The sequence below is a fragment of the Tinamus guttatus genome, unplaced genomic scaffold (genome assembly GCF_059628265.1).
Source record: "Tinamus guttatus ecotype Peru unplaced genomic scaffold, ASM5962826v1 Tinamus_guttatus_pri_ptg000652l, whole genome shotgun sequence".
Lineage (NCBI taxonomy): Eukaryota > Metazoa > Chordata > Aves > Tinamiformes > Tinamidae > Tinamus > Tinamus guttatus.
In genome coordinates, this window is record NW_028289186.1 from 598,647 (window position 1) to 739,025 (window position 140,379).

The 140,379-nt window shown below is 44.7% G+C and overlaps 6 protein-coding genes across 8 annotated transcripts; 4 read left to right on the top strand and 2 right to left on the bottom strand.

The window, feature by feature from the left end:
• Positions 1–31,509: 31,509 nt before the first annotated feature.
• On the bottom strand, positions 31,510–34,190 carry UBIAD1 (UbiA prenyltransferase domain containing 1). The gene is made up of 2 exons (XM_010225030.2): positions 33,689–34,190; positions 31,510–32,773 (listed from the first exon to the last, which is right to left on the bottom strand). Exons 1-2 carry the CDS (start codon positions 34,188–34,190, stop codon positions 32,286–32,288), a joined length of 990 nt encoding a protein of 329 aa, XP_010223332.2. The 3' UTR covers positions 31,510–32,285.
• Positions 34,191–35,728: 1,538 nt separating this feature from the next.
• Positions 35,729–93,992, top strand: MTOR (mechanistic target of rapamycin kinase). The gene is made up of 59 exons (XM_088536117.1): positions 35,729–35,886; positions 36,247–36,355; positions 37,125–37,187; positions 37,655–37,887; positions 38,255–38,455; positions 38,900–39,034; positions 39,484–39,759; positions 40,062–40,170; positions 40,765–40,951; positions 41,130–41,258; positions 41,996–42,240; positions 42,727–42,942; positions 43,566–43,771; positions 44,125–44,247; positions 44,585–44,674; positions 44,767–44,859; positions 45,304–45,438; positions 45,791–45,920; positions 46,113–46,363; positions 47,223–47,264; positions 48,258–48,344; positions 48,822–48,989; positions 49,224–49,336; positions 49,727–49,889; positions 50,160–50,252; positions 50,902–51,048; positions 51,819–51,961; positions 53,131–53,293; positions 53,426–53,571; positions 66,984–67,059; positions 68,136–68,275; positions 71,198–71,298; positions 71,618–71,733; positions 73,127–73,204; positions 73,576–73,683; positions 75,662–75,787; positions 76,670–76,801; positions 79,299–79,414; positions 80,745–80,862; positions 81,245–81,451; positions 82,076–82,176; positions 82,422–82,518; positions 83,150–83,248; positions 83,811–83,933; positions 84,571–84,753; positions 85,361–85,495; positions 85,790–85,964; positions 86,182–86,317; positions 86,923–87,070; positions 87,781–87,903; positions 88,475–88,557; positions 89,411–89,483; positions 89,931–90,005; positions 90,535–90,670; positions 91,071–91,136; positions 91,870–91,950; positions 92,250–92,330; positions 92,896–93,001; positions 93,593–93,992. Exons 1-59 carry the CDS (start codon positions 35,767–35,769, stop codon positions 93,606–93,608), a joined length of 7,671 nt encoding a protein of 2,556 aa, XP_088392243.1. The 5' UTR covers positions 35,729–35,766; the 3' UTR covers positions 93,609–93,992.
• Positions 55,481–59,176, bottom strand: ANGPTL7 (angiopoietin like 7). Of its 2 annotated transcripts, none has more exons than XM_010215402.2 (5): positions 58,754–59,176; positions 57,152–57,252; positions 56,666–56,860; positions 55,991–56,189; positions 55,481–55,650 (listed from the first exon to the last, which is right to left on the bottom strand). In XM_010215402.2, the coding sequence occupies exons 1-5, from the start codon at positions 59,133–59,135 to the stop codon at positions 55,481–55,483; spliced, it is 1,047 nt and encodes a 348-aa protein (XP_010213704.1). In that variant the 5' UTR covers positions 59,136–59,176. The 2 variants fall into 2 exon arrangements, with proteins under 2 accessions (XP_010213704.1, XP_088392241.1); XM_088536115.1 differs by having other exon boundaries at positions 57,152–57,255.
• Positions 93,993–95,490: 1,498 nt separating the features above from the next.
• On the top strand, positions 95,491–109,411 carry EXOSC10 (exosome component 10). 2 transcript variants are annotated; one of them, XR_015913976.1, is made up of 25 exons: positions 95,491–95,672; positions 96,139–96,275; positions 96,628–96,751; positions 97,152–97,253; positions 97,647–97,812; positions 98,452–98,563; positions 98,848–98,923; positions 99,081–99,191; positions 99,328–99,471; positions 99,794–99,984; positions 100,684–100,840; positions 101,465–101,613; positions 101,917–101,967; positions 102,727–102,838; positions 103,485–103,535; positions 104,059–104,137; positions 104,306–104,409; positions 104,668–104,763; positions 105,131–105,205; positions 105,699–105,786; positions 106,645–106,718; positions 107,315–107,559; positions 107,965–108,026; positions 108,641–108,717; positions 109,282–109,411. XR_015913976.1 is itself a non-coding variant. In XM_088536215.1 (25 exons), the coding sequence occupies exons 1-25, from the start codon at positions 95,514–95,516 to the stop codon at positions 109,310–109,312; spliced, it is 2,697 nt and encodes an 898-aa protein (XP_088392341.1). In that variant the 5' UTR covers positions 95,491–95,513; the 3' UTR covers positions 109,313–109,411. The 2 variants fall into 2 exon arrangements, 1 of the variants encoding a protein (XP_088392341.1); XM_088536215.1 differs by having other exon boundaries at positions 107,315–107,483.
• Positions 109,412–111,851: 2,440 nt separating this feature from the next.
• SRM (spermidine synthase) lies at positions 111,852–116,521 on the top strand. The gene is made up of 8 exons (XM_088536133.1): positions 111,852–112,023; positions 112,140–112,260; positions 112,340–112,432; positions 113,461–113,614; positions 114,479–114,562; positions 114,907–115,052; positions 115,608–115,730; positions 116,280–116,521. The coding sequence occupies exons 1-8, from the start codon at positions 111,881–111,883 to the stop codon at positions 116,295–116,297; spliced, it is 882 nt and encodes a 293-aa protein (XP_088392259.1). The 5' UTR covers positions 111,852–111,880; the 3' UTR covers positions 116,298–116,521.
• Positions 116,522–124,229: 7,708 nt separating this feature from the next.
• On the top strand, positions 124,230–127,869 carry CORT (cortistatin). Its single transcript, XM_010215401.2, has 2 exons — positions 124,230–124,393; positions 127,551–127,869. The coding sequence occupies exons 1-2, from the start codon at positions 124,292–124,294 to the stop codon at positions 127,758–127,760; spliced, it is 312 nt and encodes a 103-aa protein (XP_010213703.2). The 5' UTR covers positions 124,230–124,291; the 3' UTR covers positions 127,761–127,869.
• The last annotated feature ends 12,510 nt before the right edge of the window (positions 127,870–140,379 follow it).

A 140,379-nucleotide genomic window follows, 5' to 3' on the forward strand; every position in this document is an offset into this window, starting at 1 on the left:
AGCAGCTAAAGAAAGCAATAAGTGGAAGCAATTGATAGCAGCAGGTAGCTCCAATAAGCTCCTTAATCAATACAGTTTACAGCAGAGAGAGATCCAAACACAGAAGCAGGGAAGCCCGGCTAAATGTTTTTATAACCTTTCTCATTTCTTTTCGTTTACTTTTTCTTTCTAACTCCTTTCAGCAGTGTCCTTTGAGAATTAATTTCTCTACGGACATAAAAAGTCCATGTTTCATTCACTGCTATCTTACAAAGTCCTTGTAAATTGAATTATCTGGATGGCCAAGGGGAAGTGCCGAAGTTCTCCAGAGCAGAGCGGAGCGCAGATATGTGGCCTTGTTAGGAAGATCCTGAGAAACATGGAGCACCAGGAGCTGAACCAGAAGCAGGGAGATCCAGCTTTTTTCCTGGAAGCAGTGTGGAGATTGTATGGCCACCCCCAGAGAGCCCCAGCTGCTCCTGGAGCCCTGCTGAGGACCATCCATGTTCCATGCTGCGCATCAGAGCGGGACTCCTCAAGCAACCTCCGACTGCAGAAATGCCAGGCAGATAGATACACTTTATCAGGAGGACGATTTCCCTTTCTTTTTAAGTCATTTTAAGTGAATGAATAATTCATCCCCAATGACTTTGAGCTGAGGCGACTCTCCATGTTACCAACTGATTATATGTTCCATAAAAAGAGATGACAGCAATTTATCTCTTTTCTCTGGCCGGGTGGGCTGCAATGGGGGGATAAATATGCCGCCACCAAACTGGCATGATGAATCATCGCTCAGAGCAACCAGTGACACTTTTACTGATTTGGCATTTAGTGCTTCCCACCAGGAGCGGTCAGGACAGGGACACCAGAGTAACCCTTCAGGAAAGGATGGAAAAGCAGGGGCCGTGGAGGGCTCTGTTCATCCCCACAGCCGGCTCACTGGTGAATAACCAGCAGAGACGTTTGAGCACAAGAGCCTCTCTGCTGAAAGCGGTAGAGCCTGCAAAGAACAAGTGCCCACACAGCTGTGTGGTGCAAAGCAAAGCAGCTCTTAAGTCCCTATGCAGATTTATTATTGATTGAACAGTGGGGTTAGGCTGGAGGAGCGGAGCTCGGTTAGACATTGCCCAGGATCAGGCTTCCTTCCCCTGCGGCACCTGTGTAACAAGCTGCAGAGCACGTGCCAAGCTACGACAGTTCGGCTGGGAGATGGGAATGGGAAATCCCTGCTAGGAGCGAAAACACAGGCTTGCCTGAAGCAGGGAGAGCTCTGCAGGGGAGCGCTGCTCAGGCTAGAGGGGCAGCCTGCTCTGCTCCCTTACCCATGCCCTGTTAGGCCATCTTAGGCTTCTCCAAGGGGGATCATCAGCTGTGCCAACTCAGGGCTTCCTGATGATCCGAAACCACCAAGCATGAATCAGTTATGCAAGTCTGAGAAGTGACAGCTTACTTCCCTACACAACTTGATGCCCTGCTACTGCTGCAATCCCTTATGGCACATCTCTTAGGTTTGTGGGCGTAGAGAGATGCTGGCAAGCGACACCAAGCCACAGGCAGCCAAGCACCCAGTCATCTTGCCCACTGACAACATGTCCCGGCTTCTCCCCTCTGCTGCCACCCCTCCGCATGTACCCATCCCTGTCCTCAAAAGTACAGATGCTTCCTGCCACACCAGAAGTCTCCTGCAGTGCAGACAGACACAGCCACAAGCTCAGAAGCAAATGAGACATTTCCTTGTGCCCGTACTGTGCTGGGCACATCCGCCTGCCCGTTTTGTTCTGCCATCTCTGTCCCCTCCTGGCTCCCAGCCTGCAAGGGGCTGATGCAGCATGTAAATATGTTACAGAGACACATCCTCCCCACCCCTGTGCTGGCTGAGGGGGACATAAAACACAGTGGAGATTGCTGCTATTTTATTATTTATGAAGCTTTGGTTATTTCATGTATAAATAATCCATGACTGCAAAGTGTTGCTGGCACTCTAATTGAATATTCATGAGGTATTTGTGTTGAGAATTTTCACCACCATTTCCAACCCCGACACGAGAATAAAAATTATCATAATAAAAATTCCGTTTGTCATTTCACAGTTTCCAGCTCCGAGAAACGAAATTTCCCCCTCTCCCCTTGAGGGTTTTCGGGGTGGGGTGAAACAAAACGGGGTTTTGTTTAACAGGGCTAACCTGGGAGGCAGGGGAAGGAGCAGGCGCGACCCGCGCACAGCCTGGGTGCTTCGTCTGTGGATGTTGCTGCCTGCAAGGAGCACATGGAAATTGTCCCTCTCTCCCGTCCAAAGGTTTCTCCTTTCAGGTCTAATCAGAGCTGGAACCTTGATGGAGAAGCACCCGAGTGGGATGTTCAGCACGGCAAGCGGAAGCCTGTTGCTGCCACCCTGTGGGAAAGGGTGTCCCCAGGAGTCGGGGACCACCCTGGAGTTCCAAAGCTACAGCCGCCAGGGTGCTTAAGGAGATTTGTGAGGCTGTCATTGCCCTGATGAAACCAAGAGGTGTTAAATTGGGAAATACCCTTGAAATAATTGTGGGATTTGAAACGATGAGGTTCCGAGCGCTGCAGGCCAGATTGATGGTGCTCCTGCTCTACCCACGTTAAGAGACGGGACATGTTTATGGAGGGGACAGACTGCTACTGCTGCACAGGCTCTCAAGGACAACTGTGGCACACTCAGGGACACCTGCAAACAACAAGCGTCTCTGGAATCCCAGGATCATCTACTGTCCTTTTTATGGAGTTAGATATAAAAAATGTAGCAAATGTCCTTCACTGTGTCCTTTATCTCCCTCAGCTCTACCCCCAGAATGGCAAGGGAGGACAAGCCAAAGGAAAGCAGCACCGCTGCAGCTCTTCCCTTTCTCCCCTTTCCAGCAGCATCATCTGACCCTTCCTGTGAGGGGGCTCTGCAGCTTCATGCACAGTGTGGTCCCTCTGCCTCCTTATCATGCCATGCCCCAGGTGTCCCCTACAAGCTCCTTAGATCACAGATCCTTCCTTCCCCAGTTCTGTGGAGCACTGTGCACACATGCAGAAAAAGGAAAGAGCAATAGGAGAGATGACACCTTCCCCTCCCCTCTAGCCAAGCCTCCTCAAAGCCAGAGAGGGGCAGGGGAGAGCCTGGCAGTCAGATCCAAGATCCACATCCACCCCTCCCTGTCACCGTTTGCATGCCCCAATGTCACATCAGCACAACCCAGATAGGGCCAGAGCTCTTAGAGCACTTCACCCTCTGGAGTGATTTATGGGCCCTGTCAATCCAGCAGCCTGAACCCAGAGTCAACTGGAGTGTGCAGCAAAGAGAGCAGCAATCCATCACCATGGGGCGGGAGTCCCCCGGGAATCCATCAAGAGCTTCATCATGGTGACATCTTTGCACAGGCAGAAAGAGAAACAAAGGGAAAAGATGGAAACAGAGAGCGCAAGCCAAGAGTGGAAAATCTACTTGGGATTTCTCAGGCTTTCAAAGTCACGGAAGTAAAATAAGACAACATGTACTGAAAAATATTTGTGGTGATTGCAATGACTCAGGTGGACCTGCTTTAAAGCCACAAATTACAATGGCTCGTACAGCAGAGCAAGGCTCTCATTCAGCCATGCCAACAGCAATCAGAAATGTCTTACCTTTTTGCCAGCTACAGAGCTTTGTGCTAGATATTAATCAACTCCAGGTATGACAACTGCATGATTTTGATAGCAAGGACATTTACTGATAGTGAGCTGCTAATGACAGGAGAAACGATCCTGACCTGTATTTACTCCAGGCTTTCCACTATGGAGAAGAAAGATGATGCCCTGTACTTGAAGAAACCTAAAATAAGTTGCAGCATTTCACTATAGGGCATTGGAGTTTATATTCTAACCTAATGCTGATTCCTCAGCAGGAGCAAAGCTGCTCCCCGGATAACTGCATCCCCCCCACTATAGAGCAATAAGGATGTAGGCGGGTACCCAGTCACAAGAACACACAAAATACTTACAAAGGCCCATATGGCCTCTAAGTCCACAAAGATGCAGGTACGGCAGCTTGCCCCATATGACCTATTGGGACATACAGAGATATAAATTTGTGCAGAATCTCCAAGCATGGCAGGAATGCAGAAAAAGTACAAACACTCCCCTGTGCAGTGGCACGCTCAACACTGAGTGCACCCTGTCTTTCTTTGGTCTGCAATTCAACAAAAAGTTGTGTGAGCTTCCTCAGTTAGAGAACTTCTCTCCATCTCCAAACTGAGAAAACCAGAGAACATGATTTCCCCCAAATCTGCTTTAAACACCAGGTAAAGAAAAGAAATGAGCACCTGTTCTTGGAAAAAAAAATCAATTTACTTTTGAAAAGGGAGCAGAAGAACAGAGCACATCATTTCTTTTTGCTCCAGAGACAGATGCTGTTTTGAGACATGCTAATTACAGGTTAAGCATGTGTTCCCAAAGCTGAGGAAAGGTGGAGGATGACTTGGGACGCATCAGAAAAGCATAAATCAGCTGAAAATCTGGTGAAGAAAAATAAGCCGATCAACAAAAGGATTAGGAAGCCAGAAGTAAGGGGAAAACATGCAGCTGGGCATCACAAGGGAGATGGGGATGCTCCTCTGTGGGAGGAAAACAGAGAGGTGAGCATGAGCAGGAGCAGCAGGGAAGATTTCATGAAAGGCTGAGGGCAGGAACATTCAGACTGGAGAACAAGCATCTGGGACTGTGAATGAGGGGTTAGAGATGTTCTGGCATTTTTATTTCCAACACGGGTATCCTTTGAAGTCGTTTACTTGCCTCCAGGAAAGCATCTCCCCAGCTCAGATATCCACGCTGACCGTATGCACCTACCTGCCTGGAGGTGTCATGAGAATGTGGGGCAACAGAACCTGCAGCATCACAGGAGCTGCTTCTGCAGCACAAGGCAGGGCTGAGCTGCACCTAACTTACCCTCAGCGGATTCTCTGGTGCCCTCTGAGTCATGAGGACTACGCGGGGCCATTCGAGTTTATGATCCTTTTATCTCCCTGACCAAAAGATCATATCCTGCTTCCCCCAGAAGAATAATGAAGCCTCATACATTACACATTCCCCAAAGGACTTAATTCTCCTTAATCTAAGGGGAGGATTTGCTTCCACAGCCCTTTTATTATCCATTTGTTGCTCCATCCGCAGCACAGATCATAAAGGAATTTTTTATTTTTTAAGTCAACCTTTGCTTGGGCCTCATTAACGCCTTGCACAAAGTCCCAGGCTGCTCTGAGCTCTGAGAATTAGAATGAGACAGAGGCACTCAAGCCCGGATGGGCTTGTCCTCCCTAACAACAGAGCTCAGCAAGGGCACAGGAATATCTGGATCTGATCCAAAAAAACAAACTGATAGGTCAAACAAAATTCTGTCCTGAAAAATGATGTTCTGACAAACAAGAATGGTTCTCGTTTGGTGAATTATTGTTAGTCATACTATGGCAGCAGCAGGGGCATCTGAGTCAAGACTCCTCTGTGCTATGCAAGGTGCAAAAATGCACCAAAGACATCGTGCTTGTCCCAAAGAGCACGTGCAGTGTCCCCAGTTTCTTTTATAGAGGAGAGGCATGTTAAGCTTACTGCAGTCATGGGCTGTGGCTACTAAATTCTATTCCTGGCTCATTCACTGATCCACAGCCTGGCCTTGCGCATATTTCTTTGCAGGTCTTTGCTTTTGCTTCCTCATCTAAAAAATGTGGCCTTACAACTCAATATAGTGAACTATTTTAAAGGAGTGAGGTGTGATAATGGTACAACTCAACAGGCAATGGGGATTCTACAGGGGTGAACAAGATACACTCAGCTTTCCCAAGAGCTGTGTGCCAGCAAGAGGGCCTATACATCTAGGTACCATGCACGCCTGGGGTGCAATTGCCCTGACTCTTTACCAGCTGTATGCATATGTGCATGTACATATATATATATATATATATTTAAATATATAGATTGTTGCACCCATGAGATACTTCTCTTGCTGATTTTCTCCCCCTGCTGTTCTCCTCACTGGGCTAGAAACCGACTCTGTACTGAAAATAATTTCCTTTCATTTTAAATAAATAATAATTTAACAATGCATGCTGCTGAATTCATTCTTGCATCAAAGGGGAGATGATTACACTTCCCAGTCCAGAAATACAGAGAGGGGAAGAAGACTCAGCTTTATAATTAAATTTGCTTTTCCTCCTTTCATTGTGCATCTCATTATAAAGAAAAAAAATATGCCGAGCTTTGTGCCTCAGCCCCAGGAGAAAGCAAAATCTCTTGCTTGTGATCAATGGTGGTCAATATGCTTAGGATTATCAGCAAGTCACCTGCCAGTTGTGCTAACAGGGCAGCTCCAGTCCCCGCTCCTCGCTGTCTCGGGCCCAGTTTTACATCCTCAGGCTGATAGGGAGCTCCCCAAGCACAGAACCTGGAGTACAAGTAACCTGGTCACTGAACCCCACTGGACCAGCGCTGAGATCCAAGTGAGGTTCGAGCAGAGTTGTATGAACCTCCCCAAATCCTGCCCCACGTGTGCTGGGCAAAGTCCCTGTAGCCAGTGTGTGTCCTGCCTGCAGGGACTGTCCTCAGGGGCTAGGGACCACTTACTGTGATAGAAACTCGCCGCATCAGGGAGCAGCATGAAACGCTCTCGTTCCATCAAGACAAACCAGCGCATAGCAGCTCTCTCCATAATGAATCTACACGCACAGCCATCTTTCTCTGTGGAAAAATAAACGATTCAGTATAAGGAGTACAGTTTACGAGAATGATACAAATTTTCCTTCATAAAAGAAAAGCTGCTGAAGCTACTATATTTAGATATTGCCCAGGTTAACCCCTTCAGAGGAACATTTGATCTCCATTCGGTGGAATCTCTTTGTTATTGCCCGAACATTTAGTATAGCAGAAGGAGAGGAGGAAATCAGCTTCAGCCTTCCTTGCCATCTGCATCCCAATTGCTCCAGAGGGATTGGACTGCATCTCAAACTGCTCGTTTGCAGTGGATCTGGGGCAGAGGGAGGACATGCTGACCGTGACGTGTCTCAGTGCATAAGACTCCAGATCAACTAGCTCCTAGAAGCCTTTCTGTTCTGGCTATTGTTACCTACGTCTACCCAGGGCTGAGCATTTTCCTCCATGTCTGCATACAGCCCCATAATTTATCTGCCAATCTGTAGCATAGCCTCCTAGAAACAAACACACAAGGACACACAAAACAAAACCAAAAACAACTCCCCCCAACAAAATTAAAGTAGCGAGAAATAATAAAAAATACAAAAGGATCATTACTGTGATTATAAAATAATGAAAGCATTTTTTCAATTTGTTTCTGCCCCAGATAGTGGCAGTGATCAGCACTTTAGAGAAGATGCTTCTTGCCCATCCTGGCATATGTTATTACTGTTATTAATAGCAAGACATTCCTGGGGGCAGCACTCTGTGCAAGCACATTTATTTCCTTCACAGCCCTGTCAGCCCCTCACTGGTGCTCCAGCTCCCTCCAGCACATCCCACTGTGAGGAATGGGAGCAGAGGGAAAGTGCGGCACCGCTCTGCCATCCTCCAGGCACAGCCCAGCCTCGTTCTGTCACTCAGGATGGGCCTTATGTTAGATTTTTATCATCATAATTGCAGTACCTGTGCTTGTACCACTGTTATTTCCTGTTCTGTTCTACTGAAACAAGATACCATTAAGAGAGACAAATACCTGAGGATTATCTCCTTCCCTCTGAGCTAGCAGTAATGGGAATTACCAACTTCCTACTCCTCACTGAAGCAAACTTTTTGTTTTGTTTTTATTTCCAAGTGTCCTGAACACTGCTGTGCCCTGCTGACCAGCAGCAAGTCACTGCAGGCCCTTTTTCCACACTGTCTATCCTGCCTATCTCAATTGCAGGCTCTCTGGAGAAATGATCATGTATTTCAGCATCTAACACAGCAGGAACCTGCCCTTCGGGAGTCTGTACTGTCACAGCAGAAATCACAGTGATAACCCAGCCTCAAAGCTGGCAGGAGAAGCGCCCAGGAAGCGTCTTGTGAGAAACTCCCCCCTGCACAGTACCCAGAGCAGGGTTCGAATTCCCCAGGTGCCCTCTCTGCTGAGGCAGGGGTCAAGTCTAGCCTCATTTGTACGATCTACAACTTTCATAGGTCTCATTTGCCGTCTCTAGGTGCAACGAGGCTCTGAGCAGTCATTAATGTGCTAAGCCACGTTCCAATCAGCCGTTCGACTCGGGACTTGTGAGCACTGCAGAAATCAATACAACGGGAGAGCTTAGCTCCTCTCTGCCTGCTGGACCTCGTTGTCACGGGCACAAAGTCACGGCATCGAGCCACTTGCTAATGCAGCTCCTATGCTGCTGACATGAGGAGGTGATGGAACTAGGCCTCAAACCCAGGCTCACAAGTCCATTCGTCTCTGCAGTGTCAGGCGGGTGTGTGGCGCTTCCAGCATGCAAGGAATGCACGTCTGCCATGAGATCCAGAGGGATCCCCAACCCTGATTCCGAGATTTCTGCTAGCAGACAATCCACTGTAACCCAGGGAAAGCTGTTCAAATACGTGATTACTGCACTGATAAAACTGTACATGTTATTCCTAGCCTCAGCCAGACCAGACACACTTCCAGCCATTCAGCTTCCAGGCAATGGATCTCTCTGTTGCCACTGCCTGCTAGATTAACGGGCCTTTTACTATCAGAAATCTTTTCCTTGTACTTAAAAACTGTGATCAAGCCACCTCTTTAGCTTCTTCTGTATAAAACAGAAGCGGTCAGAGGGATCAGCATGAGCATTTCACAGAATCACAGAATGGTTGAGGTTGGAAGGGACCTCTAGAGATCATCTAGTCCAACCCTGCTGCTCTAGCAGGGACACCCAGAGCACGGGGCTCAGGGCGGCACCCAGGCGGGTTTTGAAGATCTCCAGAGAAGGAGACTCCACAACCTCTCTGGGCAGCCTGTGTCAGCGCTCTCTCATCCTCACAGGAAAGAAGTTCTTCCTCATATGGAGATGCAACTTCCTGAGTTTTAATTTACACCCATTATCCCTTGTCCTCTCACTGGCCACCACCGAGAAGAGTTTGGCCCCATCTTCTTTACATTCTCCCTCCAGGGATTTATACATATTGATAAGATTCTCAGTCTTCTCTTCTCCAGACTAAACAGGCCCAGCTCACTTAGTCTTTCCTCATATGATAGATGTTTGAGTCCATTAACCATCTTTGTCACTGTACACTGGACCCTCTCTAGAAGCTCCACGTCCCTCTTGTCCTGGGGAGCCCAGAACTGCACCCAATACTCCAGGTGTGGCCTTCCCAGAGCTGAGCAGAGGGGCAGGATCCCCTCCCTTGACCTGCTGGCAAAGCTCCTCCTGATGCAGCCAGGATCCCATTGGCCTTCTTGGCCACGAGGGCACGTTGGTGCCTCACAGTTAACTTCTTGTCAACCAGGACTCCCAAATCCTCTCTGTGGAGCTGCTTTCCAGCAGGTCAACCCCTAATCTGCACTGGTGTCTGGGGTTATTCCTGCCCAGGTGCAGTACCCTGCCCTTGTCCTTGCTGAACCTCACGAGGTTCCTCTCTGCCCAACTCTACAACCTGTCCAGGTGTCTCTGAATGGCAGCTCAGCCCTCTGCAGTGTTGGCCGCTCCACCCAGTTCGGTATCATCCACAAACTTGCCCAGAGTGCACTCTGTCCCCTTGTCCAAGCATTGACAAACAAGTTGAACAGCATTAAGCCAGTACTGACGTCTAGGGGACACCACTGGCCACAGGTCTCCAACCAGACTCGCCCCATTTATCATGACCCTCTGAGCTCTGTCATTCGGCTTGGTAAAATGTGCTGACAGACTCAGTGCCCACAATGGGCTCCATGTTTCCAAAAAACCTCAGCACTTGGGCGAATCCAGGCTGGTCTTTTCAAACCCAGCCATTAGTGGGTTAGCTGGAATCATGGGGCTTACCCGTAGCGATCGTTTGCTCTTTGGTTGTTACTACAGCTTTCATCTTATTATACACGTTTTCCCCTTGACTTCCTTTCACAATGTAGCTATTTCTCTTCTCCCGCCACCATTTGAGAGCTCATAAAGCAGCATTACAGGGAAGATTTGAAATACATTAATAAACACAGCAATGCAACTGAACCAGAAGAATCAGAATTAACTCAGTTTGGTTCTTGCCTGCCCAGTGCTCAGTGCTAACTTTTTTATTCTCCGCACAAGCATATTTTCTCCCAGCTTGAAATTAGCATTTCCTTTAAATGTTTTCATGCTCCTAAATGTGCATATTAGCTGATGAAACACCTTACTTCAGTTACTTCACACAAGCTAACATTCATCTCGACAAAGGCCTGTTACTGTTAATATACCTTCTCCTCACTTCTTGGGGTTGTAAAACCCAGAGGCACTAATGAAACCCACACAACCCACTCCTCTGCAAGGTCCTACCAGGGAGCATCTGGGAAGCTTAGATGTGTTCTTGCGATGTTCCTGGATTGTAACTGTCAAGCAAGCAGCAAAGAGACGTTGGTGTTTTATTTTAGGAGAGGCTGGTGGTGCTGGGGCCACTTCCAGGAAGGTAGGGATTGGGCTGAGGGCATGTTCCAGGCTGGATATGCATTTACTGGAAACAGTAGCTCCTGGTGGACAGTCTGGAGCGAGAAGGAGCCCAGCTGGCAGCCTGGGCCACTGAGGGGAGCACAGGGTGGCCCTTGTGGGCCATGAAGTGCCCCAGCACCACAGCTCTGTGGTGCGGCCTGGCCAGCAAGGCCCTCCTCCTCCGGCCTCTCCTCCTTCCACCTACGTGTTGCCAGGGCAGGGTAATGGCAGCACGGGATACATCAGCTGCCATATCAGAGTATTCGATCCCTGACTGTGTAAAGAGCAGCTTCTGTGACTTCCTGATGTGATTTACCATACAATGACAACCTTTAACGTCCGCCAGTGTTATAATCTACTTTATCTTAATACAATCTTCCCCTGCTGGACCCTCTGGAGTCTTAACAGCTACTTTCAATGGAGTTTTTTTTTATTATTATTATGACTTGATACTGTGATTACTGTCGCACTCCTGCTCATTGTAGAAAAGGAAATTAATAAGTTTTTTCTTAAGCACTTTGCACCCCAGCTGAATACCAATCAGCCCGCGAGCTGCGTTCCTGCGCCTGCTGGATTCAATTACCAACCTTTGCTCTGACTTTCCAAGGCACAGCAGTTTGCACATCAACAGCATGTCAGCACATCGGGCCCTTTTCCACTACACAGAGGCCCTCATTTGCGGAAGGAGAGGGACACTGCTCTCCTCAGAGGAGGAATCAGAAGCTCCTGCTTTACCTCTCTGCCCTTCGGCTTGACAAGGTCTCCTGCTCTTCCTGTTCTCCATAAGCCAACTACAACCAAGACAAAAAAAGCAGTGGGAGAAGGGCTTACCCACAATATTCCACCTTTACTCTGGTGATGTCTTATTGCTTCCACTAAAAGGGGTGCACTTTATGTTTCTATTAAGTATTTTGCTACGGAAGACACCTGGCTGCCACCATTTCCCAGCCATACATGAAAATAACAAAAAGATGAGAGAGTGACATTATTTTCATACTTTGGGTCTGACTTTTCCCTTTTTGCACTTTACCTTATCACTTGCTACAGTGCAAAGCTGGTATAAAATGATTCCCTGCAGCTAGATAGCATTTTGTGTCCTATTGGACTAATACAACTGATCACCTAAGGGTGAAAATGTGAAGAAAAATACACTTGGGCTCTCACTGTCAATTGTCACAGTTTTTATTGTCTGTCCCATTTCAAGTTCTTTCTGGACTATCCGGCCTCCCTCAACTCCAAACTATCCAAGTGCTTAGGCAATGGGATAAGCACTGGATGGGTGAGCAGCAGGCTCAGAGCCCAAGCTGCGGAGCTAGTGCTGTATTGATCTGAAGACAAAAAACACAAAAACTAAATAAATTCCCTGGGATTACTCAATGTGATGGATGCCCGCAGGCTGGTTTGCTTCCTGCAAAGGTGCCAATAGCTCCACGGAGCAAACATTGCCATTAAGTAATAAAACCATACCGGTAATTAAAAATCTCCTTGCAGCACTACAAACAGGAACACGGTTTCACTGGAGCAGGAGGGAATTCTGCTTCATTTGAGATGGGAGATGGATTCAATGGATACTTGAGTAAGAGCTGCCCAGTAAGAAAGCACATAGAGGGAGCAACCTACCCCATTTTAATGCATTCAAGCCCTTACCACACACTGAAGCCAGAAAACTACCCGTGGACTTCAAGGAGAGATGGTTTTGGCTGAAAAAATCACAGGTTTTCTGAAAACTGCTTGCTAAATATTATATAACACCTTCATTTTCTTCCTTGAGTGTACCTGAGAAATATCGCCTGCCTAAAAAGATGGTGAGCCAGCAAGTGTGACCTTCACATGCCTCAACACTGAACGAGAACTGCTCTGGCTGGCAGCTCAGCAGAAGGCTGAGGAGGAAAGGCTGAACACCTAGACCATCATGCAGCACAGAGCAGACTACATCCAGATTAGAAGGCAGCATTCGGTGGCTAAGGGTTCATAACTCCATTCTGCTGTTCTCGACTCTCTCAATAACCAGCTGGGTGATGCTGGGTGACCCTTCCCTGCCTCAGTTTCCCCTCTATCACAGAACAATTCACTATTTAGTGCTCCTGCAACATTAAGGCTTCTTACAGACAGTGCTGTGAGCTATTTCTTTACCAGACAGACTGTGCTGCAAAGTACTGACATGAACACAGATCACAACAAAATGTGATACTGGATAAGTAACAGGAAGAGGCAGAAATACACAGATTAAAGCTATGTCAGATGGGTGACTCACTAGAATCAGAATAGTTGCTTTGGTTTAACAGTTTATTTATAACTTCTGTGAGCACAGGGCTGCTAGATCTCAGAATGACAGCTGGGAGAGGAAATGTGGATTTTTTTCTTATGCTGCCTCTAGGGAATGTTTCTTGCCCACAGGAAGAGATAATTAAATCAACAATTAAAGCTGCAAAGACTCCTGAATCACAGAAAACGGTGCATGGTATCTGACCTCTTCTGCCTTGCTTACACAGCACAGAAGTGATCTCTGTGGTCTCAGAAATATAGTTGTCTCATGAAGGAAAGCCACGAGCAGAGGGCTGGGGAGCAGAGGGCCTCAGGGAGAGCAGACAGAGTCCTAGGCTGATGCAGGGTGTGCGGGGACTTCACCCTCTCCGCATCGGCTCAGCTGGGGCCCCATCCCGGTTTGGAGGCTTTGACACTGCATGTAATTGGAATGGGATTTTCAGACAACACCCAGCAGGAATAACATGAAATTACACTGGGCTAAATAAATGATCTCTTCCATTTCCGTTCCTTCCAGTCTAGGAAGCAGGCAGAGCTGCAACAGGCAGTACCAGATAGCCTGGGAGCTGGGAAAACACTCATGGAATAATACTCATGGAATAATCACTCATGGAAAACACTCATGGAACTCATGGAATAATACCATCCGTATTCTTTACTGCCAAGTACTGACTATAAAAAAAGCATGGACTTCTTTACCTTTGAATAACAAGTGATAAGTATTTCTTATTGTTTCCAAATGGAAATGTTTACAAAAGCATTGCCAAAGAAAATTTTAAGCACAGGAAAGAAAAAGTGAGGCAGAATTTCTCCTAGCAGCCTCTTTGGCAGCAAAGCTGCCTTATCAGTGGATAGGAAAATTCCCAAGGCAGCTTGTTTCCTAAAACCTGTAGGAAATAACATCTCCTGGTGACTTTTCTTCAACACAAAAGGGTTTATAACAACAGTGCTGACAGGAGCTGGAACTCCACATTTTCAGCTTTGACAACAGAATTACTGCACAATAGTCTTTCTAAGTAAATTAAACCCATTAATCATCATAATTAGTAATGCTCTGTGTCAGTGATATGGTAACAGAGCTAGTCACTACACGGTGCTACTAAGGAACTACATCATACTACAGTCACTACATTAAGTATCTATTCTTTAATAAATGACTGACATATTTTTGATAAACATTTCTTACAATGGATGTGCCTTATACCCACCCATAACACCTAATACTCATATATTAGTCACCTGTTAAGCTTTTACTGCCTGTTTATAAGCACCTTCAGTCTAGTTCCTTTGCATGTAGTCTTGCTCACAGTCCACCACTGGCAGAGGATGCTCCAGGTGTAACACAACAACAAACCCCACTGATGATCTCCCCAGGAGCTTGCTAGGCAGGTAAATCACAGCGAAGTTCCTCTTCTTTCTTTTGTAAAATATCTCTGGAGAGAGGAAGATTTTATTTTTCCAGCACATTTGTTATTTGAAATCAAATTATCAAAAGTTATCAAAATGTTTCACTAATTCCATTTTCTCTACTGCTTTCTCTGCTAAGGCTAGGTTGCTTAGCTACAATTTGGAATTACATCTGCTTCCTGATCTGACAAACGATGCGTTCCTTGACTGAGGCTGATGTTGATGCTGACAAAAACTGAATTTAAAATTTCTTTGCCTGCTGCCTAGTAAGAGTTTGCATGAATGTTATGGAAAGTGAACAGAAAAGAATTGGCACTTCCCTTGTGCAGAGTGTATGTTCCTCCCAGTGACGTCAGTGAGCAAACTTGCCTGGGGTACAAGAACGGCTGAAACAAATTGATGCAAATGGATCATCATTTGCCATTCTATTCTATTCTATTCTATTCTATTCTATTCTATTCTATTCTATTCTATCCTACTCTGTTGGTGTAACTGTGGAGATGATGTGCTCAGATACACTTCTGCTTGCTAAGGTGCCTTGATCTGCAGTAATTCCATTGACCAGCCATACTCCCCCCATGTGTTTTCACAAAGGTGCCCAAACTTCAGTTTATGGAACAGAACAAATGCTCACAGAACATTGTGCCCTGCTGAATGGCAGTTTAATCCTTCAGCGCAAAGAAGCTGCTCTCAGTCCTGTGCTGCTTCGTGACATCTCCTGCAACCCCTCGCGCTGGGTTCCCTTCCTCTAACACAAGCTCCAGCTATAGTGCACTCCATTCTCTCCACATATGCCTTTCCCCACAGGTTGCTTTGTAATCTCTCCCACACTGACCTCCAGAACTGTCAACTTAGTCCAAATAATGAGGTATTTGGCTCTTAATCAAGTATTTATCATGTTGGGAGCTCCATCTAGTGATGGAATTGAAATCTTATCTCCAGCAAATCTCATACTACAGTATTTTGTACTGGGCACTGCGAAGAGCCCAGGGATGAAGAGCCTCTCTGCGTGAAGCTACCAGACAGAATTGATCTCCAGCCAGCAGTAACTACAGCGTGTCAACATCTGGCAGTGGCTGCGTGGCATCTGCTACAAGAGTGCAGGAAGGGACTTTCACTAGTAGTGCAATAAGTTGGGAATCTAGGTGTAAAGCTGGTGGAAAACACAGGGTGAGCCATGGCCCAGCAGCTTCAAAAAGGTCTGATTTATATTCATCACAGACAGGCCCTGGCTCTTCTCTTCAAAGTAATAACTCTCTTTCTTACCTCTGTTTCCTACTACAGCTGTCAGTCACTTCTTTGTTAACAGTGTCACTTATAACCAGGCTCTACTCCCTGTGCTACAGCATGGGGCCACCACATTCGGTTGAGCCCCACTGACTGTGCAGCTTGGGAAAATCTACGTTGCTTTTAAATAAGATGAAGCAATTCACCAAAAATCATCACAGAACCCAGAGCTCCTTGAAGTCCATTTTAGCAGATCAGTCACATAAAACAGTGATCATCTGCTGGTGTCCTCTCTCACGCAAAGCTCCCATGCCCTGCACATGGTGTGTGAGCCGGCCTGGCAGCTGTCCCCATGTCTGATGTTCTTCTCTGACCTTGCTATGATAATGCATTCCAGGAGATGAAGGGATTCGGCAGGTGTCCCCTCCATCCAGGAACACGGCTCTTCAGTAAGGAGACACAGAGACTCCCTCCTTGTCAGCCCTAATACAGATACACGCGGTTTCTCCAAGAGGCTTCAGTCGGAGCAGATTCTCCAGAGCACCAAGTGCAACAGCCCTTTAGAATTTAATCCTTTTGCTTTTTAATATTTTTGCTCACAGTCTTGCCATGCTCTGCAGAGTTTCCAGTGTTTAAGCCCAGAACAGAAGGAGGGAAAATTCCCCTTTTAGGCAAGAGCTGAAGTGGAATCTCTGGAACAAAAGGAAGGATGTCCTGGTTCAGCCTCTTGTCAGCAAGTCCTTCCTCTGAACCCTGCATGGGAGAGACCTAGGGAGAAATGTCTGCCAAAAGGCCTGAACTTCCATCTTTCTTCGTGACAGAACATTCATCATAAAAGTGTCTGGGTACCTCATGGCCTTAACAAATCTATCATCACTACACCCTGGCAAGTCAAGCAGAACTATTATATCTGTTTTACAGATGAGGAACTGAGGCCAGGGAAGAGAAGCAACTGATGCACTATCACTCACTGAATTTGCTGCTGAGCAAAGAATTCACTCTGAGCTTGCCAAGCTGCTTAAGCACTATTTTCTTCTATAATTTATCTCATATATACATAAACCTCAGTATCAAGCAAGTCCTTTTGTCTCTCAATAAGTTTGTGGGTCTTTTTCCCCAGATGAGATCACTGCAGTAGGCACAGACCTGCACTGAGTTTTACTCCTGAAGCTCTCAGTGCTGAGAATCCTCTCCCAAATTCTAACAGTAGTTTCTGCTGCTACTGACAACGTCCAGCACATTAACCAAGCAGACAGTGTGCCATTACAGATGAACCTCCAAACCTCATAAATCCTGAACCCTTAGGCCCAAGTGATCCAGTTTGGGGCCAACCAAACGTGTGTTGTGCACAGCTGTACGTCAGGACTGCAGGTAAAGCAGCATCTGCTCATTGACTGTTTGATGTTTGTGTGACACGGAGCAGCACAGCAGAAGCCCAGGAAAGCAGAGGAACTCCCAGCAGAACACGGCCTGGGGATTAGGAGACAGCTTTCCACAGAATCGTCAAAAATCAAGAGAACGAATTCCTGGGATTTCGCTTCCTTTTTATTTGGAGAACACTCTGTTCTTAACTACAGCTGGCAGGCACAGCCCTCATTTGGCTTTGTCAGGGCTGAATTTGATTACATTCCAAGGGGAGGAAAACACGCCTTTCCTAAACCCAAATCACTCTGGCCACATGGCCAAAACAACTCCGGACAGCTGCTTCTTTTGTGAGGAATTCCAAGGAAGAGGAATGGGGTACTGGCAAACTCCTATGGGCCTAGAGATTTCTCAGGCTATGCAACACAGAAAGAATGCAGGAAGAATGATCCTTTACTACTCTCCTTGCCTCTAAACCCAGCATTCCTTTTCCATGAAATGAACAAATAAATACAAATATAAAGTACCAGCAAATAATTTTACATGCTGGTGTTATATCTGCTATGCCACCAACTCACTGTGTAGCCTTGAGCAGACTCCTTCAGCACGTGGCTCTTAATTTTCTCCTAAATTCAAGTGGAAATGCACTGTATCAACGGCAGAGAGTGCAGCAAGCTCTTACTCACCACTGCAGAGAATCGGAAAACTGAAGATCACTTCCTAACGCTGGGGAAGACGGGAAACTCCAGTCTGACCAGTTTTGAACAGCTCTTCTGGAGCCTACTGTATTTTAAGAAGATCAGCCTCCTAGTTTCTGCTAAGTGTTGTAAGATTCCTGGAGGGAAAGATTCCCACTGAGCACAGTGTTTATCGGAAATTCAGCATCAAACACTATATATACCATCAGATGCCAATTTCAAAGCCCCTGAAATCAATTCTGCAGCTCACAGTGCAAGGAGTGAAGGATGATGCCTGTTTTCTTTGCAGTCCTCCTGCCTTCTTGCCGGTCAGTGTGTCACCTCGTTTGCTGTTTGTGAAAGGAGTTTTTGCAATTGTGGATTTCTGTTCCTGACTCTGGATCTACAGTAATCCCATAATTGCTATGCCAAGTGATGCCTAAAGACGATTTTATCACACTCTGTGTAATGTGTAAATACCATTAAGTTAGGCGGATTTTCTCATTAATTCTCCGTCCCCATGACAAGCCTGGAATTAACACAATTGATTTTCCAGTCCCTACTCATTATCAATCATCCAAGAACTTAGTCACATCTCATCTGATCCACCTGGTCCCCTGCATTTATTTGGAGATGTCAACATACATTAAACTAATAAAGAACAATAGGAGCTCCTCTGTGCTCCAAAGCCAGGCAAGAACAAACTATGCATATTCCGAACCCCCTTGGTGGGAAACTTCCCACTATTGATCAGCATCCTGCAAAGAAGCAGTGATTCCCACTCTTGGGCAACCTGCCCAGGGCATGCTGCAATTCTGTACCTAGGTTCATCCATTCTCGGCTTTTCCCGATCTCCTCCCTTCACCATCTCCCAGATGAAGAGTAGATGTCTGGCTGACATCAAATTTTCTGTGGAAATTTACAGGCTGGGTGGATCCTTAAAAAGCAGTGTGGCAAACACAAACCCTCTGCTATAAGAGATGTGCCCACACAAGCCTCACAAGCGTGACTGAGCCTCTAAATAAAGCTAAGATTATTTCTTGATAACTCTTACACTCTCATTTTCTCACCTGCATCCTTCCCCTCTCACCTATTCTCTTACTTACTCCATATCATACTAATCCACTGCATTATATAAAATCTAACAATTTATCTGTAGCTCTCCTAAGAAACAGGAAACCCAGACAGTCACATACTTTTTCTATAAACAAGTAGATTGCCGTAGAAAATAAATAGTTCAGAATGCCCCTTGCTGAGGGCATCTGTTCTTCTGGCACACACAGTCAGAGGGGATTCATGGGCCAAAATCATCTTTCTCTCTCTCATCCGTTGCAGCAAAAGATGTTCGCTTAGATGTTCGCAAATTAGTAGTGATGAGTGCTGAATACCTTGCTGAACTGTGGTGCCAAACCTCTTAACCCTGCAAGGCAAGTGCTTATTCTGATACTCAAACAAAGTAATGAAGCAGCTGCCTTTTACCTGCATTTGCAACCCTGTCTTCAGTTTTGTTCTTCTAGATGGTTCTCAATCCTGTTGTGCAATGGTGAGTTGCATAAATCAAGCAAACATGAACTGGAGGGGTGGGAAGACGAAAGTCTCCTGAGTTTTTGAAGTGCACAGCTTAATCACCCAAGCCATCTGCCTTGCTCTTGCGCTAAAGTCATCAACTGTTTTCTGTTCATGTGGATCCTGACAGTATTCAAGACAGGTTCCCAGATGGAATTATCGTTAGATAATGAATCTTTATGGAAGCTATTTAAGGGGATTTCTAATCTCTTTTTGTTAGGCAACTTCTGAAACTTTCAGCACAGGAAACTGGTACAGGTTTGGAATACTAAGCAATGACAGGTTAGAAGGGACACTTCAATCTAGTGTTTTTTCTCCAGATAATTGGATTCTTAATCCCTTTAAGGTTATGATCTCAGTTTACTCTGCTGGGACAGAAGGTGCCTAATTAATTTGATGTCATATGACCCAGTGCAGGCTCCAGCATTGCCCACAAAAGAGAGGTAGAAATTTGAAAAGCATCACAGGAGGGAAAAAAATAGGGGTGTTGCAGGTACGTGAAAGCTTGAACTGGAACAACAGAATATGCTTTTCTAAAACAGCAGCTCACAACATCTACAAACACACAGGATGAGGAAGCCCATTCTCCAGAGGGTGCTGGCTAACTACTTGTGAGCGAGGGCCTGCTTTTGTCTAAGCAGATCCAAATAAATTCTTCTCCAGCCAGATGCAACAGTCCTCCAGGAACAGCTTAATTTGTCTAAGTAACATCCTGTTGTGCTGCCAGGTTTTTTTTTCTTTTTTTTTTTCAAGATTATGGCACGGAAAAGCAGTAGTCTTAGAAGAAATGCACTGCTGGCAGATGGAGAAGTGTTCAGTTCTTTACATAGAATCCACATAAAATCAGAAAATAATCTCTTTAGGACTGTGAAGTGTTTAGCTGCAGTACAGAGGAGCCTGTAAATGCAGTGGAACCAGGCTAGCTCTTGTAAAACATCTTTCACACATGCAGAACCAAACACAGAAAACAAGCTGTCCCCATCCCAGCAGGAAACACACAAGAAAACTTAACTCTACCCTTAAACCACGAAGATCTGAGGCCAAAATTGGCAGAGCTATATGAGGATCCATTTCACAGAAGGCCATGAAATCCAGATTATAACTGATGTCCTCTTGGTAGCATTGCTGCCATTGATAACTGGTATTTTCTGTATGCAAGGACTCCAACAATGAACAGGGAAAATGAATGCCTCTTTGGGAAAGAAAGCATCTTCAAGAAACTCTTTTCTAAATGAGACAATAGACAAAGATTGGTCCCAAAAGAGGAGTAAAGAATGTGGACAAACAGATAAAATGATGTCACCTTTCAGGTATCTAAAGTGCTTGTGGCAGTAAAAAAAGCATTAAGAAGGAAAATTCATCCCCTATGGCTCCTGATAAGAAGGGTGTAAATCAAACAGACCCATTGTGAGTGCCATTAGCCACCGAACTTTGCTCTAGGACAAAGCACAGGGCACAGCAGCCAACATAAGGTGATGCAGCGAGGCAACAGGGGCCAGGGGCTGAGCACAGAGCATTGCTGCTAGCCAGGTCCCCCACGGCCAGCAGGAGTTCTTGACTCATCCCAGATGATTCATTTCAACACTGAGTTATAGTTGCACAGGCCTGGGACTATGCAAAGCTCCACCAAGCCCCATCGACCCTGCTCTATTCCCACTCTTGCTGCTTTGGCAGCTGACTTCAGTGCTGCCTTGCAGCATGTGCACATATTCTGCCTGTCCGGGGTGTCTGCAGGGAACACTGATTGAAATTACCTTCATGAGCTGGGCAGCAAGCCAGGGGACTCTCTTCACTGTCACTCACTTGGCAGTGGCTGGAACAATTTACAGCAAATTGAAGTGTAAGGACTTGATAATGAAACTATTTCATTTCTACCTCTGATTCAGCTGCCACCTGTAAAGCTGCGGCCAGGAATAGGCTCTGGAAATGCCTCAGAAGATCATTCCAGCACTGCCTTCCTCTTTGCGCCTTTACTTCAGTGTCCACCCACCTTAACTTTATCACTGTGAGTGCCTCCTCCTCTAGCTGGTCCCTTGGCTGATCATGAGCCCCGGGTTGATTTATTACTGCAAGGACACAGAGCAAAGCAGCTGCCTGCACCTGCAACAGGCAGGTACCACCGGCAGGGCTCACCGCTCCCAAGCGCCCAAGGACAGAGGTGGCACCGGCTCCGTTTGGCCACTGACACTTTACAAACTCCTGTGCTGGTAATGGGACCTCCCGCTGCAGGGAGCCAATTCCTGACGCCCACATCCCCAATGGCTCCCTTCACTGGTAACACTCCATTCACAAGAGGTTTTATGCTACTATGCTAGCCAAACGAAGCCAAAAACAAGCTAGCCAAATTCCAAAGGAGATATTTTTATATACAGCAGCATGGTCTGACAATTTGGGTGAAACTTACTCTGAAAACACTTACTTTGCAGATTAAAAATATGTATTTTTGGCTGTTTACACTGTTCCCTTTGCAGGGTACTCCATTCTTCTGCATTTCCCCCCCACCTTCTGCACAGACAGGATCTCAACGAAGTTTGTCTTTCACCCCAAAACACAACAGAATAGTGATTAGGAGAGTCAGCCTGTGAGTATAAAGGAGAATCTACATCAAACTCACCTTCCCTAAAGTATACAGCACCTTGCTTTTAAGATTAAATACTGAAAACATTTCTTCTTGTTAACTATTCTTCCATAAGACGCTTTTTCACAAGACAGAATGCAACACACATTCTCTCCCACAAAAACAAGCAGACGCATCTGTAGAAAACAATCAGTTTTTGTCTTCTGTGGATTAGTTTGCTAGAGATTGATATTGTTCTTTTTATGTCTTAATTCTCAGGGGGCACTCAGGGCCTCCAAATTACTTGGCTGCTTTCCTTAAACATCTAGTGATAAGTTAATTCTCCTTGGGCTCAAGAGCACCCTCCTTTGAAGCTTCAGAAAAAGGAGTTGAGAATAGGGAAGACAGAATAAATACTTTCAGGGTGGGAAGAAAGAAAACATTAAGTATTTAGGCACTTTTCATGAAGGGGTACTGACAGAAATATTACAGAGTCTGGGATAGTTTAGGTTGAATTTCCTCAGCTGATCTCTCCTCTTGTATGTGAACACATTAAAATCCTGGGATCCCATGACCTTGAAAACTAGATAAGTTGGGATATGGATTTTAGCACCGAGGCTATCACTGCTAAAAAAAGGGCAGAGGCAAAGCAGCTCTGTAGCCTATGCACAGATTTATTGCTCAGGCCTCAACTGCCACGGTCTAAAGAGCAGTAATACTACGAGGGATTAATGCAGAGAGGAACGTACAGAAGGCCTACAGCACACCACTGGGACGAAAGCTTTGTCCTTTTGGGTAGCTAATTAGCTTTTTACTTAAGGACTAATTTAAGGAAGAAGTAAGACCAGATGAAGAATGGTATGGCACAGTGACAAGTATTCTCTCAAGGCTTTACTGAACTGCAGAACATAAAAAAGCACAGGAATCTATAGCACATTATTCCCAGGTTCTACTTTATTTATATTGACTGGAGCTAAGGTTTACACAACAGTGGAGCTATCTCCCGCAGGCTAGAACATGACTCAGCTGTGACATACAGTGACTTAGTGCCATAGAGAGAGTATTTTTAAATCTATTTTAGGCCGTTTCATTAACCCTTGGGACAATGGCCAGCAAGATGGGAAAGATGGTTTATTAGAGCCTCCTTCCTCCAGGTCGAAGAAAAAACTGCTTATTTCTCCTGGCGCAGGGATGTTTCACAGCCTTATTTGCAAACAAGCTACGTGGGATACCAGCTGGCTGCATTTCCCCTTAGAACAAGCATTCAGTTTATTCCCTCTCCACTGGTAAGTCAGCTTGCCCAGGAGCAGGCCTGCGTTTTTAGCTTGTGGATCCCTGAAAAACATGCATCTTATTTATCCCGTGCAAAATGAGCAACAAGGGGCTGTTCCTGGCACAAATGGAACTGCAGCCTGAAAGGACTTTCCATTTCACCCTAAGAGACTGAGAGGAAGGGAGACTCTGGCCTCCCTTGTTGGAATTCCCGGTCTCTTCAGCATTCCCCACTGAATGCACTGGGCATCCAGCAGCGGATCAGTGGGTCACCAGGAATCATGCCAGGTCCTTTTAAATTAAGTGTAGAAAGGTCTGCGTTTTTGTTATGTTTTCACTGCTTTCCATGCCCTTGATAAACTGCCTATGTGACACATCTACCAGTAGGTTCGTCTTGATTCATTATTGACAGAGCTGTCTGATTAACGAGCAGATTCTCCTTGTTGTTTTCATGACAAAGCAGCACAATGGTGCTATGGATTTTTAATTCCTCAAACTGCTCTAGCCTTGGCAGCCTGATGAGAAACTAGCAGAGGACAGAGGTTATAATTTTGTTTGGTTTGTTCTGTATTTTAAAAGGTAAACAAAACTGGGGATTTATTTGCAGAGGTTGAGAACTCTAGCAGAAAACCTTCTCAAGTGAACATACGAAGTTCTGGAGATGCCCAAGCGTAGGTTTGCTTCCAAGGGAAGAGATACACATACATGGAAATGCACATCTTTGATCTACACGATAACTATAGCAAAAGTATAAGCACTGACAGGATTGAGTTACCACCAGAAGATGTAAAAGAAAACCTAACAAACATGTTAATTTTGGGTCTGAACCTTGAGTTACATGCAGAAGCAAAAGACTTATTCCCAGCACTAAGGCATGGGCATTACTCTCCGCAGTGCTGGGCTCTGTTTCCTTCAGACATACAGCTGCAATAATCCAGCCATGCCAGAGTTTTATTAAGCCTTATGAATTTTTTAGCAGTTCTGGGAGCTATAGATTTTAACTTGGCTAGATATTTAACTCCATCTTAAAATGAAATATAGCTTTAAAAATCCACAGCAGCATTTCATTCCTTAAATATGTAATTCAGCAGGAGCAAAACGCCAAATATAAAGCAACCAAAGGTGATTTAATTGTAAAATTATCTACTGACTATCTAGAAGAGAAGGTAATATGTGAGGGGAAGGGCATAGTTATTAAGGTAACAGACTGGAAAGTACAAGTCTTATGTACTTTTCTCTAAGGAGCATGACCTTCATCAAGCAGAAGCAGCTCGGTTTACTCACCCAAGAAATAGGGAGAACAGAGCCTGAGCTCCTAAAAGCTTGGTAGAATTATTAAGATTTTCCAACAGTGCTTCAAGATGTGACCATTAAAAGCAATTGCCTGAACAGAAATGCAATTCACAGTGCCTGTATATTGTGCAGACACTGCACTTTTTCCCCCATACCAGCAATATTTGCATATTGCCCATGATGTACAGCTTGCCCACACTGTTTTGAAAGCTTAGCCCTAAGCATCTGACCAGAGTAAGTTCATCAATCCATCAGCAAAGGCTTTAAAAATGTAAGATAGAACTGACTAGATTTCTTCAAATGCCTGTTTTGGCCATTACCTGCCTAGGCCAGAAGTCAGAACATAATCTCTACATTAGAAATTCATGATTTAGCTTCAGAGCTTGCTCATGCCAGATAAAACCCATTGCTCTATGACCAGGCTACACTAAAAAATGTTGCCAACATAGCTAATATGAATTCTACTGGAGACAAAAATGAAGTAATTTAACTACATAGTGGACAAGTGCTTTTTTCCCATTGTCGTGCAGATTTTTGATCTACTGATTATGGAAGGGGGGAAAAAAAAGGATACATCTTGTCCTCATGGCTGTAAAAAAAACCCTCCTGAATGCAGAGGAAGCGCTGACCAATGCACTAACCTGAGCGTGCAGAAGCCCTAGAACAACAGATCCAGGAACTCACCCTTCCATCCTCCTGCCCCAATGAGTCTGCTGCATAAAATATTCTGCAGCTCGTAATAAAACACATGCCTAGGACTCTGGATTGACCTCACGGAACAGTGAGGGAGCAGCACTGCTAAAATCTGGTCCAGCACTTTTCTAGGGAATCGGGGTTTTCAGACTGGTTTGCTCCCTTCATGTAACAGCGAGGCAAAGTCTGCATTTACACAGTTCTGCTGAAAAAGAGCTAGCTTGTCCCTGACTGCCAGCTGTTGGCATGAAGATAGCTGCATTTCCCTGAATTGGTGGTGCCCTGCTAATCTGTATGAATTCCCTTCCTCCAAAACGATTCCGAGCAAACACGAGGCTGGAGGGTGGCTCAGCAGCCCGTGTTTGGGGACAGGGAGCACAGGGAACCAGGCGGCTGCGGAGGAGCATCCCTTGGAATGGAGGTGCTGCCACCTGCAGCCACCACCTAGGCCGGCACGGGGCAGGAGCTTTGCAACCTGCACGACTTGCAATTCCCCCAACTCCTTCTATGAGAGGCCCGGACTTTGTAATGATTTTTTTTTTAATAATATCAAGTGACCAGTGATCAAAGCAGAAAAACTTCAAATAACGCCTGAGGCTGATTTAGGGCACAGAAAATAGAGCAGTTTTATGCTATCACAGTCTTACAGAACAAATCAAATAATTGCAAGTAAATCAGGAACCCCGGCACGGGAAGAAGGGCAGACCACACAGGTGACAATGAGGAAGTCCATCTTTATTAAAAAGATTAAAAGTTCAGCTGAAATCTCCTAATAAATGCTCAACATACGTGGCACAGAAAGCTGCGTCAAAGGAGACTTGGCTCATGGATGGAAACACTGAAACAATGCTGAAGTCTCCCGTTAGTATGAGATGATCTCTGCTACTGTTTTTTGTTTGTTTGAATCCCATGATATGGGAGGACAGGACTATGTGGTTCACACAAGGCCTCTTTCGCAGAGAAGTATCTGCTTTCATGCACCTATACTATGAATACACACTGCAGTCCAACACTATTCTCCTTCCAGAAGGATGTTCCAATACACATGCAGAAATACAAACCTGAGCAATTTAAAATAAACACAGCACATTTAACAGGCTTACATTCAGACACTTTATTGATTTTTTTCCCTCTATATAAGATGAGAGGCCAAGACATGTTTTAGGACACATGAACAGGTGGACAACAAATCTGTTCATCTGCCTATGCAGACTCATCACACTGCACACAGCTCGTCAAGAGAGACCTGAAAGAAGCTTGAAAAGCTCCTATTTGTGGGAAATTGCATGGGATAGGGATTAGAGGGGTAGGGAATGAGACCCAGCATCCTCATCATATCACAAACCAAGCAGGAAACCTCCTTTATCACCCAGTGTCTTTGTGGAGGTTATTTTGGTCTACCTATATCGGTTAGAAATCATTGGTTAGATTAATTTTTACCTACAGGCTTTCTAATACTAATATGCTTTTGAAAGACACAGAGATAAAGCACATTTTTACTTTCAAAGCTCTTCACAGCAAATGTGTCAGCTCAACATCCCTGTGAGGTAGGCAAAAATTAGTTCTGTCTTCGGAGACCCACAGAAGTTGAAAGACTTCCTTAAAGCCACGGTGGAGAAAGAGTGTTATTTATTATCACATTTATTCTCAATATCCTTAAGAGCTTGGAATGATTTTTTTTTAAAGCCTAGGAATCAAAAGCATTTTAGATGGATTTTCATCTCATTCTTAGTATTATATTCCATTGATGCTCTCCCATCTAGACAAGTACTAGTGACTCTTGCTTCATCTATGTAATAAAAAATGCTGGTCCTGCCCAACAGCCGGCAGACAACCTGCACAGGGAGCTTTTCTCTACTGGTAAATGATAGTTTAGAAAGAACTACAATTAAATATGTTACTCCATCAACCACCTCCTTGTAAATTTTATTCCCAGCAGTGCAAGGACTGGAGTTATCAAATGCATGAGTCATGTTTTATTTACTTAAAAGAATTTAGCTCAAGTACTCCACTGTATCGAAAAGGAATAGAAGAAAAGGTAACTATCCATTCTTTTAAATAGATAGCATACATGAGCAAGCTATCGTAAAACAAAGCACTTGGCTGCTAAGGGTAGCAACAAAGCCAGGCTGGCATTAACCTAACAAAACCACCCATCCCCAAGTGTAAGATTAACCAACTCAGGTCTGTGTTCTTTGCTCTGCAAAAAAGTTAGGTGGGTCTCTAAGCCAGGCTCCTCTTTAGGTGTGAAATAACAGCAGACACTGTTGTATATGTCTGTCTTAAAAGCAGCTTCAAAAAGCCTCTGATATCTCCATCTCTTTGGCTGAACTTCAGCATCTTCTCATCCTGCTCCTAATAGAGCTATAGAAAGCGGCACACATTTGCTGAAGTCCACCCCTTTTGGCTAGTGCTTCGTGGGATTAGAGATTACCTGACCAATTATAATAAAAAGTGAATCTAGGGCTTGTAAAATCTGCCTGGAATTACTGCTGACAACTCAGCTATGAAGCAGCAGCCCAACAGCTAGCTAACACGAAGCCACAAAACCAGTCACTTAACTACCTATATTATGTAACCTGGCATCACCTCAGCTTTACCTGTCAGGACATTCCACGGGTAACACCCAACACTATCAGATGAACATCACCAGGGCATAATTTATCTATGAGGGATGCTAAACTCCCTGTCGGTAGTTTGTTGCTCACATTTGAGAGGCCACATTCTTTTGGTTCAAAAGCAAGGCCGTGCTCCAGGCACCAGCAGCTCCTGTCCAACCTCTGAATCGATTCCAGTCTACCTTGTCACAACTCCTGTGAAGAAACATTTCACCAAAACTCTGCATATAAGAAACTGATACTTTTTCCTCAACTCAGAAGAGTTCAGCTGCCACCAGAAGACATGGAATGGACCCCCCCGCCGCTCTTTGGATATCTCGACGGAAGGCGAGTCCCGGATCTCCTGCAGCCCCAGGCGGACATGGAGCAGCACAGGAAGGGCCTCAGCAGCGAGGAGTGGAGCCGCCTGTTGCATGCGATTAGGCGCCTGGAGAGGGAGCGCCGGCTGCTGCGCCGGGCGGAGGAGTGGCTGCAGGAGATGCAGGAGCACCTGAGCAAGGTCGAGGAGCAGCTGTCGGAAGTGGAGGAGCAGTGGCAGAGGGAGGAGGAGCAGCTGCAGGAGGCACTGGAGGAGGAGCAGCTGCGGGAGGCACTGCAGCGGGTGCAGGAGGCACAGCAGCGGGTGCAGGAGGCACGGCAGTGGGTGCGGGAGGAGCAGTAGCAGCTGTGGGCGGACATGGAGTGACACCACGCCGCGCACCTGCAGGTGCCACCCTGCTCAAGTACCGCCACCCTGCTCAAGTACCGCCACCCTGCTCAAGTACCACCATCCTGCTCAAGTACCACCATCCTGCTCAAGTACCGCCACCCTGCTCAAGTACCACCACCCTGCTCAAGTACCACCACCCTGCTCAAGTACCGCCACCCTGCTCAAGTACCACCACCCTGCTCAAGTACCACCACCCTGCTCAAGTACCGCCACCCTGCTCAAGTACCACCAGCCTGCTCAAGTATCAAGTACCATCAATAAAAGCACCTTAAATTGCAAAAAAAAAGTTATTAAAAATTAACACAGCCAGGCATAAGCAGTCCTGGAGGTTCCTGCAGAGCGTCGACGATAACTTTTTGACGCAGGTTGTGGAGGAGCCGACGAGGAGAGGTGGGCTACTGGACCTCGTGCTATCAAATAGGGAGGGCCTAGTAGGAGATGTGAAGGTGGGGGGTAGCCTCGGCTGCAGTGACCATGAGTTGGTGGAGTTCAGGATTCAACGAGGAGGAGGCAGGGCTGTAAGTAGCCTTGCGACGATGGACTTCAGGAGGGCCAACTTTAGCCTCTTCAGAGACCTCCTCGGTAGAATCCCATGGGCTAGTGCTCTAGAAGGCAGGGGGGCCCAAGAGAGCTGGTTAGTTTTCAAGCGGCACTTCCTCCACGCCCAGCAGCAGTGCATCCCTGTGTGTAGGAAGGGAGGCAGAGGGGGCAGGCGACCTGCGTGGATGAGCCGGGAGCTTGTGGCAATGCTCAAGCGGAAGGCAGCGGTATACAGAATGTGGAAAAAAGGACAGGTCCCCTGGGAGAAATACAGGAACGTAGTCAGGGAGTGCAGAGATGCGACAAGGAAAGCTAAGGCACGTCTGGAAGGCAAGCTGGCAAGGGACGTTAAAAATAACAAAAAAAAATTCTTCAAATACATTAACAGCAAAAGGAAGATCAGGGAAAACGTGGGTCCGCTGGAGGACGGGATGGGCACCTTGGTTACAAATAACACAGAAAAAGCAGAGTTGCTCAATGCCTTCTTTGCTTCGGTGTTTACCAAGGGCAGCCCTTTAGGGCCCCAGGCCCTAGAGGCAAGAGAAGAAGCTGGTGGAGAGGAAGACTTGCCCTGGGTAGAGGAAGATTGGGTCAGAGAGCACCTAAGGAACCTCGATACCCACAAATCCATGGGCCCTGATGGGATGCACCCCAGAGTGCTGCGGGAGCTGGCAGATGCCATAGCTAAGCCGCTCTCCATCATCTTTGAAAGATCCTGGAGAACGGGGGAGGTGCCGGAAGACTGGAAGAAGGCCAATGTCACGCCAGTCTTCAAAAAAGGCAAGAAGGAGGACCCAGGCAACTACAGGCCAGTCAGCCTCACCTCCGTCCCCGGAAAAGTGATGGAACGGCTCATACTGGCTGTTGTCTCCAGGCACATGGAGGACAAGAAGGTGCTCAAGAGTAGTCAGCATGGATTCACCAAGGGAAAATCTTGCCTGACTAACCTGATAGCCTTCTATGATGAAATGACCGGCTGGATAGACGAGGGGAGAGCGGTGGATGTCGTCTATCTCGACTTCACCAAGGCTTTTGACACCGTCCCTCACAACATCCTCCTGGGCAAGCTCCGGAAGTGTGGGATAGATGAGTGGACAGTGAGATGGATTAGGAACTGGCTGGATGGCAGGGCCCAGAGAGTGGTGATCAGCGGTGCAGAGTCTAGTTGGAGGCCTGTGGCTAGTGGGGTCCCCCAGGGGTCAGTCCTTGGTCCAGTCCTGTTCAATTTATTCATCAATGACCTGGATGAAGGCACAGAGTGCTCCCTCAGCAAGTTTGCTGATGATACCAAACTGGGAGGAGTAGCCGATACCCCAGAGGGCTGCGCTGCCATCCAGAGGGACCTGGACAGACTGGACAACTGGGCGGTGAAAAACCTCATGCAATTCAACAAGGCCAAGTGCAAGGTCCTGCACCTGGGGAGGAATAACCCCAGACACCAGTACAGGCTGGGGACCGACCTTCTGGAGAGCAGCTCTGCGGAGAAAGACCTGGGTGTCATGGTGGACGACAAGTTGACCATGAGGCAGCAGTGTGCCCTCGTGGCCAAGAAGGCCAATGGAATCCTGGGCTGCATTAAGAAGAGCATCTCTAGCAGGTCGAGGGAGGTGATCCTGCCCCTCTACTCAGCCCTGGTGAGGCCGCATCTGGAGTACTGTGTCCAGTTCTGGGCTCCACAGTACAAGAGGGATGTGGAGCTGCTGGAGAGAGTCCAGCGCAGGGCTACAAGGATGATCAGGGGCCTGGAACATCTGCCCTATGAAGAGAGGCTGAGGGAGCTGGGCCTGTTCAGCCTGGAGAAGAGAAGGCTGAGAGGGGATCTAATCAGTGTATATAAATACCTCAAGGGAGGGAGTGCAGAGGACGGGGATGGTCTCTTTTCAGTGGTGGCCACTGATAGGACTAGAGGAAATGGCCGGAAACTGAAACATCAAAAATTCCATAGGAACTTAAGGAAAAATTTCTTAACAGTGAGGGTGCCAGAGCACTGGAACAGGCTGCCCAGAGAGGTTGTGGAGTCTCCTTCTCTGGAGATCTTCAAAACCCGCTTGGATGCAGTCCTGTGCCACGTGCTTTAGGTGTCCCTGCGTATGCAGGGGGGTTGGACTAGATGATCTCTAGAGGTCCCTTCCAACCCTAAGCATTCTATGATTCTATGATTCTATGATTCTATGAAATTCATCCCAGGTTATGACGCCACTGAAAATCACTGGTATTTCAATTTTCAGTTGAGTTCGGCACGGTCTATTTTTTAAACAGCTAAATACTGGCTGAAACAACTCACTTCACAAAAGTGATTTAAGTGGCAAAATTGAAGAAGAAAGAAATGCATTGCAAGGTGTAGAGGGAAAGAGGTGGGGAACATCACAGCTAACCATTGAAGTGTAATTTCAGTCACGCAAACCCTGGACTCCATTAGAAAAGACAAAAAATATGTTAGCAAAAACAGTCCCTTCTCTTTCCCAGTCCCAATTTTTGGGCAGAGACAAGGCAATAATCCTGACTTCTTCCTGCTAATCTTTTATCTTTCTCCTTTGCTGCCAACTGGGCTTCTTACAGGCCTTCTTATACTAAAATGTTAAGCTATAATATTCTGGGCCCCTACATAAACAGAGAACAGGAAAACTCCATTCTTTAAACACACAAGTGTCGATCATCTGCAAGCAGCTGAAGCATTCTGCCACCCTGTCTGTCAGACCCCCAAACTGCAAGACTGTCGTTACAGAGAGTAAATCCTAAGCAAGCAGAGAAATGGAAGCCACTGATTTTCTTAGGTGTTGGAGACTTTATCAGTTGCATTTCTGACTTCAACTTTCGTAGAGGGATATAAGTTCACTGGGTTTTGCCTTAAAGCTTGTGCAGTGGGCCAGTCATGCTCCATTCTAGCATCAGCATACCTTAGAAACAGAGACTATAAAGAATAAGCAGCAGAAACAGGGAACACAAGAATATCTGGTGCCTTCCAGGGGACTGGGAAACATAAGCTCAAAATCTGGCTGGGAAAAAAAGAAAATAAAAATAATTAACACATACAATAGATGAACTATGATCACAAGGGAGTGAAGTGATAGCACCTGCATTGTTGTGACACTAAATATTTGGCAGTGTTTTGTGTTGACCACACAGGAGCCCCTGGAAGCCCTCGCCTGTGGTAAAGGAGTAAGAGCAATTATTGTGCTTGTAAATGAAAAGGAGAGTTTGTATTTGAGGCTCAGTCTCACTTCCATTAACAGAGGAAGCCCCTCAGAGCTCAGTGCAGAAGCAGTGGTTCTTCAAACGCTTCCTTGCTCACGTGTCGCGTTGTTGCTCCGAAGCCAAGCAGCACAGTTCATCCCTTCCAAAGAACTGACAAAGCAGCTTTCACAAGTCTGTTGTGCAGCCAACGGGGACCAAAGCTTACAAAATTCACAATCATTAGCTCCAGAAAGTCTCCCCATTCTTCCCGCTGTCTGTAACACATCATCCAGCCACATCAATCACTGTTAACCGGCGTTAATACTGAGTTGTGAGGCCTGACTAGAGCTGCTGTTACAGCTTGGGGAGAGCCCCGGCGGGGGCTAGCGTAATACCAAAAACATAGAAGAGCCCCAGGAGGAGATTGAGTTTGGCTGTCCGCTGAGGGATCTTATTGAAGCTCTGACTCCGAAACTGCCTCTCCAGGGAAAACGCCATTGGGATGGTGAGAAGTGGCAATGCCATGCTGATGGTGTAGCGCGTGGCCAGCACACAGAAAATCAGGTAGGGCAAGAAGAGCAGCACAGTGTAGAGAACGTAGGAGAAGGCAGGGCCGATGAGGATGGCCAGGGTGACAATACCCGCCTGCTGGTCAGACTCCATGTCCCGCGTGTTGTTGCTGTGCAGGATGGCCTCGGTACTGAGAGCTAGTGGGACAGCGTAGAGCAGTGGTGACACAGACAGATAACCAACCTGCACAGCATGGGCAAACATGACAGCCAGGGGCCCAAAGGTGATCAGGATCACCACGTCTCCAAGCGCAACATATTTAAATCCAATTCCTGTGGCAAGACACAACGACAAAATGAAGCATCATCAAACAACTCTAACCATGGAAAAAATGTTTTTATTACAGATCAGCCATTCCCACAGAAGCGTTAAAAAAAAATCAAAAAACATAGCAAAAACTGAGAAACATATTCTCTCTTTTTTCCCTCTTTTTAACAGTAATAAATGAAAATCAGCTTCTGAATTTCTCCAGTCAAATCACCTGACAAAACTAAGGGCCTTCACACCAAGAAGTACCTTATTTCCACAGAAATTAATAGAAGTAAGGTATTCTATGGTGATCAGACATACAGGAATATGATCCTGAAGAAACAGATCAAAAGTTCAGAACAAAACACTACACTAATAAAGCACTTTCAAGTGAATTCACACACTGTTACAAGTTTGTTACTGTTTGCCTAAGCAAAATATTTTATGTTTCTGTCTATCCAACTCAGCAAGACATTGATAACATCCTCTTCTACAAACATTCTCCTCTTAGTAAAAAAACATCCTCCTAGCAAAAAGAAATACAAAAACTATTTCATAAACCCAGTGAAATTTTTTCTAGAGAAGGAAGACAAAACATTCCAACACAATGCACAATGTAAAAGAACTTATTTAGTGAAACATATATGGTCAAGGACACCAGATATACAAAACCCAAAGTGTGGGCAATAGTTTTGACAAGTAGCTACACTCATACACGTAGTGCCTCGGTCCTACCTCCAAACTGAGTGCATCTACCCTATACCTTCCAGTATATATAACAATCAGTGCCGAAGAATGTAAACCTAAGTACCAGTATTCTAGGAAGTATCAGCACATATCTGCACAACAGCTAACCACATCATTGGAGCTTCTAGAAGCCCCCAAGTCAGCAAACTCTCCCATGCCCACGTTCAGAATTACAGCGACGCAGCACTCACCTCCAGTGTACAGGAAGGAGCTGGAGAGTCCCCCGAAGTAGATCAAGGCCAGGTGCTCCAGCTTGAGCGTGGAGGCGCAGTAGAGCCCAGCAGCGCAGATGCAGCCCACGGTGTAGAGCAGGACTCCGAACCGGACCACATCCTGCGGCTCTAAAATCTGGTCCACCAACGTCCTGTCATCACTCTTCTTGTGGTCGATGCCTTTGGAGAAGTCGTAGTAGGTGTTCACCAGGTTGCCGGCTCCGTGCACAGCGAGGACGGCCACGGCGCTCCCCACCAGCAGCCCCGGGTCCAGGGCTCCTTGGGCCCGGTAGGCCAGCGCGCTGCCGAGCGCCACGGGCGTGAGGGAGGCACTGAAGCTCCAAGGCCGCAGGGCCAGCACGTAGGCCGCGCACTTCTGCCTCCAGGAGCCGGGGGGGGCCCTGTCGGCCACGGGCAGCCCGGGACCCAGCTCGCTCCTCTCGCCGATGCTGATCTGCTGCATGAGCTGCCCCGAGCCCATGGCCCCGGCCGCCCCGCCGCGCCGCGGCACCTGCGGGCGACACGGGCCGCGTGAGCCGGGCCGCGCGGCAGCGCCCGAGGGCCCCCGCGCCGCCTCGCCCGCTCCACGGCCCCCACGGCCGCCGCCCCGCGCAGCCGGACACGATGCCCACGCACCCACGCGGCTCCTTAGCGTCCCGCGAGCCCTTCCCGCCCCGGCGCGCGCGCGGTGCCCTCACGCACGGTCAGCGGCCGCTCCGCGGCGCACGCGGCTGCGCTGCTACACGAGCCATTACGGTAACGGAGCGCGGCGCTGCCCTTGGCGCCGTCACGCGAGGCCGGACGCATTTGGGCGGCGCACACGGCGCGCGCCCCGCTCCACTCCCGCGCGCGCGCACGCTCGTTCCTCACCCACGGGCGGAAGGCAGCGGGGCACCGGGAGGGCGGGCCTAACCCGACTTCCCACCAATCCAATACGTCGGCCCTTCCCATTGTTGCATTGTGCTGCCAGTCACCCCCAGCTGGCGCGGTGATTGGCTGCGCCGCACGGTCCCTCCTTGCGGTCCTCAGGATAAGGGGCTTGGCCGCGAGGGCGCCTTCCCTTTCTCCCCTTTTCCTACTGGTCCAGAGCCGTGTCCGTCACGGCCGCTCCGCGCGCCCATTGGCGGGCGGCCGCTCGCCGGTGAGGGGAGAGGCGGGCGCAGGGGCCCGGAGCGGGGGAGCCGGCGGTGAGTGCGGCGCGCGGCGCCTCTGCGGCGCCGGCGGGAGCGACACCCCCCCCTCCCCGCACCCCCGGTGCCACCGCGGCCCGGCTGCCGGGCGGCTCCGGCCCGGCCCTTCCGTCCCCGGCACGCGCGGCCCTGAGGCGCGCCGCCCGCTGCTCCCCGCCCGCGCCCTGAGGGAGCGCCCCGTCCCGCTGCGAGCGCGCGGGGACCGGGGGCTCCACACCCAGAGGCGAAAAATGAGGGGGGAACAAAAAATATATGTGTGTAATGTGTCCCCGAGAGAAGCGCTCGTGGGGCAGCTCGGGTGCGCGCTGAGGTAGCGAGTGTCGTGCCTGGGGGTGCTGCGCTTAGCAGGCCCGCGGCGCCCAGCCCCTCGGGCGGGGAGCGCAGCGCGTTTCCCAGCGAGGCCTGTGCTGAGGGTGTCCCCGGGGGTCAGGCACGATGAGGACACAGTGATGGAGCTGCCCGTTTGTCTGCTTGTTGCGCTGCAATTGTAGAGCTTGGTTCTATCGTGGTGTCGTTTCAGCTGTCTCGTCCTTTAACATCGGGTTAGACCCCCGCCACAATCAATAAATGGACCTACTGGAGTCTATTTGAGGAACTGGGGAGCAAGGGAGCTGCGTCACAGTGTTACATGATGATACAATTTTATCACAGCACTCTAGGGCCCAAGGAGACTCACCATTAGTTATTTTTGATGTACTTTCAGCACAGTATCCCTTCATGCTTTGGGATGTACGTTTTGGAAGCAGTAGAGGCAGCATCAAGGAAAAAGTTCAGGTTTATGCCATAAGTCAAAACAGTAAAAAAAAGTTTTTTTTTTTCTGAAGCTCTTACAGGACTTGATGTACCCAGCCCCAACGCATCGCCATCATGTCGGGCACTGTGTCCATTCTCCAGCAATTTGCCAATGGCTTGAAGAGTCGCAGCGAAGAGACAAGGGCCAAAGCTGCCAAGGACCTGCAGCACTATGTCACCATGGAGCTCCGCGAAGTGAGTCCTGCAAACGAGATAATTTATTGCTGTCACATAAGTGTAATGCATTGGCTGGGTCATTTGGGGGTGTGGAGATTTTGAATATGGAAACTGGTGTCGGAGATGCAGCAAAGGATGGCACTTACCTTTGGCCCTGTGTGTAGACAAGGGGGCTGAGTTGGTGACATGGGTGGTGGCCAAGCAGCAGAGTAAATAAAACCTCACAGGCTTAGGACTTAAAGGAGTTATACCACTTTGTGTTTGTAATGTATGTTTAACTTAATTTCTTGGTGTTTAAAAGACCTAGGAGACATTATCTTTTGAGGGATGTCTGTGGTAGTGGAGAATGATGAAAGTTTGAACATTTTCCTTTAACAGATGAGCCAAGAGGAATCCACCAAGTTTTACGATCAGCTGAACCATCATATATTTGAGCTAGTTTCTAGCTCTGATGCAAATGAAAGGAAGGGTGGCATTCTGGCTATAGGTGAGTCAAAGTGCTTAATGCCTTTGGTGAGTTTTCCCTTCATGAAACTATTCTTTAGGGACAGATTTTCAAAAGGAATAAGGTCTTGTCATCAGGGCCTTGCGTTTGACTGCATAGTACGCTGGGTGCGTGCTAGTCAGAGGGCTCTCTTGAAAATCTGTCCAAGAGCGTCAGCATGGGAGCTGCTGAGTGGCGTGAGTGACTGAAAAGCTGGTGCTTGCTGGGCACTGAGCTCTTCTGGGAGTAGAGCATCAAATGGGAGTGCTGAGCACTCCCATTTGCTCATCAAATTCTCATCTTGAGCTCACTGAAAACAGTTTGACCTGCCCACTTATGTTATCATGGTGGGATCCGAGCTCTCCTCTGCCGGAGGATGTTGATTCCTGTTATGTAAATTCACCAGGTTCAATAACAGCAGCTCCCATCCCTGGGAGGGGCTCACGCAGCTTTTGCTTTTATTCTGATCAACTGCTCCATCATTTGCTCTGGTTCTGCTTTCACTGTGATTTGGCAGAACTGCCTGCATTGTGGCTCTTAGGGAAATCAGCTTGCATAAATGCTTTGCCTTCCAAGCAAGTAGCCCATATTGTAGCATTTGTTTTTTTAATAACCACATAGGAGTTATCTATGGGTTAGGCTCTCACAGACAAAATTGTCCAACCCCAACATATGTGAAGACAGCGGAAGTCCGCTACCTAGAGAAATCCTTATTGACAAGGTCTGATTTTAAGCTGACAGTATCACTTTAAAATTGTTTCTGTGAATTTAGTGCTGTTGAAAGGTGCCGGCTTGACAACCCTGGACACTGATGGCCTCTTTATCTACAGAGCAGGTACAACCCAGGCACCGGCAGCACAGGCTTCCACCACCCTGCCTGCTGCCAAAGTGCCTCCACCTTGGCCTGGAGAGACCATCTCTAGAGGCGAGGGGGAGAGCAGTTTCCTTGGTCCTCTCTACTGAGACAGACCAGCTGTAGTAGTTGCATGTGGATGTCTTTCTATTGGGAATGGGTCTGTGATCCCAGGGTGGATGTATTTTTTTTTTTCTTTTTAAGCTAAAAAATGGGGAAAATCTATGAAGCTGCTTGATATGTTTTCCTGTCCACTTAACAAGTTCAGGCTCGAAAGAATGGTGACCTTTTCCTATTGCTTGATTTTTCTGTGCATTTTCAGTTTAGGAAGAGTTAATGGGAATCTTTAAGGAATGGATAAGGAATACTAACTCTCATCCAGGCATTACCTGCTGTCTGCCCCACTGACTCTTAAGTGGAACTTACAGCCCAGCTTCTTTTCTCCACAGCAAGTCTTATCGGTGTTGAAGGAGGTAATGCCACCCGTATCGGCAGGTTTGCCAACTACCTGCGGAACCTCTTACCATCCAATGACCCTGTTGTCATGGAAATGGCCTCCAAGGCTATTGGGAGGCTTGCAATGGCTGGTGACACCTTCACAGCTGAATATGTGGAGTTTGAGGTGAAACGAGCTCTGGAATGGCTGGGAGCTGACCGGAATGAAGGTCGAAGACATGCGGCTGTAAGTGGTCCTTTTTAACTTCACTGTCCTGGAATGGAATGGTTAGGCTTGAGTGAGAGTGGCAGATATGCCCAGAAAGCTGGGAAAGAGCTCTAATCAGGAAGCAACGGGTGCCAGTCCATGTCTGAAGATGAGGGACACTTCCCTCATGAAGGAGATGTATTGGTTCTCCAGCATTTCTACCATAGTAATGCTTACTGACCAAACAGAATTGAGACACCATTGTGCTACATACTATAAAAGGACAGATCTGGAAGCAGCTCTGGCTCACAGATAATTAACAGTCTAAATAAGTGATACTACCGATTAGAAATTCCAGTGTCTGTAGATGCTTGTCTTCACAGACTATTTCTTGTCCTGTCTCCAGGTTCTTGTCCTGCGTGAGCTGGCCATCAGTGTACCTACCTTCTTCTTCCAACAAGTGCAGCCATTCTTTGACAATATATTTGTGGCTGTGTGGGATCCTAAACAGGCCATTCGAGAGGGAGCTGTTTCTGCATTAAGAGCCTGCCTTATCCTCACCACTCAACGGGAGCCTAAAGAAATGCAGAAGCCCCAGTGGTACAGAGTAAGAAAATAATTTTGTTTTGAAATGACTTCTTTATAACACAGTGCAAATTTATTAATGCAGTAAAATAGGTAAGGGTTTTGTCTAAACCTTGCTTTTGCTGCCGTGTCACAGTAATTCAAGCTTCAAATATTAAATAAGACTTAGGCAGTGCAGTTGAATATTGGATTCCTTGTTGTCAAGTCCGTGATGCAGCTATTGACAGAGTTTGTACCTTGACATGGCTGACTGACTTTTTGATCAGGGCTGTTGAAAACACTCTGCAGCTGTGTGAAACTCAATTTCTTTGTGTTATGCTCTGCTATTACTCACTGAGGTTTATGGCTACTCTTGAAAATTACAGGATGTCAGTAACTCTTGACTTGCTGTACCACTTACTCTGCTTCCACAGGCTTTGCCTCTGTTATAGTGATTGTGATCTTTGTTTCCCTCTTCCACTCCCAGCATACATACGAAGAGGCCGAGAAAGGTTTTGATGAGACTTTGGCCAAGGAGAAAGGGATGAACCGTGATGACCGAATCCATGGTGCCTTATTGATCCTCAACGAACTTGTGAGAATCAGCAGTATGGAGGGAGAGGTGAGCAAAAGATGATGATGTTTATGGCTTTTGGCTGCCAGATTGATTGACAGTGTGATTGATTTCCTCACTGTCCTGTAGAAATAATCTGCAAGGTTTGAAAGGTCTGAAAGGTCATTTGACATTGGACCCAGAGCATTTGATTTTTACAAATTGAAGGGTGGAAGAGAAATAATAGCAACGAGTTTGAGTTGAGTGGACATTCAGCATAGATGGAAAATACTGTTAACTGGATTAATTACCATGAAAAAAAATGTAGGGTACAATCTTGCTCTGATATGTGCTAGATACTTAAATATTTTCTGCTGGATTATAGCTTAGTTGATGTTTTACAGCTATTTGGATGCCAGTGATTCTGGATAATGATTAGAAGATGTGGCTTACACTAGAGGTTGGACATCTTCCATTCAGTTACTTTTGTTTTTCATGTCCTTTTCTTTTGTGTCCAGCGCCTCAGAGAGGAGATGGAAGAGATCACTCAGCAGCAGCTTGTGCATGACAAGTACTGCAAAGACCTGATGGGCTTCAGTACCAAACCTCGCCACATCACTCCCTTCACTAGCTTCCAGTCTCTTCAGCCCTCTCAGTCAAATGCCTTGGCTGGTCTCCTGGGATATAGTGCCCATCAAGGAATCATGGGCTTTGCAACCTCACCTGTCCCAGCAAAACCTACACTGGTAGAAAGTCGATGTTGCAGGGATCTAATGGAAGAGAAGTTCGATCAGGTGAGTGTTCGTTCTTGAACTTGCCTGCTAACATACTCAACACCCTCCATTTCCTCATTTAGGAGGTGATGCTGCCTAGTATTGAACAGGGGCATCAAAGCTTATTCATTGTCCGTATCCTGACTTTGTCATTGTCTCTTGGAAAAAGTGGCTTATTTTCTTTGGAAATAGTCTTAATTATCTATCTGCCTAATGGACTCTAAACTCAAATGTCAATGTAATGCCTTAACGTGCCTCAATAATAAACATTCATGCATTGCTGACAGCAGCCAAACTTCAAAGCCCAATCCATCTACTTTCAGGTGTGCCAGTGGGTTCTCAAGTGTAGAACCAGCAAAAATTCTTTGATCCAGATGACAGTTCTCAATCTGCTACCACGGCTGGCTGCTTTCCGTCCTTCAGCATTCACAGGTGAGTGGACAGTTGGTTGGATGTTAGAAGTGTTGCTGAAACTGGTCTGGGAGTTACCCAGCTCTCTCGTGAGCTTGTGCAGGCAACACAGTAATAGAAATATAGTGCTCGGAGCCCTCTTGCATAGTGTAGCCCTAATGTTACTAGCAATGTCATCATCCTATTTTTCTTTTGCACCTACTGGGAGGAAAAATGGTAAATTGCTTTTGACTTTTCAGCAATTGAGCTGATTGTACCAAGCAAACTTAGGAGAATGTCTGAGCTGGTGACACATCACTAGCTACTCTTAAATGGGTTGAAACAAACCTTGTGTTACTATTCCAAATTTCCAGCCGGTCACTGTGTTAACAAAATTGCCTCTTGTTTGTGGGTGGAATCCACAAGGGGTGTCTTGTATCTCTTATTGTCATGCTATCTAGTAATTTTTCATTCACTTGAAACTTATTTTAAAAAATATCTTTATCTTTACCGACCCGCACGTTTTTCTTGGTAAATGCTGAATTCTGCAGGTATTTTTAGATTGTTTAGGTTTCTGGACTGAGACTTTATAAATCTAAAGGAACTCCAATATCTGTCTTACTCTTTTGTGGGCAGCTGATCAGTATCTTCCAGACACCATGAACCATGTTCTCAGCTGTGTGAAGAAGGAGAAGGAGCGAACAGCAGCCTTCCAGGCCTTGGGCTTGCTTTCTGTAGCTGTGAGGTCTGAGTTTCAAGCTTACCTGCCAAAAGTCCTTGAAATCATCAAAGCAGCTCTTCCACCAAAAGACTTTGCTCACAAGTGAGTATGTGAAGACTGTGAGTATGTGAAAGGAACTGAAATGCTTGTTCTTTCTGTCATTTTTATGTTGTTGGGATCAAATTATCATTAGACTGATAACACAGAACTAGGTTAAGGAAAGATATTAGAATATTGCAGCTCTTCCTAATTAATTTCTTTTTATGTGGACCCTTTCTAGGAGGCAGAAGTCGGTGCAGGTTGATGCCACAGTCTTCACCTGCATTAGTATGCTGGCACGAGCCATGGGGCCCAGCATCCAGCAGGACATCAAAGAGCTTCTGGAACCTATGTTGGCTGTGGGCCTAAGGTAAATACAAGGCATTTAAGCACATTTTAGTGTTAGCCACTGGATGGCATTGTTGACCATGCGGAAAGAGAGATTATGCATCTTGAAGGAAAGGACCTGTAGTTACAATCTGACTTTTTAACCACTTTGGAAAATAGCCCATCAAATGCTTTTCTAGCAAACATTCAGGGGCAATATTGTTGCTCAGTGTTGGGGAATATGGGGAAATTATGCACAAAATGACTTATCTAGAGTATATTTTAGAGTTCCTCACCCTTCCCTTTCAGAAATCAAATGCTGAGGTGAAAATAATGCAGCTGTGTTCCAAGTCTTTTTTGTTTGTTTGTTTTTATTCTGCCTAGATTAATATTGGAAGTGAATTTAGTTGTGTTGGGGTGTAAAAAGTAGGAGTATGAGGAATCACTCGGATCTGTAACTGTGTTCTTTACTTTTTTTTTGATTAGAAATGGCTCAGTCAGGCAAGTCCCATCTAGAGTTGCATCATGCAAATCATTCTTGGTATTACCTAATTGTAGTCATGCAGGCTGAGATCCAAGCAGTTTTCTCACTAAGTTCTTAAAAGAAACTCTGCTCATATGCCTGAGTTCATACAAGGACCACCTGTGCTCTGTTGGCAGCTGTTGCTGTGGTTTGTGAATGCTCACAGTTATCTCCTGGTAGACAAGGGCCTAAATAAAAAGGCTAAAGCCTCCTCTTGCCTTAGTCCTGATGACTGTCTGCATGTCTTTTGTTTTCAGCCCCGCTCTTACAGCTGTGCTCTACGACCTGAGTCGTCAGATTCCCCAGCTAAAGAAGGATATCCAGGATGGACTGCTGAAAATGCTCTCCCTTGTTCTAATGCACAAACCGCTGCGGCATCCAGGCATGCCAAAGGGCCTTGCCCACCAGCTGGCCTCCCCTAGCCTCACCAACATCCCTGAGGCCAGTGATGTGGGTAGCATCACCCTGGCCCTGCGCACACTGGGCAGCTTTGAGTTTGAAGGTAAGATGTGAAATAAGGAAGCAAGTGGGTATGAAATGCTCTGGCCCCTCTCAGAAAGCTTGCACATATAAACTAACATTGTAGCTGTGCATCATAGAGACGTGGTTTAGCAGGTATGGTGTTGAACAGTGTACGGTTGGACTTGATCTTGGAAGGTCTTTTCCAAACATAATGATTCCAAGTGCCTCATCTACACGTTTCTTCAATACTGCCAGGGGCGGTGACTCCACCGCTTCCCTGGGCAGCCTGTTTTCAATACTTGACTACTCTTTCCATGTAGAAATTCTTCCTAATACCTAACCTGAACCTCCCCTGGTGCAACTAGAGGCTGTTTCCTCTTATCCGTGCAATAAAGAATGTAGAATGTAATCACAAGTGTTTTAGAGTGTAAATAGCAGGAGTACTCTTAGAGCACTTTCTTTAAAGTAAAAGTTCCTTTTTGTAGCAATAAAACCAGGTTAAACTCTCATTTTTTTTCCTTTGTAGGCCATTCTCTGACTCAGTTTGTTCGGCACTGCGCAGACCACTTTCTGAACAGCGAGCACAAGGAGATCCGCATGGAGGCCGCCCGCACTTGCTCTCGCTTGCTCACACCCTCCATCCACCTCATCAGTGGCCATGCCCATGTGGTCAGTCAGACTGCAGTGCAGGTGGTGGCCGACGTCCTCAGCAAACTGCTTGTGGTTGGAATAACAGACCCAGGTTAGTGTGGAATCCAGAGAAGGGATGTTTGTTCTCCATGGTCGTTATCGTGCTTGAGCATGTGATGAACTAGTGGGTAGGATTTGGACATATTTGTCATAAAATTAAGCTGCTATTATTTACAAAAAGAAATTAAAAGGGTCTTCCTGTCTTGCTCCCCACCTCTTCATTTTTGAGGCACTAATAAAGCATTAAAGTGCTCAAACTGTGCCCTTGGTAACCCTTTGCACTAGGTAAAGCCCTGAGACTGTCCTGTGTCATGGTCTTCACTGTCATTGCTCAGGAATGGGTTGGTTCCTTTTGTTGGTTCATTTTCCTTGATTTTTTGATTGTTATGTGATAACAGAGATAAGTTCATTTTCTAAATGTTGGTTTCAGATACTACCTGTAGGTATGAGAGAATGGCATTGTGCTCATCTGGGTATTGTAGTACTGAGCAGTACTGAATTTGCTGGGCCAGTTTATCCTACTTCTAGTGGGTAAAATATTGAGATAGGCAGTTTCGTGCTGGAGAAACTCTGTGTTTCCCTGATGTGAGTAATTTGGAGGGCCAGGAGTTAACAGAGACAGTAACTGGAATAGTAGTTTATTATATCTGAAGACAAACAAATATGTTCTTGCAGACCCTGATATACGTTTCTGCGTTCTGGCTTCTCTGGATGAGCGTTTTGATGCTCACCTTGCCCAGGCGGAGAATTTGCAGGCTCTTTTTGTGGCCCTGAATGATCAAGTGTTTGAAATTCGCGAGCTGGCTATCTGCACCGTGGGCCGCCTTAGCAGCATGAACCCTGCTTTTGTCATGCCTTTCCTGCGCAAGATGTTAATTCAGGTAACGAAGAGGGATGGCTGCGGTAGAGATACTTGGTAACTGAGATTGAGGTGATGGTGACACTGGATTACCTAGCTGTATTGACTGTATGGGGGGATATATCCCTTTCTAGAAGATACCTATCACCCAGCTTAGTGGGTTTCAGCAAATCTTTTCTGATGGCAGATGTTTGTACTGAAGCTCTAGGGGTGTGTGGGGAAAGGGAACGGACACTGGTCGCCATTGCTCTCTGCATTCATTGTTCCTCCAGCCTGGAGTGCTCTAAGAATGTTCCCTACTGTTTTTAGGTTAATGGATAGTAGCGCTTCGTGAAATAAAATCTGTTTTCAAGCCATCCATTGTCTTCTCTGCAGATTCTAACAGAGCTGGAACACAGTGGTGTTGGCAGGATTAAAGAGCAAAGTGCCAGAATGTTGGGTCACCTGGTTTCTAATGCTCCACGCCTCATTCGTCCATATATGGAGCCCATCCTTAAGGTAGATTTCCCGTTGATTTTGCTGGAGTGAGACTGCATAGCCAGTGGATGTATCATTCTCTAACCTTTGTCAGGGACTGCAGTTTTTTGCTTCATTATTACTGTAAAAATTATATTGCAGTGGGTGTTAAAGTAATGCTTGTATGTGACAGTGATGCAACTTGATTCTGGATTTGTGGAAACTCTCAAGTTTGTGGAACCAAGTATTGTTAATTCTTGAAAAGCTATATTGCAAGTTGAACCCCTGTCATGTATCTGGCATAAAAGGAAAGAGCATTCTGTAGCAGCATGTAGAAGGAGTCCTCTCAACTCATTTTATTTTCTCTGTTATCTACCAGGCACTGATTGTGAAACTGAAGGACCCTGATCCAGACCCAAATCCAGGGGTGATTAACAATGTCCTAGCTACCATAGGGGAACTCGCACAGGTGAGGGTCATGCACTTATCTCTGCTGTGCTTGTCAATTGTCAAGCTTTCAGCAATGCTAGAGGAAGGACTTTGACTTTTCTCTTCCAATAGGTCAGTGGGCTGGAGATGAGGAAGTGGGTGGATGAGCTCTTCATTATAATTATGGACATGCTACAGGATTCTTCCCTGCTGGCTAAAAGACAAGTAAGTGTTTGACAGCTGCACTAAACTGTGACCTCTGCAACCAAAACTGTAACAAAATGTCCTTGCGTCCCATCAGAGCTGCTAAAATGAAGCTTTGAAACACTGGCTGTTTCCCGTGGCATGTTCTGTTTTTCTAAAGTATCAGGTCAGAGATTGCAGTGCCTCTCCCTTGTGGCGTTCTGCAGGATACATTCGTTAGTAAAAAATGATTTATTTTTTCTTTGGTGAAACTGTTGTTGGTGCCTATTCAGATCCCATCTTTGAGTGAGAGGAATTATGTCAGTCACTCTGAGCCTAATAAGTTTTTTTTGACATGGACCATGGGAAGCAGTGTGATGCTAAAATGCTTCAAAGAGGCTTCAAAGAAGTTGAACAACTCATGGATCAAGGGTCAGAGTAATTTCCCTGATCAAAACTAATCTTCTGTGGGCTTGATTGTTCCAGGTGGCTCTTTGGACACTGGGGCAGCTGGTGGCCAGCACTGGTTATGTGGTGGAACCGTACAGGAAGTACCCAACTTTGCTTGAGGTGCTTCTGAACTTCCTGAAGACCGAGCAAAACCAGGGCACACGCAGAGAGGTATGAACATGAAGCTGTCTCAGTTATCTAAAAGCTTTTTTGAGAAAGAGAGGGCAGTCAAACAAATGCCTTTGAATAGGTTTCTTTAATATAGCCAGATAAATGAAGGGTCATTGTTGTTCCTGTTAGAAGTACAATAAGCAGGATTAAAAGAAAATGGAAACGTGAATCAGTGAAAGGGCCTCCAGCAATTGAGGGAGGAGGAAGATGTTTTCTCCATTCAGTGATCATTTTAGTTCTAGATCTTCTCTCCTTAATCCTCAGCACCTTTCCAAAGCCCTGGGTTTATGGGTTGACTTCTGCCTCAGTGGTGCAGTTCTGATGAATTTTCCTCTTGTTTCTCCCATATCAGGCTATTCGTGTACTAGGGTTGCTGGGGGCTTTGGACCCTTACAAACACAAAGTGAACATTGGCATGATTGACCAGTCACGGGATGCTTCAGCTGTCAGCCTTTCGGAGTCTAAATCCAGCCAGGATTCTTGTAAGCATCTGAATTTCTTTTTCAAGTGATTAACTTTGAATATAAACAGGTCTTGATTTCATTGCCAGCTTGTATCTTCTTCTTAACAAGTTATTAACTTAAATATGTTTCACCTAATACTCAGATTTTCCTGAACTTTGGTATTGAAGTGCATTTGAAATATAATTTGTGACACTGCCTTGTTCTTCCTAGCGGACTACAGTACCAGCGAGATGTTGGTGAACATGGGAAACCTTCCCCTGGATGAGTTCTATCCAGCTGTGTCTATGGTTGCATTGATGAGAATTTTTCGAGATCAATCCTTGTCTCAGCACCACACTATGGTAGTTCAGGCCATCACCTTTATTTTCAAATCTCTTGGGCTGAAGTGCGTGCAATTCTTGCCTCAGGTCATGCCAACGTTCCTTAATGTAATACGAGTTTGTGATGGTGCCATCAGAGAGGTGAGTGTACTAGGGACCCCACTCCTTCTCCCTTTCCATTCCACTGCCCTAAAATTAGAATCCATTTAAAAGAGAATGTGACTGGCTTCAGCATTCCTGTGCTATGTGTTGCTGCCAACCATGCTGCAAAAGTGAGGTACAGCTCTGCTTTTTCTCTCCTGTGAGCATTTGGCAGAATATCCAGTGGAAACAGTATTTCTGCTTCTTATTGAAACAGCTGCTATTGAGCCTGTTCGTTACATGGCCAATATCTGGTTCTGTTTCTTCATCAAGCTGGTCTAGTTCAGGAAAACAGCCTGTGCAGCTTCCAAAGCTTTCCGTGATCTCTGCATTAATGAACCGTTCGAACAGAATTATTAAATAATAGACATAGAGACTTATATTTCTGATACAGCCGTGTACTTTGGCTCATCTTTGAGGAGAAAAAATCAATTTCCTTAAGTCTGCTAACATTTCAAGCAGTGTGGGTGTAATTCCACACAGTGCTTTTGCTTCCTTCCCACTTGAGTTGCAGTTTTAGAAGGAAATGAGAACTGTGTCAAGTTAAGAATGAGCCTAAGGTACATCTAACCAGAGATGACTACTGTTTGCCAAGCCTTTTCCTCAGGCTCTGAAAAACACTTTAGGGTGGGAAGGGTAGTTTGTACTAGTTTTGTACTGTATTTTGTACGTGGGATGGGTGCTCCTTTAGCAGAATCCCAACCCTGCTATAGAACTGCTGTTTTCTCCCAGACTGAACTACTACTCAGATTGGAAGGAAAACACATCATGAGCATGGGTTGGCTGAACAACTAGACCTAACTGATCTAATTTGCTTGAAAGCTATGCAGTTGTGCACACTCTGTTTAAAAATTTTCAGGTAAAAGAAGATGGTGAAAGTGTACTGGGGAGAAGAGCTGAGGTGGGTACACGTGATTTTAAAGCCTAAAGGAGGCAGGTCCTTGTCCTGTATGTAAGCATCCTCTCACAACACCAGAAAAGGGGCAGTGCAGGAACTCAGGTTCATTTTTGGTAAATATGAATGTGCTGTTCTCACTAAAAAAAATTGATTTTATTTCTTAGATTTCACAAAAACTCATGGTTTATTTCTCCAAGCTCCACTTTGACTGTATTTTGTCCCTATAAATAGCCTTCAAATACTGCATGATCTATTAAATTTAATAGATGGTAACACACATATTCCTATTTTCCCAGACAAAGATATACATTCATTTGTGGACAAGGAGATTTGACCCACACATTGTTTCGTACCAATCTCAAAAATAAAATCATTGCCATGAGTGAGTGCATATGATTGTGTAGGGGCAAAAGGAATTGCAAAACTGTCTTGGTATGTATGAGTAAAATTGTCTCGGTCAAAATTCTCTCTTGGGAAAATTAACCATCTTTCAAAAAATCCCAGTGATTTATCTGGAAAGGACCAAGTGCTCTTCCCCAGTAACTTTTCACCAATATATCTTGGTGGGGATGGGAAAGAGTAGAGAAAAAGTATCTTAAAATGCGTGCCAGTTTGGCTTACAGGCAGAGGAAAAAGATAGGGGCTAAATTCTTGGCAGCATCCTTCAAACCTAAATTACAAAGCTACGGTAGCTGAAGTTCTGGTGTTCATGCTGACAAGTGTGTTTTGACACATTATTAATTTGCTTTCCTAGGTTCCTGTTTGTGTGCAAGCCTATCTAATGCCTTGAGCTCATAAGTTTTTGGATGCAAACTTAGAAAAGAATGCAAAACCGGAGCTGACGCTGCCAAGAATTTAGCCTCAGACTTTGAGCATATAGTAGCTATGCATGCTGTTTGGTGAATGAGCTTGCAGTTGCCCTTTGAAACACAATTTACCAGAGTTACTCTGATGTTTGCACAACTTTGTTCATCGTTTCTCGTTTCTTCCTTACAGTTCCTGTTCCAGCAGTTAGGGATGTTAGTGTCCTTTGTGAGAAGTCATATTCGACCCTATATGGATGAAATCGTCACCCTTATGAGAGTGAGTTCAATTTTTGAGCCATCAATTTAGTGTCAGAAAATGAGGATAATGATTCTGTCTTTATCAAATGTATTGATTCACTGAAACTTCATAAATTCATATTAAACATAAAATTCCAAAGAGAATTGCTTCAATGCTGCTAAGTGATATGTACACATTCTTCTTAACTGAAATAAGAGCAACTCCTAGATATTGTTCATGTGTAGCTTCTTTTGAGCACGTAGATTTTGTGCACTTAATACTTCCAGGGTTGTTTTAACAAGGGATGTTTGGAGTCCGTCAGCAGGTTCTACTAAGTGCTGATGACGCTAAGAATTTAAACTGATGAAAAATGCCAATTTAAGTAGAGAGCTGTTTAAGGGAAGTATAGTTCTCCCCTGCACTTATCTAGAGATTCTCTTGCATATTGTTTTTCTGGTAACTGGTGCAGCTCATCTGAAGGGGAACTCTCTTAATTTCTTAATTTTCCTTGTACAGGACTTTTGGGTCATGAACAACTCCATACAGAGCACAATTATCTTACTTATTGAACAAATTGTGGTGGCTCTGGGAGGCGAGTTCAAGCTCTACCTGCCTCAGCTCATTCCTCACATGTTACGGGTCTTCATGCATGACAATAGCCAGAGTCGCATTGTCTCTGTCAAGGTGAGTGGGTGAAGCCTCAGCTGGTTTGTTGTCCTGCTTCACAGCCTTCCTGTGCTTGCGTGTGTGTTTCAGACAAGCTGGGCAGGTACAGTTCATCACTGACTTGGGGTGGAATAGTGCAGGCAGTATTCTGTTCAGAGTGCAAAGTCCAAGAAACATTTAACTGGAGACTGGATTATTTAAAAAGCATTCCTTTCATTACTTTAAATCATATTGGGTACTCTTTCCTTGCAGCTATTGAATGCAATCCAGCTCTTTGGAGCTAACCTGGATGACTACCTGCATTTGTTACTACCTCCCATTGTGAAGTTATTTGATGCCCCAGACGTCCCTGTGGTGGCTCGCAAGTAAGTGTTGGTGGCTTTGTGCTCTTTGTCTGTATTTTCTGGGCTCATCAGTGGCGCTTCTGGCCCCGTACAGAATAAAATACTGCTTAGTTCCTTTCACAGGGTTTGTTTTCTCTGTTATGTCACAGCACTATTGTTCGCTTTTCCTTGGATGTAGATTTTTACTTTCTGGTTCTCACCTGCCAGTATTTTAGTCATTGCAACTTGCAAGCTGCCCTTCTAGTGTGACCGCATTAATTAGCCTTCTAATGCTACGTTTTTCCTATTACTATTGATGCCTAGGAGGTTCAGGCATGAATCAATGGTGTATTTTTACATCAAATTATGTAATTTTTTTGTCTGGTACCACAAAAGATAACAAGTCTTCCGTTTTTTCTGCTCTGACTTCAGAGCAGCTCTGGAAACAGTGGATCGCTTGACAGAGTCCCTGGATTTCACTGATTATGCTTCAAGGATTATTCATCCTATTGTGCGAACACTAGATCAGAGTCCTGAGCTACGGACAACTGCAATGGACACACTCTCCTCGCTGGTTTTTCAGCTGGGAAAAAAGGTAATGTTCTTAGGTTTGGAAGTTTACAAAGGAAGAGACTGCCCCAAAGATCAAGAGTTTAGAGTTAAATATTTATAATTCAGTCATTCTGTATTTAAAAATATAAAACAACCTCCAAAAATGGGTTTGTATTCTCCTGCTTCTGGAATTGGGAGTTACTGGAATCAAATTTTTGGAGTCCGTTTCTTATAAGATCAAAAAAATGCAAGTGCAATTTTATTGCTCATAATGAGGCTAAGTAAATAGCTTTTGATGTCTTCCCCTGTACAGTACCAGATTTTTATCCCGATGGTGAACAAAGTTCTGGTGCGGCACAGAATCAACCATCAACGCTATGATGTTCTTATCTGCAGGATTGTAAAGGTGAGTTGACAAGACTATACCTGTTTGCATAAGGATACTTTGGAATGTTTTTATGTTAAAACTAATGTAACTATAGTCTGTTGCATGCGACAATCATATAATGAAAACAGTTGGTGTATTCCTGCAATAAAATATAGGTGTTTCAACTTGTAGCCAGTCTTGTTCCTTTTTTTCTTCTTTTTTTTTTTTTTTCACAACTGTTTTCAAATGTTTGGCTTTCCCTATTATTTCCACAGTTTCAGGACTTGAGACCTGTTCTCTTGTTACTTTGTCATAGGTCTCATATTTCAAAAATTCAATTACTGCCTTGTAATCTAATGGACAAGCAGCACACTGCTGTTCTGGACCTGCTAGGGAGACTGATAGGAGCATCTATGCTTGTTTGAGGAATAGTATTCCACAGTGGTATATTATCCTCTGCCTTTCAACAGTAGGAGCAAAAATATCTTAAAAGTTATGCTGAATAAAAATGAAATGTGAGTTGAGTTCACGAGTTTGAGAGGTGTAATAATTGGAATTGTGAAACACTGTTGTTCCTTTCTCAGATTTAGCTGTAAAACTGAATAGTGTCCTGATTGTTACAGATTTGACTTGTGTAGAAAACTGCTTTTGTATTTTGTGAGGCTTCATTGTGAGCCATTTGTTGCAGGGCTACACTCTTGCTGATGAAGAGGAGGATCCCTTGATCTACCAACATCGAATGTTAAGAAGCAACCAAGGAGAAACCTTGGCCAGTGGTCCTGTGGAAACAGGTCCTATGAAGAAATTGCATGTCAGCACCATTAACCTGCAGAAGGTAGGACTGTGCAACTCCCCACGTGATGAGTTTGCTACTGAAGGGAGGTACTGTTTGATCTCAACTAAGAAGTTTGTCCAGTACATCTAACTGACATACTCATGTCTCTTCTGTTGCTGGTTCTATATTAGATAGTTCAAGGTAGTGTTGACCATTTACAGATAGGAGCAGCTGAAGTATCAGACTCTACAGGATCACGAAGTGATCTTGACACTTAATTGTTATGTGAAGTACGAAACAAGAAATAATATGTAGCTTGCAAGAAATAAGATGTAGCTTCTAGCGACATCTATTTCAGAGCCTCTGTCTCTTTTTTTTAAACTGCTTCTGTCATATTTTAGTGGTTATTTTATTCCCTTGAAGCCGATGCAGAGCTTGATAGATAGGAACTGGCTAATTAGATGAGTAAGTGCATATAGAACTCAATTAAGTAGGAGGATGGATTAGTTTGAACCAATTTAAAAAATAAATTTGAAAAATGTGATTCTAACACACTAGGTGTGCTTTAACGGTGACTTCAGCTGTTGGTGCACATTTGTAGGGGAAGGATTAGTCATGTTAAATATATGTCACGACAGGATACTTTTAGGGTAGATACCCTAGAAGTGAGACTAAACTGCTGCAAATCATCTTATAATCCATTCAAGGGATTCAAAAGGGAATCTGTGCTGATGTGATTTGGAGCTGTGAAGAAGTAATGCTATCTGCTGGATTTCTTCTGCTTTTGGATTGTGGTTCACCTCATAATTGAATTTTGCTTTGTATAACAGGCTTGGGGAGCAGCAAGAAGAGTCTCCAAAGATGACTGGCTGGAATGGTTAAGACGGCTGAGTTTGGAGCTGCTGAAAGATTCCTCCTCACCATCCTTGCGTTCATGCTGGGCCCTGGCTCAGGCCTATAATCCCATGGCTAGGTAAAGTAGTTCTGTGTGTCTCGGACCATTTGAAATTGCAGTTGCAAACCAGTTAATATGAGGAAAAAAAGTTACTTAAAACTCTTAAGTTCCTTAAATAGAGGTGATTCCTGCTTTGGGACAAATCAAATAGTTGGCAGCTTGATTTCATTTCTAGCCTTTCCAGTTGGCAGTTCCTTGATGTGCACAAAATCTTTCAGTGGAATTTTGCATATTAGTTTAGAAATAACACAAGGCGCACAAAAGTGAGGCTGGAAAAACAGCAGAGTATGAAATAGTTTTTAGGATCTGCTGTGGTAGATAAAATTTCTCTGTATGCAATAAGCTGCTGTGGTTTTTCTACTGCAACCAGTATGCCTGAAATCAATTGAAGTTTCTGTGAGCAGCTTGACTGTTGATCTCTTTTTGGTGATGTACACTTGTCATCTCATTGCATAGGAATCTGACCGCTACTGTTACGTGGTGGTGTTATGAAACATTGCTGCTTTTATAAACGTTTTAGCATTTATGAAAAAATGTCAATAGCATTGTAAAAGATCAACACTTCCTAGAGAGACAAAAGTACTGTAAGTGTCCTTAATGCACACCTGTAAATGCATCTCAGATCCACTCCAGTGTCCTTCTCCACAGTATTAGCAGTGACAAGGGTTATGACTGTATCTGTTTTTCATCCCACTTTTTTTCACTCTCCAACTTTTGCCAGTAACACAACCTGCAGCTACTACAGTTGTCTAGTGAGCACAGAAAATGTAAGTGTATGTATGAAGGGGAGCATGTGTGTGTCAAGTGAAATCAGTTGTTTAATTTCTCACTATGTTCAATTGTGCACTAAGTCAGGCTAGATCTGCTTCCTCAGGGTCAAAGAGCATCCTTGCTGCTATGAAGAGCCAGTTCTAACCTAAAATACTTGCTAGCATATGATGGTACAAGATATCTGCTAGCACGTGTTCTTAAAAAGTAGGTCTCATTAAGTATTTGGTACAAAAGTTACCTTTAAAAAGACTAATCACCATACACTGCAGGTAAGCTTGTAAATGCACTCACGTTACACAAATGTGTAGTTCATTTCCTCCTCTGAATAAAAAGTAAATTCCTTTGTCAAATAGGCTTTTTAAAAAATGAATAACGAATCCCATTTCTTTTCTCTCTCCCTTTGCTTTCCTCCTCAGAGATCTCTTCAATGCTGCTTTTGTTTCATGCTGGTCTGAACTGAATGAAGACCAGCAGGATGAGCTGATCCGAAGTATTGAATTGGCCCTGACCTCTCAGGACATTGCAGAGGTCACTCAAACGCTGCTGAACTTGGCAGAATTCATGGAGCATAGTGATAAGGTAGAGATGCTGCTGGACAACCTTTTTCTAATGCTGGCTAGTTGACTGATGTCTAGTGTGTGAAAAGGATGCAAAATGTTTGTGCATTCTCCTTTTTTGTACTCATCCTGCTTTTGATGTGCTCCTCTCCAGGGCCCCCTGCCCTTGAGGGACGATAACGGTATTGTCCTCCTGGGCGAGAGAGCAGCAAAATGTCGAGCCTATGCCAAAGCTCTTCACTACAAGGAGCTGGAATTTCAGAAGGGTCCCACGCCGGCCATTCTGGAGTCTCTCATCAGGTAGGAACTTAGAGATTCCTTCTCTCACACCAATATCCAACTTAGGGTGCCCTTAGGATGAATGTGGGCAGTTCTTAGAATTCGACTGTCTGCCACAAGGCTCAGTAAGCTTACAGACTTACTTGCAAATGTGCTCCCCAGCTGCTAGGAGAAATTCCCCCAGGAAATGGGGTGGTGTGTTAGTTCTGCTCCTTTTGATGTATTATTTCTGCCCCGTAATCTTGGTTATTTGCAGCTGATACCACCACAAAAAATGTTAATTCTGAAATACCTGCACAGTTAATGATGAAACAAAGACTCTGCAAAGGGCAGTGTGTAATCTCTAGAATTTGTATTTTCCATTTTCATAATGCAGAGCCATTGCTACTCATTCCTTTAGAGTTCAAAATCCTGACCCCACATCATGGGCACAGAAAGGCTAGAATGAAGTGTCATTCAGTCTTGGCCTGCAAACTGAAATTCCTGAGATGGCTGATTTAAAAATCAGGTCTTGTATGATAATTTCAGGAAGGTTTCTGCTATTGCATAACTGTACACTGCTTCTCTGCCCACCAGCCACTCTGCTCAGTGGCACATCTCCTGGTTTCAGAACTGAAGGGGTGTATTTGGTACCAAAATACCTGATTTAAAAATATAAATCTTAGTTTCATTTCATGGGACAGTTAAGTCCTCTGTCTGATGTGGACAAATTTGATTTTATTTGGGCAAAAACATAATTTTTTCTGTATACAGTAGATTTTTCATCCCCTTAAAGCTAATCAAGGAGCAAAGACTAAAAGAAAGGCAGGATTAAAAATGAAAGAATATTTATTATTAAAAATGAAAAAGTTCAGAAATTAAAAAAAAATCAATTTTATTGACCGCAGTTAAGATAGTTCCAATTATATTTCCACGTAGTTGAAATTTACAGTATGAATAGAGAAATATAAGGCAATTCCCAAAACACCTCTACCATATTTCACACAAGTCAGAACAACTTAAATTACATTTAAGCCCTCATTAAGATGAATGAAAATAGATATATTAACTATAACCATCTTCTCTGACAATGGTTTAGCTGCAAGAGGAGTTTTTTTAACAGCAATTTTCATCCTGGCATTATGTAAGGCAAAAACAGCATACCAGTTGTCGAAGTAAAATGTTCAGGTAACTCTGGGGGGATATTCAAAACAGATCTTAATATTGCTCAATGTGGTATCATGTTAGCATACTTCCTATATGTTTTAACAACTTTTCTTTGGTATCTATGGATTCCCTGGCATGTAGTAGTAGCGTTTTGCTTATGAGCAGAATATTTTTAAATGTTTGAGTTAGGATTTTTTGGTTTATTACTTGCTTACTGTTATCTGTTAGACTTACTGCCATATAGCACTCCTGTGTTCCAACCTGAGTGTAGCTGGAGGGGTGGTTAAGACCTTTCCTATGTGCTTAGGAAAGGTATAAGTGAGACTCTGATAAGCTACTCATCTGTGGTGTGAAACCAATATGTCGCTTTGGTATGATATGAATCTCTCTTGGAAGGAATATTCAGCCGTACTTCTTCTAGACAGTGAGGGATTAGCAGCAAAAAGATTTTCTTTTTACAATCCCTGTCTAACTCGTTGGATGCAACCCACTAGTTGTTCTGAAGGTGCTGTAAGTGCAGGAGGTATTTAGCATTCTCTTCTAGCCTATTCTAACCCTGTATTTATCCCTTTGGAAAGAAACTTAAGAGGAGGAGATAAGTATGAGCCCCAATAACAATAGTTGCTTGAGTGATGTCTTGTGTGTACCCAGCCTGTCTATAGCTGTTGCCTTCGTGTGCATCCTAGAGGAAGAGGATGATTGGAAATGGCTGGTTTCGAGCTATCAGGGGCCCACCTTCTGTGCAGCAGTGTCATGTAGGTATATGATCAATTATGTGTTCTCTCTAAGGTTTGAAATCCTCTGGCCGTATCTTCATCTCCACTCTTTTCAGGGAGTAGGTTGATCCATGCCAGCCATACCAGGTGATGCCATCCATGTTTTTGGTGTGTTCACCTTTGCGGTAGTAAACCCCATTCAGATTGGAATCTGTGCAGCAGTTGTACCAATATCCACCTTTTCAAAAAAAAAAAAAAAAAAGAGCCATTTTTTTAAAAACAGGTATGTTCTGTGTATTTAAATATGAATTATTGCCCTTCCAGGTTGGAACCAACAGAGATGAGGTGAGATGCTGACCAAGTAACATAAGAACATGCACTCTGCTCACATCTATAGCGCACAGTCAGGCTCTATGTACATCGGTTTCAACTGCTGCATTTCCCATGTAGCTGATGTGTGCTCTCCAGAACTGCTCACTGCTTCCTAGATTAGCCCCCCAGACACGAGCGACTCGGCAAGAGCGAGTCCTGGGCTCCTTGCAGCTTACCCAGGCACCTTGTGCTTGTGTGGGCTTTACCTTTCCGGAACTGGGCGCAGTCATCCACGCACTTGTCGTTGTCCTTGTCCTTCGTGCTGAAGGCTGTGTTGTTGTGGTACCGCAGGGAGTCGCGCCCCGTGTTGCCCGTGTAGTTCCCCACAAAAAGTCGGTAGCTGTTTAATTCATTGCTCAGGGTGAACTGTTTGTATTGTGCGTAGCGTATGCTACCTTCCCAGTCCTGCCACAGAACAGTGAAGAGTGGGTTCTGTTAGAAGATTTTCTATGTATTTACATACCCTGCATGTTGCTTCTCTGTCCTAGATTTTTCAGGGATGTCTTAGAAATGGATTACAGAAACTTCTCTATGAAGGAAAACAAAAAGGAAACAATTTTTGAGTAACTAGAGTATCATATTTGCAAATTGCACCTGCACTGGTATTAAACCAGTGTTAAGTAATACTGGTTTGGAAACCTGGTGTGCAGCTCTTGCATTCAACAGCCTTGTCCTATAATGTGCTACTTCAAGTTACTCTTTCCTCCTTGAAAGATTGACTTTTAGATATAAAGCTTTTCAGCTCTACCAGATTGTTCAGTTCTGTGGAGATTAGAGACTCTATTTGCTGCTAGAGAATTGCTCTGTACAGGGAAGAATTTTTTTTTTTTTTTTTTTTTTTTTTTTTTTTTTACTGCTGAAATGGAGAGAATATTAATTACCTCCAACTCCACTCGCAGAACAGTGGGACGCCTTGAAAGCCGGTAGATGTTTTCATTTCCCAGCCAAAAATCTCCCCGAATATTGCCAAATCCATCTCTGTATTGCTTCCAGTCCCTATTGAAAGATGTCAAACCAACTTTGCGTCTTTGGATGACAGTCCAGCCACCTCCATCTGTCTCCATGTCACAGAACACCTGGAATGGGAGTGAATGCAGTCTTTACTATCAGGACTCAGTAGGGCTCAATGCTGTTCAAAAAGACAGGACCCCATGTTCCAGCTTTCACCTATTAAAGAACTGCTTTGCTTAAGTCATGGAAAAAAATAATGGAACCATTTTTCCCTCTTCCCCACGTCTGCTTACATAAAGGTGTCAATTCAAAGCACAGGACATCAGAATTCCAAAGGATGTTCTTTTTTCTGTGCTGAGACTCCAAGTATTTTGATTATCTTGGAAAAGATATATAAAATACACCAACATCCTTACCTCCAGGTCTGGACTCCCCAGAAATTCATCAGGGGGTAGCTTATAAACACCAGAGATTCGGTAGTTCCTCTGATAAAGTGATGAGCAGTCATACACAGCATCTACTTGAATCAGAACCAGAAAATAAGAATCTGAACAGCACAGAGCACTCCTCTATAGATGTGCTTTCTGTAAAGCTTAGGGGCTAGTACAAGGGGTCATTAAAGACAACTGCCCCAAGGTCTAAGCAGGCTCTGAATAGTTTTAGTGTTGATCAATGCATGCACTGGTAAAAGAAGTTGCAAAAGAGGGATGCCTTCCTTTTACTTATTTTAATAGCAGCATAAAAATCTCCTATCTAGAGACATGCCTGGATGAGACTGTATATTTGCTCTTCCCACAATTATTTGGCAGAAAGGCCATGTGTGCTGCAAGATGCTGGTTTCATTTGTGCGCTTTAGCTTTGACGTTTACAAATGAGACGCATTTGCTCAGCGCAAGCACCTGTGACAGGGTTTTTAGCTTCAGTGAATCTGTCAGTCTGTGCAAGCCTCCTTTTCTCTCTGTGCAGGAGCTGACTTGAAGGCTAGGGATAAGCACAGCTATTCTTCTCAGGGCAGAGAAACCAGCTGAGGCAAGGCTTATCCATCCTGACAGATTTCAATGTATTGCAGACTAAATTGCTCCTACCTGGTGGAGTGAGATATGGCTATTTAAATACCTTCTGGGCCAGTTTCTTGTGTGTGCTATGTTACTTTTCCAAATCTTTATGACAGCCCCAGCAAAATTCATTATGGCACAACCTGTTTTGCTTAAGATTTAATATAAACAGTGAGCAGCATGTCAAAACCAGCTAAGCTGTACTGTTTTAAAATTAAAGTGTTTTTTTTTTTAAGAGGAAAAAGTAACCAAAACTTAATGATGCCTTTTTATAGCTATTAAGCCTCTTTTTACAGTTAGCTTAACTACAGAATGCACCTGCATTCTGTGTCTAATACAGGCCTGTGCAATCACGACATGTAGTGAAGATTTCTAGCGGGGAGGGGAAAGAATTTAAATGCGTTTTGGCTGGACTTACAGTATTTGCATCTTGCATCATTTACAGTTCTGAATTTTTGAGACTTGTCATTCAAATAACATTTTGCTTTTTTGCTCTGTGTCAGAGATAGTCCTAAAGATATGATTACAAATATGCAGTAGTGCTTGGAAAGCATTTCCAATTGTTTTAACAACCCCCAGCAGAATTGTGGACTTGGAGGAAATAACTGCCAGAGTCATTCCCTGATGAAGCCAGCTCCCTTTCTTTTCAGATTGGTACCGTAGTTCCCAGAAAATAGGATGTTAGACTGAGTGCCTCATTGTGCAAACACAGCATTTGTTCTGCTGTTCTATTTTCTGATATTAGATATACAGCTATTAAAATACAGCTGTAATTTTATACTTCTGACAGATGAAGTCAAACTTTTTTTTCAGGATTACCTGCCTGCAGAAATACTCTGTCCACGACTATTTAGTATGCATGCTCGCTAACTACATTAGTGGCACATGCTAGTGTTAGGAGCTAGTGGTTAGTTCACTTTGCGCGTTGCGAGGTGCATCGGGGAGCTTGGACTCCCTCCTTACCAGCTGAAGTTTGTGTGACCGTCTGAGCTGCTTGGAGCTGCATGATGTCTATCTGGTTGTTCATCTCGGAGTACTTGCTCTCGGCATCGATGAGGCGGGACTCCATCTGCTTGGTGTTTCCTTCCAGCTCCATCACCTGCATGACCACGTTCACCCAGTCGCCCTCCTGCTTCTTGCTCAGCTCCTGCAGCATTCTGCTCAGGTTGGCTACCTGCAGCCTGAGATCTTTAATCTCATCGCAGCAGCCTGTCATCTTGGACTGTGCATTCCCATTGACTGTTCTCCTTTTAGGTGGCTTCTGCAGCAGTGCTGCTGGAGAGATTGCCACAGACACTGTGACAATGCAGAGCCACACCAGCCGGGTAGTGGATCTTGCTGGCATTTTTGCTTGGAGCAACAGGAAACTTCCAACTGAGTGCAGCTGGGGTAGGTATGAAACTTTCTGCCAGTGCTACAGCCAACTGGTACCTAGTTCTCTTCCAATGAAGTGAGTCTCTGAAGGTGGAGCTTGAGGAAGTGCCTTTTTTCAGTCCCCTCCTGTAGGAGTCTGTGAACTTTGAAAGTTTCTTTCAGAGCATCTTAAATACTTACCTCCACCCCCTGCAGCTCTCTACAACTTTCTGGCCCCTCCCCGGTCATCTGCTCGTATCAGGTGCTTGCAGGGTGAAATTGGAACAGGCTTCAGCCAAGAAAAGTTATGGGGAGCAGGGGAGACTTTGCTCACTGCTGTCCTGGAGGTGTGGGTGAGAGGGCTAGGAGAGAGGAGAGTTTCCACGATTATTGCCCACTGGACTGTAGCCCTCTTGGTGACTAACTCTGGCACTTGAGAAACGTGGGAGCTTTAGAGGTCCAGCACATGGAGGGGCTGTCCAAGCTGGAGTTTATAATAGTTCAAGGAAGGTAACTCCCTGGCAGATGCCTGGAGCAGCAACACTCCTGTTAATACATTTCCTGGAAGTTGGGTGGGGGGCATGGTTCTGTCTGCAGTATTTCTTAATTTAGAGAATATTTTAGCCATTTCATCTGTTCAGCATCTGAACCTGCTCTGTGTCCATGGAGTATTTATTTTGTAGAATTCAGTACTGCTCTTACAAATGAGATTTCCAAGGGTAGAATAGACAGAAGTCTGCAAAATGGTTGTCACATCCCATTTCTCTGTTTATTCATAGTGGAAGAGCAAGCAGACATTCAGCAATGCTGAAAGACAGAATACTTAAAGGTTGACAAAGAGATTTTTTTTTTTGCGAATTGTTATCAGTCTGTCCAACTCCAGTGTTACAGAGGCTAGGTTCTTAGAAGTATTTTCCTCTCAAAATTGTGTTATGCCCACAAGTACCTGAAGTGCAAGTTTAAGAAATTTCTGAGTAGGACAGAGACAAAATAAAGAAGCAGCAGATGGCTCATGTTTGTTCCTTAGGAATATGCTACAGAATTTGATGTCCAAGGGGGAAAAGAAATCACTCAGCTTGTTGTTTTTCACAAAGAAAATTAGGATAAACAGTCAGCCATCCTGTACTACCTAAAAGTCTTTCATTGGGTGAAAGAGACAGCAGGGTCTCTGTTTAATCAAGATTAGGAGAACCCTGTTGATCTGACAAGCCATTTCACAGCAACAGAAACACAAATTCTTGTAGCTGGGGTGGCTCTTGCCCCTCAACTTCACTGCCCTTTGCTGGATGTGTTTCCAGGTCTGGTTTGTGTCCCAGCTGGCTAATGACTTTTCTGCAGAACAACAGCAAGGGGCCTTGCAGGGGGTGCTGAGATTACGGAGAGGATGGAAGTACCAAAGCACTGGGGGGCTGGAGTGTGGTTACAGATGATGCCTATGCTGAATTTTCTTGAAGGGATGAAGAGAGGTCGGAGTTGGAGATCTCAGAACATGCAGTGTGGTTGTCTGGAGCTTCGTCATGGGTAACTGCCTGGGTGCTGTACTTCAAGCAAATGTCTGTAGCATCAGCATGTGAGGTTCCTATGTGGTTTTGGTGACTCGAAGTGTTGTCAACTCCTTTAGTTGGAATGTCAAGAACTAACCTCTTTGGTGAAAGTACGAGGATCCCTGTGTTTATAGCAGACCTTTGGCTTCAGTTGTGTTTTTCAGAAGCCTTCCATAGCAAAATTACTACTTTTACTTCAGAAGGTGCCACTGCACATAGACGAAAGCTTGACCTTTTTGTTCTGCCCATAATCCTGTCTGAGCCCTCTTGCAGCTGGAGCTTCTGTCATTCCCAGGGGCAAATTCTTCTCAGGCTTTCTGTGATGAAAAATGTGTTTTTGTTGACCTTGGAAGAAAGGACAGGCCAAATTCTATTTTCTCCACCCCAAAGAGCCACCCTGCTAACATGCTTGTCCAGCTCTGCAGGGCTCTGATCCACCCTGCTGTTGCCCTGCCTTACCATAACCCTTTAATCTCTGTCTTGCAGTAGGAGAATTCCTTTCCCCACTGCCTCGATTGCGAGGGGCAGCTCTGGAGGAGAGGAGACACTTGTAGGTCCCTGCGTTCCTGCTTGCTTTTAATTTTGGATCTGGATTCAGGCAAGCTCTTGGCGGAACCCAGTATTGCTTTATAGAACATAGTGCAGAGAAATCTCTGGATTCCCTCTCTGTAGTGAAGTATTTATGTTGAAGTGAGACAACAAGGGTTTTATTTTGGCTTCAGCCCCTAAACTGCATATCCTAAGGCAAGCCATTTGCCTTTTGCATGCTTTGATTTGCTTGTTTTAAAGCTGGGGTGTTTATTCCTTCAATCTCTCATTTTGTCTGTCCTGTGCAAGAAGCAGCAACAAACATAGTAGGAAAGGAAAAGAGCACAAATGTTTGTGTCTGATGTTACTTTTGAGGAAGAATTATGAGAGTCTTGGGCAGACAAATCTCACTTGGCAGAGAACCTTAGCCTTAATTGAACTTGACTTAATGAGCGTTCGTAAGATGAATCTCTCCTTGTTGCACGGAGAACCGAGCAGTAGCCTCTTAGGCAGCAGGAGCTATTGATGTTAGTGATCACCAGATAAGATCAGCAATAAAAGCTCCCAGTCTGCAGCAGCCAATTCCACTGTTATGTATTGATGTACTTAAAAAATTGAGCTCAGGATCCCATTGCGCTTTGGAAAGAAGCGTAGCTGTGGGCTTAACTAGGGTGAAACTAGTTCCCCGAGCACTAGGCAAGGCCTTGTTCTGTGTCGTTTTTTGTTTATTTTGTTTTCCTCTTCCAATAACAGTCCAGCATCACTTGTTCTGAAATTCTTTAATTCTTGTTCATTAATAGGGGCCAGGTATGTGTTGTATGCTGAGCAGCTCTGGTACATGACACTTAAAAAGATAAAATTTTGAAGTCAAAAATGTGTAGCAAACACTTCTTTAAGCGTGTAGGTCTGAAGTGAGACTTGAGTCTAAACCTGCTTGCAGTTAACACATACCCTGGACTTACAAAGTTGGCTGTTTGTCCATGTTACCTAATTAGAGACGTATATTAATATTACTTAATTAGAACCAGATAAGTCTTGTCCCTGGAGGGCCAGATTAAATCAGAGCTGAGTGTAGATGACTGCCTTCTCTGGGGAGCGGTTCTGGCAGGCGTATGAGTTTTTAGCATATGGGAAACTGAGATGAGAAGGAAAGCTCAGTGCCCTGTGGCTATTTATTTGGTAGCCAGTCATTGCAAAACAATGTGCATCCAGCCAGAGCTGAGGAACTAGCATTCCTGTTGCCTGCTGAGATGGCAAGGACTGTCCTCAGTTGTTCCCTGCTGGCAGATGCCAGGAAGTTCCGCGCTCTGCAGAAGCTCTTGGGAACTCTGTGCTTCCTTCCCAGGGAGTGGGCAGCTCTTCAGCTCGGCCCTTGGAGATGTTCAGGATGCTCTACTATGCACATTAGTCATTAAAACTATATTCTATAGTTTTATGTTAATGACTAAATCCTAAATCCTCAGCAAAGTCAAAGTTGTTGTGTACTATAAATACTTATTGGAATGTATATGAATTTTTACAATAGGAATGGATGGAGCAGGTGAGAAAGGCCTGAAGAGGAAAAAATGATGTTTGCATTTCCCTACTGCTTTTTTTTCCTTCATATATCCAATACCCAAAGACTCTTTTGACTTTTTTGTTTGCATAAATATTTTCTTGGTAACTCTTTTCTTCCTGATCTTCATTGAACCTAATTAATAAAGAGGAAGCAATAAGAGATTTTTTGCAGCATGAGCAGCAGGGCTGGCCAAGAATTCTATTTTAGTGATTTTTTTTCATTACCGTTCCTTTCAAATCATGAACACATTTGATTTGCAGTTATTTACACCAAGATTGGGAATTTGGCCAGTTTTTGTGCCTGTGAGTAATATGATGAGCCCTTGCTGACAAGGTGAAGGGGGAGCTGGTGTGGCCTGCAAGCAGTCAGTCATCACGACTGTTTATTGAAAACAACTCTAGACTGCCATTGATTTTCCAAAACTACTGGTTCCCAGCATGGGAATCATTATTAGTGGCATGATGAAGATGTATTATATTTGGGGGATTGTTTGGTCTGTTTGTTTTTCAGAAATTTCTTGAATCAAGGGCTTAGGGATGCATAAACAAAAATAAACTGTAGAATTGGGGAATCTGGCAAAAAAACCCATATCCTACGCCAGAGGATTATCTGTTCCCCGAAGTACCCACAAAGCAGCAATGCCTTCCACTTCTAATCCCGCAGGCAAGCGCTCAGCAGCTCTTCAGAAAGAAAAATAAGCTTAATTTAGGTGGAGAAAATTTTTGCAAGATGTCAGAGCTTTTTAAACAGGGGTGTAGAGACCAAAGAAAAGAGCGATTGAGCTTCTTGTCTAGACTTTGTGCATCTTTTTTAACCAAATTTTTGAGATACTTGCTGTAGATAAAAATGTGTTTCCCTCGCAGAAGAGGGTTAAGTTTGGGACCTCCTGAAAAGCCTCTGTTAAAACAAAGTTTGTAGAGTTTGTTTTAGAAGATGGGGAAGAATCCTGTCTGCTTTCTCTTACTTCTGAGTTCTTGGAAACTTAATAAATTTTGAGTGACAGAGAATATTGTTGGAGATCTTTGGAGGTGAGGGAGGACTGGAAAGCATCAAGGACCATATAAAAGAGAAATTCCTAGTAAACATTAGGCATTATGCCTGGGGTTGATGGAGGAGAAAAGTTCATCGTTTGAGTGTTTTTCTTGCTGAAGGCAGCTGTTATGTTAGTAGGGTTGTTTTTCATTCCCTGTCCATATCTGGGTTCTGTTTAAAGAGCCTTCAAAGTACACAAGTCATAGGAGGGTATTTCTCTTAAATAATGTCTATCCTTTTTTTCAAGCAAGTCCAGCTCAGAAATTTGGTATGCTTTAGATATACAAGTGTTAAATGTATAAAGGGCTATTTTATACCTTGACAATCAAAGATTAGATTCATGTTACCTTCACTTGGACAGAAGTTTCAAGTCTTGGAATTTTACTACAAGATTTTTCAGAACAAGCAGTTTGTCAAGTGTAGTTACCGCTACTTGTTGCAATGTAGTTCCTTCCCTACAAAATTTGGATAGGGAAAATTCATACAAAACTATTGATAGAAATCTGTTTTGCAGATGACTGTCAACTGATTTTGAAGGAAAATACCAGGATCTTGTGTTCTTTTGCTGAGGGGGTTTAAACACTTCATTTGCTGCGTAAAATATGAAATCAGAGGGTAGTTACTTAACCATGAAATGAGTGCATTTGTTCAAAGTCTCTCAAAATGTTGTTGCTGTGGCTTGAACAATTTTGTCACTGCTGCAGTGTCCCAGTTTAATTGCCTACCTGCAACAGGATGACAGCCCTGTCTCTGAAGAGCCACAGGAACCTCCCGCTGTCTCTCTTGATTCCCAGTTTCCGTAGCTTTCTTTCATCCTTCTGTTCTGATGCATCTAATTAAGCAAGCAATGCAGATGGCTCTTGCTTTATTTAAAAGATTTACATACATATGACATTTAAGAGACTTAGCTTTGAAATATTTTAGTTGAGAGTTTCGCTTCAGCAAAAACATTTCACGAGTAGCTTATCCTTTTTGGCAGCTTCCTGGAAGGAGGAAGGTAGTTGCTCTCTAGGCCAAAATACTGTGCCTTACATAGGAATAAGAGATATTACTTGTCAATCTAACCAAGGGCATTTAGGAAGTTTACAAATCTTGTAAAGTGTTCAAAGTGCCACTGCATATGCGGGGTAAGCCTAGTTTTAGATGGTTTTATCTTCAATATCAAATTATATTTGCCTAATCAGTAATATGTCCTTACAAGAATGCAACACTGCCAGTCCATACCAGGAGGCATATAAATGATCTGGCCATACATATATATGTATCTCTGAAAGATAACAGAGATACATGACATGGCAAACCTAAATCTAGAAAACTTCTAGCAAAGGAGATTTCTCTGCCTTCCTTTAAGGCCTGCTGCAGACCCCATCGGCTGTGAGCAGCCTTGATGGTAGTGGGTTCTGCTGGCTTCTGAACAGACCCTTTGCTGAAGCTGAGTCTCTTCTGCACTAGGGGTACAGGAGAACAAGGGGGAACCTTCTTTACCTCAATAATAACTCCCATATCTTCAATTAGAAACAGTCACAGTGACAGCATCCAGTAAAGACAGACTTAGGTAACTGCTGCTTGGCCAGCAGCATTATTGCTGTCTTGGGAGATATTTTCCCACTTTCTCCTTTAATCCGAAAAGATTTTGTGGTTATCCTTTTCCAGAGAGGTGGAGACTACATCCCCCAGATCTTAATCCATGACTTGGACATCTAACAGCAACGGTGCAACTGAAACCCCCTGGCAACTCTGCCTGGCCAGAATATTAGTCCCTCAGGGCCGCTTCTGCGTGCTGGATGCTTTTCTGTAGCGTTGTTCATTCTGTCCCATCTCCAGCGCAATAACTAGAAAACAGCTTTGTCATTCCTTAAAAATGTTGCAGGATTTTAGAAGATTGTGCCTGAAGACAAGGCCTCTTGAGAGCAGGGATAATGCCTTAACCTTAGGAAGCTGAAAGGGGAGGGAAGTGCAGAAGGGCATGATTTCTAAGCACATAATCTGACTGTCTTGACTGGGCTCCCTTTGGAAATGGTTTTTCAAGAGAAGTGCAACCTGCAGGCCCATTCCCACCCACCCACACACCTTGCCTTTCCCCCTGTTTTTTAATCTAAACCTAAAAGCACACTGCTTCGGTTAAGTATGGAGCTTCTACTTTCTACCCTGGACAATGGAATAAGTACAAAAAAGAAAAAGAAAGAGTAATTGAGTGTGCCAGGGAACATTAGCAAAAGATCGGTGCTAATTGTTGAAGAATAAAAGATAATGGCCGATTTGTCAGGAACCATTGATAAGAAAGATAAGTGGGAAGTAATAAATTGCCTGACATGCTGGAAGTGTCTGCCAATGGCTCTTTAAATCATCACGATATGAAAAATGTCAGCCATTTATCACTTTTATAAGGCGCTGCTGTTTGGGAAATGCGGAGGTAGTGAGTTCTTGGATTCTCCTGCTAAAAAGAGCACAGATTTATACCATGTGCTTCCCTTTATCCGGTGCCTGTCTTTCACAAGTGTGATCGTGGTGTGTTCTTAGCTTTTGCTCAGGCTTTGCCCTAATGTTAGTGGTCCGGGACTCTATTGACATTGGATCCAGGATACTAGTTGCAATGGTAAACTAAAGTTTTAAAGAGATTTTTCATTTAGATGTGTTTTCTGCTAATATACCTGTTGAGTAAGTATTTGTTCACCCAGGAAACCCCAGAAGCTTCCAGCACAGCCTTGGGTTCTGCCGCATGATCTTTTGTCTCTTGTTTCTCTGTTTTTACCTGTTTCAGGTGCCTTTTATCAATTGTTGAAAAGTTCTGAAATCTGAAATATTCTTACTCTAAAGTTTGAACACAGGCAGTTCTGCAAGTGGCCAGCAGGTACTTCTCCAGAACCAGAATAGAAAAAGTAGCAGTGGGGGGGAAGGCCACAACAAATGAGCTTTTAACTTGTCACAGCCATACCTAGTGGAGAGAAATTGTGAGAATTATACCTCACAACTACTTTTTTCCCTCCTTTTGTAGGCTGTTTGCAATAGCGATATATACTCAAGCTAAAAAACCTTGACAATATGAGCAAAAACTGTGTCCAGTTACTATCTTTCAAATATGTAGCCATTGTGTACAGCTTGGCGTCAGTAAGTAGAAGTTCTTACTCCTAACCATGACTAACCATGTTAAATGGTCTTTCTCTTTCTACCTCTTCAGCATCAACAATAAACTGCAACAGCCAGAAGCAGCTGCGGGAGTCCTGGAATATGCCATGAAGCACTTTGGGGAGCTGGTGAGTCCCCTGGTTTCCCTCTGTGGGTGTGCATCTTGCACTCCTAATTTAAAATATATTTTAGAGCTATAACACTAGGGGAAAAAAAAAAGTCCTTTAGGGAAGAAAAAAATGATTAACATCTCAGCAGCTTCTTATGATTCCTGGGGTAGATTGTGCAGAGCTCCATGTTACCTAATTCTAACCTCATTCTTCAACGGTAATGTAGTTTTAAATACACAATTTGTCACAATAAGCAGTGAAAAGAAATTAAGAGGAACTATGAACACTATGTTCAGGAATCTACTTGCAATATTATGACTGAGCTGAGAAGTTAAAGGACTGGTATATAAATGTCACAAGTGGAGGACTGTGACGTGCAGAACACGGTTTATATTGACCCTGCCCACAGGGCTGGGAGGAGAATCTGTTTTACAGCATATGTCAAGACAAGAGCTGCCAAGGACTGAGCAGAAGAAACATTGGCAGAGATCAGTATGGAAAAAATATCAAAGATCCAAAGCATTTTTTCTTGAAAATTAAAAATAAAATCTAGAAATGGGAGGCTGAAGAAAGGCTTGTGCAGCTGCTAAGGATCATAATTTGGCTTATTTTTAAAGCCTTTGTTAGCAACCGCAGTCTTTTCCTGTATGGGTCGCAATTAAACCCCACATACACATTGTGCATACACATTGAAAAATGGCCTACCATAGCCAATACACTGTGTGCTGTTTAATCTTTTCCATTTAGTTTCTTTATTCCTGAACACAGGACCCCTGCACCTTTCTTAATGCAAGCATATGTTATAATGGCAAATGGAGTACTTTATAGATTTGCTGTCCTTCCTTCCCCCCTGCCCACCTCCTAGGCTCAACCCAAAATAAAAGAAAAGCCGAGTTTGTTTCTTTGCAAGTTGAACAATTCTTGGGATTCATATTTTCTGTCTAGCTTGAAGTCTTTCTGTGTAGCACAGAAGTCTGTGAGAATATTTAGAATAAACACAGACACTGGATGTGCCAGGAAAAGCTGTGGTAATTATTACAGATTGTGAATTTTAGTCTTGCTCTTTTGATATTTTTTTCCCCTCTATCCCTCAGGAAATTCAAGCTACCTGGTATGAAAAGCTCCATGAATGGGAAGATGCTCTGGTGGCTTATGACAAGAAGATGGACACAAACAAAGATGATCCTGAGCTGATGCTGGGACGGATGCGTTGCTTGGAAGCACTTGGTGAATGGTAAGAAAGGAGTATCAAAAGATCAACAAAAGACCAGTTACATCAAGCAGTCTCTGCCTTCCTCCATCTTTCTGTTTTATAGGTTTTTCCTCTTGTTTCAGAAATACAGCAAGTTACTGTACTTTAAAAATGGTCCTTAGCTCAAGAAACATGAACTAGGTAGTGCTTGTCAAAAGCAAGCGTTAGAAAACAGGACCACAATGAGTTCCTTTTATCTCCATGATTATGAGAACTATGAGAAATTTCTGCGTTTATTCATCATTGGATCTGTACCTATCAAGAACGCACACTGTTTTGCACAACTGTTAGCAAAATTACCTGTTTCCCAGTAGTCATCTGAGTAAGGTTATGTCCAATAAGTTCCTCTGATTTTAAAACTTAATACCAAGTCTCATTATTGTTCTTTGTTAGTATCCTTCGGGTATTGCTTTTGTGGACAGTTGGTATTTCAAACCCATATTAAATCTGTGCTATCAAAATGTGACTGTTTAGAGTCAATTTTCATGAGAGGAAGAGCTGGTAATGACTTAACTTGCTAGTTAACTCAAACCTTATGTTTTTTTTTTCCCTGCTCACCTTGATTCAAAGAGGATAATTGGAGAGGACATGTCTTGGGGACCGTAGCATGCAGTTTTACCCAGGGGCATAAGTGATTTGGTTCAGGCCCCGTCTTTCTGATGAACTTTCCATTTCACTAGAGCTCTCTGTTGATGTGTCCTGACATGAACCCAAGGGATGACACACAGGAAGAAGACTCTACTCCACAAATTTCATGTTACTGCTCAAGTTGCTAGAGAAACGGAGCCATTAGAGAAACCTAAAGGCTGACAGTGTTTTTCTACCTCCTTTTTGATTAAGGTGTATAGGAGGAGGGGATATTTTGATTTTAGATTTTTTTTTTTTTTTTTTTTTTTTTTTTTTTTTTTTAGATTTTTAGTAAGAAATACAAAATCTCTTACTGGGCAGTTTCTCTCTTCCAGGGATTTATGGAATTCCTCCCTCCTGTAGAATAAGGATTTGTGTAAAGCATCCTCTCAGAACCATCTGCTTCATCACATTTTTAGTGACAAACATATTATAAAAGGTTTCTCTGTCTCTGTTGTAGACAGATACTGTGTATTTGTTAACAGTTTGTAATGATGAGGACTATCCAGTTCTTTGGCTTGCAGTCAGTCATTTCCTGACATAAAAGGGAGGATTTCTGTGTCCAGATAATGTGTGTTCTTACGGTGGAGGAAGAGGAAGAAGGAAGTGCTACTCTTTCTGATGTCTTTTGGCCTGTATGTTGTACAAACTGCCTTGCTGGAATTTGTTTTCCTTCCCTTCTGATGGGACTTTCTCGGGCAGTCTCAATCCTTTTCACTGTCCTTTTTTTCCAGAGGATCTGAAAGACAGTGAGGCGTGTCCAAAAGTTGAGCCTAAAATTTGAAGACCTTAGTGGAAAATCTGTGACACAGAATTGTACAGAAAGAACCTGAATTTTCTCTCTTCTTTACAACATTTGGAAAAATGAAATCTCCTAAAAAAGCAGGGACATTTTCTTGCCTTCTGTGATGTTGCCTGTACATTAAGTGTGGCAGAGAAATTCCAGAACCTGCCAGAGAGTCCAAAATTAAATATAATGTTCAGATATGACTAATGAAGTAAATCTGTGGTATTTACAGTGATGTCTTAAAAGGGAAATTAATTGAGTTTGGAGACTGCAGAGGAGTCATACAGAAGTTAATGTGATTATGGCAAAAAGTATTCTTAGACTTAAAAGGATCTGTGTATGTTCCACTGTAAAACTGTGCTCCCTTCTGCTTGTAACACCTCCATGTTCAGATGCTTTTCAGAATTCACAAGTGCCCTTGTGAAGCCTCTTCCCCCTCTGCAGCTGAGTGCAGAGACGTCGTCCCAGGCCTGAGGATTCCCCTCATCTGCTTTGGCTTTCTGCAGTAGTGTTGAACTTGACTCTTTGTGCTGTTTGAGCCTGCTTGGCAGTGTATGACAGTTCTAGAAGTGATGCTACGCAGCAGTGTTATTTCAGTACTCTGTGCAATGACCTTTTCCAAGTACAACCAAAATACTCTTAGCCATTTGCCTCCTGATGTCATTATGTCCACAGGAGCCATCCTTCTTTATTAGGATCCGCTAGGTCTTGATTTACTGCTATTAGTCCTTTTGGTTTGGGTTTTCTTTTTTATTTTTTTTTCCCTCCTGGGCTATTAAGCTGTCAGAGTGACTGTCTTGCCTGTGGCAGCCCATCCGTTCTGCAATTTATCTTCCTTTCTGGGAGGGGAGGATGACAGTAAGACGGCGAGTTGGACTCCCTCACAGTGGACAGCTACTCCTCTGCTATAGAGTATCCAGCCTGAGAAACTCTGAAGCTGCAACACCCAGAAAAAATGGTTTGATAAACAGAGCATTCATAGTTTATTTAAAAGAATTAATATAAAACATCCTGATGTTTCCTCTCCACTGGAGATGAAAGACAGAGAGAGTCCCCTCTGAGATCTTGCTGTGACAAGTTTTCATTAGATTACTGCAGGGCTCATACTGTAGTTGCTGTCTTTGTATTGGTGTGTTTATCCAAAATGTTCGATAGTGGGAGCCACACGCAAACTATTCGGATTATATATGCCTTGTATTAACACTTGCAAATAAGTTTTAAATGTCCCTTGAATGTTGAATGTTCTCTGTTTGGTCTATTTTGTTTGTTTATTTTTTTTTCCTGTGATTTTATTTCTGGCTTTGTAGGCTGGAGTTGACAGCTGACAGTTGTAAAAGGTTTTGTTAACTTCTGAGGAACAAATGCAAGCTTTTGTCTGGGCTTGTGTTTTTTTTTTTTTTTTTTTTCCTGCCTGGAGAAAATGGCTGTTTAAAAAAAATCAAATTCTTAGAAGAGGTTTTCAATGATCAGAAATTGTGGATTCTTCACAGGGGGCAACTCCACCAGCAGTGCTGTGAAAAGTGGACACAAGTCAACGATGAAACTCAAGCCAAGATGGCTAGGATGGCTGCTGCTGCTGCCTGGGGTCTAGGTAATGTATCCTTCCAGCCATGCTTGCACTAACTTAACTAACTCCAGAAATGCTGGAATCTCCATAATGAGTGTACCTAATCATGCAGTGCTAACTGGGGTGTCTTCTGAAGGCTGTCTTGAAGTAGGCTTTGATTTGTTTTAAAAGACACATTGAATTGTCTCAAACAGAAATCAATCCTCTATTCATGTAGAGGGAGCCTATAGATGTACCCAATGCTGAACTGAATTCAGGCCTAGTTGCTTATATTTAAGCATAGTTCTGTTTTTATCTTGCAGAGAGGGCTGTTGTGTTGCTGAGGGTATCTGTTTCTCTGCAGGTCAGTGGGATAGCATGGAGGAATATACCTGCATGATCCCTAGGGACACTCACGATGGTGCCTTCTACAGGGCTGTGTTAGCTCTTCATCAGGACCTTTTCTCACTGGCTCAGCAGGTAACTATATTCTTTGCTGGCTTCCCAAAATCTAAGGTGAGATAAGCTACGCCACTACATGGTAAGGCATTTTAAACAGTTAGCTTTAACCTATCTAATAATAATAAGGTAAATTACCCAATAAGCTCCTTCTGTATTAAAGACTTAGCTTAAAGACTGAGCTCGTGTTTCTAGAAGCTGCTTGGAAGCCTGTGTTTCTAGAAAAATAGCAGTGAGTATCTGTACAGATAGCTCTGCTGCAGAGCTGAGAGCCTTAGTCATGCTTGTGCTTCTCCATTTTTACGTCCGTTTGGCAGACAAAAGGAACATTCCTGCAGGGGTATCGTTCGGAAAAAACACTACCTGGATAGAAAGCATTAATGGTATAAGACACGCACAAAGTTTTCCATGGCTGTTCTGTGCATGTCTGTGTCTGCTGCAGCTTTTAGTGAAGTATTCATATATATCATGTACGAGAACTTTTGCTTTAATTTTTCTGGTGGCAGTGATAAATCTTAAATTAGAAGAGAGACCTCAAGGCAAGGAACAAGTCCATTAAGAAGTTAATTAAGCAGAGCAATATTGGAATGTGTATGTTTGATATGAAGATTTGCAGACAGTTCTTCCTCTCTGTAGATTTGAAACACATTGTTTACTTTCCAAGGAAGCTCAAGTACCATTTCTCAGAATTCTGTGCAGACTTGCCAACTTAGATAAAGGAGTAATACAGTCTGCTCTGTCAAAACCCATATATAGATCTTGAGTGATATGCACAATAAAATAAGCCAGGCATTCAAAAGGCTAGAGTTTGTGATTAACCTTTAACACTTTGAACAGGAAAATCTTTCTCTACGAGAGATTATAGAATGACTGGAACTAGCACGGGACGTTATTTCATGCCTCAAGAGCATGCTGTATTTGCAAAGAGAGAAATGGAGTTTGCAGGCCCTGTGAAATTCATAAAAACCTGCTGGACCACATAAAACAGTGAAAACCATCTTTGGTCACTGTATATTTTCAGAAAGACATTTCTTAAGGCTTTCCTGGAACTGATTCTCTTGCATTAAAATGTCAGATTCTCTTTTCCTCTGTAAATGTTATTGCTGATTGTCTTTCAGTGACATGAGGATCAGACAAACTGCAAACTTTTATTTGGCAGAAAGATAAAGTTTATAGTCTGTTTAGGTGATAAATGTAAACTCCTCGACTTCCACTATACCTGCTACTGAAAACTCTCCATTCCTTCCTTTCCTGTTCCTCTCCCCCTGCCCTGGGTAACATTTATTGCTGATTCTTGCTGGAGAACAGAACAGAAATAATGCAAACTTTATTTGTGAGGTGGAATAGATAAATAGGTGTTTGTGTGGCTTGTATTTCTGGTCAAAACACTTCACCTCAATCTTTTTCTGTTCAGTGCATTGACAAGGCCAGAGATCTGCTAGATGCTGAGCTTACTGCCATGGCAGGAGAAAGCTACAGTCGAGCTTATGGGGTAAGTGCCTCATCCTCTTCATCGTTGCTTCTTACCTCTACAAGTTGCTTTTAATGTCCTAATAGCCTTTTAATCGATTAAAAAACATGTTTAGATCCCCAACCCAGATAGCTCTTGTTAGATAACGAACATAATGTGTAGGAGCAGTTTAGGGACAAATTAAACTCCCTAATGAGTTTGACCCCTTGAAAGAAATCAGAATTGGCATTTAGCAAGTTTAGGTCAGCAGGTCATTGAGATACTGCTATATGGTAGTCTGTCCCTTACCTGTTGGGCAGCCTATATACTTAAGATTTTGATGCTCAAGTATTACTCCTTAATTCTGGATTTGTTCTGTAATGACTGGAATGGAATGTGATTGTTTCCTTTAGGCTATGGTATCCTGCCAGATGCTGTCAGAGCTGGAAGAGGTTATCCAGTATAAACTTGTGCCAGAACGCCGTGAGATCATCCGGCAGATATGGTGGGAAAGACTGCAGGTACATCTTTGCAAAGACCAAGGGTGTAGATGATGATGCACCAGCACAGACAGCTTCCTTGCAAGTTGCAGTACAATGGATCAGCATATTTTTCTCTCCATTTGTCTTTCTATCCCAACAGTATCTATGCCTACACTCCATGGTTACAGGTTCTCTTTGCATTGTGGTTTGGTTTTGTTTTCTTGAGGTGTTGCTGGAACCTCAGAAGGCTGTTTTAAGCCTGAAATAGGTGTCACTTGCATCTTCATTCCATACACATCTCCAAGGCTGTGTGTGTCCATGTTGGATATCATTGGAAAATGCTGTTTTGAACAAGGCTGGTTTGAACTAGTTACCTGACTGGCTGCATTTTAAAGAAAAGCAAATGGTCTGATAATGCTGGAAAACTGGACGCAGAATTAACATAAAAGACTGTCCAGTTCCCTTTTGACCTGGTACAACAATATTTCCCACTGATTATCCTTGTCCTCTTTTTAATGCCCTTTAGCAACACTGTTATTTAAAGAGAAGATGTTTCTGCCTTTCTTATCCTGAACAGCACAAACCCAAAGCACCTGTAAATACTTAAAATCAGACGAGTATTTTAAGGTGATTTCCTTACAGGAAGGATCCTTTCACTGAAAGTGAATGTCATTATAAGAAGAAGTACTTGCAGAACCACTGTTTAAAGAAATGATCTTTGCAAGGCCACACAAAAAAAGGCATCATCAGGGCAAAATGTTCAAATTATACTGAATTCTGATATTTTTCTGGGAGGAGGAATCCCTCTGCATGCAGTGTTTTAGTGCTTTTTGTTTTTTTTTTTTGTTTTTTTTGCCCCTTCCTGTCACTGCTATATATGCTTTTTTATGCAAGGTTGTTGCTGCTGTATATTTTTCAACTATTCAGGAAACTGTGACAAAGATTTTGGTCTCCCAAATGCATTCCTGTCTGGAAAAACTCAGAAGCATTTCCAGGGGTGGAGAGGCTGAGAGTGGCAGGAAGCGTAATGTCTGAATACAGCTGTTTATGCTCCTGAGAGCAGTACATACAGTTCTTGCACATTTTATAGCTTCCTTTTAGTAATTATTAAATGCCTGTTGGATGAATGTGTTGAATGTTTGGTTTTATGTTAGAGAGCAAGTTTTGCCTAGCTACCTATCCCTCAATTTTGTGAAGGAGGGGGGAAAAATATATATATATATATGCTGTGGTGTTAAGGTCCTCACTATCATTGGGCAGCCTTCTTTTATACTACAAAACTAAGCCAAAGTTACCTTTGGATGATACTGACTTCAGAGCATCACTCTTACCCTGAAAGACTGTCATTGCAACAAGTATCCTGCTTTTGGATGTGTCCATCCGATCCACAGTTCTGGTTCTTTGTAGCATCCTCGAACCACCCACGTGCAGACCCAAATCCTGCTCTGTGTTGCTGTGGCTCTCCCTTCAGGCACCTGGTGACTGAAAACGCAGCTGGGACTGCAATTTCTGGCAGAATGTCAGTCCAGTTATGCCAGTCTCTTTAATGGCAATATGCAAGGAGAAGAAAGACCATGACAAATTTGTCTTTTTATTCATTTGGTTTTGTACCATTTCCGTGTTAAGACTTATTACAGGTTAAACAAATGTAGACTTCAAAACTGAGTTCAGAAGAGTTATGAAACTCTTGACTGGTTTTGAAATTGTGTAAGTAGCTTCCCTGATTTTGGATGCATTTTTGCTTTAGAAGCTTTTCTCCTTTTTTTCCGTTAGAGGATATCATTAGACAGGGAGCACTGAGTTGGCTTCTCCTGCCGTCTTGGCTGTGGAATATAGGGGTTAGGCACTTTTTCAATTTTGAGGAAATAGCCAGCTAGTTATTATGTCAGCCTGCTATGAATTAGGGGTACTGATATCTCTCCATCTTGGAAAAAATCCTTCAGATTCTGAATTAAGGCTTTGGGGAGTATATTGGAGACACTAAAGGTTTTTTGCTTCTTTTTTTTTTCCCCCTCAGGGTTGTCAGCGGATTGTAGAAGACTGGCAAAGAATACTGATGGTCCGCTCTCTTGTCGTGAATCCCCACGAGGACATGAGAACTTGGCTCAAGTATGCCAGCTTGTGCGGGAAGAGTGGGAGACTGGTGAGCATTGTCAAAAATCCTGCTGTAGAGGAGATTGGTCAGCAGTTACTGCAGCTTTCACCAGCACAGAGTTAAGCACCTGTAGCCAAGTATAACTTCTGTTGTGTCAGTATTGCACCTGAGAGAGACTTGGGGACAATTTTGTTGTGTGCTGCGCTTCAAAGTTCTCATATAGCACTGCTTTGTCAGAGACGACTATTATCAATGACTGCCACTTTTTGCCAAATTAGAATGTTACATTAGTATCATGAAATGTTACAATCATTTTTGAACATTCACCACAACATTTATTACAGATAATACTTGAATCAGAGCAGGGACTTTTCAGTCTTTATTGGCAATGGATTTATTGGAAACGAGAATCTAATGCTCAGAGCCAGAAGAAGGCATATGGTCTGTCATATTCCTACACATCCAGAAAGTGGTGACGAGGCTGCTCTTTGAGAGCATTCCTTGTTTTCAGTATAGATCATGGTGGGAATGGTGGACTTGTTTACATCCTTGCTCCTTTATAAATTGATATGATGACTTTGTCAAGCACATTGTCACATCAGGTACACCAAATCTATTTGTTACAGTGCAACAGTGATTTCTGGCTCAAAACTCAGGATGAAACTGGTACTGGGGACTCTGGATGCTATTTTTGACATAGCACAGTTCTTAACCATATGGAGGGCCCTGCTGTGTGTCACTTGTAATATGTGTGCCTCTGGCAACCAAGCCATATTTTGCTATCCTAGATCTTTCTCATATGGCCCATGTCTGTTTTCTGTAGGAGGATAGAGGTGTTTTTAAGTGGCAGGCACTTCAAACATGGATGTGAAACAGAGGTAAGAATGAACTCAGCTCTAACCAGCTTTTTCTCTTGGCCACTTTCTCCAGGCTTTGGCCCATAAGACACTTGTCCTGCTCTTGGGAGTAGATCCGTCTCGACAGTTGGATCACCCGCTGCCAACAGTGCATCCCCAAGTGACCTACGCGTACATGAAGCACATGTGGAAGAGCGCACGTAAGGTACAAAAGAACAGGTGACCCCCTATGCTTCATTGCCTTGGTTTCTTGTAGGGCCATAGATGTCAACTTTCCATAGTCCTCACCGAACAAAGTCAAGGCTGAAGGTTTTTTTTTTTTTTTTTCCACTTAAGAAAAGAGTAACCATTCCCTTTCCCTATTGTTACTGAAAAGTTTTTGAAGTTTTAAAATAAAACTCTGCAATAACCCTGATTTTATTTCCTGCCTGGAAAGATTATCTGTGTTAAAATGGCATGAGGTACCCAAGGTATCCAGCTGACATTAGTGGTCAGTAGTAGCTCTACTGTCCTCACCAGGGTTTTACTGTGAAATCTTGTTACTTGATCATATATAGGCTCTGCCTGTGGTCAGGGTTACACATTGAGAGAGGAAAGAAAATTCTCTTTTCTCCCCAGTTTTAGAAAAATATACTGAACAGTTGGTACCTAGCTACTGAGCAAAACTATTTTTTTAAAGGATATGACTGAAAACTTCGAACTGAAAGACAGCTGAAAAGTACATAGGGTTTTGTCAGGGGAACAATTTGGCTCCAGAGAGCCTAGGATGAATGTTTTTGACATTGCAACACAGGGAGAATTTACATACTCAAATCCAATAATCTCCAGACTGGATAACTTATCTTTTTTTTAATATACATTAAAGCCTCCATTTATTCTCATATTCTGCCACATCTTTTTTATTTTTCCTGCCTTTGAGATTGCCAACACTGGAGCAGAGCCCTTGCTGTGGGATCATTGCCATGACCTATCTATTCTTTATTTGAATTTAAAAAACAGAAGGAGCTGCTGATGAGGCCCTGTTCTGCTGGCTTTGTAAAACAGCATGATGACCCCTTGCTTTCTTCAGTAACTGGCCCAGGGTGTATGTAGGGTTCCTGTGCTTGCCTTTACAGGAAAGAAGGCTTTTCTGTCTTCAACCTGTGATAGAGGAAGAGGCAGATAAGATTGAGGAAACAGTGCAGTTGTAGCAAGTAGACTGAAGGAAGGCACAAAGAGGAAGAGGGAAGGAGAATGTATTTAAAACAAACTGTTGCAAGAAGACAGGAATTAAATGATTAGCAAAAGAGCAAAAATGAAGAGGAGCCAGATGTGATTAGAAGGAAGAGTAGAGTGAGACTAACTTGTTTGTAGCAAACACAGGAGGGTCTGTAGGGAACTTTCTTCACTGTTGGTACTAGAACCACTACAGGGTTGGATGTATGCATGTGTCCTGTTTTGACTTACCTAAAGAATATTCACCTGTGTCTGGTGACTTATGTAGATGAGAGTTTTATGTAACTGAGTATGTTCACTTGACTGAGCTAGGTTACTAGCTGTGGAATGCCCTCATTAATGTTGGAATGAGTTTCCTCTATTTTGCCCTGGGCTAAAACCCTTTTTCCTGATGGCTGACTCCATGCTGACGTTTGAGTTGGACAGATGAGTCATTCCAGTTTAGGTGATTGTTCTTTCAATCTCTCTGAAGTAGCTCATTTCTCTATATGGAACAGAAGTAAATTGGACTCCTAGTAGCACATTGTGCAGCTTCTGACCTGAAACAACCTTGCAGTTTGCAAGAGCTTTACTCCGATTGCTTCCAGTGAAGCGTACGCACTTCTCTTGCTGGATCTTTAACTTCAGCTTTTCTTACTCTTAATTCTTTTCAGTGAATTTCAGTCAGTCTTCTCCCCAGATTTGGTATCATGAATTGCTTTAGCACTATTGCTTGTGTAATATGCTGGCAAAGGAGGCAATGTTCAATTATGCTTCTTGATTACAGGAGAAATTTAGATTACTCATTTGTTTAAACCACACAGGGTTTACATCCCATGGGTGCATTGTAAGCCTAGACACAGCTCAGGAATTAGAAGGGAAACTCAGGGAGCTCTAAGTTTCCACTTAGCCAATGTTTTCTCAAGTGGTAGATTAGTACAGACAAGCTCCTAGGGATTTCTGAATCCCTATTCAGGACCATTTGTGAACTATGAATATTTGTTAGATTGTTGGGATTGCTGAACTGCCTTCAATGTGTATGTTGAATTGCAAGTCAAATGAGATTCTAGCTCTCAAATACCTCACTTTGTGTAAGCAGTAATGGGACTCTTGTTTTTGAAGGCTTCTTCTCATATGGTTTACCTGGTCATTTTGCCAGAGCTGGTTTCTTGTGCAACAGAGCACAATGTTAGCTTGTGTTGTAGTTATGTTTTTGACTGCATATATGACGTGAAGCTGAGCATAGCATCAAAGGATGCAGTTGTTAATTCCTCAGTGTAGCAGCTCAGTGTCCAGATTTGTAAACTGTTAAGAATCTTTGTTTACTTGGTGCTATAGACCAGGACTATATACTCATTTTAGATGGATGCAAATGTTTAAAAGGCTTTGAAGGAGAAAGAAAGCTATAGTTTTTACTTTCTGTGAAAATTGATTTCATATTGTCTTTGTCTTTTGTGAAATTGCATTTAACCCCCATGGTCCTTACCACTGTCATCATCCAATTACAGATCGATGCCTTCCAGCACATGCAGCACTTTGTGCAGACAATGCAGCAGCAGGCACAGCATGCCATTGCCACTGAGGACCAACAGCATAAGCAGGAACTCCACAAGCTCATGGCACGGTCAGCACTTGGTCCCTGGAGACCTTTTACTTGTATGGAGGCACTGATGTCCTTCCTGAGTTTGCAGGGTCCATGCAGATCAGGCACTTCAGACAAAACCTCCACTCTGAGAGGAACAGAATATTTATTGTTTAGTTGGTAGAAAACAATTTGATACAACATCCTTATCTATTTATGGTTTCAGTAAATGTCATTGTAACATGTCATTGTAAATGAGCTTGTAGTTGTCACTGGAAAATGGTTTTATTTTTCCTGCACTGTGGCTCATTGGCAGAAGGCTCCCAGCATGACTGTTTCTTCATTTTTTAGGGGATCCACTTAGTAGGAAAGAAGGATTTCTATTATGCCTAACGTATCTGTTGGTAGCCAATTCCCATCAATACAATAGCAGTGCCCTGGGCAATGGGTACCCAGCATGTGATAATCTCTTGAAGTATTATTGCATTAAAAGTACATCTAAAATTCTTAGTTTTTCTCCCACATATCTAGGGGTGCCTTACTGATTCTGTCATTTCCCATTTAAATAATAAAATGCATAGTGCTTATTGCTGAAGGGAATTTTTAAAGATAGCCATGCATCTCATTCTCTTATGAGACTGGAAACTTGATAACAGCTATCATCTTTTTTTCCCTTTTTTTAGTGACTATCTTGGAAGGCAAGTTAGTGATGAGTTAGGCACAACATTTTTCTTGCACAAGGCTTATTGGAAACTGCAAAATACAGAAAGGACAGATGTGCAACTGTTGTGTTTAAAACCTGCAGAGGGAGTGAAATGTTGGGCTTTGCACAGCCCTTCAGAGCCCCACCCTGCTGCACTGGAAATGCTTTGTTTTCCTTTCCTTGGGGAGGGGATGACTTACTGAGGTTCTGGCTCGGCCCAAGAGCAGTTCTGCTGTGTTTGCACTGGCTGGTTGTCACAGGAGGTCCTCTCCAGAAGGCTGGTTCATGCGATGATGATGATACAACTAGCCAGCAGATAGGCTGTGTGCGTTTTACCGGTCAAGTCCCTTTTCTCCTCCTGTTAACTTCTTAAATCTGCTTTATAATGTATAGAGCAGGGAAAAAGCTTGACTCCTACACAACCCTCTAAGGTTAAAACCATTAACCAGTTTGCTTCACACTTAAAAACACCATGTAGGTTGTTTTAGACTTAAGCTACCAGTTGAAGCTCCCATATATGCTGCCTGGGTGCAGAAGAGGCTTGCTGAGGGTGTTTACCACCCAGAATGTGTTTCAGGCTTTACATTAGAAGTCTGCCTCTTAATCCAGAAGTCTTCATTTTGATCCTGTGTTCTGTCTGAGAGTCAATAATTCTTTTGGTTAAACCAGGTGTTTCCTGAAACTGGGAGAGTGGCAGCTGAATCTGCAAGGCATCAATGAGAGCACCATCCCTAAAGTTTTACAGTACTATAGTGCTGCAACAGAGCATGATCGGAACTGGTACAAGGTCAGTATAGAAAAGGTTCTGTGCACAGATTAGGGAGAACAGTAATCTGACCACAGCTCATAATACAGGAAAGGAGGATGTTGATAGAAAAATGTCCTATAACTCTGCCTTGTTACTGTGAGCAGGATTAGAAACCAAGAAGGCAGCTTGTATTATGAGATTGCTGTTCAGAATTTTGTCTGACCTGTAGTCTGGTCTAGTATAACTAGACTACTATTGACAGAGAGAGAGCCAAGTGTTGTGTTGTCTGCAGAGCATTACTTACTACCATTGTCCATAGTCTTTGAAAAGTTGGGACTATGTCTCTAACTACTCTGCAATATAGATGCAGAAAGGATTAATCTTTCCCCTGATTTTTGTTGAAATTCTCTTCTTTTGGCAGGCCTGGCATGCGTGGGCCGTGATGAACTTTGAGGCTGTGCTTCACTACAAACACCAAAACCAAGCCAGAGATGAGAAGAAGAAGCTACGTCATGCCAGTGGGGCCAGCATCACCAGTGCCAACACAGAGGGCAGCAACAGTGAGAGTGAGGCAGAAAGCACAGAGAACAGCCCCATCCCATCTCCAGTGCAGAAAAAAGTCACCGAGGTGCCATTCTTCCCTGTTTAGGTTGAGAGATGGGAGAGATGGGAGAGATGCTCACTCACAGGAAAAGGGGATGGATTGGGGACAGGCTACTGTGTGCTTGGTTTTTGGAAGTTGTACATATATATGCCTATAGCTGACAGTGAGGAAGTTCAGGTTAACTGAGTCTTAAGAACAGAGGAGTTAATTAGTGAAAATGACTATAGCTTAGCTGACAACTAAGAGCAAAGTGAATAGAGTTATCATAGGTGATACAATGTACAGTAACAAATTCTCCTGTCTAAGCACTACATGTCAGAAGACTCTCTCAGGGCGCTGTTTTTGACTTACTAGCTATGGGAGGCTATAGCTTTTAGTTTCGCTTGTTCCTGGCGTTTTTTTTTTGAGGTTTTATTTGTTTGTTTTTTCCAATTTAAGTATAGTAAGGCTTCAGACTCTGTTCCCTGCCAGGCTGAGAGATGTGTGTAGTCAAGCGAAATATAAGTCTCACAAGGAACATGAGCAGAAGTCAAACATAGTGTGAATTAGATCTATTTTTCTGCATAGTTCTCTGCCCTTGCATAGTTTAGGTTTCATGTGGGTGGTTAGCCTTGTGTAAGGCTAATGCAGCTATTTTCATTTCCAAAGGATTTATCCAAGACCCTCTTGATGTACACAGTCCCTGCTGTCCAGGGTTTCTTCCGCTCCATATCTCTGTCTCGAGGAAACAACCTACAAGACACTCTAAGGTATATAATACACCACATAGTAAATGAAATCCAGCATCAGCACTCTTTTCTAATCATCATAACCCTTCTCAAATCTCTTTTTTAAGGCTAAATTAAGTGAATGCTAAATATGCAGTCCAAGGTATTTCTATGCACTTTTCCTGTGTTTCCTAGTTTCTGGAAGAAGAGTCTGTTGCAAATGGATCTGAAGATATTTGACTAGAATATTTTCTTTCCCTCCTAATTAATGTATTTCTTTTTTGCAGGGTCCTTACTCTGTGGTTTGACTATGGTCACTGGCCTGATGTCAATGAGGCTTTAGTTGAAGGAGTCAAGGCAATCCAAATAGACACTTGGCTGCAGGTAAAGAGCATGCAGGGCTAGGATAGCTCCCAGTTCCACAGAGAGCTTGGGAATTTGTAGTATCCAATGATCCTCTGCCAAAATAATTATCTGTAAGTGAGCAAGAGCAGTGTATATTAGCAGTGCAACTTGTAACTTATTTTGCAAGCATCTTGAACAGACATAGGAGTAGTGTTCTTGTGTGCGATACTGTATTTGTATGCAATTATTGCATATGAGTGAGAGAGAAAAGGTTTTAAAATTAGAGATGAAATGTATTTAGTGGTGACAAAATATGAAGTATTGCTAGGCTGCTCTGATATAATTCAGACTGAGTCTCTTTCATGATTACTTTGTCAAATGAGTCTTGTAAAGGTAGCTTCATTACTTTATGTCAATGTGAGACTTCATTCAAAATCCTTCATTCAAAAAGATCCTGGAGTAGTTTTGCACATTTTGTTTGTCCTGTCACCTGCCTGGTCTATGTTTTTGACATTGTGTGGAATTTTGCTGTGTTTTCCTCTGACTAGTTCAAAAATGCAGGATGGGTCTCGCTGTCTTTTAAAGACTGAACTCTCTGGTAGAGCGCAGAACAGCTGAGCAGCAAATGTGAGATGACTGGGGTATTTATTTTTCTTATCTTTTCTACTAGGTTATCCCTCAGCTCATTGCAAGAATTGACACCCCTCGACCGTTAGTAGGACGTCTCATTCACCAGCTCCTTACAGATATTGGACGGTACCATCCCCAGGTAACCTTTGGCTTAGAGGAGCATGTTCCATAAACTCCTAGAAAATTAAGGCATTTCTTTATGTTCTGTTTCACCTACCATACATGTCTACAGAGGGGAGAGATGGGGTCTATCTTTGCTTCTCCTTCCTTTGTCAGCCCTCTTCACAGGGAAGATGGACAGGAGAGGTAGATGAACCGTGAAGTTTTCTACTAGGAAATTGGATAGTGAAAATTACATGTTTTAAATCTAACCTCCTTAGCTGGCTATTAAAAGGCAGCAATTGTTCCAGAGAGATTATATCGGAACGCAGTGGAGAAAATCATAGTAGGCTAGAGAATTTTCTGTTCTTCTCATTTAACACTAGCTTTTAAAATCATTCAGTTACTTGGCAAATTAAAATCAAATGAGCTTTTCAGGTTGTAGGAGTTCTAATAGCAAACTCCTATCAGCTCTTTCAAGAAGCAGGCTTCATTTCTCTTGTCCAGCCCTAAAGCTACCTCTTATCAATGTTTTGCTAGTCTTTCAATTCATATTGCTCTCCTTCGTGGTTCTAAAATGGTATTGGTTGATGTCCCTGTAGGCTTTGATTTATCCTTTGACTGTGGCTTCTAAATCCACAACTACTGCACGTCACAATGCTGCAAATAAGATCTTGAAAAACATGTGTGAGCACAGTAATACTCTGGTGCAGCAGGCGATGATGGTGAGTGCTTTGTCTCCTGCAAGGTATATTGCGTTTCAGGGATGGATGTAGCAGAGAGATTTTAAGTTTGTGGTTTTCATAGACAACTCTCCATCCCTAAACTAGAAATAACAATTCAGTGTTCATTTTATTTAAATGCACTTAATCGTATTTATATTCCTGTATTTGGAAAACAGAGCATAGAAATTCAATGAAATCTTTTATTTTAACAAAAAAAAGGATCGTAACAGTCACTCAGTCCTTGTGTCTCCTTTGAATAAATTTGAAGAAGAAATACATAAAGAAGCATTATTTCACAAAGAGAAGCTTCTGCTTGATGAAAAGTAGAAACAGACCTACCATTAATAACATGAAAAGTATGATTAAATTGCTAAAGATTTTATGAATGAAAAATAATATTTTCAGGCTAAGTTATACCAATATGTATATAATATCAAAGGCAACAATTAATTTGCCAAAGGCCTTATCATCTTTTTGCACAAATACGTGAACGCAGTCAAGGAAGTTTTTGTGGCCCCCTCTAGTGGTCAGCAAGAAATATTTAATCTTTGGAGAGGAAGGTAATTGTGTATTTTTACATCAGTATATAGTTATTGCATTTTTCTTTCATTATTTCATTTTCCTGTTCCAAAAACAGGTGAGTGAAGAGCTAATCCGTGTAGCCATCCTATGGCATGAGATGTGGCATGAAGGGTTGGAAGAAGCTTCTCGTCTATACTTTGGAGAAAGGAATGTGAAGGGAATGTTTGAGGTGCTGGAACCACTTCACGCAATGATGGAGCGTGGGCCTCAGACCTTAAAAGAGACATCCTTCAATCAGGTATCAGCAAGCAGCTGAGACTGAAATCTTCTCTTCACCCTCAAAAGCAGGCAGGATAGACACCTTTCCCAGATTGTTCCAAGAACCTTTACACAAGTGCCTAGCTCACAAAGTTGCTTTATTACTGTCTGTGCCCTTGAGACTAAGAACATTAGCTGAGATTTTATTGCTGATATTTATCTTTGGATGTGTATACATTTTGGTGATTACAGTACTATATCGGCCTCAAAGTACAGATAGCCCTGGAGTCTTATGTGGGGCTGTGGAAAACATGCAACTGCTTTGTGGTTAATCCTTTTAATGCAAATCCACTCTGCAGTGTGTGTGTGCTGTTAAAGGGTGAGCCTATGCTTTCTGCTGACTGCTGTCATGAAGCTACTCTGTAATATTGCCCAGTAAAATCAGTGCAGGTCTTGGAGCCAGAAAATCCTGGATTCTTATTTGAGATATGTATCTCAGAATCTTAATTCTGAGATGCTGTAAAAATATGTGACCAAATATTTGCAATGCAATTTGAACATAAAACGTGATGTTCTGTGTAGCTTCTACCTGTTCTAGTCTGTAGAAATATGGAGTCATGCTCTTTTTTTCCTCTTTTCTTCCCTAGGCTTATGGCAGAGATCTAATGGAAGCTCAGGAATGGTGCAGGAAGTACATGAAATCTGGAAATGTTAAAGACCTGACCCAGGCTTGGGACCTGTATTACCATGTGTTCAGGCGTATCTCAAAGCAGCTGCCTCAGGTGGGGGGAGAGGTACAGTTCTGTTGTGGGTCTTACAGTGTAAGCTGTCAATACCCCTTTCTATTTCATTTTCTGCTTATTCAAAATCAGTTTTGGTATTCTGGAAATACCCACATGTGATTTGCTCAGAAGCTGCAAAGTCGCAGCTCGTGCAGCACTTCCTGCAAGCAAGTGAAGTATTGACAGCTGACTGAGAACTGCTTTTAGGCCCCTTGTACAGTATAAATTATTCAGATATTTTGATGAGATTTAACTAAAATGCTGGAGGGGTTGTATTGTTTTTGCTGTCCATAGCTTACTTCTTTGGAACTACAATACGTGTCACCAAAACTGTTAATGTGCCGAGACCTGGAACTGGCAGTCCCAGGCACGTATGATCCCAACCAGCCCATCATCCGCATCCAGTCTATTGCCCCCTCGCTGCAGGTCATCACCTCCAAGCAGAGGCCTAGGAAATTAACCTTAATGGGTAAGAGATAATAGTTTTTATTTCATTATTCTAGTATTTAAATGGTTGTTGGTTTTAGCTTAGACTGCATATTTATCAATTTGTTTTGTTTTATTTTCTGATGAGGCATTTTATGGTAGCCAGCCTGCTGTGTTTTCCAGTTCTTGAGTGCCCGTTTATTTACTCTTCTCTAGTGGTTCAGCAGACATAAATTTTCCCCCTATAAATTATTTTGCAGGAAGCAATGGCCATGAGTTTGTATTTCTTCTGAAAGGCCATGAGGACCTTCGCCAAGATGAGAGAGTGATGCAGCTTTTTGGATTGGTTAACACTCTGCTAGCAAATGACCCAACTTCTCTTCGTAAAAACCTCAGGTATGTGGGACTGTGTAACCACTGAACCTGCTGGTCATGTGTATGTGCAGCTTAAGTAGCCCTCGGCATGACCACCTGGTTTGTGACGAGTGGGAGCATCTTGGCACTAAGTTCATTTAAAAAGAAAAAAAATTGTCATTCATAAAACTCAAATTTGAATGGAATATATCCTGAAAAGGTTGTTTATTTTCTTTAAGTCCCCATTTAGTGAATCATCATAGTCTGAGATACCTTATAAAAGGAGTTAGTTCATGTACTGGCCTAAGAGCCTGAGAGCACACGATATTAAAAGTCTTCCTGACTTATTAGGCCTAGTAGCTACTGCACTGATGCTATGCCATAGATGATAGTTCTCCTTTTGGGAGGTACAAATTGTATGAAATCATGACTTTTTGTCAAGATAAGCTTCAAAAATACATCCTTGAACTATCTGATGGCAATCTATCCAGAGGGATGATCCCATCCTATTTGAAGGAAGGAAAAACAGGGCAGCTACTAAAGAGATGCTTTAGATCAGATTGCGATTTTAGTGGTGGTAATTTTATGCATTTTGAAATGTAATAATTCATAGCATGCAATAATTTGATTCTTTATTTTTCTCGTAGCATCCAGAGATATGCTGTTATTCCACTGTCTACAAATTCAGGCCTGATTGGTTGGGTCCCCCACTGTGACACATTGCACGCACTCATCCGAGATTACAGAGAGAAGAAAAAGATCCTGCTCAATATTGAACATCGCATCATGCTGAGGGTAAAGGACAAAGTTCACGGATTGTCTGGTACAATCTTCTAGGACTCCAGTGCTTCCTGAAGGACAGTTTTGCACAGGCTCTTCTTCCTTTCATTGGTTTCTGATGGCTGTTGGTACCAGTAATAAAAATGGGAAGATCAGATGAAAATTCTAAAATACTACAAAAGGGTAAAATTGGCCCTAAACTTACTTATTTCTCCTTTCCTATTTTGGCAGTGACCACAAGTTGTTACCATCTGGTAACTAAAATGTGTTTGGAGTTTTGCATGAATATGGTGTGCCTCACACAAGGTGCCATACTGCTGGCATTTACAAACATTGTGTCTAAGCAGCAAGGCTGAAAATTGGACAGACTGGAGAAATTGAACCTCACTAAAAAAAAGTTGGAAATTCTTGCCAATAAGGAAAGGATGTGCCAACCCACATGATGTATTTGGAAACTGTCTTCAAAACATATTTACCTCAGCAGTATTTTAATTACATATGGCTATGTAATGGCTGTGGATGCTGAATCATTTGCTATCACATTTCAAATTAATTCTTCATTGCTGGCTAGTCATCTTCATGTGTTTGGGAATCTCCTAATCTGTCAGTAAATAATAATTTTGTGTCAAGTTTCTTTAAATTATTTGCAATCACCATATTGTCATATTACAAGCAGAGCTTATAGGAGGGTTTTTTGGCTGATGAGTTTCGCTTCTCGATTATAGATGGCTCCAGATTATGACCACTTGACTTTGATGCAGAAGGTAGAAGTATTTGAACATGCTGTCAATAACACAGCTGGTGATGACCTTGCCAAACTGCTGTGGTTGAAAAGTCCAAGCTCAGAGGTGAGTTACGCACATGCGATGGCTTCATAACATGCAGCTACCTTCTCTGCAGACTGAGACAGATGTAGATGAACTGCACTTCCAGGATTATTCTGGAGTTTAAGTACCCACCAAGGGGTCATGTCAAGGGTTCAGATCATGCTAGCTGCTAGAACGTAGGCCACACGTATTTTCCATGGGGAAAGATAAACAGGATTCTAAATGTATCTGCTGCAGTGGATGTGCTGAGCTATTGGCATCAGGCAATACAGTACAGTTGAAAGAAGAATGTTTCTGAAATCATTTTCTTTTAATGGCTTAGATATATGATTCTAGGGTTGTTTGAATCCCTTCAGACTATGGTGTGTGTTGATATAAATATATATTTATATAAATAAAAGTTTGGCTTCATGCAAAACGCAATTATTGCATAAAATAAAATTATCAACTGAAACATGAAACATCTATCACGCTTTGTTGCAGGTACTCTTCTGTGCATTTTAGAAATTGTTCTTAAGAAACAGAAATAGATTAATCAAGCCAATTCTTCCCTGCCTGATTTACTTTTTTCTAATTTTTCCTCCGCTTATAGGTGTGGTTTGACAGAAGAACTAATTACACTCGCTCACTAGCTGTGATGTCAATGGTTGGATACATTTTGGGCCTTGGGGACAGGTAAGTGAAACTGAGGATGTTTCTTTTGAAAACAAGCAGAGACTTGTCTGTATGCCTACCAGTTCATTCCTTCAATATGTTCTTTTGCTGTCAAATTCTATTTTGGATGTTGCCGAATTATAATGATGCCAACTTTCAGGACTTAACACTGCCACCGTTATTTTCACCACTGCATATAGGGCTTGTGTGCCTTGAGTACAAATAAGAATTTTTTTTTGCATTTTGGGGGGAATGTATGTGATTTCCTGTCAAAAGAGGACTTCCTAATTTACAAAACATTTAGGAATAACTCTGAAATATTTTCATAATAGCAGCTTATTGTTCCTATTTTTTATAATGTTTTTGTAATGAAAGTATAAACCTTTGAAAACTGGATTAAATCAAAATTGGACCAAGTCAGCATGAATATCAGCATCCTGGTTTCTCCTAATCTAGATCGATTCTTTTCTGTTCTGGCAATAATCTAGTTTATATTACTTCACCTGTAGCATAATCACTATGTTTTTCTATACTGGTAAAAAATAAAAAACATAAACGAAGTGGAATTATTTATCCTGACTGAAAAAGAAATGCACAAATCTAAGAAATGTAGCAATGACTCTGATTCAATTGACTGTCTTCCAAGGTGAGAATATCTCTGGTAGCTCCTGAGAGGTAATTGCAAAAATAATGTGATAGATGCACTGTCAGGAAGCTATTTTGTTCACCTGGAGATTGAGGATTTTGGACAGGCATGCTGTCACTGCTTGTTCTTGTTTGTGAGATAAATATCATTTCAGACTGGAGCTTGTGATTCAATTTATGTTTTCCTAATGATCTGTCACTCTGGCTTTCTCCTACTCCTTCATCAAAGACACCCTTCCAATCTGATGTTAGATAGACTGAGCGGAAAGATCCTACATATCGACTTTGGGGACTGTTTTGAGGTAAATCTTTGAATTTGGATGTATATTGCTACAGTATTTCACATCACCTGATGCAACAGAAATTCATCTACAAGCCAGTATCAAGTGACCTTGGAGTGTGATCTTGAGCACTCTTGGCTCTTTGCCTGCAGCCAAAATGAAATTAGTATGTGCTTTATCTCACAGGGATGTCATGGGGATTAGTTAACTGCTACAGGGCAAACAAAGAAAGTGTTAACATCACTTTTCCATATGATTTCTTAGAGTAATCTAAGCTGCTGATTGACACCTATGTTACTTGACACTAGCAGAGTGAGCACACGATTCTTCTTTGTGCTATCAAGTCAATTATATAGCTTCTCCTAAAAACTGCTTAAAACTGCTGAACGGGGGGGGGGGAAGTGCTTGTTAATGTCTAAATATTAATTTAACTATTAATTTAATAATTGTCTATCATTGTGTGTTTAGGTTGCAATGACAAGAGAAAAATTCCCAGAGAAGATTCCATTTAGGTTAACAAGGATGCTGACTAATGCTATGGAGGTTAAGTATCCTCTCTTTGATACGAAGAAAATTATTCCCTGGGAAAGTGGCACTGGTTGCTCACTTTTTCCTGTACTTTTGTGATTGGATCTCTCCACTCCTATGAGAAAGAGATCTTAATATTGCAGCTTCATTTTCTGTATGTTAAAAATATCCCCTATCATTTTTACAGTAGATTGCTATAGAAAGCAGTTTCTCAGGGGGGATGCGAGGGGAAGCTCCAATTTCTCAGCATTCTGTAGTTTCCTACAGAAGCTTGTATTAATCAAACACAAAAAAAACGCATGATACTTTGCAATGATCGACTTGATGTCACATTCACATTGCATCCAATCAATACATGAGTAAATCAGAAGGAAGGAGCCTCTTAAATTGTAATGACCCCCTGTGTTGCTCTCTTAATAAACAGAGTGTAGTGGAAGTGGATTCCAGCTCACAGCACAAGCCATTTCTTGCTCCCTCAATACAAGGGTTGGAGGTGCAAAGTGAAAGAAGCAGCATGATTGATTCACTTCTTTCTCTCCTGAAGGTGACGGGCCTAGATGGTAATTACAGAATCACTTGTCACACTGTGATGGAGGTGCTGCGGGAACATAAGGACAGCGTCATGGCTGTGCTAGAAGCCTTTGTATACGATCCCTTGTTGAACTGGAGGCTGATGGACAGTAAGTCATTCAAAGAAAACAAGGATAGCAGGAGAGTCATCGGTCAGATTAAAATTATATTCATTTAAGAAATCCAGAGGCCTGAAATTGAATGTGTGTTTAAGGTCAGTGTATTTAAACTGTAGACTTTCAAGCACTGGTTGTGCAAACATCCTGTTTTAGACTCATAATACAAAGTTACTTCAATGGTTAAAACACTTTTTGACATTGAACTAAAGCTACAAACCAGGTAATTTGTATTATTTTAGCATTAGCTGTCATCGGGAGATGAAAAGCTATTTTCATGTGAAATAAAATTTGAAGAAGGAAAAGGATGACCAAGCCTGTATTGTCTGTGAATAGGCAAATTTGCTATGAAATACTGAAGCTCCAGTCTCTTGAACTCCTTATTTGTTTGCAGCAAATACAAAAGGCAATAAGCGTTCACGAACGAGAACAGACTCCTATTCTGCTAGTCAGTCAGTAGGTGAGTACAGAAGATGAATGTTTCCTGAGTGTTTGCATTTATTTAATAGTGTGTGAAACTGGTAAAAAAAAAAATATATATATATATATATATATATTTGGTCCTTTATCTCCTTAAAAGTATAGAGAAATACAGCTTATTAAAATAAGGTTTTACGTGTCTATATTCATCTGTAAGTAGCAAGTTCAGTACTTCTTCTCAAAACAGATTCCTCTTTGCAGGAAGCTCCTTCTGGAGCACAAACTGGTGTAATCCATAGAATAATTGATATATGGTAGTTATTTTCTGAGATAATAAATTGTAGTATGCAAAACCTAGCAATTAGTCATCTGAACAATTGCTAAAAGTGTTGCATTGAACCTTAACTGTTTGCTATTTTTGTTTGCTGCTGGATTGAAGAACAGCAACTGTTTCATTTAGAGAGTTCAATAAATTGACATACTTAATTGTTACTGTAGGTTAACTGTGCATGTTTTCAAAATACCTTTCAATTACATTTTTACAAAAAATGGTCTTGAAGGTTGGATCAGGCCTTTTAGTATGTTAGTGGGGATGGGGTGGGGAAAGTTTATTCCCAAAGTATAGTTCCATGATAAAGACTTCCAGTTATCAAGACATGCATGTACTTTGTGACAGCTCAAAGGAGCAGATTGGGAGTTCTTTTAATGTTAGCAAAGGAATGTGGCTTTACCTGTCTTTGTTTCATGTTTATGTTGCTGTGTTTTCTCAATAGAAATGTTGGACAGTGTGGAACTGGGTGAGACAGCCCATAAGAAAACTGGGACCACAGTGCCTGAATCCATCCATTCCTTCAGTAAGTTTCTTTATGAATTGTATTGGTTTTACACTGATGCAGAAATTGTTTTTAGATCAAAAAACTTCATCATAATGTTGTTAAAATTCACTGAGATCACTTCCTTGGCAGCATAAATAAGAAATGTATTGCCTATGCTCTCAGCTCCAAAAAAGGTCACAGAAAATGCTTCGTTTGGGGGACTTAGTTCACAGAATGGCATTTGAGAAGGGCGGATATAATAGCAGGACAAATGTTTTTATTGTTCAAATAAAATCTCACTCTTTTCTCTCTCTCTTTCTTTAACTTTTGTCTTTTAGTAGGAGACGGTCTAGTGAAGCCAGAAGCTCTGAATAAAAAAGCAATTCAAATTATCAACAGGGTTCGAGATAAACTCACTGGTGAGCATGTTTTTATGTTTATATAAAATAGATACAAAATTTGATGAGATGGATCAGCACTAACTTTTTGTATTTGTGTTGTGTGTTAATCCTTAAAATATTTTGATTGAGTGGATGAGACTATTTTCCTGTGTTTAACTAAAGCCTGCTGTACTGGTGCTTGAATTGGTGCACAAATAATCCTGGTTTGTAAAATATGGAGGTGAATATAATTAAACAGACTTCAGTTTGTTGACACGTGTCATATTTCTCCTATGGCATTTTAGTTTGCAGTACTCGGATGTAAAATTTTATGCTCTTAGGGATTTATAAGAATTTCCCTCACCTCCTCAGTTATACTTGAAGTGATTAGGACCAGGACTCCAGCTCCTGGAAAATTATCTGTTGTAAAAAAGGAATTCTGGACTCTTAATTGGCTGTAGAAGTTCTCAGTCTTTGAAAATTTTGCGTTTTATATACACTATAAGGGAATGGTAGTAAATGTCCTTAACTTGCCACTCAAAAGCAAATTATGTCGATTGACTTGTAACTTCAATTAATGTTTTTTATTCCTTTAATTTTAAAGGTCGAGATTTTTCTCATGATGAAACTCTTGATGTACCAACGCAAGTAGAATTGCTCATTAAGCAAGCTACTTCCCATGAGAATCTCTGCCAGTGCTACATTGGATGGTGAGTTTAAGATAAGCTTGCAAAAATCTGGAATGAATCATCTGAGTGGGGAACAGATAAGGAAAATGTCACTTCTGGCTTAAGCAGTTACATACAGGAGTTTTACCAGACGTTGCGTCTGCTCTGGTGTATTTTGCAGACAGGGCACTGCGCTGTAAGGAAGTAGGTTGGTATAGGTAGTAGGGAGGATTTCTGAACATTTAAACCACAGTAAACCTAAAGGTTTTATGTATGTGCAATAGGGTATTCTAGGTGTGTGTCTTTCACTGATTTTGGTTACAGCAAAGGACTGCATATTTTAAAGTAAATCTAGAAGCAGCTGTCGTTTTGAGACTTGGTTAATTTGGCATGATGTTTAAGGAGATGAATATTTTTGGTGTTTTTTAACGTTAGTTGTGTTAATGGGAAGGATGCATGAGGGTCACTAGTCAACTTTTCCTATGCTAAATGTTTTAAGAGGTGCTTTGGCAGTATGGAATTTCAGTCCTCCTCAGTATTGTCTTTGTGAAGCTATGTCCCTTCCAACCCTAAGCATTCTATGATTCTATGATATGCAAAACTGCACTACTACAATATCTTTGTTTTCTTTAGGTGTCCTTTCTGGTAACAGAAGATTCCAAAGTATCCACAGCCTTTTATTCCGGAGGCTTTTGCACTCCACACTCACTCTTCTACACACACAAACAGAAAAGTTGGACTGAAATACAGCCTTTGTCAGATATTTTGAGTTGTAAATTAAAAGAGTTATTGTATATTAAAAGTTGGTTTAAGCCAATTTAGAGCTGCTGTTGGAAAAACATGAACTGTCTAAAACACAACACTTGATATGGGTTTCCAGGACCGTTAAGACTGATTGTACCACAGCTGTCCATGGTTCCGCTTGGTCTTTGGAGAACTGGTGATCCATTGAAAATAACTATATACGGGTTCTGACTTGCTTTGCAATGTAACTAAACTAAGTGATTTGCAGATTAATTATTGCCCTGATCAATCCTGTTGATGTGGCCGCAGTGAGCGCAGTGCACTTGTGCAGGAGGCTTCCTTTGGGTTTGGGGTGAGCTGGAAAATGGGGAAGAAAGAGGAGAGGGAGAATCTTGCCCTCCTTTTGCCTTGTTTTCAAATCTCGATTTCAAAAATGAAAACTCCTCTGCTCCTGTGACGAGTGGGCAGTGAGTCGTGTTTCAGACTAGCTCGGGATATCGAGGTGTATCTAAGAGCCCCAGTGGGGACTGATCAGTAGCAAAGTGGGTGCAGGGTAATGCAAAATACCACTCGGGAGCTTCCCGTGGCATCGGGACAGAAAAGCAGTGTCGGGAAAGAACCGGGAAAAGTTAATCACCGGCCTGTGAGGCAGAAGGGATGAGAACTAGTTGTAACTTGAAATAGCAAATAATGGTTGTTAAACATGAGTGAAGATGAAATTATGGTTTATTCGTAAAACGTATTTAAAACAAAATGCACAAAATACAACGAGTAGCCCTGTTTAGATGCCATGTTGTATTTGAATATTTTTGTGCCAATAAACGCCACCACGATGCTAAAATGACGCCACGACTGTCCTCTTGGTTCCTAAGCCCCCTTGGACAGGGCTCCACGGCTGCATCTCGGCTCCCTTTCCCCTTCGGAGAGGCCACCGGAGGCAGCGGGACCAGGAGCGAGCGAGGGGCTGGTGCTGGAAGAGAGGTGCCGTAAGGGGGGGACAGGACCCCATGTGTGGGGACACGGGCTAGGGGGATTGTCCCCATGTGCAGGGAGGTGGGGGGACGAGGTGGGGGTGCAGGGGGGTGTCCTTGCATGGGTTGGGGTTGGGGGGGAGGGAGTGGAGCGCGCTTGTCCCCACGCGCGTTGAAGGGGTGGAGGGGGGTTGTCCCCACGCGCGTTGAAGGGGAGTTGGGGGGGGGGGGGGTTGTCCCCACGCGCGTTGAAGGGGAGTGGGGGGGGGGGGGGTTGTCCCCACGCGCGTTGAAGGGGAGTGGGGGGGGGGGGGGGTTGTCCCCACGCGCGTTGAGGGGGAGTTGGGGGGGGGGTTGTCCCCACGCGCGTTGAAGGGGAGTTGGGGGGGGGGGGTTGTCCCCACGCGCGTTGAAGGGGAGTGGGGGGGGGGGGGGGTGTCCCCACGCGCGTTGAAGGGGAGTGGGGGGGGAGGGGGTTGTCCCCACGCGCGTTGAAGGGGAGTTGGGGGGGGGGGGTTGTCCCCACGCGCGTTGAAGGGGAGTTGGGGGGGGGGGGGGTTGTCCCCACGCGCGTTGAAGGGGAGTTGGGTGGAGGGGAGTTGTCCCCACGCGCGTTGAAGGGGAGTTGGAGGGGGCGGGCTGTCCCCACGCGCGCTGGGCGGGCTGTCCCCGCGCCCCACGCGCGCGCTCCGCGCTGCGCTGGCGCCGCCGCCCCGCCAGGGGGCGGGCGCTCGCGGCTGCTGCTCGTGCGCTGACTTCTCTCCGCTCTCCCTCTCCTCCCCCGCTCGTCTCGGCGCTCTCGCGAGAGCGGCTCGGCGTCGCGCGGCCCCGGGAGCAGCATGGCGGCCGCCGTGGGCGGCGGGAGCGGCAGCGCGGCGGCGGGGAGCCCCGCGCCGGAGCGGGGGCGCGAGGAGGCGGCGGGGCGGCCCGCGGAGGCGGCGGGGGACAGCGCGGCGCCGGCGCTGCCCGGCTTCGGCGACGCCGACGCGTTCGTCAAGGTGCGCGGCGGGCCGGGCCCCGTGTACTACCGCTCCCAGCGTCCCCCGCGCAGCCGAGGCGCGGGGCCGCCGCTGTCTCGGGGGCCCCGCGCTCTGCGGGGCTGCCGGGATTTGTAGTTCCGGGGGCCTCCTCGGGGACCTCTCCGGAGTGGGTTGCACAGACTCGGTGCCTGCAAATGTGGGCGTTTCAAAAGCCCTAGTGACCTTAAGTGTTAGACTTGTATGTTTAGCGCTTATATAAATTATATAGTATACATGCAGTAATATATAGTACTATAGATGTGCACTATAGGTATAATAGCATATGATATTTTGCCTAACTTATGTGTGTTTGTATGTAGAATTATGTATATGCTATATGTTAAAGTTATCTATGCGCTTGAGGCAGTCTACACTGCTAAACACTCTCCTGGGTGAAGGAAGACGTTGTATAGAAACCCCTAATGATGCAGTATCTCTTGCCCAGCACGCGCTCGGCACGGTGGTGGCCGCCACCAAGGCGTCTAACGGGCTCCCCCAGCCTGGCGACGAGTACGACTTTTACCGCAGCTTCCCCGGCTTCCGGGCGTACTGCGAGACGCAAGGCGACCGGCTCCTGCACTGGTAAGTGTGCCCGGCAGCTCCCTCCCGAAAACAGGGGCCAGCATCCTTCGCTAGAAACATCCCCAATAAGCAGATGTTTTATTTCACACATCTGCTTTTTAGCTATTTTTCTGGTGCTTTACACTTGATAAGTTTTAAAAGGGCAGTTCATAATGACTCGGATGGAGAACTGTGGAGTAGAGGCCAATACAGAAGTTATTATCTTTTGAGAAGGCCCTGAGATTTCTAAGAAATTAATAGTATTGCTTTTGAATTTTTTCAAAATTCTGAGATGTAGAAAGTTGAAGAAGGACTGTTTAGTGTTCACCATGCTGTCCGTGGGTTGCTAATTGCTGTGCTGTTCTCTTGGCAGCATGAGCAGGGTGATGCAGTACCACGGCTGCCACAGCCACATCAAAGATCGCAAAAAAGTGACAGAGCTAGAGGATAAATTTGATGTGCTGGTTGACTCAAACGACGTCATTCTTGAAAGAGTGGTAAGCAAATTGCTTCTGTATGCTGTTCCTAGAGACTGTTCAACTGCTGCAAGTTTTGTTCATTATAAGAATTCTGGTGGAAGTACCACTGCAGTTGCACTTAATGTTTTTCTCGGTCTTTGTATTTAAAAAATCCCTATGTTCTAGATCAGTGTACCACTTTGCGTTCACAGCAGCTGAACAGGTGTCCCAAAGGGGAGGAAGGAATTTGTGATCTGAAAATTAAATGTATTTTGGAATAAAAATCTTATAGGTTTTTTTTTTTTTTTTTTTCACAGAATTGAGGAGAAATGGTCGTGGAAGCATCTGCATGTTTTTCTTTATTCAGTCTGACTAGAATGACTGAGTACAGTGATGTAACAGATGTTTGATTTTCACCAATTCCTTTTCTGCAATTTAGGGTATTTTATTGGACGAAGCAGCTGGTGTGAACAAAAAAGAGCCTGTCCTCCCTGCTGGGCTGCAGCTCCCACAGACAATCATTTCCAGCTGGAACCGCAAGGTGAGGCCTCTGTGCTCAGTTTGCCTTGTTATCTTGATCGTTTTTTTCCCAGCATTGGCATTAGAGTGTTTCTGGTGCAGTTCCCTGCTGAAGTGTTCCTTCAGATTTTGTAGCTTTGCCATTTTTTCCTCGTTACTTAAGCTTAATGCTGGACTCTGTGTGCACTGGCTTGTCACTTCATGCATACAACAATCCTCCACTTACCCTTTCACATGAAGTCAGGATTCAGGATCATAATGTCGATAAATTTCGTTCTCAACTCTAATTGCAAAAGAATGTCTCACTTTTAAGTTTGGGGTCAGTCTGCATAAAAAAGACTCCGAATAGCTGAGAAGTGATGTGAGTTTTATTTTTGTCTTCTGTTTTCTTCTGTTTTGTTTTGTTTTTGAACAGGGAGGGGAATCCCACAAGAGAACAAAGTCTGAAACCTTCAGATTGCTTCATGCCAAGAATATCTCTCGACCACAGCTTAAGTTTCGGGAAAAGATTGACAATTCCAACACACCCTTTGTACCTAAACTTTTTATTAAGCCAAATGCTCTGAAACCCTTGCCTGAAGGTAATAGATTTAATTTTTGATGGGTAAATTATTGAGTCTAATTAGCATAAATCTGTCTTCACAATCCAGAAGAAAAATCACTGGATGTTAGAACAAATAGCAGCAGAACACATGGAGCATGTAGGTGTATGAAGCCGTGTGGTGCTGAGTAGTCTATAAATCTGGCTAGCTTTAAAGATGGGCTGTTGTCTTTCTAATGAGCGAGCGTGCATGGGAGTAGGGATATGGTTGGACCTAGCTTGGCTTTGGCAGCTTTATCAAAGCTGCTGGCAAAACATCCCTCTCTTGGCAATGTGTCATGCTGCCGCTGATGATTCATTTCTAGTCTGCATTGATGCAGTGGTAGATACCTGGGAATGATAGAAGGAATTTTCTGAAACTAGGGCAGTCTCCTTCCCAGCTCTTGTGCAGAATCACCTTGCACCTTAATTAACAACATGCTGATAATACTTTGAACCAAGTTGTGCTATGAGACAGAAATCTTGCTGACAGCAACAGGTCTGCAGGTCTGGATTGTTAAGATTTTTTGATATTTAGTGATCACAGTAGCATCCTGTGGTGGGTGGAGGGGAGAGAATAGTGGGCTGAGAACTTGTTATGTGTGGGACCCAGTCCAGTTGTTCCATATTGGTCATTCAGCCCTTACAAAAAGTGGACGGGAACGAAAGGAGCGCCCCGAAGACTTGGATGTACCAGCTGCTTTGGCAGACTTCATTCACCAGCAGAGGACACAGCAAACTGAACAGGACATGTAAGAAATTAAACTGACAACAGGGTGCTTGGAGTGCCACTGGTGGACATGCACTTGTGTGCTCCCTTTGTGCTGATGGTGTTCATGTGTAGCAGCTCTGCATGTGTTTGTGTCTGCACACTGAGTTGTGTGTGACTTGCTTTAGGCACCTGTAGTTATCTTAAGCCTACACATAACAAGAGACAAACTTTCTAGTCAGGAGGGAAACTGCCATAGCTCTCAAAGTCTCTGGTTTGTGAAGTTGGCTGAAATTTAGCTCGTGCCTGTTTTCCTAATTTCTGCAGGTTTGCTCACCCTTACCAGTATGAACTGGAGCATTTTTCCCCACCAGATGGAGTTCTCAGAAAACCAGAGCTCCAGGTTGGTGTCCACATTCATTTAATAGCAGATGCACTGAGGTTACAGCAGGACTTGCCTGACAGATTTCAGAGTTGGGGTGTGTGTAGGGTGGGTGGGGGTTGACAAAGGGCACGAGTTTGGGGAAGGCAGTACTGATAGTAAAATTTTGCTTTACCAGATATACAGGCCCATCAAGGAAACACCTTGCCATTTTATCAGCACACTGGATAAACTGGTAGAACTCAATGAAAAGCTTATGAACTGTAAAGAATTTGCTGTCGACTTAGAGGTAATTAGTTTGTCTTTTTGGTTTAAAAGTCACATATGTATTGTTAGCATGTTGGAGGCTGTTGTATTTTTCTGCTGTTCTGTAGTCTTTTTTCCCTTCTCCTTTTAATAAAATAATTCCTTACATCTCTTTTCAGCACCATTCCTACAGGAGCTTCCTGGGCTTGACATGTCTCATGCAGATTTCCACCCGAACAGAAGACTTCATTATTGATACACTGGAGCTACGCAGTGACATGAACATTCTCAATGAGACTTTCACAGACCCTGCAATTGTGAAGGTCAGCTGACAAATTAACCATAATTTCTTTCTTTTTTGTTGTAAGCTTTATTGTAGTCTAAATCATACTTGTATGCTCCATTTTGGTCTTTTGGCCCTGCTTTCCTTACAGTTCGCTTGCGTGCCTTTCATTAATGTGTGGGGGGCATTTCTTCCCAAGTGCCATCATCTAGTAGTTCTGTATATAGCAAAAAGGAACAGAGAGGAAAGAAACAAATCTGTTTCTAGAAACACGAATAGGAAACTATGGTGCTGCTGTCCTGGAATTAGAAATGTTCTTCACATCATTGGTGCTGATACATTTGATTGTGTTGCTTTGCAAGGTCATTCATGGTGCTGATTCAGACGTGGAATGGCTGCAAAAAGACTTTGGTTTGTATTTGGTGAACATGTTTGATACTCACCAAGCTGCTCGTCTCCTCAACCTGGGCAAGCACTCTTTGGACCATTTGCTCAAGCTGTATTGCAACGTGGATGCTGACAAGCAGTACCAGCTGGCTGACTGGCGGATACGGTAAAAAACTAACTCCTTAAGTGGTCTGGAGCTAAGTGGCAGCATTTAGTTGTTTGTGTTGTTACAGCAAGAATATCAAGCTGCATAGTTACAGGATGATCTTGAAGTGAATGAGCGCAGCATTCGCTTGCCTGTGCTTTTATTACTGCTACACTCTCCACATTTCTTTAAGAACTGACTTTTCTTGGGAAGAGCAGGGAGGGTAAATCACTGTAAAGCTTCTGGCAGCTCACCTAACCAGCAGGAACAGCTTGGAATCATTGCAATGTTGTGGAGAAAGTTGTTATTTGGCTACAGTAGAGTCCCCCAAAAAACACTGTTGCCTACAAGAGCTAGAACAGTATGCTGGTAGAATAAAAAGCTTGGGCCTGGGATGGATACTGCAGACCACAAAAACGTCTGGTGTGGTCTATGCACAGGGAGAAGAGTTGTGACAGTAGCATAGGAGGCACTTCCACCATCAGCTTATTAGCAACATGGCAATCCTGCTGTCTCTTGCAAACAAAATGTCACCTGAATGGAAGGTGTCAGTGCTGTTGCCAAACAAGACCCTTCTGGGAGGAAGCAGAAGAATTTCTGGATTAGTTCTCAGATGCTATTTGCCCCAGTGTGATTGGGGGTCAGTGTAACTGGGAAAAGGAAAATTGCTCGTTTGGCAGGGCAACTGTAACATTGATATAATTTTGGCTCTTGTTCTAGCCCTTTGCCAGAAGAAATGATTCAATATGCCCGCGATGACACTCACTACTTGCTCTACATCTATGATAAAGTGAGGGAGGCGCTGTGGGAGAGAGGGAACGAGCAGCCCACTCAGCTGCAGATTGTGTGGCAGCGCAGCAGGGACATCTGCCTGAAGGTAAAGATTCATCTGGCTGGATTACCTAGATCAGCATATGGGCTTGCTAGGACAGAAAGTCCTTTGACTGTTTCTTGTCTGTTATGTAAATACACTTTTTCTACACTGTTTTATCTGAAAACAGTTTTACGAACTCATTTGTGTGCAGTCACTTCTTTCACTAACCAAAATCCTTGGGTTCAGAGGCACTCTTGTTTTTTAATGCTGGTGCTCCTTGGCCTCTTTGTTGCGTTCAGGTTTGTGTTTCTGCAGATGGATGTTACATTTCCAGTTCTATTGAACAATCAACGCTTTATAATAGAGTTGCATCATGAGACAGATATATTGTGCTCAGTGGAAAATAACGTGGGTGCTCTATGATGCGGTAAAGCTGGAACATATTATATGTCTTAGGCCGCTCCTGAAATTGCATGTGGGTCTTTTTGCTCTCCAGATGGACAAGATGCATGTTTTTCAGGGAAAGGTCCCACCAACAGTGTCGGCTGAATTTCTGAGCCATGTTGCCCTAGAGTATATTCATTGTCCTCGTGTCTGTGTGAGATGCTGTGTAGTTAAGCGAAGCAAGGCAACACAGAAAGCACAACACTGATACTGATCTCCAGTCTGTCTTTTTTCTCTGTCCAGAAATACATGAAGCCCCTTTTCACAGATGAGTCCTACCTTGAGCTCTACAGAAGGCAGAAGAAACACCTCAACACACAGCAGCTGGCAGCATTTCGGTTACTGTTTGCGTGGAGGGACAAGATGGCACGTCAAGAGGATGAGAGTACAGGGTAGGCAGCATCTGTTCAGGACACTAGCTTAACACGTAAAGGAGCCTATTGGACTATATTTCTTCCCTGAGGGGAGACCACTCTGTTCTCCGTAATAATTACTGTTCTACCTCACACTGCTTTTTGCACTTCAGAACAGAAGTCCTGTATGGTAGCAGCAAATTCTTATGGTATCTAGATCAGCTTAATGTCTTAATTGATCACTTCAGAATTTGTAACTAGGGCAGAGTACTACAGTTTAAAGGTATTCCTAAGGGTTTTTTTAACATTCCGTTACATTCACACCTCCTCTTTATGTTGCAGATATGTGCTACCAAATCACATGCTCCTGAAGATAGCAGAGGAGTTGCCCAAGTAAGTTTGTTCACCCTTAAATAGTCTCCTTAAATAGTTCCCAGCAAAGAGTTTCCTGGTATGTAATAGCTTCCGCATTTGGTCCATTCCTTCCAGCTGTCAGTAGAGCTTTTCCATAGAATCCTTCAGTTTGCAAGAGAAATAAATGGCAAAACTCCTTCAGAAGCCTTCCAGCTTCTTCTGGGATACATATTTCTGTGGCTTTCTTCAGTTATGAAGAAAAAAAAAAAACATTCCTCTGCATTGCTGTGTGTCACACACACACCCTGGGATTGCTACAGCAAGTACAGTACGGTGGATTGATTTCCCCCAAAAAGCTTTTATTTGCTTGTTCAGTTCTTAAAGGGAGTTGAGTAGGAAGAGATTCCTTTCAACAACCCAATTTGTTCATTGTCTCAAACACTTTGCATTCACCACCTAACATTGATATGTGAGAATAGTCGAAAAGCTTCTTTAAGTGCAAGCCTACCACTGGGCTGGGTCTCTACAGATGGCAAAAAAGAAATGATATGGAGACAGGACAGACAGACCACAGAAAAGATAAGTGAGGGGACTGATCTAATCATTTCTCTTATCCGAACAAACCTGTTACGGAAGAATCTTTCATCACAGAGAATAAACAGGGACAGATTACTCTGTCTTGGCTTATTTTGTCACAGTCAGGCCTGTTGTTATATCTGGTCATACATCCTTTGAATGCAAAAGCTTAATGTATCATCTGTAAATATATCACACTGAGTTTTTCTCATCTCTTTTTAGAGAACCCCAGGGCGTCATTGCTTGCTGTAATCCTGTCCCACCACTAGTTCGCCAGCAGATTAATGAATTGCATCTCCTCATTCAGCAGGCCCGAGAGATGCCTCTTCTCAAGGTAGGAGTGGCTCTTTGCACACAGGAGACTCACTACTTGCTTTTCATAAGCCAGGTACTAGAGCCAAATGGTGACCTGTGGTGATGCTGAAGGTTGTAGTGTTCTGTAGGGGAGCATAAAAATATGTAGCAACTTTTTCTTATTATTTTCTGATGCCTACTGGCTTACATGTGTAGTTCCCTAGAGAACTAAAGCAGTAAAAGAACAGACTCTGCTTGCCCAGGGTGCAGTTGTCTGTACCGAGGCATATCCTTACATTGTATATCCTGTATGAGGAACAGCTAGATCTTGTAGACATTGCTAGCCATGTGAGTGGATTCATAAACCTTTTCCAGCCATGGTGAAGCTAAAAAACATCCTGTTGAGAAATTAATTAGCTGAACTGTCATCAGCATTTTTATATTAATATAGTCCTTCTCCTTTGGTGAAAGAAAACCATTTCTGAGCATGAATTTGTCTTTATCATGTGAACTGAATTATATACATCCGTATGCAGAGGCAATGCAGTGGAAGAAGAAGAAATATAATTACATTGCAGGTTTATGGATATCTATGGAAAATATTGATAAAGAAGACTATCTGGAAGAACTAGGGCAGATGCTTCAATGATTTTCTTTAGTTGACTTATTTTCCTTTCCCATTCTAGTCTGAGAGTGCTTTGGCAGTCAAGAAGAGAACATCTCTCTCCACCTCTGAGGTACTGTATAGCGAATGTCTTTTTACAGTGTTAAGACTTAAACCCAGAAGCATCTATAGAAAAAATCTAGCTTCTGTAAATTGTTTGTTCTTTTCCATTTTACAGGCCTCTCCCCTTTAGCTTAATGTTCTGTGTTGGAAGACTGGTATCATTACCAGCTGTAAATTGGTATTTTACAAGCCACCAAGATAATAGCACTTGAGTCTTCATCAGCAAACTCTCTAGTCACTGACAGTTTCATGTGTGTTAGTCTGCACTGGTTGACTGACCTGTAAGAAGGGAAGTTACAGATGAATTTCTATGGCTGTCTCATTTATTTTTCTTGTGCTCAGGAGGTAAAGCAGCTCCATTAACTAGTGGATGTTTGCACAGATACTGTTTTGATGCACTCTGGCAGTTGAGCTCTCTGCATTTTAATCCTTTCACTTACATTTTCATTAATGCATCCCTGCAGCATGTAAAAACACCTACACGTTCGTAGGGTACTGTACTAACGGCATTTGTAATTTGGCTTGCTCTGCAGAGGCTTGAGAATACCTTTTTTGGACCTCATGATAGTTCCCGGGTTCCTGCAGACGATTTTCAAAACGACTCTGCCTTAGGTAATTTGGACTTAACTTCAAAACTGTGGTAGTAATGACATAATGTGTCTTTGACATATGGAAATAAGCAGTGCTGATGGAACTAACAGTATAATCTCATTATACAGAAGATCAGTACACTGTACAAATACTTAATAGAAATTTAATCTCATTTTCCTTTTTATGCAGAACCTGCACCAGTTTTGCAACATGGTCGTCTCTTTTCAGACGACGAGGGAACAGTGCCAGAGTCAACATGCCTTGTTGCTACTGCCACTGTCAGCATATTCAGTGTAAGCAACATATCTGTATTAGAAAACATGTTTCTCAACCTCATAAAAAAGGGTAATAGTGCTTAAAGAAGCAGTAAAGTAGGAGTATGCACGGAAAATGTACTGACTAAAGCATATGGCCTAACCAAGAATAATAGGTTAGGAGGCTGGCAGGGTCACTGCCATCATTGGAGTTTCAGATGAAATGAGAAATAGCATGCAGGTAATGAAAGTAGCCAAATCCAAAACAGACTAATGTTTCCTCCCTGTGTTTTTCAGGAACGTGATGAGGATGAAGGGAAGGAGAAGCCTTTAACCACTGCACAGCAGAAAGCTCAGCGCATAATGGAGTCCTTTGAAAATCCATTTAGAATGGTAAAAGCTCCCAATACCTATTTGTAGTGGCACTGGCAAACCATCTAGCGCAGAGGAAGCTCTGAGCTGTTTTTCCAGTTGTGTCCGAATGATCTTGATACAGGATCAACTACTGCTCCCTTGGAGGAGGCCGGGGGTGATCCTCCTTGCAAAAAAGCACATGCACGTGGGCTTGTGTCCAAAATGTCTCCAACAGCCTGTAGTAAATGGACTTCTCTTGTACTGTATTTTTAATTGATTTTGATTTTTAATTTGCATAATTATGAGCTTTGACACATTTTGAATAATGTTTTATATGTGAAATGATAAGCACTAATTTGATGTGCTGTGTTTAAAACAGAATGTTTTTTCCCCCCTCTCTCTGCAGTACTTACCTTCAGAGCAGAATCCCGCCTATGTCTCACAGGCTGCAAAGTTTGATCCATCATCAAAAATTTATGAAGTAAGACTCACACAAAGTTTTCTGCCAAGTACTATGAAAGAAACAAAGCATCAGATTATTTTCCTTTGGGGTCCTCTGGAACATAAGGCTTTTTTTTTTTTCACCCGTGGGTTCTTATTTCTTCTTGGAAGAAGAAGAAAAGTTTTGAGAAACCTGACGTGCTTCTGAATCTGTAGCTCATTGGTTTTACAGCATTCATGTTCTCCTAGGCTCCAGGGAAAGGAAAAATCATTGCATATTCTCTGTATGTCAAAGCTACAAACTACAGCTGAAGTCAGTATGTGCCTTAATTCTCACTGGGCTTGTCTGCGGCTCAGAATTTTAAAGCACATGGTTTTGTTTTACCTGGTGCAGCAGATCTTAATCTACTTTACAGTCCAACTTGATCTTTTGTACTTTTAATGAAAGCATGTGGTAGCAAGTTTATAAACTCTTTTTTGCCGCGAAACTTCAAAGTAAGTGATTACAGGTAATTTTTTTTTTTTTATCGCAGATCAGCAATCGATGGAAGTTGATGACTCAGACACAAGAACAGAAGGAGTCCAAGGAGGACAACAAAAAGAAAATAGCCCAGCAGTCAGGTAGAGCAAATTTTCCCCTCCTCACTGAGCTGTGGTCTTTTTAAAGACTTGAAACTTCCCTCCTGTCAGTGTACACGCTTGCAACATCTTTGTGGCAGTCCCTTTATCCAAGGCTCACACTAAGCAAAATCCTTTCTGTAGGAAGTTGAATTCTTTTCTAGCTCGTTTCTGTGGTCAGCATTGGCTGCCATGAGGTGCAAAATATTTATCTTCCATGCTAGAGTTTCTGTGGCAGCATTAGGTGCTTCTCTGCAGAAAGGAAAAGAGCAGGACTGCAGCTGTAAATGTGCATGACAGTCCTTGCAACTCCCTGTGCTCATACTGGCCTTACTGCAGCACCACAGATGGTCCCCCTGGGCCTGGCAGACCCACAGTCCTTTTTGTATTTCCAACCGACTGATTGAAGCCAAGGGATTAATAAAGCAGCAAAACCAGCTACCCTGCAGGCAGATGCTGTGTATCCTGACACACACCTCTGCCAGAGCGTCACCGTCCCTTGTTCAGCAGTTGCTTGTTGCTAAGAGCAACTGGCTTTATTTCAGGTATTCCAGACTGTCTCTTTCCAATTTCCTCACCTTGATAAAAATAATTAATGAACTGTGAGGGCTAGAGCTTCAGTATTGGGATGTTTCATATAAATCTAAAAGGCCCCTTGAAAGTGTTTTGTTTGTTAGGTTGTTTCCCAATCATCATAAGATCACCCTAGATGATGAATTTCTTGATAGATGAGATTCTGTTTGACAGTTTGTGCTGTGTTCAGTCTGAGACTTGCTACAACATGATTTGCCTACTTTTTCTTTTAAAGCTTGTGGCTAATGTGCTCTTGCTTTTTACAGTAATGCTTGTTTGTTTCCCTAGCTGCTCGTGACCAAGCACAGAAGGTGTATAAAGAGGCAACAGAAAACGTTGTGTCTGTGCGCCAGCAAGCTGCGGTATGTTGTTGAATTCCCTGTTTCCTGCCAGCCTCTGCCTGTTTTCTCCCTGTAACATAGTTCACGATGAAACCCTGAGCCCCAGTGACACTGACATACTGTCCAGGTAGAAGGCAGCTGATTTCAGGTGACCTGAACGATGGATCTGTTCATAGAATCATTGGGTGCTTCTGGCCTGTGTGTAGCAACAAGTCCCTGGTGACTGCAGCGTTCACATCTGCTGTGCAGTTCTTCACATCCCTCCACGACTTTGGAAGGCCGTGTTTCTCCCTGCTGTATTTCCTTATTCCTCACTTTCCTACAGTCCCCCAAATCTGCCTGTGGGTCTACAGCAGATCTCAGTCTCTAGTATCTTGTGAAGTGTCAGCTTTGCTTTTTTAATCTGGAAGATCACTGCTATGGGAAAAAGGCAATGTTGGCTCAAAGAAAACAGATCTCCCCCCTTCCCTGTTCTAATGTTGCTACAGGCAGTAGCTGTCACCGGAGCCAGGTTAGCCAGGCAGTTATTTGCATGCTGCTGTTCATGCCTACACGGTGAGGTTTCATTCCTCTCTCCTCAACTTGTCCTGTTCCCATTCTGCCTGTTGCTTTCACAGCAGGAACAAGCTAATAAAAAGAGGGAGAGAAACGTAAGTGAAACAGGAGCAGAGTTGCCAAAACAAGAGAAGAAGCGGCCAAAAGCCTCCCAGCAACCAGAGGAGCTGGAAGCACCAAAGCAGTTCACCCCCTTTGATTACAGCAAGTCCAACTTCAAAGTGTTTGCGGGTAAGATCTGGATCTCCTGCTGGAGGGCTGCGGGCTGTGGAAAGCACTGCTGGGCAGAGCTCTGGGAAGGCTGTGTGTGAATACAGATGCCAGTGCAGTACAAACTGTGATAATGCATTTACCCTGTTTTGGGGGGGGATTAAAATAAATTACCCTGGCGAATGGGCAGTTTATCTTCCCTTTTCTGAGTTAGAAACAAAATCCTGAAACAGCTTGGAAGGGGTTACTTTATAGATATATTGTCTGGCTCTTTGCAGAAGAAAGTCATTTATTTACCTGGATACAAGGAGTTAGGAAGCAAAGGAGAGTTGGCTCCTGTGTAATAAGCATCTGCTCAAAGTTTTTTCTGCCCTTTAGGGGCGGTTCTTGTTTTCAGCATGGGAGATACAGTGAAACCTTCCTGATCACCAGAGGAATGCCACTGAACAGACTGTTCTTTCTGGGGGTTTTTTGGTGACAGTTTCTCTCTTCTTGCCCTTAGGAAGCAGCAAATCAAAGCAGTCACCCCAGTTTGACCCAGCCAAGCAGGCCTACACTGGCAAGGTAAGGATGCATCCTGAAACAAGGAACAGAAATGAAGATGGTAACGTGCCCACCTGGGGACAACAGGACTGTCTGGATCTGCAGAGTGTAGCCTAACAGGCACTTGGGACTGAGGGGCAACTTGTAATCACAGGCTCATTTGTTGCGTTACAGCCTCTTCCCATTTGGGATGGGCTTTCTCAGGTCCCTCGGACTCTCCACTTCCCACCTATTTACTCATAGTTTGCGCCTACACCGCTACGTCATGGGTGCATCACTTGCACCACCACAAAACAGCAAAAGTTTCCCAAAGCAAATTCAAAGCTCCTTTCGGAGTCTCAAAAGAGGAAAGCAACTTAACAGTGTATCTGGGAGAGCAGAGTTTTGAACTGGTCTCTCTGAATGGGTAAGACTGGTTGTCAGTGGAAAATTGTGGAAGAAAAGATATATTTTAAGTTAGCCCGTGAGAACAGAATTTGTCATTCAGGTGCATTCCATTCAAGGGTGTATGAAGAGCATCCTGCAACGCACAGCTCACCGTGTAAATGAGCAGGCAGCTGACAGGACTCATATCGCTTGGAATATATTGTATTTGGCAGCAGCCTCGTTGATGTGTTTGTTTTTCCTTCCTGCAGAAATTTGCTGGAGCCAACAAACTTCAGCAGTCGGCTGGAAACCGAAGCATGTCCTACCTGGCGGGGAAAGCTGATAGGTGCGTGGTGGCTCCTCGCGGCCTCTTCATGCTGCTGCTCTCGCTCGGTGCCCCTGGAGCCATGGGGCAGAGCACAGCAACTGTCCTTTATTGCCTTGCAGCTTAAGCACACATTTAATGTGAAGAGGTTGTGTAAAACCTTGTAGCAAGTGTAACACTTGCTACAACTACCAAAACAACAACAACAAAAAAAAGAGTTTGGGCAATTCCTCATGTAAAGCTTGAAATCCTGAGGTAAAAGCTTGAGTTCATATATGTGGGAGTTGCTTTCTGTGGCCACAAAGATGGCTAGAGCGGGGAGAATGCGGTCTAGCCTGGGAGGAGAATGGTTTTGCCCAACATGAGCACTTGTGTTCTGAATACAAGCCGTTTGTAGCTTGCTGAGTTTATTTCTTGTGAATTATTTAGTCATAAACGAGCGATATTGTGTTGGTAGGAGGGTGGTTCTGCATCGTGACTCTTTCTTAATAGAATCGTTGTAACCTATCATAGCTTTTTAATCTCAAGAGTGAATTTAGAGATTCAGAGTGACAGCTAAAGTCTTTCTGTAATGGTCTTTTGCAGGGGCTCCAGACACCACTGGCCAAAGAGATAGTCCTCGTTACGAGACCTGTGGGAGTTGCTGCTGAACAAAACAAGAACCAGAGCTATTGTCACCATGGGAAGGCAAATACCAGTCATTGTGCAGTTTTTGTACAGAAATCTTTTTAAACCCATTAAACTGCTTCTTCAGAAGAAGAAGAAGAAAAAAAAATCTTAATTAGTTTGGCTTTTATTATGTTCACAGTGCTTTGCCTAATTGAACTCAAAATATTTTCTAATTTTTTAGAAATGTTTTTAATGTTTTCTAATTTTTTTCTATTTTTTTTTCTAATTTTGAAAGTTTACTCTGTGTTCTCAAGTCCAGTTAGGTTAAAATTCTTGCTGCCTGGTGCATGGAGTTGGGATGCAGAGTGTCAGCGTTGCATGGAGAAACCTCTTGGAATCTCTAAAGCCAGTGCAAAAATAATCAAGGGAATCGGTAGATGTGACTCAAACCGCAGCACTCCAGAGGAGGAAGGACAGCCGAGCCACGTCTGCTAGGTTAGACCTTGTGTACAAATTAACCACGCAGCTCATCTTTTACAAGACGAGGTAATATCAAAAACAAGTTTTCAAGGCAGAATTTTTGTGTTTTTAAGAAAAGATTTTAAGAAAGAGAAGAGTTCAAGTACTTTTTAAAATTGGAGACCAGTATTTAAAGTTTTACCATAGTGATTTAGAGTGAAAGTAGTATGATTAGGAAGAAGGTAGAAAGTGTGAGTGATGCTGTTCAGCTTGGAGAAGGCTGAGAGGGGACCTGATTGGTGTATATAAATACTTAAGGGAGGCAGTGAGGAGGATGCTGCTGGCCTCTTTTCAGTAGTGGCCAGCGATAAGACTAGAGGAAACGGCTGGAAACTGAAGCATCAAAAATTCCACAGGAACTTAAGGAAACATTTCTTAACAGTGAGGGTGCCAGAGCACTGGAACAGGCTGCCCAGAGAGGTTGTGGAGTCTCCTTCTCTGGAGATCTTCAAACCTGCTTGGACGCAGTCCTGTGCCACGTGCTCTAGGTGACCCTGCGTGTGCAGGGGTTGGACTAGATGATCTCTAGAGGTCCCTTCCAACCTTAAGCATTCTATGATTCTATGCCGAGTTCTCTGTAGCCCGAGGAACAGCCTGAAATGTGATTTGAGGATCTCAACAGCTACTCTAAGTGCAGGCGGCCAAGGGCTGGTAAAGCTCCTGTGGAAGAGGCAGGACTGCCCCTGTCCAGCACCAGAGGCGAGAGCTGGTGTGACGAGGCTGAAGCCACGTTCCCTCAGTGGCAGAGCCATGTCCTGGGTTCCCGGTCGTGGTTTTTGCCTCCTTTCATAAGGCCTCGACTTCGCTCCGTGGTTTGCATTTCTGCACAAAGTTTTGCCGTTCTGTGCTCGCCTGTTTTGACAATGGGAGAACTGACTTCTCTGACTGCCAGCCCAGAGGCAAGGGCTAAGTGGGCAGTGGCAAAGCTCCCCTCTCTCTGCATTTCACTGTCTACAAAGACAGTGATTTTTTTTTCCTCATTTCAATCTTTTCCTGTATTTCAAGGGAGTAGGCAGTGGAAGGAACAAAGGAGGGTTTTTTCTCCTTAGTATCTTAGTCTAAAAACAGCCAAACAAGCAGTATCTTAATGGTGGAACAGAGTCCCTTTCTGCTTGTGAAGCCCGTCTGCATGGCTGAATATTGGAGAACAGGTTTGAAAAGGGGCAGTTAAATGGCAGTTTTTTTGAGGAGTATTTCCTGGGGTTGCCAATTCTGCTTCTTTTCACCTTTGCCACTTCTGGTATTTCTGTAACTGAAGAACTAGTGAACGTACTGAAAGCCCCCTGCTTGCAGCAATGGTAAGATTGCCTTCATAACATCTAACTCCTAAAAACTTCAAGTTTGGAGTATGTAGCACTTTGAATCCCTCCCTTTTCTGGGTGCCTTTTGCTGTTCCCATCAGTGCACTTCGGAGTAGCTGCTGCAGTTTATGGAAAAGTCAAAGTGTGATAACTGTTGTTTTGGTACCAGTTTTGGGTACTGGTACCGGTTGGTTGGTCGGTTTTGCCTGTTTTAGAAAAGACCAAGCACCTTCTAGAGAACAGGCAGCCCCGAACAGGTGCCGCGTCCTGCAGCAGCCCGTGCGTTGTGCCCAGCCCTGATCCTCCCTCGGGATGCAGCTCCGGCTCCTCCGTGACAGCGGGGCCGTCGCTGCCTTTTCCGTGCAGAGGGCTGGTCCTCCTGGATTAATTAATTAACAACTTTAATTAACATCCCTGTTCCGGCGCGGGGACGGCGGGGGCTCCTGCAGGCAAGTGGGGGCGGCCGGGACCCCCCCCGGCACCCGGGGCCCTCCCTGACCCTCGGGCGCGCGGGAGCCCCGCGGCGGAAGCGGCGGGTGCCGCGGGCCGCCCTACGCTGCTGGCGCCGCGTCACGGCGCGGCGGCCAATGGGCGCGCGGCGGCGCGCGCGGCGCGGGGCGGGGCGGGGCGGCGCGCGCGGCGCGTGGGCGCCCGGGCCGCGCTCCCGTGTGCGCTCCCGCGCCGGCGGGTCGGGCCGGGCCGCGCCGGGCCGGGCCGGGGGCGGCGGGGGCCGCGGGGCGGCGGCGGGCGCGGGGATGGAGGGCGGCGCGGCGCTGATCCGCGAGGGCTGGTTCCGCGAGACGTGCCGGCTGTGGCCGGGCCAGGCCATGTCGCTGCAGGTGGAGGAGCTGCTGCACCACCAGCGCTCGCGCTACCAGGAGATCCTCGTTTTCCGCAGGTGCGGGCGGGCGGGCGCGCGGGGGAGCGCGCGGCGGGGAGGGGGCGCAGCGCGGGGGCGGCGGCGGCGGGGCCTGGCCGCGGCCCGGCTCCAACGCGCGTCCCCGCTGCGCCCAGCACCACGTACGGCAACGTGCTGGTCCTGGACGGCGTCATCCAGTGCACGGAGCGCGACGAGTTCTCCTACCAGGAGATGATCGCCAACCTGCCCCTGTGCAGCCACCCCGACCCCCGCAAGGTGAGTGCCTGCCCGCGTGCCCGGCGCGGGGCGCCGCGGGGCTCGGCGCTCAGCGCCCCGCTCTGCTCCCTCCTCGCAGGTGCTCATCATCGGCGGCGGCGACGGCGGCGTGCTGCGCGAGGTGGTCAAGCACCCCGCCGTGGAGTCCGTGGTGCAGTGCGAGATCGACGAGGTGCGTGGGGCCCCGCGGCCGCGCTCGCTGCCCGGCGTCCCGCGTGGCGGCGGCGGCGCCCCCGCTTCGCCTCCGAGCCACCGACGTGGCAGCTGCCTGCTGCTCGCACACGTGCGGAGCGGCCCTCGCGGCCGGCGTGGGCCGAGAGCCGCCCTCGGCGGCTTTTACCCTAGAGGAGGGGAGCTCCGGCCTTGCAAAGCTGCTGCTTTTTCCTCTGTAGCAACGTGGAGCTGCGTGTTTCTCCCCTTGTCCCTTTGCTAAGTGCTCTGCTGCGCCTCAAAGCGGGGAACAAATGGGGTATTTGTTTCTGGCCTGCCCGCCGGCTCCCGGGTGGTTTGTTGTGGCACTGGGATGTGTTTTTGGGGAGCTCCGCTCTCTCCTGGAGTTAAGGCGGTGTCGGGGATAAGTGCTGCAGCGGGCGATTCTGCTTCTGCCACGTTGTGTGGGTTCGTGTGTCCGGTTGGAACACGTGTGGCCTCACGTCCCTGCCGAGGGGGTGGTGTTTGGTAGAACTGCTGGGCAGCGGCTCCCTTCCTGCAGCACGTGGCCTGTGGCAGTTTTAAAGAGAAAACTCATGGGGGTTGTAATTGCAGGGCAGAGCCAGGGATGTATCTCATCTGGGACCCTGAAACCTGCTGCCATAGTCATTAAAAAGAAGAAAAAAAAAAACTTATTTAGTTGAGATCACCTCTGCAACTGCTGTCCCTAGGGAGAAGGAGTGTAGCACAGTCTATCTGTAATTAGATTCTCTTAGTTCCTCAGGGAGCTTTTGAAGCTCCAAATTCCTCTTGCCGAGTTTGGCACAGACAGACCCGCAGTGTCGCTGAGCCCTGAGGCCATAGGAAAGGGCTGAGCGTAGCTTGTCGGCTGGAAGATGCTGACAGCTCTTGAGAGTCTTGTTAGTGAGCTAGATAGTGCTGAAGGCGTGGAAGGAAATGACTCACATGCTGTTCTTGCAGCTGCACGGTAGCTGCAGAAGCAGCTCCTTGTAGTCCCCACTGACCCGTTTAACGCGCTCTGTGTTGCAGGATGTGATCCGGGTATCTAAGAAATACCTCCCAGGGATGGCAGTGGGCTATTCAAGTGCTAAGCTGACCTTGCACGTGGGAGATGGTTTTGAGTTCATGAAACAAAATCAAGAAGCCTTTGATGTAATTATCACGGACTCGTCTGACCCCATGGGTAAGATTTCTGGCTGTGAGAGGCTACTGCTTTCTATGCATTTCCTCCTCTGCTCTGCTGATTCTCTTCGGGAAGTAACACCAGCCTGTCAGGTCTCCTTTAAAGTCACTGACTTAGTTCTTCTTGTAGAGAAAGGGAAGGATGATGGCCAAGAAATTGTATTAGCAAGGCTTCAACCAGCTGTCTGTCACATTTCTCTCCTCAAATCCCCATTGCAGCAGCTATTGCTTCTGGCAGTGAGTTGATCCTTGAATCCAAGGCTTGCCCAGGGGATGCTGAGGCACGCTGGCAGCTTGGCACGTGTGCTCATTAACGAAGCGCCGGCTCCCGTGCCGTAGGTGCAGCTACCTAGTCTGGAGATGGCTGTAGCGAGGTCGCTGCGCTTCTGAAGAACTGAAGCAGAGAGGGACTAAATTTAGCTACGCTGCCTCATTTCAGAGCTCTGACATTGGATGCTTGAGTCAGCTTCCCTTTTGCTATAGTCAACACAGAGAAAAAGCATCTCTGAAGGGTAATTCAGGGAGGGAGTGCAGTAGGTACAAACATTACTGAGGCAAGTGCCAACAGCAGGACTTTCCTTGGGAAAGGTGCTGGGCTCACTAATGAGGTGTGGGCTGAATCCCAGGCTCAAAACTCACTTTCTAGATTATCTCCATCACCAAAAAGCCATTTGAAATCTTCTCTTCCAGTGAAATCCTCAGTAGACTGGAGAGAGCGCCGAGGTTATCCTCACTGGTCTGTGGCTGGAAACGGATCTTTGCACTGTCAGCAGCCACAGTGCTGAAGGCTGGACACTCAGAAAGGCTTCTGGGGACCTGTCTTAGACTCTCTGCTGACATCTCTGTCTATTCCCTTTTCTCCCAGGTCCTGCAGAAAGTTTATTCAAAGAATCCTACTATCAGCTGATGAAGACAGCTCTGCGAGAAGATGGGATTCTCTGCTGCCAAGGTGAGGATGCCGTCGTCCCCGGGCGACGCTGGTGGCAGATCACTGCACACAAAGCGTGAGGCTCAGAGGGAACCGTTTTCATGGGGAGACGTGACCCAGTGAGCAAAATCCAGTTCAGCTTCCAAGTGCCGTAGTATTTTTGATCTGTGCTTGTCATCCTGTTAACTCTGCTGGACTACACTTTGCATGAATGTGGTATCTTTTATCTCCACTCGCCTCTGAACTCACATGAGTTGTTCAGAGTAGGGCAGGTTGGGACTTGGACCTTCTGTTAACCTGGCACAGACCTGTGCAGAGCAGGGGGCAGCTCTCACCTTGCATCCTATCTCCCTGCCTCCTTGTAGGTGAGTGCCAGTGGCTGCACCTGGATCTCATTAAGGAGATGCGTCAGTTCTGCAAGTCCCTGTTCCCTGTGGTGGAATATGCCTATTGCACCATCCCCACGTATCCCAGCGGGCAGATTGGCTTCATGCTGTGCAGCAAGAACCCGGTGAGTTTCAGACACTCCAAGTGCTGATTTTTATTCCCTGGAAGGTACCCCCAGGGCTTTATTCTAGTACCCAGATCTCCAAGTGTTGCTCAGTTTGAGCACGTGGGCTGCTCACAGTGGAAAGATCCGTTTCCAGCCCCCGCGCAGTGAGGTCAGCCTCGGCGCTCTCCCCACGCTGCTGCCTGGCAGTCTGATCTGCTTGTCTGGAGTCCTGGCAGCGGGTCCTGGGCCTCACAGCGCTCGGGTGGGTTCTGCTCTGAGGTGCAAAGACCTTGCTTGATAGATGCTTGGGCAGAATATGAAAGCTTCAGCTGGCACTGCTCACACGCAGCCTGTCCTTGTGTGTGGACCTCCATGAGAACGGGACAGTCACCCTAGGCAGGGAGTGTGAACTCAGGCTCAAGCTGTGCAAAACTTGTGAGCTTGCACTAGAAAAGAAGATCACCCATTTTCCTCGGAGTCCTCTTGGTTCTTCGCCATGGATTGGGATGCCCATCCGGCAGCCCTCTGCTCGTTACCCAAGTGTTCCAAGGCTACTTGGCTTCTCTGTTGCAGAACACAAATTTCCGGGAACCTGTGCAGCAGCTCTCCCAGCAGCAAGTGGAGGAGAGGAGTCTGAAATACTACAACTCTGACATCCATCGAGCAGCTTTCATCCTGCCGGAGTTTGCACGGAAGGTAAGGCAGGCTGTGCTGCTGCTGTTCCTTGGCTAGGACTGTGCAAGGCTGAGGATTTCCTACAGCCCTAAAGGCTTCTGCAGGCAAGTCAAAGCAGGACAGTGTTTTGTATGATGCAGCAGAGTATGAATCACACTGGGAAGACTGCAGTTCAGTTTGCAGCTTCCTTTTGGGCTGGTGTCCTGTGGCGTGCTGACAGATCACTCCTACCTCTGTAACCAAAAAAAAGCCTAAGAACCTGCAGAATTGGTGTTTCCCACTGGAAAGCTCTGAAAGTCTTTGGTAAAACTGGGTTGTGGTTTCTGGTGCCAACCAGGGGTTAAGGAAAGGATGCTCTGGTGTAGTTCTGTCTACCTTCTCGAAGGACAGTCTGTATTTCTGCATCATTTTTTCTTCTCCTAGCTGGGCTCCAACTTGGAGGTTCCAGAAAAGAGAGGGCTGCTCAGAGTGTCCTAGGGATGAGGCTGCTGTGGAAGCCAAGCCTCTGCTGAGGACTGGTAGAGTTGTGGCAGGTCCCTCCTCACCCTTCTGTTCTTTGGCTGTCTCCAGGCCCTGAGTGATGTGTGAGCCTTGGGAAGCTGCCTTCTCTCTTCAAGTTGGACCCTGAGATCATCAGTGATGTGGTGGGGACCTTCCCAGCAGACTGCAGCCTTGCTCCCCACTGTGCGGGATTGTTTAACCCTTTGCCAGCCAACATTCCTTTTGGTGATGTGTGAAAGATGATGGGGCAAAAGCCACGTAAGACTATTGAAAAGCTCCAGGGACTTATAGCGTGGGGTCAAAGCTATTCTTTCCAGTGCTGGAAACGTAAGATGTCTCTTCTTCCTTTCTCCTCCCCTCCCTACACTCCTATGTCCCCTCTCTCTTTCCCTCCTCCCCGCAGCTGACATGGTGTATTTATAACTGACATGTATTGCTGTCTGGCCACCTCCTGAAACTTGGGAGGAGGCCAGCACGGTCACTAACCCAGCCTTAAATCAGGGAGCGAGCGCTCCGCGGGAACGCCAGCCTGCTCCTTGCTGCCGACACCTCCTGAGGGTGCCGGCTGCGAGCCCTCCCGTGACGCCCGCGCCGCGCCGCCGGAGGAGCCGCGGCCGCGCACAGCTCTCCTTCCAGCCCTGAGGGAGCAGCAGTATTAAACACCGCCGGGCAGGCTGGCAGCAAAGTTCTGTGGCTTTTATTATTATTTTTTCTTTCAATTGTTTGGAAACAGAAGTGCTGAGGTACTAACAGGCTGACTCCTGTTCTTACCCCTGCCATCAGAGTGGTTCCAAAGAATGTTTATTGATATGGTGATAGGCGCTTTATATATATAAGTATAAATATATATATATATAAACAAACTTAGACCGTTGCCTGCTGTACAGTACTGATGAAGGGGAATCTGTTGCTCTGGCAAGTGATCTCAATCATGCTGAGATGCCTCAGCCTGGGTATCTGCTAGGCCTTAAGAGGCATCGTTATTTCCAGTGCTGCCCCCAGCTGCGTCCGTCGTCTTTCATTGTACCCTGCTGTGAGAAGGATCTGCCTCCACCTCTTCACTTTTGTTTTGAAGACTCTGCCACCACTGTGCAGTGGGAGCCTTCCCAGCGCAACCGCTGTGCAGTTATCACTCCCTTGCAATCAATTAAACACTCAGCTGTGGTTATGGTGTCATCAGTGTGGGCCAGTGCCCTGCTCTGGGGAGAGAAGGGAGTGAAATGGAGATCCTGAATGTCTGCTGTGCTTGTCAGAAGACATCCAGGGGCACACTCAGGTCGTCTGACTTCCCCTCTCCCTTATCTGTAGGGATGACAAACATCATCAAAAATAAACTCTGAAGAGTGATCCACGTTCTTGCGCTGTGTTGAACTTTACTGTGTAACAAACAGCTCTGGGTTCTGTCATCCTCTACACTGAAGAAATCAGAATCCTCTATCCCAGCTCTTCTCTAGTCCACACTGCTTCTGGTCTGGCTTTCCAAGCTATTCTCTAGCTGCCCGTCTGCTTGCAAGCATCAGTTGGGTCCTGTCAATCATTGGTCCCACTCAGTTGCACTGTCTTTTTCTCTAAAAAAAAGCTGCTTTGGCGAAGGGGCTGTGTGGGCCGAGCCTTGCACCCTGTTCCCAGCTGCTGAACAGGCTGGGAACAGTCACTAGGTGGCATCAGGAGAAGCCAAAAAAAAAAAAAAAGCTGGTTATTCTGAGAGAGGTTTTTTAGTTTGTTAGGAGCGAACAAGAAGGAGCAGAGTTTTGCCATGCCTGGGGTTGAGCTTTGCCATAACTGACCACACAAACCATGTAGTTGATGTGGCCACGGAGTGCCTTCAGCAAGGGAATTCCTTAGTGACAGTTTTCCCTCCTCCTTTCTCCCCTTTCTGATGAGACTTACTACTTCACTTTCCCGATTTCCCCTTTTGCCACTAGTACCAGTACAGCTCCTTTGTGGTCTGAAGAAGCTTTGTGGTTCATTATGGCAAATAAGTTGCAGAGCTGAATCTGGATCTCCATTATATTCTTGTGTGGATAATGTTTAACCAAGATTGCATTCATCTTGCCTCTTAATTGTCTGGGATAACTGTTTCCTTCCCTTTCTCCCACAGCTCCTGATCAGTTAAACCTGTCCTTCTGCACAGGGCTATTTCTGCATTTACACTGCTTAAGCCTTAATAAAGAACCGACCAGAACTGTAGGCTGGTTCTAGCTACTTCTGTTTAAATTGCTGTGGAGCTGAGCCCCATTCAGCCCTTCATCCTTGACAAAATACCTTCTCCTCTCTGCTGCAACAGGAGTCATGGCCAGGGCTGTATTCCAGGAAGGCCTTAGAGCAGCTGCCAACTAGTAACAAATTCAAGGCTTTTACCCACCCTGCATGAGTACAAGAGTGCCCAGGAGGGAGAGCTCTCCATCCGTTGTGTTAGTAACCTCTGGGCAGCCAGCTCTTCCTTCTGCTTCCCTGAGCTCTCTCCAAAGCTGTGAATGAGTGGCCCAGGCAACTGGCCAGTGAAAAGAGCAGGAAGACAAGGCTGTTTGCCATCCAAATTGCAGCTGATCTATCCACAGGGCCCTACATATAATTGCAGAGAAATTCCAAATTGCTGTTCCAAATGCTTCAGTGCCTTGCAAGAGAGGAAGGTACTGATCAGTGCCTGAATCAAGCACTCATTAACATTGCAGGAAAAGTGGGAACAAGAGTTTGTGCATCTATAGCTGGTTCCATCTGAGCAGCTCCAGGGCACTTCTTTGACTGTTGAAAGTCACCCCTGTGCTGAGAGCTGCCACGAGCTCTACGTGCTGTTTAAGCTGCTAGAGCAGGATTTGGCAGTCGGCTGCCAGGCAGTTGTGTGTCTGCAGGTTGATTACCCCCTCCGCAGATGTACGAGATGGGAGCTGTTGCGCTGTGGGATGCTGGGGCACAGGAAGCCTGGGTTGCAGAAGAGCCTGGCAATTTGGGTTATGCCCAACAGGAGAAAACTCCTTGACCTCATACATAATTGAGCCCTGAACACTCAGAAGCAATCTCTGCAGCGTCTCTAGGTAGACAGCTAAAATACTTCAGTCACTCTCTCGCTCTTTTGGAGTTTTTGCTGGCTTTTACCCAAGGCTAGTCATGCCAAGCTGTTTATGAGCAAAGATCTACAGAGATGCTGTTTGTGCAGATGTGTTGCAGCACCTCGCTGAGCTGAGCTGTGTGGTCAGGGACAGGCCTTGTCCCAAGGAGCCATTGGAGCAGGTGGAGGCCGGAGAGGGAGCAGCGGCCTCAGCACAGCAATCACCTAAGTCTCTTGGTGCCTTTTGAACTGTGTCAGACTCCCTGCCCTTTATTCATTCAACTATTTTTTTTAGAACTTCAGAAAACGGCTTAAAAGAAAAAGAATAAAAGATAATTCTCTTGCCTGTATCTCTTGAGCCCTTACAGTCAGTTGATTGGCACGTCTCATTCGTCCAGGGCTAATGTTGTCGAGACCTGGCTGAATTACTGCTGGAGCTCGGCTGGAGCACGAGGCTGCGGAGGTAAGAACGGCAGTTCCTCCGTCACCAGAGAGCAGCAGCCTCCATCAGCCAACAGCCAAAGAGCAATAACTGCTGTCAAGAGGCAAGTTCTGATACAACAGAAGGTGAAAGAAGTGGTAGAAGAGGTAAAAGACAAAACCCTGAAACAGTAGCTTCAGGTCCAAAGAAAATCTGACAGAATGTCATTAGAAAGAGATTGAGAATGAGAGAATTTACCCAAGTGCTGAGAAGACTAAGTAAAGCTCTTTTCTGGCCATGCACTGCAAGGAGTTAAATGGTTTTTAAATAAGCAAAAGGTGGGGAATTAGAGCCAGGGAATTGCAATTACGGAACAGCGATGTGTGTAGCAGATAGAGGCAGGGGGGATGATTATGGATGTGAAGGAGCTCAGCAGCAGGCCTTCCGAGGAGCCGGCTCCGTGGCCAACAGCCTGAAGGGCCTGTTGGGAAGGAGGAGAGCTGGCCCGAGCGCCAGGGCAGCGAGGGGGCTGCCTTTTCCTTGGTGCTGAGCAGCAGCCCCTGCTCCTGGCTGCAGCCTTGCCACTCTCCTTCAGGTCATCTCTGCCAGGGAATTTGCTTAACAGAGCTAATTCCGTACGCCAGGAACAAGGGCAAGATGATGTATGTGGTGACCCTGCATGTGTTTTGTCCCCATTCAGTTGTAAAAGGGGAATAACAGAGGCCGCCTGTAGGAGCGTGTGACTCCCTGCCTAAGGCTCTCGGAGCCGTCTGCTCTGCAGTCTCAGTCCCATGTGTTAACGCACTGGTTGGCTCTTTCTGATCCAATTCCCACGCGGCACACTGTATATGCAAGACCTCAGGAAAGCCAAGTGGCAAAAAGCCATTTCCAGGCAAGTCTGATCCAGGCAGCCCTGCCAGTGCAGGTCTGGCGGCCTCACCAGTACAGGTGGTCACTTCTTATGTCAGTAAGCAGCAACACCAGTGTCACCACCGTGCTTCACAGCTTGGAATGCCTCCTGGTTGGAACCAGGCAAAATATTTTCAGTGGAAAATGGAAGTATTTTTTAAAAAAGTATTTCATAGCAACTAGTCATTTTTTGAGGAGGATTTTTGGTGGAAAAACTGCAATGTGTACCTCTGCATGTATATTTAAATTCCAAAAAGCTCTGAGCATAGCACTGAAGTGTAACAGTCGGCTTCCCTTCATCCTCCTCCAGCCCCTCTGGGGTGGATGGGCAGAGAAGGCAGCACAGCTCCCCCCGCTCCGTCTCCCTAGGGAGCTCCAACAGGCTCGGAGCGGGGTGTGCGCCGGAGCCGCGTCCCTCCCTCCTCCTCTCCGCTCCGAAGCTCTCGCAGGGAGGAGTGCGGAGCTGCAGCCCGTGCTGGGGCAGCCTCTTCCCTGGCTTCATTAGATCAGTGCTGATGGAAGCCGTGGCTGGGACGACCACCTCAGAGGGCCCCGCGGAAGGCCATGTGATTGCGAAGGGAATACTGCAAGGCTGTCTTGATAGATAAGCTGTGATTTCAGGCTCATGAACAAATTGGTTTCTCTTCCAGGAAGGCTTGCCACTGACAGCTGGCTATTGCCCTATTTATTGCGTTGCCCTTTGCCATGAAGAGCCCTTAAGGGTAGAGAGAAAGGGTTTAAGCCATAGGAGAGTAAAAGCATTTGAACCCCTCCTTCAGCTGCAGTCGAGTTTCTCACCTCTGGGAACTAGACTTTGTTCTGGCAGTCTGGTGCTATTCTGCTACATGCTTCAACAAAACGTCGTGATCTGAACTCACACCAGGCAAGAAACAGGCAGACAACAGCAAACATCCAGGCCACAGAGAAAAGGAGTTGAGAAGTTACCTCATTCCTCAGTGTGGCATGTGGTGCCAGCTGTGGTGTTACTTTCATATTCTGTCACTGCTGAGAGAGTGCTGAACAGATAGATGCCCTCAGGTGAAGGCAGGCAACCCTCCCCTCAAAGACCAAACCTGTTCCCCTTCTTATTACTGTCTGCCCTCAATCACAACAAGACGCTGGCTGTTTGACCTAACAGCACCAGGATATTCCGCTGTGCTCCTGAACCAACCCTGCATCTCTCTGCTGAAGCCGTGCTGCGAGCCCAAGTCCTTGCTGTCCTGCCAGGCCTTTTCACGTCACCCTCTCTGCTGAAACTTCCATCTGGAAGGCTCCCACAGGCATCTTCCTGGGCATGCTGGTTGCAGACAGACCTACCCTGGTGGTAAAGGTGGCAGACACCCCTCAACTCATGTGTGCCTGGACAGAAGAGAGCATCTAGGAGGGAGACTTCTGAAGGGTGAGTCGGGTATTTGTGAGAGAGAAAGTGTTAAGCGGAAATCAAGGCAAGAATTATCAGATTTAGTGCCCCAAGAGAAGATCTTAAACTTTCTTGTGCAGTGATGAGCATTTAAGGGTTGGTAAAAACAATTAGGATCTTCTTAAAGGTCAGAGAGACAATGTGACAGGGATTAGAGAACAGCAGGAATGAAGGGAAATGCACAGTTACTAAAAAGAGCAAATTTTATCCCCTTCAGGGCAGAAATACCAAGTCTTGCCCAGGAGAGAAGTGCATGTTTTGGTTGCAGTGTGCTGGCCAGCACAGCCACAGGTTTGTTGGGGCACCCCTGGATATAAACCGTCTCCCAAGCCAACTCCCTCAAGATATAGCCAGTATTTTACTACTGCCCTTTAATCCCAGGGCAGGCCCACTGTTTACATCCCTGTGGCGCCCCTGAAAGGTGAGCTATGGCTCAGTACATCATCTCTTCCTGGTAGAGGTGCATTCAACTACAATCATTCAAACTGCCTCTGGGGTCATTGCTTTGTGCTTCTTGCTTTTATAAGCTCACACATCCAGACCACTTTGCATCTCCCCTCCAGGCACACTTGTGCCACCATTCACTCAATGAAGCATTACAGAAAACTTCCCGTTGAGAAGGCAAAGCTCCACACAAAACCATATTTAATAAAGCAAGCAGTTTGGTTAGACCAGATGGCCCACAGCATGGAGACCTGGCTGCACAGTCTCCGTTGTCTGCCTTGCTTTCGGGCTAGCAGGCCCATGAGGTTTATTCCTGCCTTGTAAATAACAGTACAGGACCCAACTCCTGTCAGCCCAGACACATCTCACGCTCGCAGGTACCTGCCCTTTGACTCCCTGGAGCAGCCGACTGCGCTTTCTGCGTTTGTTATCCTCCTACTTTTACATCTACTCGAGCAGATCGGCCGCGGGTCAGTTAGCAACTCCCTGCAATTTGCTAATCGCTGGAGCCTGGTGCTTGACTGCTGTGTCTCAAACCCCATAGAGCCTGGAAAGTGTATGACAGAACACATTATAGAACAGAATGAATGGAATATATAGAATATATATACAGAATACCTTCATAAAAGTAATAGTGTACATTCACATAAACTAGCAAGATCAATCCAAAAGGAAACAGGTAAGGTGTGGAAGCCAGCTTTCACAAACAGTGGATAAGGAGCAATGAGGTTACAAATGAGTCTTTTCCCTTGAAAAATCACTCCTGTAAATTGCTGAATTGCTACCTTTCCCCGAGAGACCACATCACTTAAAAAAATTGTTTTTCTTTGTATCGTTCAGTGAGGGAATCCCATGTTTCTTTTAAAATATACATAGAAGGGATAGCATTTTTTGTTTCTGAGCACCCAGAGTAGTAAAACTGCCATTAGGGCTGGATTACTTGAAGGGAAAGACTGATCATGCTGCTTCCAGGAACTGAGATGCTGGTAAGGGGCAGGGATGGGGAAATAGGCTTTTCCACCTTTTGGGTTTAGTTCTGCCACAGCATCCTCTTGGCCTGGCCAGCTCCCTGTGTTCTTGTATGTGTTAAATAGGGAAAACAATTTACCTTTTGACTGTGGGGGGTTGCTTGTTAAGGTCAGAGGAGAACTTGCTCTTCGATGTGTGCCTTGGTGGGGAGAGAGAGAGATTTTATTACTGCACAGCTGCAGCATGCTTTGCTGTATGCTCTGCACCCTGCAGCTGCCTGTATCACCACGTTACCATTCTGGGGAAGCCAGGCAAATTGAAATTCCACAGTGAGATGCGTCACTTGAGGCAGAGATTGGATCCAAGAAAACCCCTCAAGCCTGGAGCTGGTTGGACACAAGGACTGAGGGTCCAAGCCCACGTCTAAGCATTGGCAGCCAGAAGTTCTGCATCTCTCCTCTGAATCATCCAGCACTGGCTAGAGGTTTGTACGAGCTGCTGGCCTGTTTTGGCCAACATTATGATCCCAAGAATAATTAATCTAACCAGGGGAGGCACAGATAGTGCCTACAGTTTCTTGGGGTGAAGAGACAGCTTGGACTCCCAAACCCTCCTTTCCTCAGGCTCTGCAGGTCTGGCACATGGAAAATCCAGAGGCACTGAAGTAGCCCACTCAAGCAGCCAAGTGTTAACAACCTCTCCAAAGTCTAATTTGCCTTTGATATAGCCTTAATTGTCTGCGTCACCCACCGGGCTAGGGGGAGGGCTATAAAAGGGGCTGCAGCCATTGTCTGAGGCAGAAGAGAGCCCAGAAGCAGCTCCCTCTCCCAGTCTTCCTAAGCGAGCCCGGTAGCCGCAGCCTGTGCGTCATGCAGCTGGTGGCCAGCCTGGTGTCCGTCCTGCTGCTCGCGTGGAGCGTGCGAGCCACGGCACTGCCCGGAGAAGAGAGACTCGCCCTGCAGAACAGCAGGGTGAGTACAAGGCACCCTGTGCGGGAGCTGGGCTGGATGGGGGCAGGATGGAGCAGGGAGAGGCTGGAAGGGCAGCTGGGCATTACCTGATGCAACCACTTCTACCTCTCTGTGTTTCTACAGCTTCCAGTGCTGCTGAAGCAGGAGCTATTACCACAGCTTACGAGATGGTTTATGTAGGAAAGGTACCAGGGCGCTCAGTGAGCTGCAAAAGTGAAGTCCAAGCTAAGCAAAAACTGGCAAAGAAGAGAACAGAGCAAACAGGAGAAGGAGAAAATAAGGTTACTGAAAGAGTACAGTGTGAGAGAATAAAGCAGGGTACCAAGGAGAGAGAGAAGGGAAAAGATATGTAATTGGTAAAATGATCAAGGGAGATGATATTTTAAATAGGACCCTTGGGAAGGACAAATGTTTAAAAGATGGGCTCAGTAGGAAAGTAACAGAGGAATAATAAATGAAGTAATTATATCAGAATAAAATTGCTTTTTCCAGAGTTGTATTCACAAGGGGAGTTATACCGACACAGTTCTACTAGAATAATTACACTCTGGACCAGCACAGCTTTTGCAGTGGCAGAACTTATTATAGCAATATAATTATCCTACCAAGCAGCAAAACTGCGATATTGTAATAGCTACAGCACTATAATAACTTTGTTTTGCTGGACTATTTCCCCAAGAGGCCAGAGAGGTAGGAAGCAATGCCATAACATAATCACAAGGAAGTGCCCCATGCCATTTGCCCCATCGTTTTCCTCACCTGCTTGCTCGTTGCCATCCATTCGATCCCTGAGCTGTGGTTAGTCCTGCAGATCTCTCCCACTCCAGTTCATCACTGCATCCATAATTTTGCTGTTATTTCAGTCCCTGGCAGGAGCTACCCAGAGAAGTGAAGGATCCCAGTGTTGCTCTCAAAGGCACTAACTTCTCCGGTGTGCTTATCTGTGTCATTCTTTCTGTCTCAGCATCAGCACCAGGTCATCCATCAGTGTCTTATTGCTTTAGGAATGGGCTCAGATCCCATTAACAGCAAAACTGGCTGCGAGGAAGAAACATTCACAGTGTGAGGTACTAGGGATAGTGAGAGACTATAGCGAGGGATTCTGCGAGAGACCAGGGCTTCTGCAGCTGGCTGAGATTAACCCTTCTGGGGATAGCTGCAAACTTTCAGCTGTAGATTCTTAAAATAACAAATCCAATACTTTAAAAATGAACTCTTCCTGAGAAGCATGAGCTGCTGGAAAAGAAGAAACACACTGTGGGGAACAAATCACTGAGCAAGGCACTGGTAAAATGAAAATAATGCCTCGAAGATTTATCAATATAAATACAGTGATTCTCTTTAAAGAATTTTACAAACTGAAAAAAATGTTAGATACTGATGAATCAGTACTTGCAGTCACCATTGTTGTGCCATAATTCAGACAAATCTCTTGTGTGAACTATGCCAGGATTCTACATATAAGCTATCATAAAATGTGTAAAAATGCAAAAGAAGGATGTGTGCACTCTGACGCACGGTTGGAAGTCATACAGTGAATTGAGCATCAGCCTCACGGTGTGCCTGTCACCCACCAGCATTAGGATCTCTAGCTGCTGCCAGTCTTGGTCTCTTGCAACTCAGGAGCAGCTATCAAGAAGAAAAGAAAAACAAAATAAAAACAAAAATGGAAGATAGCAAGGATTAGTGCAGGGGAAGAGCTGCCTGGTTACACTAATAGCCACAGCTGATCATGCATAAGGAATATCCTCTAACAGCAGGCTGAGATTTTCCTTCCCACCTGGGAGTCTGAAGCAGCAAGTTCATCTCCTGAGAGTTTTAGTTCAGCTATTTAATTTCTCTTTACTAAGGGTCTGAATCTTCAGCAGATGGCTCCAACGTCACAGGGCTCATCTGTAGCAGATATTTCAAAACATAAGGCTAGGAAAGAAGTTCAGGAGGAAGGCAGGACCCAGGAGATGTGTTCAGCTGGGCTCCCCAGCCCGTCTCCCTGTGGCTCAGACATTTCTGTGCTTGCAGCATGGGAATGAGAATCGCGATGGACCCAGGCTGGCTTTTATCTTTACTTCCACCACAGACACAGCATCAGTTTTTCCACGCCTCAGTTTCCTCTGCCTGAAAACAGAATAAGTAACTAGCACTAAATAAGTGCTTCAAAAATATCCATAAATATTCTGTCAAGGAAAGCCAGGATAATTGTTGCTACCTGTGTTTATCCATCTTTCAAGTCATTCACTAAGCAGTCTTTGGTAAATAAACCTGTCAGTAGCAGTGTAGACAGGATGATTCTCAGAAATGCCATGTTTACTGACAGAATTCATACAAAACTTCACTTCCCCATCCATGTGGGAAATTGGATCTCTTTCAATAGGACTGACCAGCTAATCCAGGCCCAGTTTTCTCTGCTAATGAGTCTCAAAGACCAGGAATATTCAAGCAAGAGGTAGTTCATCAGTTTTGCTTGATATGAAGTTAAGAGAAATACAACTGACAGTTCTTGTTATCAGAGGAAATCCCTCAAACCCCAAATTGCACAGACATTTCTGAATGCGCTCCTGGAAAAGGATGGAGCCGCGCAACTCCTCTTCCCTCCTGCCTTTCCCCAAATTCAACTTCTTGGAATAACAGCTGCTTCTACAGAGTAAACATTTTGTTTCAGATATTTGGGGGACCTCATCCCCGCTCCGCTCAGCCCAGCCCTCTCCTTGTTGCAGGCAGCTCCCCGCATCTTACAGGGCTTGCAGACTCGGAGATGCTGCAGTGACGCAGGGGACTCGCTGCCTCTTTCCTGACCTCACGGAGACGCGGCAGCTTGGCACTCACTGAAACCTAATTGCCGCAGGCAGCTAGGGGCTTTGCAGCTCATTTACGCCTATTTGTTAGCAGCTTTTTCCCAGTTATGGCAATGCACATGTGCCTTTCTCTGTCCAGTTGGCTGGGCAAGGGGACGGGAGCAGCAGCCCAGGCAGCGGCCAACTCCGGAGCACTTAGCATCACTCTGCTCTGGGCCTTATTTATTCTCCAGTTTTGTGTGGTGGGGTTTAAGCAGCTGTTTGGCTGTGCAAGGCCTGACCCTCCCTCTGATGGAGCAGGGTCTCACCTGCTGCCCTGCTTTTTGTTTGTGTGTCCCCCCCTTCCCGCTGCTCTGTGCCCGCAGGAGCAGACCAGAGTGCGCAAAGACGCCCTGCTGAAGATGCTGGCGGGCCTGCTGGAAGGCGCGGAGGACGCGGGGCGCCAGGCAGCCTCCGAAGAGGAGGGCAAGGCAGAGGAGGAGCGGGCCGTGCTGGGGCGGCTAGCCCAGCTCTCGCAGCGGGACCGCAAGGCGCCCTGCAAGAACTTCTTCTGGAAAACCTTCACCTCCTGCTAGCCCCCGGCCTCGCCGCGCCTGGGCCTCGCACCCCGAGCTGTCAGCCTCCTTCCCATCCCCAGCTCCCCTGGCTCTCTTCCCCACCCCAGAATAAAGCATGGCGCCTCGGGGACCCGTGTCCGCCTCTCTGTGCCCTGGCTGGGGCGGCGCCGTTGGGGCGGGGCGGGAAGGGCTCGCTGGGAGCCGTTGGGACCGTTGGGAGCGTTGGAGGCGTCGGCCATCTTGGGCAGCAGCTGTGCGGGACGGCCGCCATTTTGGGAGGGCGCCTCGCAGGCAGGCGGCAGCACGCGGAGTGGGGCGGTCCGGTCCCCCCGCCCTGGCCACGCCGCCGTCGTCGAGGAGAAGCCTCAGCCTCGAGGAGAAGGTGGGAGCAGGAGCGCAGCTGCTCCCGCATCTCGGAGGGACCAGGTGGGTTGTGTGTGTGCAGCCTGCCCGGGCCCTCGGCTTCAGCGCAGCGTGCAGAGCCCCGCGCTTCAGTGCTCAGTGTGTGGAGCCGTGCCTCGGGGGCTGCTCACCCCGTTTCCATGCTCTGACCTCGGGGAGCAGTGGCTGTGTGGCAGACAGGCCCTGCTGCCTCTTTCCAGGGCACAGGGATGGAGGCCGCAGTGCCCAGGCAGGAGGAGGGTGCGAGGCCAGCCCTGCTCTGGCGCCCGCCATGGCCACGGCAGGTTCCTGGGGCTGTGTCCGAAATGCCATGTCTGTGACTGGGGTTGGCTGAAAATAAATCTGCTTTGATCCACAGTCCTGCAGCACTGACTGTTTTGATCCTATTGCAGTTTCTTGATGTCCTGTGCTTTCTATTGTTAATTTGTGTTTTTTTTTTTTCCTTTTCAATAAGGACGTTTACCCTGTGAAATGTGAAATTCTGTTGCTCAATTTGATGCAGCACTTCGCACTGACAGCTCTGGAGCAGAGTTAGGTTCCAGGGAGCGATCACCGGTGGCAGAGACATGGACTCTATGGTGATATTTAGCCTGTCTGCAGGGCCCTCTTGGCCACTGCTGAGAACTGAAAGTAGCTATTTCAAGTAATATTTAACTTATTTTTTTTTTGAGGGGGAGTGGAACAGACAGACAATGAGAGTGACCGTGGGGTCTCTCATCTTCATAGCAGTTTGGATTAATTGGCAGCCAGCCTCTCTTCTTACAGTTGAAGTAGCACTTCCTGCTCCCCCGCTCTGCCTGAGTAATGAGTGATACAGCTACTCGGCACCCAGACGGGCTGGTTTGTCTCTGCCGCTTTGCTCTGTGTCAGGCTGCATTTTCACTGCCTCGTTTGCTGTGGAGGTTTCTGGCTGTGTTTCTCTGGCTTGCGGGAGGAGTTTGAGCCCTGTGGCTTGTTTTATTTTTCACTCCATAATGAAAAATAAGATCCTTGCTGGGGGAACTCAGTGACTCAGTGTATGGGTAATGGGATATGGAGCTTTCCAACTGTGCTGCCAACAGCACCCAGCTGGGACACAGGAGACCTGGTTTTATGGCTTGCTTTGCTGCAGGCTTTCACATTTTGCTGTTACTTCCCTTTTAATACCTCAGTTTCCCTATCTTTGAAAGGGAATGATGACTCTTTGCTCTTATGTTTTTAAAAAGGCTTCTGGATGGTGAGTGCTTGTGCAGTTTAATGTTACTGCTGTTGTTATTAAGACTGTTTAGCAGCATGAGAATGGGCAGGATAATAATTCATGAGACTTCTTATAAGAGTTGCCATATTATGTAGCATTAAATATTGTCTCTGATAATGTTCAAGACAGTGTGTGGCACAGATGAGAAACCCTGCAGCATACGGACATAAGAGATTGTCTCTAACGGACTGCCTGTACAGCAAACTGCATGTTGTATTATTTAATGGTTTTGGGAAGAGAAGAGTCAAGCTACTCTCAAGGTTGGAAGTTGAACTCTTCTTTCATCCCTACAGATGGTTGCTGCTATCGTAGGCCGAGGCGCTCTGGCTGAGCACCAAGCAGGAAGTCTGTGCAGCCAGTGCACGTGCTGTGGATAGGGGCCAGGACGGTTGAGCCAGCATCTTTCATCAGTGCTGAAATCAGTGCTCGCGTTGGATTTAGTTTTGTCATTTCCTCAGTAAGGTGATGTGTTGAGCCATGCTGAATCCAGCCTAATAATGCTGTTTAATACCAGGGAACTCGTGTGATAAATCATGTTCAGAGGCACGGATATAGTATATAGGGCTATATGTACTGTCATATATGGGTATTTACTATTGGAATGTTTCACAAAAAAGTGAGCATCTTCTACTGGCATATGTCAAGGAGAAGGGAAAGATTAGTGGGGCGCCCTGTTCATTTGTTTTAATACAATAGCCAGCACATTTTAAAATCTTGTCACAGCTCAGTGTGTATGAGCAAGTGAGTAATGCATATGAGCTATCTCCAGATCTCAAAAAAGCAAAACAAAAAAAGCTGAGAAGTGCTTTATTTTCCCAGAAGGCAAAAACTTTCAAAGTTAACTAGTACATGCAGTACTGGCCTCTCCTATACTGTGGTTGCTGCAGAGTTTTCACTGATTTTTGTTGTGCTGACTTCAAGCTAGTTCATGCTTATGCTTCAGGCAATGGCAAGTGAAGAAATTATCATGGGAACAAGCTCAGCTGTGAACCTACAGTCTGTTATACTCCTGGGTAACTAACTGTGTGTGTGCACATCCTATCCCATGGTAAATGTGAAGTGTTTTAAGGTAACTTACTCCTTGATGAAAACAGTAAATTTGCCTTGCTCTGACATCAAAGGATGCATGTTATGTGGGCAGATACAATAGGGAAAACTAGGTAGATGTTAATTTGAAATTTAGTATCCTCCAGGGTGACTTGTTTGTATGTCCTTTTAATAGTGAAGATAATGTTTTAATATATGCTGCCCAGGTAAGATGGAAGTGGTAGTGGGGAGTCAGCACAGTGCTGTGTGCATTTTCAGTCTAGGAGAGCAGACGTGACAAAGGTACTGCCTGGCAAGTGGAGTTAAATCTAGTGCGGACAGACAGAAGTGCTTAGGCTGATGGGCGTAAATCTGTCTCTCTCAGACGATGCATGGGCTATGAGGATCCTCTAATATTGATTTTATCCATAGAAAATCAAGGTTAAACCTAACATTGTGGGGAGAATCAAGTACCAGGTTGACCAAGGTATGTTTTGTTCTGTGCTGCTATCGTTGGCTCTGCTCAGAGACTTTGAGCAAGTGTACTTGAAAGGAAGTGAGTCCATTTTATATATATATATATATATATATATATATATATATATATATATATATACACACACACATAAATATACGTGTGTGTGTGTATATATACATATACATGTATGTATATATATATGTATCTTGGAGTTGATAGGTTATGAATAGTCAGATATGGACTTGATCAGGTTGGGAAAAGAGCAACCAGGTTTGTACCAAAGGGAAATTCTTTCTTCCCTCCCTCAGTCTAGGGAATTCTGCTGTTGTGCTGGAGCGGCCCAGTGGCTCATAGAGTACACCCTGACAGCGTGTGTGTTTCCAGCACCCCTCATCTGATGAGCCTGTTGCTTAAACAGTAACAAACTGCAGCATCCCTGTGATTCAGAAGTGCAGCTATTCTTGTTCCTCTCTCTTGGCAATATAGGCCAAGAGATTTGCCTCATGTCTTGGGCTTGGTAGTAGGAAATTGGAGCCTGATCCAAGAGACCTTGGTCTGTGATATTGTTATAAAGCCACGCAGGCTTCTGCCTGTGCTTGTTGCCGGTTGGTTTTGTTGAGTGGAAATGTAGTACAAGTCAAATACGCCTTTTTTTTCTTTCTTTCTTTCTTTTTTTTTTCCCCTTTATTACTCAATAGATACAGCTTTTTTCAATGACCTTTTTCTCTCAGCACTGAAGCAAACTCTGAATATTTACCTTCAGTTACCTGTGAATGATTTTGTGTCCTATGGAGACCGTTTGATGAAACGATCTTGATTGTTCAGAATGCATTGTAACTTTGGGTAAGATATTCTGAGTACAAGTGACCCCTTGGTGACTTGGGAGAATGTTTATGCAGTACTCCTTTTTCCTCCTGTTTTTGCTGAGCTGTGATAGAACTGGCAGATTTGAGAGGGGAATGTTGGGGAGCGAGAGGGAGCAGGCAGCGTCTTCGCTTTTGTAGAATAGGTCAGAAGGATGGGCAGTGTTACATATTATCCGTTTTGATTAAAACTGTGTGCTGCAAATGCCTGAGAGGTGAAGAATTAGAACATGTTCTCTGCTGCTTCAGGAAGGATTTGAGAGATGTAGCTATCCTTCAGAGATTCATAAGGGGGTAAAGGTTAGAGTAACCATTAAGGCATGGTTGTTTTATAGCCTGCTCTAGATGTGAAGATAAAATGCAGGTAGGTAAAAATTGCTTATCCAGAGATGCACAGCAAACTGGGGCTTGTCAGCATAGAGGAAAATTGCAGCCTGAAATTTCTGATAGGACATTACTACAGAATGGCTGTTCTGGTTAAAGTTGCTTTTTATTTCCTTATAATTACAGAGCCTCTAAAACAGGAAATAGCTGAGAGTCAAAGGACATATGAGAGAGATGGGAACTAATGCAGAACAGCATGTCGCTGTTAATCACCTTGCATGAATAAGCCCTTTGCAGAAGACTGGGGATAGAAGCAGAGACTTTAGAAGCCATCAGCCTTAATCCAGACCGTGAAGGAGTGGCCATACCCTGCGCAAAGGGAGATCGATTTCCCTACCTGCATTGAGCCTTTGAGCCTTCTTGCAGCAGCCATGTCTGATCTATGGATTCCTATTTGCTGACTTCAGCAACCTTTGGAGTTGGCTGAGCTCTCATCCCTAGAATCATGCCTCATTTTGAAACCTTAGGAAATACCTAATGAAACAAGCCAGGATTTCAGTCTCTTAAGAGAGGAGCTCTTAAGATAGTTTGAACCAACATCAGCCTGCTTCCCAGGGCTTGCTGAAGTCTCAGAGGGAGAATTTAGGAGGTGAAGGAAATCTGAAAATTGAAATAAATGTCTTCTTCCTCCCTGCAGAATGTCTTAGCCTTGAATGATAGGCTAGGCTGGATAAGGGACATTGTGTGCCTGGACAGTGCAGAGAAATAAGTAGCTGTGCCAGAGGAAGGCCTTGTGCTTAAGGCATTCACCTGGGAAGGATGAAGTCTTTGTTTCTAGGAACACCTTGAGGACTGCATGAATCTTGTTTTAAAACAATTAATGCATAGTGGGGGAGAGAGGAAAAAAAAAAAAAAAACTTCAGTCTATATAGAAGGACCTTGTTGAATTTGGCTCGGGTTCAAGCCTACTTCCTATCATAAGGTTGTTTCCCTATAAGGTTATTGTGCTGTTAAAAATGTTCTCTGTTTCAGCAGGCTATGCTGGACTAGTGCACATTAGCCTGCCCTTGACAAGAAGCAGCCCAGGATTTGTGGCTGTGGAGAGCTGCCTGCTCCTGGCTTGTGCACCACACAAGTGGTGTGAGAGGCTTTTGGGCCCCTGGTGATTGTTGTAGTCCATCAGTCTAGACACAGCTGTAGCTGGGTCACCGTTATGTGAAAGGAAAAGGGTGTTCACGTATGGCAGGTTTAGTCATGACTCTTCTTGTATTTACTACTGTATATATTATTTTTAGTTGGTGAGCCTAGCATAGGCAGTGGCTCAGTTATTACAAAAAGAAGAAAGAGAGCATTTCTTTGAGAACTTCTTAAACAGCTTTAATTCTTCCAGGACAAGATTCTGTACAGGGAGTTTGTCCCGTGCTGCAGGGTGAAACCAGAAAGAATCCCCACACAAGCTTTTGATGCTGCAAGAGCTCAGCCTCTGTCCTTTTGCTGCTAACGTAGTCAGAGGCAGGTTAGTCCCATGGGGAGAGCTGCCCTGCCAGAAGCTTAGGTGCAGGTGTACAGGCATGGAGCTGCAGCTGCCTAAAAAGTCATGGAGAGTCAGTTTAGGAGCCCAGAACTGTGGGGAGTAAACCAGCAGTTTTCTTGCTCAGAAATACTGGCATGCAATGTTCATCTTCATCTGTTAACTGATGAATTTACCCACTGCTGAGAGCCAGCAGGCTGGAAAGTGCCTTATGATTGCTCTTCCAAAAAGGGTAACTGAACCCTGTTCTGTGCTAGAAGGCAGCTTCTCGTGCTATGGGACAGAGTGGGCAGAATAACTGAGAAGAAATATCATTCATGGCCTTTCAGTCTGTACCAGAACCAAAATGGAGTGTTTCTGTACAGGAACACTGTCTAAATGCTGTGTGCCTCAGAAGCTGTGCGAGAGAGCGCATAAACCCGGTAGAGTGGGGTATTGGGATGCTTTCCCACCCTTTAACTGTGAAATCTGAGGCAGACTGTATTTTGGCAGTTGTTGGTTGCTGTGGCTTAATATAAAATCTAGCAGCTTTCTCAAAAGGGCTTTCATAAGATGATCCACCTTTTCCATAGTTATTGAGCATCAAGCAAGAATGAGAAACTGAAGTATGAACAGCATACTTGAGAGATGCTGCAGGGAGCAGGCAGGAGGGTGGAGATGAGAATCCAGGAGGTCTCTGAGCACAGGATATGGCTACACCAAATTACAGTACCTGGGGAATCTTCACACAGTTCCTGGGTGTCTCTACCTTTGTATGTGGTCACAGCCTCAATAAATCCTCTTGGTGGAAGTAATGTAGCAAGAACAGCCCCTCTTGTCAGCCCCAGTAGCACTCCTCAGCTCTGGGCAGATGGAGAGACAGGTTAATATGTTTCCTGTTTCTGTAAGCCCTATTCTGACAGCTGGTCAACTCCAGCTGCAGGCCTTTGTAGCCTGTGAATGGCAGGCTGTAAATCAGAGCTGGCACTTAAAAGAAGAACTGTAATGAAGGCTGAAAGATGCAAGGAGAATTGTTTTCCTGAATCCCATCCCATTTCTGCCCACGCACACACAGGCACTTGTCCTGTCCCTCAGAAATGTATAACTAAGCTTCACATTGCTGGGAAGATAGACTGCCTGGTAAATGAGATGTCATGGACAAACAGTGCCCTAGCACTAAATGGATTATTTCAGATTATTTGAAAAGATTTAGCACAAGGGCAGAAACTATGTTTAACAAGGAGCACCTTGAGAAGCTATAAACAGGCTCATGAACTCTCAGGATCTTCCCAGTGACAGCTTCTCTTCAAGCAGAACACAAGGGAGCTAAAGTTATCTTAGGGAGTGTTTGAAATGCTGTTTGCAAAACCCTGCTGGGCTGTAGATTTACAGTGGCAGCTTATGCACAAGACATTTGTCCCAAGACACAAACGGCTCCCATCTTGCAGCAAATGTTTGCCCAGTGGTTACCTTGACTCTGCACATTTGGTAGTGAGTGTAAGCTGACCTCTGATCAGAAAAAAACATGCAATTACATTGGTATAATTCAAAAGATAAGTCTTATTGTCCCACAAACTATGTTTGATTCTCCTGTGGCACTCTGCTCATGCCCATTTGTTTTTCTTGGAATGCAAGTATGAACAATAAATAATGTAAGGAATGAAGAGTCCTCTTTGGAGATAACCCTTGGTAGCCATGCCTATTGCATAGTCCCCTCAGTGAGGTGTTGTCAGATGTCATTGTGGAATCTCCTGGCATTTCTCTGTCTGCACAAGGCTTTCCTCATGGTAGGTCAGTTGGTAAATTCACCTTTACTGTTTGTATTACAGTAGGCAGAACAGTCCTCAGCTGAGGCTGGTTCAGTAGTATATCAGGCCTCCTGTAAGCAGTTCTGCTGAAGAAATGATGCTTCTCCACTAAGAGCTTTTAGGTACTAAGAGCTCTTTTACTTAAAAGAAGTGGGATAGGAGGGCTAAGAGACAGCATGCAAGTGACTATCAAGGTCATCAGCAGAAAAGCAGTGCTAGAGCAGAACATTGGTTTACAGACTTCCAGATTTAGTCAAGCTAAAACTTTGCAACTTTGAATTCCTTGCAGTGTAGGGTGAAAAATTACAGTGATAGAAGAATAAAAACCTTCCAGTCTTTTGAGACTTTCTTAAATGAAAATATGTTTCAAAGTGGAAAAACTATTTGGTCCATCTGTGTCCCATTACTAAGCTGGGGCCATCATCCATTTTCATTAGGCAGGACCTGAGCCTGTGGGTGGGGACAGAGGCCTGGGCAGCTGCCCTGGACACCAGGCTAAAAAGCACCATATGGAAAAGCCTAATGTATGTTAACAGGCATCAGAGACCAAATTGAAAGAGTAATGGTCCATCCACATGCGGTAGCCTCAATGAGACAAACTCTCAGCACCAATCTGTCAGCTGCAATTTCGGGTCATTAGAGAGCTGCTAAGCAGAGGCTAACAGACAAGTAAGAGAGAGTAATCTGGCTTCAGCAAGAGTTATTCCTCCAGCCATGTTAATGCTCTGGCTCAGTTTCTTCCAACCTAGCATACATCAAGCAAAATACTTTATTTTCTTCCCCTCAGAGATTCTTTCTACTAGGCCTCAGGGGATCGCAGCCAAACATTTAAATTACATGCAGTAATCTTTTAATTTCCTGGCTGCTTGGTGGCTCTATCACTCTTGCCACTTCAGATAAATTCATGCTATAACAAAATTTAAATAATTTTCCCCCCACCCCACAAGTTTCTAGTGTGCTGGTATTAGCTGAGGGTGTTCAGAACTCAGCTAAGGCAAAACCCTCAGTATCCTGGCATTCTGCATAGAGTCTGGATTAGATTCAATATCCTTGCATGAAGTTAGCTGTAGTGAGCCAGGTCTTTTTGTTTGCCTTTTCAATAGAGCTCAACATTGCTGGAGCAAAGGAAGCTCTTGCAACTGTCTGCCAGTGGCACGAGCTGGCAAATACTATGACTGGGGCAATTTGTGTTATATTTACCCAGACTCTATGCCTTATTTTAAACTAGAGGATTGTAGCATCCAGCAAGTCTCCCTTCACATGCCAGCAGGCCCAGTGCTTGCATGTCAGCGATTTGTAGTGTTTTTGTTGTTGTTAAGATCTCTACCACTCAGAGCCCTAGCAAGTGGCAGGCCTGCTGTTAGTATCAACACCTGAAAATAAGGTTGTGTGTTTAGTCAGGTAATGGCTTCACCTATCACAGAGGGCAGGTCTTTCTGAGACAGACTGTTTGGGTGTTTGCATACAGATATTCTGCCTTAATACAGGAAGTAAGGAATACTGTGTTGTGGTACATAAGTTTATTCCTCCTTTGTTTTGCTCCTGGTTAAATCTTATAAAAATGAATTTTGTTGTTTTTCTATTTGCAGATTTCTTCTGCTCAAGATTTTGTCAAGATGCGGACTTTAGCACATACTAACAATTTCTAAGTAGGTCTCAGTCATCATGGAAGGTGTGTAACCCCAAAACACTCTTTCCAGGTGAGATTTGGTTGTTCCAGGGGCTGTTCTGGGTGCCGAAGAGTCCCAAATTACTTGGCAAGGTTAAACGGCTTGCTGAATCAGGCTGTAATAAGTTCAGGCTTTGGATTAGATGCCCCTGTTCACAGTAGGGAGTTTCTGATGGGGTCATCTTTTTTTTTTTTAATCTTTCAGTACAGAGATTTACCCTATTTTTGCATCCCTTTGTCATAGTCCCCAGTTTGCCTTCCCTGCTTTCAGACTTCATTGTAGAAGAGAGGCATGCCAGATGTGTTTTTACTAACCCACCCCTTCGTTCCTGCCAGTTGTTTGGAGGCAGGCTTGCCCACGGAAAATGTGTTGGCCGCGCCTGTAATGTGCATAATATATTTGCTTGAAGACAGCCATGTACTGCACAGCTTTGGCTCTAGTTGAATCTGAATTCTAACCAAATTCTCTTTCCAGAGACGAACAGCTGCTCCAGTGAAGTCACAGCTTGGAGCCAACACAGTAGACGTGTTGTGGCTATCAAGGATGTGGGTGTGGGGGAGACAGTAGCTTTGTAAAGCTAGTTCTTTTTTTTTCAGAGCCAGGAAAATGCGATTGGGAAGGCCAGAGAGAGAGACTGGTGAGAGGGAAAGAGATTCTTCCCTCGCAGAATGGGAGCAAGGAGAAGGCAGAGTGATACGATCAGCATCTCTTATATGAATGCTCTCCAAGGGAGGTAGTGTACAGTGTAGGAGTTGGTCTTGAACTTCATATACTGTGTGTAATAGATAAGCATACATCTGTACAGTAGCTGAAATGGACTGGCTTACCTGAAAATGCTTTGCTTTTGGATTCTGTAGCTGTGTCGTGATGAACAGAGATGATGTAGGCATTTACATGTTATCATTTTGATTGCTCTGTGTGTGCACATTCCCTATCACATGTATCCTTGCACACACTCAGAATCAGAGGCATTTGCTTTGCACTCTGAACTTTCTGGAGCTTCTGGAGGGCTCATGTTTTGCAGCATTAGACAAGTACCTATGCGGGTGACCATTCAGCTTCTTCTGGAGAGCTCTGCTCGTGCCAGAGGAGCAAGTATCAGCCAGCTTTTCTCAATCTTTGTAGACATTTGTTGATGAGGACCAAGCCTTTGAACTGTTGGCTGTCCTTTGGAAATCAAGGAGTAACCCATTTGGTAATGGGTAAAGAAAACAAGTCCAGTGGTTTTCACTGCTACAGAAATGGAGCGTAACACCCTGTAGTTGCCCATCTTAACAAATAGGAGATGAAGTGACTAGAAAGGGCTGGAGAGCAGGAAGTGAGGAGGAAAACGACGAGCTTTAACTGCAGAGAGAAGATGGTTTGCACCATTGCAGCAACTTTTTCCACTTCTGTTTTTGCCCTGTAAGGTTTGTTTTTCCCTGTTTCACAGCAGCCAGGCTCTTCCTCCTGTCCCGCTCCATGCTCTGCTTGCTCCGTCTGTGTGCTTGTCTTCTGATGTCAGTTACGCTCTTTGATTTGTAATGGGGAACTACACTGTCTTTTCCTCTGCCACTTCCTCCGCCAGTGCTCGGAGCCCCTCAGTGCAGAAGGACTGGATTTAGCCACGGAAGAGCAAGCATCAAAGCAATCTCTTAGGGCGCTGTGAGACAGCTGGCGTTTGAGAAATAAGGGGCAATGAGGAGCAATGTCTTTGGGGATCGTAACAGGCAGCCATTAGGCTCATTTGTGCTCCAAGTTTTGACAGAAAGATAGCCACTATTAAGTGAAACCACTGTATTTCATCATTTTAGAAGCTGGGAAGGTCTGTGAACACTTCTCCATTCATTTAATCAGCCTCTTTGGCACTTTTCCTGTGCTTTGGATGTGCACACATGTTCACATGCTTACCCCACCCTCTTTCTTAAACCGTTTGGTCCTGACTTAACCGACTCATCCGGGCTTGGGATCAGTCCTAGCAGTGCTGAATGGATTTGCTGTCAGAACACAGGAGCTGTCTTGCAAAGGCCCAGAGGTGGTTTTCCCTCCAGGCAAAAGGTGATGGAGTTGAGATTTTCTGAGGCAGTGCATGGTTTTGAGAATAGAGTTGTCTGGTAATCTTTTTTTAATTAAAGGACTGGGGACTGTATTAACTGTTGGAAGGTCTCAGGGTTTGTTCCAACTGAAACACTTTCTGTAGGAACGTAGCAGAATTTACATCAAGTAATGTTTTTCCAGTTTCAGCAGGAAACCTGACCTGCATATCCATGTCAGGGCTTGACATGGATCTCACACAGCTTTGGATGCCCTACCTGCATGACTGATTTCCAGCTTTCTCTTTTGATTTGTTTTCTGTTGCTCTTTGGTTTTGCAGGGAAAATAGAGATCAGGTCTCTGGATGTTAGTAGGGCCAGCCTGGAAGGCACTGTGTCAGCCAAGTAGTTCTGCTCATGCTGTTTTATTCATGGATTCATGAAGGCTCTGCTGCCTTCACTTGCTATTGCCACAGGGGGCATTTGAAACCTGTCCTTGACAGGCCTCAGTGTTAAGAGGAGTAAAAGCAGCTTTTGAGAGCTAGTGCAAGGGCCGAGGGAGGGAATGGACTCTTCTATATACCGCATGGAGTCCCTTAGTATTTCTGTGTCATTCCACAGCTCTCTATTGCATGGAGGGGTTTTTGTTTGTTTGTTTTAGGTTTTGTGTTAAGGAAAAGGCCATTCTTTGAACCTTGGCTTTCACACATGCTGGTTCTTCTCTTGGAAATGATGGCTTGCCTCTGAGCTGCCTCAGTCTGTCAAGCATAGGAAGAGACAGGGAAGCCAGGGGACAGCTGGGCAGACTTCACGAGGCATCTGTCACATCAAATCACCCAAGCTTCCTGAAGTGGGTCACTAACTCAGCTGGAGTCCACAGTGATACACACGAGGTCCATTCAGCCTTCAGGCTAGCTCTGGCATGTGCAGGCAAAAGGGAAGTTGTGGGGAAGAGGAGCATCTGCGGGGCTGTGGTTAACTCAGGATGACACTGTACATGGCTAGGATGTGCCCTTTGCAGCCTTTTGGAACTGGAAGGGTTCTGGGCAAAGAAATGGGGAAAACCTTTTTGGCCTTGCTTCATGTCAGGTGCTGAGGACTAGTATTACAGCAGTCTGGACACTTCAGAGACCATGCAGGAGGAAGGCCAGTATGCAGCGACCTTTCAGTTTCCCCAGGTCCCAGGATTATATTTCATTAAGTGAACTTCTTAGTTCCAGGCCAGCTTTGGGGGTCTTATCAGACTCTGGGGCTGCAGAAAACTTTTATGACCCCGTTTCTTCAAGATTAGCATTGCCTCTGTATGC

Excerpts from the sequence above, each read along its gene's own strand:
- MTOR (XM_088536117.1), top strand. The coding sequence starts at position 35,767 with ATGTCGGGCACTGTGTCCATTCTCCAGCAATTTGCCAATGGCTTGAAG. Across the intron at positions 48,345-48,821 it reads AAATCGTCACCCTTATGAGA|GACTTTTGGGTCATGAACAA; the intron begins GTGAGTTCAATT and ends TTCCTTGTACAG. Across the intron at positions 81,452-82,075 it reads TGCAGAAAAAAGTCACCGAG|GATTTATCCAAGACCCTCTT; the intron begins GTGCCATTCTTC and ends TCATTTCCAAAG.
- CORT (XM_010215401.2), top strand. The coding sequence starts at position 124,292 with ATGCAGCTGGTGGCCAGCCTGGTGTCCGTCCTGCTGCTCGCGTGGAGC. Across the intron at positions 124,394-127,550 it reads TCGCCCTGCAGAACAGCAGG|GAGCAGACCAGAGTGCGCAA; the intron begins GTGAGTACAAGG and ends CTGTGCCCGCAG.
- ANGPTL7 (XM_088536115.1), bottom strand. The coding sequence starts at position 59,135 with ATGCCAGCAAGATCCACTACCCGGCTGGTGTGGCTCTGCATTGTCACA. Across the intron at positions 57,256-58,753 it reads GGTCACACAAACTTCAGCTG|TAGATGCTGTGTATGACTGC; the intron begins GTAAGGAGGGAG and ends TTCTGATTCAAG. Across the intron at positions 56,861-57,151 it reads TGGGGAGTCCAGACCTGGAG|GTGTTCTGTGACATGGAGAC; the intron begins GTAAGGATGTTG and ends CTCCCATTCCAG.
- SRM (XM_088536133.1), top strand. The coding sequence starts at position 111,881 with ATGGAGGGCGGCGCGGCGCTGATCCGCGAGGGCTGGTTCCGCGAGACG. Across the intron at positions 113,615-114,478 it reads GGACTCGTCTGACCCCATGG|GTCCTGCAGAAAGTTTATTC; the intron begins GTAAGATTTCTG and ends CTTTTCTCCCAG. Across the intron at positions 115,053-115,607 it reads TGCTGTGCAGCAAGAACCCG|AACACAAATTTCCGGGAACC; the intron begins GTGAGTTTCAGA and ends TCTCTGTTGCAG.
- EXOSC10 (XM_088536215.1), top strand. The coding sequence starts at position 95,514 with ATGGCGGCCGCCGTGGGCGGCGGGAGCGGCAGCGCGGCGGCGGGGAGC. Across the intron at positions 96,752-97,151 it reads ACGTCATTCTTGAAAGAGTG|GGTATTTTATTGGACGAAGC; the intron begins GTAAGCAAATTG and ends TCTGCAATTTAG. Across the intron at positions 104,410-104,667 it reads CCACTGTCAGCATATTCAGT|GAACGTGATGAGGATGAAGG; the intron begins GTAAGCAACATA and ends TGTGTTTTTCAG.
- UBIAD1 (XM_010225030.2), bottom strand. The coding sequence starts at position 34,190 with ATGGGCTCGGGGCAGCTCATGCAGCAGATCAGCATCGGCGAGAGGAGC. Across the intron at positions 32,774-33,688 it reads CTCCTTCCTGTACACTGGAG|GAATTGGATTTAAATATGTT; the intron begins GTGAGTGCTGCG and ends GTCTTGCCACAG.